General features: G+C 45.6%; 1 protein-coding gene, 1 long non-coding RNA gene and 1 pseudogene across 2 annotated transcripts; all 3 read left to right on the top strand.

The window, feature by feature from the left end:
• Positions 1-25,194: 25,194 nt before the first annotated feature.
• Positions 25,195-41,760, top strand: LOC114201462 (14-3-3 protein sigma-like; annotated as a pseudogene).
• A 15,326-nt stretch (positions 41,761-57,086) lies between these two features.
• On the top strand, positions 57,087-62,580 carry LOC114201463 (uncharacterized). The gene is made up of 3 exons (XR_003607654.2): positions 57,087-57,259; positions 57,920-58,067; positions 61,833-62,580. It is a non-coding gene; the product is annotated as an uncharacterized LOC114201463 (long non-coding RNA).
• A 12,014-nt stretch (positions 62,581-74,594) lies between these two features.
• PRAG1 (PEAK1 related, kinase-activating pseudokinase 1) lies at positions 74,595-124,684 on the top strand. The gene is made up of 6 exons (XM_028094137.2): positions 74,595-74,774; positions 78,937-79,403; positions 81,458-83,289; positions 103,181-103,338; positions 114,994-115,751; positions 123,404-124,684. The coding sequence occupies exons 2-6, from the start codon at positions 79,095-79,097 to the stop codon at positions 124,571-124,573; spliced, it is 4,227 nt and encodes a 1,408-aa protein (XP_027949938.1). The 5' UTR covers positions 74,595-74,774; positions 78,937-79,094; the 3' UTR covers positions 124,574-124,684.
• Positions 124,685-144,179: the final 19,495 nt, after the last annotated feature.

The following is a 144,179-nucleotide window of genomic DNA, read 5'->3' as shown; positions in this document are numbered from 1 at the left end:
ACATGTTGGTGTCACAATCATTCAGTCAGTCATTATTGTTAAGTGCTCAGATTTCTAAAAGCACATTAACAGGCTAATCTAGTGTCTCCATTATTTTCAGGTAAAGCTGTAATATTTTTTTTCTTTTAAAGGCCAGAACAGATTTTGGAAAAGTTGATAAATAGAGAAGGGATAACAACTTGCTTCTTTCCAGGCCAAAGCGTCTTATTTTGAGCTAGATCTGGACCCACTCTTCAGAAAGAAATAGATCTTGGGGTAAACCAAATTTCCTTTAACTTTTGGTATCTTGAAGCAACTCATTTTTAAAAAATACTTTCAAATTTTTAATTGAGTTTCTAATAATCTTTATTGGACCCACTCCCCCCCCACTATCCTATTAAGAAAAAAAAAAGCTGTGGCCTTTTGATAAAAGGTCTGAAGAACTCTGAATGTTACAAATTTCATGAATGTTATTTCTGATGTACAATTTTTATTCAAGAGGGTACTAAATTTTTTATTTTATTTTATTTTATTTTAAGATTTTATTTATTTATTTGACAGAGAGAAAGAGAGCACAAGCAAGGGAAACAGGAGAGGTTAGAAGCAGACTCCCTGCTGAGCAGGGAGCCTGATGTGGGACTCGGTCCCGGGACCCTGAGGATCATGACCTGAGCTGAAGGCAGATGCCTAACCGACTGAGCCACCCAGGTACCCTGGTACTGAATTTTAGATAGTACTTTCAAAATCCTAAAACCTCAGACTAATTTGAGGTACTTGCTAAAAATGTAGTCCCCACCCCACTCCATCTAGTTAAATGAGATCTCAGAGAATCTGCATTACACCAAATGGCTCTGAAGCTGGGAGAGCTGGAAGACTCTTTGACAAACCCAGACTTAAGGGGACTCAGGCAACAGCCCTAATGAATATCCAATAATGCCAACAACCATGCAAAATTATTCATTTTTTTCCCTTTTTAATTCTATCGGCATCCTTCTGATGGACAGGCTCTGAAGTCCACAGAGATAAGCCTGCGAGCTTGCAATCTGGCAGCATAGTTGTGTGCTTAGCTGTGGAGTCAAATGGGCTTAAAGCTGGACTTCGCCACTTACCAGCTATGCTACTTGCCCTCTCTGTGACTTGGTTTTTCATCTGTTAAGATGGGAGTGGCATTTTTGAATTTTGCTGATAAATTTTTCTAAAGGTTATCAGGATTGAGGAGGGGCAATGACAGTGCCTACTTCATACTGTGGGGAGGATTAAACAAGTTAATACAGGCCACGAGTTTATTTGTAACCCCCAAATCAATACCTATGGTACTTTCATGGTCAGTCTCAGACACATGCAATGCTGAAGAATGTGTGTTGTGATGTGCACAGTCTCAGTTGAGATTGAACAAGACTGACACTCTGCCTTCTTGTTTCCGCTTACAGACTGTAAACAGTGTCAGTTTTGAAGTCTATTTAGTGCCACGTTTTTGCATTTTTGTGTCTTTTGTTAGGGATTCTGCTGTTTAAAATGGCCCCCAAGCATAGCCCTAAAGTGCTGTGTAGTGTTTGTAAGCACGGAAGGCTCTGATGGGCCATATAGGGAAAATACATGCATTAGATAAGCTTTGTTCAGGCACAAGTTTTAGTGTTGTTGGCCATGAGTTCAATGTTAATGAGTCAACAATAACTACTAAACAAGGTGTCTTTAAACAGAAACACACATAAAGCAAGTTATGTGTTCATTGGATGAGTACGTTGTGACTGTAGGCTTGTAGGAACCTACCCTTGAATCTCCTCTAGGAGCAATGGTTCAGTATTCGCTGATTCAGTATTCACTGCGACTTTATAGAACATAATTACCACAAATTAAGAGAACTGGTTGCCTACTAAGTAAAGCACTTAAAGTGTTGCCAGGCTACTACTACAGAAGTGTTTGTTACATGAAGAAATCCCTGAGTTTATGGAGTTCAGATGCCATCTTTAAGAGGGCTGTAAAACAGATCCAGTAGGAAGCAGGAGACTAGGTGTCTCTGCAGTCCTTCTAAGGAAAGTCAGGGATCCAGGGAAAGAGAATTATAATGGGCTATGGCAGATTTGGCAGGTGGAATTCCCTCAGGTTTTAAGGCCCTTTATAAGCACTAGGGCAGCTTTAAGCAGCAATCAGAGATGCTGCTGGGAAGGCAGTGTGGTTCAGAGGTCTGGTGTCTGATCATCAGAATCTGATGCTGAGCATCCAAATCACCAAGTGGGCTTTAGAAACATCTGCTAGGCAAATTTTCCCAGCCTCACCTCAGAAGTTCTGATTCAGAGTCTCTAGAGGTGGGTCTACACATAGGTAGCCTTGAGCAGCTCCCCACCACCAGTCCAAAAACAGCACTGGGAGCCACTTGGGTGAGAGAAAGAACTCCTTTGGAGTAGGACAGGCTTGGTTTGAATCCAGCTATATGGTCTTGGGCAGGTGACTGAAATCAGTGAGCCTGGCTTTCAAGTGAAAATGATAACCCCAACCTTGAAGCATCATTGCTAAGAAAAACCAGAGAACGTATGTAAATTTCTAGATCTGATGTCTGGGGTGTTGTAGATATCCAATGTTAACCTTCCTTCCTATTAGTTCATCCCTAACTGCTGTTCCCACGTCTCACTTTATATATGGAAGTGACACTCCCCAGGAAGCACAGGGTTATTTCCCAGCAGGGTGGAGAATTTGCAGCACCCCTTCCCTCTGGCAGGGCTCACACATCTGGCTTGGAACAAATGGATATGAGGGCACCTGGGCAGGAACTGGGGACTCAGCCCAGTCTCATTTTCCTTGCAATTTTGGCAACCCAGGGAAGCCTGCCACAGGCTGCATTGTTGGTTTGAGTATGAACCGGAAAGAAAGCACTCCTTCCTTGGGTCTGATGTCAGCCTTCCTTAGGAACTTGATCTGGAGCCCCAGGGGCTTTGCAGATGTAATTGGTGGATTGAATAAATGCAGACGGGCCAGGTGGGTAGCGTGGGTGCTGGAGCACAGGTGGCCACCGCCCTGAGCTGCATCTGGCACCAGCTGAAGCTTCCCCAGAGTCATCTGCAGGCCCTCTGGGCCCCATCTGTTTGCCACTGTCCAGGATGCAGGCCCCCGAGGCCCTGAACAACAGCTCTGTGCTAGAGGATGAGCTGTCCTTACTGAGAAGACCTATGTAGCCTCCTCTGTTTCCTCCCCTTCCACCGCTAACATCTTGTCCAAGCCTGTCTCCCTCCCTGTTTCCTCCACCTTCCCCCACCCCCTAACTCCTACCCAATCTCTGAAGTTTCACATTTCTTCACGTCACTCCCAGGCTTTGTCATTCATGTTTTTGCTGGATCTTGGCTAAGGGCTCTGCAAGTTTTCTTCCTCCTCTCTAGTGGCAAAGCCATAACTGCCAATAAAAGCAATTTCCTTCTGACTCTTTGGCAGAGTGAGATTAGGCCCCACATGGTTTCCCTTACATTCCCCTTGACTGGGTTTTGTTCCAACCAATGTCCAGGGTTTGGTGAAGTTCAGTTCTGCCCAGTAGAAGGCAGGAATTATATGATCATTCATCAAAGTGCTTTAAGTGGAGTGGAATTTTCCTAAACTTTCCAGTATGTTCTGTTGGCATCTTTCACCCTGACTAAAGAATAAGGACAGCTATATAGGACAGTGGAGGGTTGAAAAATCACAAACGCATACATTATATTACCTGACCTTTCTTCAGGGCTAACTCTGTGTCAGGCCTGGTATGAATAGAATAAACTAACTCATTCAATCATTTCAACACCCAAGGAGTTAGGAACTATTAGGTACTTTCTTGATTTTACTGATGAAGATATTGACACATAGGGAGATTAAGTAACTTGAACAAGAGCCCAAAGCGTGGAAGCAGCAGTGTCAGGATTCGAAACAGAGCAGAATGTCTCCAGAGTCAGGACTTGTGACCCCTTCACTAAGTGGGGCTCTGAAATAGCACTTTTCAACCTAAAAGACCACTGAGCCTCAGGGTTCCTAGATACCCTGGGGACTGTCAGGGGTAGGAAGTACCAAATTTGGGGGGCACCTAGTTACTCAGTCCCCTCTCTTCCCAGCCCATCTCCCCTGGTGTCTGCTGCAACCACAACTCTTCTGCTTTTCCCTCCTATATAGGGTGGACTTCCATGTAAGTCTTAGCTTGAAAGGGGGGTCTGAGGGAAGTGTGTAGCTCACCTGATGGAGTACCATTAGTCCGGGACAGTTTGGTTGGTATTGATAACTCTGGCACCTAGTAGGAGATCTGGTATTTGGTGGCTGCCTAACAACTGTCTGTTGCATGAGCAAATGATTCTGCCCACCCCTGCCTTCCCTTCCTCCATAGCAACAAGGAAATGAGCACAGGAAGGAGAAGAGTGTGACAGAGCAGCAGAATGCAGCAAGTATGGCCCTGGGAGTGCCCTTTCAGGCCTCTGCCCCTCCTCCAGTGAACTCAGCAGGCCTCAAGGGCCTCACCCGTGAACTCTGGGTGTTGGACTAAAAACCTCGAGTTCTAGTAGCATCTTACATTTCTGTGAGTCAACATCAAGGACGCCAGAACTGGGGGCCAGTTGAGCATCAAAGGTGTCAATCACATCTCATCTCTAGCAAGGGAATCCTCCTTCCTCCAGTGAGTACACAGGGCACACCGTTTGATGTTCTCTCTCAGAGCTCCCCTGGGGGAAAATTCATGTTAAACCTCCCAAGGGAGGAAACAGACATGTATATACAGTTATTTTTAAGTATAACTGGCTCAAGGATGCTACATGAGAATGACACCATTAAGAAGGTCCTGTCTAGGGGCGCCTGGGTGGCTCAGTTGGTTAAGTGACTGCCTTCGGCTCAGGTCATGATCCTGGAGTCCCGGGATCAAGCCCCACATCAGGCTCCCTGCTCAGCAGGGAGTCTGCTTCTCCCTCTGACCCTCCCCCCTCTCGTGTTCTCTCTCTTTCTCTCAAATAAATAAATAAAATCTTAAAAAAAAAAGAAGGTTCTGTCTACAGAGACAACACTGAAGAAAGAATGACACAGGCTGAAAAGTGATGCACCTTCAGGAAGGCCCCACTGCCACTTCGTCAGAAGCAGTAACAAATACAGAGACACTGCCAGTCAAATCACATTCCCCAGACTCCTCGATACACACTAAAAGTCAAATAGATCAACACTGACCTGAAGGAGGGAGAAGTAGTCCTTGTCAGAAGCATTAAGACAATTTTTAAAATCATTTCATTTACAACAGATTTAGAATGGGATTCTTTCTGCTTTACTTTGAGGTGAGGCACCCGTATTAGTTTCCCATGGCCACTGGAACAAATGAGCCCAGACCAGGCGGCTTAAAACAACAGAAATGCATTTTCTCACAGCCCTGGATGCCAGAAGTCTCAAGTAAGTACCACGGAGCCGAAGTCAAGGCCTCAGCAGGGCTGTGCTCCCTCAGAAGGCTCTAGGACGGGGCAGGTGCGCCGTTGCCTCCCTTAGCTTCCGGCGTCTGCCGGCACCCCTTGCCTTGTGGCCCAGCTCTCTCAGCTCTACCTTCCTGGTTACATTACCCCCTCATTGTCTCTCTGTCAAGACTCTTTCTGCCTTCCTCTTATAAAGATACTTATGATTGCATGAAGAGCTCACCTGAATAATCCAGGATAATCTCGAGATCCTCAACTGAACCACATCTTTTGGTATATAAGGTAATATTCATCTGATATCTTTGGGGGACATTTTTCAGCTGACTACAGCTCCTGAAGCCACTGCAGGACTCAAAAACCATCCAAAGAGGGAAAAAGAAGAGTCAAACACCAAACAACATCACCCACCTGGAATCACCCACCTATATAAACAGAAGTGGATACTGAAGAGGCCAGAGAGGGTCATCAGGATGCTGCTCATTTCCCACCCCCTCAACCCCCATGGAGGAAGACAGAGAACTGTCCCCTTTTCTAGGCCATGGGAAGTGCTGCCAGGAATAGAGTGGAGCTCGGTGACAGAGTTTTAGCTTGACTGCATCCCCCTTGAGTGTGCAGTTGCACTGGCCCGAGCAGGAGGAGCCAATGGATAGAACAGACCGATTGCGGGAAGTGTGAAGTGCTGCTCATGGCCCCCTCGGGCTCTGGAAGACCCATGTGGCCTCCAAAAGGGGCACTGTGATCCAGCAGAGGGACCTACATACAGAGGCCCCCAAGACAGAGGGAGGAATTATCATAGGGACCTGCCCGGAGGAACAGCACTGCCCCTACCGTTAGGTTTACAACCCAAAAGTGCCCCAAACAGAGAGAAGCAAAACCTGTCATCTGCCATGCCCCATGTGTGATCCACTGTCTGATGACATCTGTGCCCCTCCAGAAAGACTTCTAGCCCCTTCTCACACTTCCTTGCCCCAGCTTCAGCCTCAGAGAAACCAGAAGCAGTTCTGTGCAGCAAGAATAGGAGGGAGAATCCTAATGTCAGACCTTAAACCCAAGGCAGGCACAAAATGGGAGGAGAAAAGTTTTAGCTTTGGATGAAGTTTTCAGTTTTGAGGTCTATGCTGGCCTGGCCATTTTAATTATTGAAATGCTTCATTTTCAAACTGAGACTCATTTTGGAACTTAAAGAACCCAGAGGACCCTTTATTACTAACAGGGACAAAGTCATTGGACCTGCCTGAGTTTCTCCCCAGCAATGTGGAATAAGCCAGCCCACAGAATTACCAAATGGATTTGAACACACCAGGGAGAATATACAGTGGTTTTCTGCATGCACCTCACTAAGTCTAGCCCATTCACTGTGATGTTTGGATTTCTTTTTATCCTTTGGTCTCTTTTTATTATTTAGGGCAAAGAGCTAGATTTTGCCCATATTCCTAAGCCTCAAGGGAAGGCCACAAAGGACACGTGTACCAACCAGAGCTGCCCAGGTCTTTCTATTTTCAAAATGAACCGCACGAATCACCTTCACAATGTACGTCCTTAAGCCATGAATTGCAAGGATTTCTGGGTCAGTGGGGAGTGCCTGTATTTCCACAATTAGATGAACCACTAATCCCACTAACTTAAAGAGCTGCAATTCATCTGGTTTCCAAATGCCATCCTGTGGGCCCATTTTGGTTTCAATATAGCATCTTTCTCCAGCCTGGGGACAAAGTTCCCTGTTTTACTCATTCTTCCAGTGCTTGGGAATCCCCGTGCCTTTCATCATCCTTTGTACCACAAATGTGGTCATCTCTGCATTTATCTGCTCCTAATGTTAAGCAGCCTTAATAGTTGGAGCAGATAAAGAAGGGCCAGGATGCAATTAAAGCGTTTTAAACCAGGCTTCCCTCTTCTATTTCTCTTCTTTGTAGATTCAGGCAGTGAACTTGAAATTTGAATCAAGGTGATAAACAGAATTGTGGTTTCCCATAACCTCTGGAAGACCCGAGAGCATCCTCCTTCCTAGTGGCAGATGGTGTCCTGAGCACAGGCCAAGACACAATATGGAAACATGCAAATGGCACCAGGTTAGAAGTCGGGAGACCTGTGAAGTGCTCCTGGACCAGAAACTCACTGTTTTCATGCCCTTCTTCATCTGTGCTATGGGCATATGACAGCCTCATGATCTGTCTAACCAGGCTGAGAAAAGCCAATGGATCAAGGACTTGGAAAGTGCTGATACCGACATTCAGTAGTGTGAAAGAAGCTGACTGTCCTTCTGATGGAGGTGGTGATGAAGAGCTCCAACTTCTCTGTGAGGATGATGATTGATCACACTTATTTAACTCCAATCATATCTGTATCCTCGGGAGAATGAGGGGAGGGCATTAAGTTACTAGGATAAAGAAACTGGACAGAAGATAATTAACAAATACATGTCCACACATATGGGAATGGATATGTGCACGTATGTGTAATATTTTTAAAAAGCAGAAGCACAAATGATAACCCACTCGGCATATTCTAGCAGGTGCACTCTAAGCCAGCAGCAGGGGAAGCTGGGAGACAACTAAGTTTGCACCCAGAACCTTGAGAAGCCTCAGGAATTGGCAGCACAGTTACCCTTGGGAAGTGAGGGTGAATGCGGGGCCAAAAAGGGAAGAGTTTGTTAAAAGTCTATTTATAAAGCAGTGAGGTGCACAGTCCTCTTTCCAACACAGGATGCCCTGTGCCCACCCCTGCCCCCAGGAGATTAAAGTCTTGTTCTCCAGGGAGGACGAAACAGAATCTATAGACCAGTGACCACCACCAGCTGCGGGCAAGAAAACTTGGTTGAAAACAGGAGGATTAACTGAAATATGCCCAACCTTCCTCCCTACTTCAGAAGTCCTAGAATCCTGGGTAACCCTCTTCAGAGAGAAGACTGGAAGATCCTTCTCTGGGGAATACAATCAGCCTGAGAGAAAAGACCCAAAGACACTGAGCTTGGTTTCCTATGGAGATGCACCCTGAAGCCAGCTAGCCGCCCCCAGGTACACGGTTCCCAGTCTGATGCTTAGGCTTCCTCTAACACCTAGGAGCAGGCATCCAAGGACCACAGGACATCTGAGGCAGGTCTCAGATATGAAAAGCAGATTCCAGGAAAGATAAACAGAAAAGAGCAACTTGGAGTAAACAGAGACTATGCAAGGACGTGAGAATTACTCCCCCACCCTTGTCAAAAACAAACAACAAAGAAATTGATTGTTATCATTCCCAGAGAGATAACAACAGATATTACAACTTCGAAACAAGCATGGAGTTGTTTAAGAAAGGAAAGCATAACCATGTAGTGAGCGTACTACACAGCTCAGCCGAAAACAGTGTTTACATAATCTACATAATGTAATCTGGTATGATATAATCAAAAGCATGGTGCAACTATATAGAAATGAGCAGGGATGGGCGGTAAAATCTCTGCCGTCATCTTCCATGTGGGAAGAGCTGAGCTAATGCTTGAAACTGAAAAAAGCAAAAGTCCCATTATAAACAATCATGGTGAGAGACATACACATACATATGAAAAGAAAAAGTAAAACCACTGAAAGTGATAGCCTTGAGAAGAGGAAATAGGACAGCTGGGGCTGGCACTGGGGGACTGACAGAATGGCATTTTTGGTAATGAGCTCAGAGAACTATTTGATTCTCGAAACCACGTGTATTTTATTTTATTTTTTTTATAAAAAATGAAAGCCAAATTCTAAGAGCTTGGGTTCTGGCATCAGGCTGCCTGGATTAGTCACTGGTCCTCATCCCTGAATCCTGTAGGATGCTGGGCAATCTTCTTAACTTCTGTGGGCCTGAACTGCCCCCCTCACATGTCTGGGAGCCATCACAATGGCACTGCCTTATGGAATTGTTGGGGGATAAAATCGGATCATGTGTGTAAGGCATGTAGCATGAGCACATAGTATGGGCTCAATAAATGCTGCCTAGTGTTTTCCCACCCCCGGGGATCTGATTTCATTGGGCTGTGGTGAGGCATAGATATAGGGGTTTGAAAAGCTACCCAGGGGATTCTGACACATGAAGGAAAACCAGTGGTCTCCAGCCTAGAGAAAGTGACGGGGGAATATAACTACTGCTAAAAAATAAGTGATTACTGGATGTTTCATCGTCTATCCTCCCACTTGGACCCTGCAGCATCCAGATGATAAAGAAATGGAATGCTAGCATCCCAGTGATTCTCATTTTTCGAAACAGTAGAAGTTGACAGAAATGTTGACTATACATAGAAGTTTTCTAAATTAAATCCCACTGGCTCACTGAATGCGGTTTGATTTCAGTCATAAATTTTCAAAGGAAAATGCTGACCCTAGGACATACTAAGACAGGTTTCAGAATACAGCAAAAATTTTAAGGGTACACAATTTAAGCATAAAAAACTATTATGAAAGATATTAATAAGCTCTAAGCTTCTGGGGGCTCAACTACTGGCATCTTTAGAACACTTAGATTGAACCAACATCAAAAGCTTGGGAAAAAAATCAGTTTATCTTTAGAGATGTATGGGCCCGCCTCAAATTTCCAGGTTTAAAAATGGCATCACTCCAACACAACTCAAAGTAGTTTAAGCAAAAGAGGGAATGTGTAGGCTCAGGTAGCTGGGGAGGCTTCTAGGATAGTCAACAGAATGAGGGGAAGAGCAGAGGGGAGCAGCACCCTAGAGGCCAGCACTGGAATTCACTGTGCTCTCCACGTTCCGGGGTCCCCTGGATGTGTGCGATACAGCAGTGAAAACAGCAATACAAAACTGAAAGATAAATACATGCAAAAATAAAAAGATATCCACCTCAGAGGATAAAGATTTGTTCAAGAGCAGCGAGGAGGCCGTGAGCTCCAAAGAGGAGGGGACAGCAGATTGCAGGGTAAACCGCTCTAAGACTTTGGCTGTACTCTGAGTGAGATGAGAATCCTTTGAAGGATTCATAGTGACAGGATGTAATTAATGTTTCAAAACTTTGTGCAAGCAAACAACCAAATGACCTCTTTGCTGTATACAAAACTGAATATGGAGAGGCAAAGCAGCAGCAGGCGGACACGTAAGAGGATACTATTTTCCAGGGGAGACACTGTGCTGGTTGGACTTAGGTTGTCATGGAGGAAATGATGAGATGTTATCATGTCATCCGGGTCTAGTTCTACTTCAAAGGTGGGGATGAAAGGACCCGCTGATGGATTCCACTGGGCTGCAAGGAGAGCGAGACGTGGTTGATGCCCTGCTACCAGGACCCTCTCCCTCCCCATGCATCCTCTGAATGCATCGATCCATCTTTCATCTCTGCCTGTCTTTGGCTTCATTCTAATTCTCCACATGGCAGGAAATAACACAGTGCCCAAGAGCTCCAAATTCATACCCTGCCATTTACAACCATGGGAGTATATCTGTACATCAGACCTTAATAAGGTCCTGTTTTGGTCACGGGCCCAACCCTTGGATCACTCACTGTTGTCAGGAAGATGCATTTCATGACTGTCCAGACCTAGAATACACACTTATCCCCATGAGTGCTTACTCCCCCAGGGCAGTAGGGCATGTTTCTGGGATTGCACAGTTAGGAGAAGCTTTCCAGGTATGCAAACAGTCTAACCCATGCCCCCCACCCCAACAAAAACCAACTTGCTTCCCCTTTGAGTTTTCTCCTCTTCCTCAGACCCTGAAGGCTCTTCCTTTCCCCGAAAGTCAGAATAGCTTCCAACATGGGGCACTCACCTCAAAAGGGATATTGTACTTTCATTATCTAACAGTACAAAATCAAATTAAAAGTCACAGTAATTTTAAATCTGGCCTCAGGATCCAGCTTAGTCTGTCATTCAAAAGCAGGTGGAATAGGAAAGGGGGCAGAGAGAGAATTTTGAATTCCCCCTCCCCAGCTTAATTGTTGAAAGAGTCTCTCTCAACTGCTTTCACAAAAAGCTGCATAGAGAAGCATTTCCAGTCAGTTTTCTGAGAGTCCTGATATATTTTAGAGCAAGATGTGCCTGGTTTTTTGTTTTTGTTTTCTTGTTTTTTTGTTTTTATCTTACCTAGGGCTTTCTGCACTCTTTGTCAGTTAAGAATTCTTGGCCCCAAACCAGCTCTACCAGTAGCATTTGTGAGTTTTGGGAAAACTCTGCTGAAGAATTGAGGACATAGGCCACAGTCTGAAAGTATGTAAATGTGGCAATTTAGGATCTTGGAATGTTTGTTTAAAAAGTGGCAGGGGGCCCTGTGCGGCACTGGCTGTCTGTCCACATGAACGTTCAGTGATTCTGCTGCCATCACTCTGATCACTGGTCCCATCAAGGCTGCCCTCTTTACCCTTCCTTCTGGAACACCTGCTCCCACAGTCACTGAGAGAGAACTGATCTCTGTTGACGATTTTCCCTACCCCAAACAACCCTGGGCTGTTTATGGTAGGTATTACACACGAGTGAGGTTTTATTGATCTCTTTTTCCCAGACATCCCTCCGTCTCCTCCCACCCCAGCCTCATTTTTGTTCGTCTGCCACCTGGAAGCAGCAAACGCTGCTCCTCTTGCTTTTCTGCATACCAGAGGCAGTGATAATATTTACAGTGGCAGCGAAAGGCCCTTCCTGCTGTCTTCACAGCCCTGGCACTCAATGGTGCTGGGACCCAGGGAGAGCCGAATGCAGAGCAAGGGCTCCTTCCCTCTGCATGCCCAGAGAGGTGTTCAGCTGTGACTCAAATGCCAGGTGTGAGCCTGTATAGAAGGCCCTCCTTTGGCCATCTGGGACATGGTAACCAGGGAACTCCCAGAAGTTTCCAAAAATGGAATGGTGTCCCTCTAGGTGTTCAAGGAAAGGTTAGATTTCCTTTTGGAAGAGAGTTATAGAGGAGATGAACACATCTGGTGGAATTTGATGAGTTGCCTTCAAAATAGACTTCATGTACCCCAGAGGGAACAAAGATAATCCATTAGGGTATAGGAAGAAAATATTATAAATTTGTTTATTTTTAAATATAATTTTTGTATATATTTCTAAATAAATATACCAGTATAGAAATATAAATACAGCATTTAAAAATGAATAAGTGTACATGAATTGAGGCTATATGCTGAAATTATTATTATTATTTTGGGTAAATGATCAAAACAGTTTGAAAACCATTAAATTAAGGGATACTCATGTTCTTTTCTTACACTAAAATTCTGTGGTTCTGTGATTTTATGTCCCAGGACAAAGTCAGCCACGACAGACCTGATAAAGGAGAGATGAACACAGACAACTGGTCTCTGGGCGGCACCCAGATTCTAGTAGCATTTCTGCCACCTGGGACTTTTGGCCCCGTCCCCACTCCTCTCCTCTATCCCCAGAGAAGAAGGTGAGGGAGGTTACAGGCACAGGGCAGAGGATGGCCCTCATTACTGCCCATCCAGGGCCCCCTCCCTCATGGGGTTGCAGCTCTACCAGTAATTGGGACCAGGTTGGATGTGACAAAAAGAAAATTATGGCTTCTGGTCTTTTCGAGACTGTACCACCTAGGTAGTACTATCTTATTCTAGTTCTGTTTAGGTTTTTGGCTGGATGCGGGCCACATCATCCCTACCTTGAAACTGGAAAGTCCTGTCTATTGATCTTCTGGCTCAACTCTGACCACTTTGTAGTACTTCATTTGGGGTTTCAGATAGGCTTTTTTCTCAACCTTCCACTTGTCTTTACTCTTTTGCCATTCAACTTTTCTCATTTACTTTTTCTTTTTATCATTTTCCTTCTTTCCATTACTTACTTTCACTTTCCTCCTTCCTTCGGAGAATCTGAGGCCTGCTCATGGCCAGCTCCCTTCCAGCAGTACAAACCCCATTCTGTCCGATAATCCTCTTGTAAAGATCGTGTAGGGAGTCTGAACCTTCACTTCAGTTGCTCTACATTCCCTTTGGTGCTTCTAACCTGTCCTCCCAAACACTTCCAGCCTTGAAAACTATGATTTTTTTTTAAGATTTTATTTATTTATTTGACAGAGATACAGAGAGAGAGGAAACACAAGCAAGGGAGTGGGAGAGGGAGAAGCAGGCTTCCCGTGCAGCAGGGAGCCCGATGCAGGGCTCAATCCCAGGACCCTGGGATCATGACCCGAGCCGAAGGCAGACACCTAACAACTGAGCCACCCAGGTGCCCCCAACTATGATTTATTTAAAAACACACACACACACACACACACACACACAACTTAGATGTTATCTCTTCCAAGAGCCCTCCCTCGTTCCTTGTACACCATGCATGCAAGCTAATCAATCCCATCTGTGTACTTTCTGCACACTCTTTGTTTTTTTATTCATACAACTGACCTATAACATTATATTAGTTTCAGGTGTACAGATGTGATTCAGTATTTGTATGTATTACAGAATGACCACCACAATACGTCTAGTTAACATCTGTTACCATACAAAGTAGAAAATTTTTTTCTTGAAATGAGACCTTTTAAGATCTACTCTCTTAGCAACTTTCAAATGCACAATACATATTATTAACAGTAGTCACCATGCTGTATGTTGTATCTCCAGGACTTAATTGTTTTATAACTGGAAAGTTGTACCTTTTGACCCCTTCTTCACACTCTTCTTTCACAACACCAATGACACTTGGTTTCAACTATATAGTTACATGTCTGTCTCACCCTGCTGGTTTGTAAACTTACCCAAGGCCCAGGCTGAAACCCTATGCACAGCTCCCAGCACAGTGCCTGGTACAAAGCAGATTCCGAATAAATGTAGTGAAGGAAAGAAGAATATCTGAAGACAACTACTCTTGGCCTCCCCATTGATCCACTAGAATGTGGCCAACTGCAAAAGTCACAATAAGAAAGCTAATATTTATTGTGTGCTTTCGGTGAGAAACCAATTCAATATATAAGTGGTTGAGTGGAGACCGCCAGACCAATTAATTATACACTCTGTGAACTCAGAAGCAGACTCCTTCTCCCTATAAACTTTGAAAAAGTATGTTCCAGGCTAAATGACAGTATCCTTCTTGTTTGGCTCTAATTGCCAGGTTGTTTCTTGGGTTCGTTTCTGTCTTTTAATCATGGTTTACACATGATTGTTCCTGGACTGTACAGATTTAAAGTTTGCACCTGGAACAGTGACATTTTTCTTGTTCCTGGAAATTCACTGGAAATTTTCCAGTCACCAAAAGCCTGAATCTAACTGAAATACAACTTTACATGAATACAGTTTTTTTCTTTTTCCTTCTCCAACAGGGACTATCATTTTTTTTTTAATAAAAGGATCAGCAAACTGAAAAAAAAAAAAATGCGAGGTACTAATTTTGATTATTAACTTCTCCATCTGATCCCGCATCCACAGCCAGGACAAATCCCATACTTTCTCTTGTATACTTTTTACATCTGGCGCTTGTTCACGTTTTCTCTTTCTTGCTCACTCACACACACACACACACACACACACACAGGCATGCACACACATGCACACACAACCTGAAGCCATGCAGCTTTAATTCCCAGACCATGGAAACTTTTGCACACGTGAGTGCTCCCCTCTTGGTCTCATAACCAAGTCGGCCCTTACTACCCAAAGCTCACTGTTAGCAGCTGCTCAGAGACCAACAGAACCTGAAAGAGTAATGCACCCCCCAGGGCTTCTGCCAAAGCATGCTTGTCCCCCAGTCCTCACTCCCAGACTGACACACCTATCCCAGCAATGTGCTGTGAAGAAAAATCCTCTCACAAGGGATGGCAACGCCACACTGTCCTGTAACTTCAAAAATATATCCTTCCCTCTCTGGTCAACGCTACAATCACAGTCTCAGGAAACTGAAAATTGAACTGATACTTGATCTGAGTTCTAAGATTGTCAGCTACCTGAAAACTGAGACCCTGGGTGATTCAGAGCCTCTTTGGATCATGGTGAAATGGAGCAAAATTGCATTTCCCCCTCTTTTTCGTTTTCTCTCTGATCTGCCCACTCTCCTATTCCCGCTGCTTCTATATAAGGTCATTGTGAGGACAGACGTGATAATGTTTGTGAAATGCCTTGAATTCCTACAAAGGAGGTTTATAAACTCAAAACACTATTGCTTTTTGAGGCGCTATTTTTAGTGCTCTGCAAACACTGTTAACATATCTTTAGAGATAAAAAGAGTCCTGTGGCTGGATGGTGGTGATGGTTACTAGCAATGTGAATGTACTTAATCCACTGTCCTGTTCACGTCACAGCGGTTTGGGTGGTCAATTTTATGTTATGGGTATTTTACTACAATAAAAAAATATGTAAATAAAGAGTCAACAACAAAAACAGAGAACCTTTATATTACCTGACTGCTTAGAAAGCAGGTTTCCTGGCATCCACCCCCTCAGCACCCCGTGTTTTGTCTATTGGCGTCTGCTTGCCCTCTGATCTGTTCTCAAAACCTCACAGAGGCTGAGAGAGGACTAAAGCTGATGGCCCTCCTCACCCCTTCCTCCCACATTACAGATGAGCAATGAGGCTCATTGGAACTAAATGGTCCACTACCGCTTAAGGTCCCTAATTTCAGGTCCAAGTTCGTTTTCTTGGGGGAACGTAGTACCTCATTCTGCGTATCATTTGTAGCAATAACCCACGCTATTGATAACTATCACAATATAAATCTATAACCTCCTTCACCACACCACTCCTGGCTGGCCCTGGGAGAAGGGTGACAGAGACCGGAGCCCGGCATGCTGGCCTCCTCCAGGGAGCACACCTCCGAGGCTGGTGTTCTAGGGCTGACAGCCAGAGGGGCCACGCACTGGAGGGTGCCTGATTTCTGGCCACCTGTCCCTTGGGTATTTTTGTTTTTGTTTTTTAATTTTTTATTTGACAGAGAGAACACAGCGAGAGAGCGAACGCAAGCAGGGGGAGTGGGAGAGAAGAAGGGCAGGAAGCCTGATGCGGGGCTCAACCCCAGGACCCTGGGATCATGACCTGAGCCGAAGGCAGACGCTTAACGACTGAGCCACCCAGGTGCCCCTGTCCCTTGGGTTTTAGGTGACCAGCTTTCAATCCTGTACCGTCCCAGAAAAATGAATACCAGGTGTCACCAGAAAATGGACGTTTTACACCTGGGGTATAAACTGTCATCAAGGGGCTTTCAGAGAGGTTGACACAACCTCGTGCTACCCTGGCTGAGTGGCGCCACGGTAACTCCACCTGGACCTTTGGGAAGAGCTCTCCCTGGAAACGGGTCTGCTGCACACATGGTGTGATCCCCAGGCAGGGCAGAGTCCCGAGAGAGGGTGTAACACGGCTGCACTAGCGGCAGAGAGACTTTTAGAAGTACGAGTGGGAAGGAACCTTAGCGATCCGGTCCAACCCCCTCATTTCATAGATAAGGAGCCGCGGACCGTGGCAGGCAGGGTGCACCCAGCAAGCTGTCCAAGGCTGCCGGCCAGTCGGCTGCGGCTGGGAATTCCCAGCCAGGCATTCAGTAGTCCGGGGCCAGCGCTCCTCCCGCCACACGCTTCCACCCGGGGTGAGGGAGGCAGAAAGGTATGCTGGGGAGACATGGGCTTTGGAGCCAGGCCAGCCACCCATCCCCACTCCCCTGTCTCCCTCAACCGCTAAGGTTTGGGCAAGTGACCCTGCCTGAGCCCCAGTTACCTCTATAAAATGGGCATGCGTAATAGTTCTCGTCTTTCAAGAAGGACCTAAGTGTTAAAATTAAATGATGTGAGGGAAGTGCCACCTTAGGTTTTGACACAGTAAATGCCCCACAATGTAGGGAGGATTTATTCCGTGACAGTAATCCCCCGATCCACGGGGGGATGGATCCCAAGGAAACCGTGGTGAGGTTTCCCAAGACCCCCAGTGGATGCCTGAAACCAGGCATAATTAAAAAAAAACCCTCTAGATACGATTTTTCCCCATACATACACACCCAGGCAAAAGTTCAATTTATAAACTAGACACAGTAAGAAATTAACAATAACAAATAATAAAATTGTACAACAAATTCTTGTACTGTACTCACCCCTCTTCTTGAGACGCCGTGAGGCGACGATGCCGAGGTGAAGAGAGGAAGTGAGGTGACTGACGTAGGCGTCGTGACGTAACGTTAGCGGCTCCTGTCGTTATGACGCTGCGGCGTCAGAGGAGGCGAATTCGCTTCTAGCCAGCCGTTGACTGCGGGTGACTGAGACCCACCTGGAAAGCAAAGCCGGAAACCGCGGGCTGCAGGACTTGGGCCACCCGGCTTTCTGAGCATCATGGGCCTTATCCAGGGCAGGATTCTAAATGCACTGCGGGCCCAGCTTGTTGGACTGGGGCACCTGACACCCGTGATGGCAATTAGATGATTTCCAAGAAATCGACGAGAGCAGTAAAGAATAAAGCCCTCACACTTCCAGGTTGGAAAAAGAGAGGCTAGGCCCCATCAGTTGGCTTGAGGGACCCGGGCATATTAATGTGGGATGTGCCCTCCAAGCACATGTCGAGGAAGATCCACAGAGCTCTAATTTCTTGGCTCTGGGGGGCACGCAAGGAATGCTGAATGGCTTAGCTATCTCAGGACATAATAACATAGGATCCACCCAGGCCAGTGGTCCTCCAAGTGTGGTCCTCCAACTAGCAGTACCTGGGAGCTTGTTAGATGCAGATTCTTCAGCCCCATCTTGAACCCAGTGAATCAGAAAAGTCTGAGGATGGGCTCCTGCAAACTATTTACCAAACCTTCTAGGTGATTCTTAGACATACACAATTTGAGAACCTCTGACCTCGGCCATTTATCCTGATTTCCTGATTGACAGCACTGTGGCTATCCATCTTAGCTGTACAGAAGTAGTCTGGTGCCAAGTCTACAACTCAGATCAATTAAATCAGAATCTCTGGGATTGGACCCAGGGGCCAGCTATTTAAAGACTCCTCCGGTAATTTCAATGTGCAGCCAAGCTTGAGACCCACTGATTTGGAGCAAGAATTTTGAATGAAGCCGTAAGTCATTCATACCATTTGTGTGAATGCGATAGTGTGTGAGAGAATCAATTCAGAGTGCTAGGAGTCACCACCATTTCCTTTGCTCAGAGTTTTCGTGTTTGTTTTTCCCACCACTACTTCCTCAATTGTCCACTGTGGGTTCCGTATCCCCAAGAGAAGTTCTGAGTACGCTTGATCCTCCTACCCATTCACCCACCTCTACTACCATCGAATTGTTCATGTTCCTGAATTCACTGACTAGTGTTAAGGAAGATCCAGGAGGAGGCTCTATTTATTCTCTTGGAATCCACTGTGATTTTCTAAATTAAAGACAATTATGTTTCCATCATATATGTGTCTCTTCTCTGTCAGATTTCATCTACAGTGCTTGTTATGTTGATGCATTTTATTCAGCTTTTGGTTCAGATAAGCACCAAAGTAGGCTAATAAAACCTATCTGGTTTATGTTTTGTTTGGCCTTATGAAACACCCAAGTGTTTCATCTGGTAGAAGACTTAACATTCGAGACAATAGTTGGTCCTCACCACGATTTCCTTAGCTGGAAGAGGGTGGGCAGGAAAAGAGATTCAGTTATTTCCCCCAGTAGTCTGTAGACTGGACTGCAAGAAAGTTGGTGAATAGACTCAGGGCCAACACCTTCAGGTTCTAATAAAAATACTGTGTTTAAAGATGGGGCAATAGGGGGCGCCTGGGTGGCTCAGTCCATTAAGTGTCTGCCTTCCCCTCAGGTCATGATCCCAGGGCCCTGGGATTGAGCCCTTCATCTGGCTCCCTGCTCAGTGGGAAGCCTGCTTCTCCCTCTCCCACTGCCCCTCCCCACCCCTGCTTATGCTCTCTCTCTCTCAAATAAATAAATAAAATCTTTTTAAAAAAATAAAAGAATAAAGATGGGGCAATAGAATAGTATATCTAAGATGTCATCATAAATGCTAGCTTTACAGTTTTAGCTTCAGATCAATTATTTGCAAGTTTTGGAAATCTTCCAAGAAGCTCAATTTAGAAATGTATATACTTTGTAGAGTTAACAATTTTTAATCTGCCGATAAAAATCAAATATTCCTTCTCAGAGGATTTCCTAGGGTACCACCTTCCACAAAGTCTCCAGGAGTTCTGAAACTCCCTAAATTCTATTTAGGGAGAAATGGATATTAAATGTACTTGTCCATGTTTCTCTGCACAGGTTAGAATAACCAATCACCCTGATCTCTCTGGAACTTTCCCATCTGAGCACTGTAAGTCCCATGTCCACTGTCCATCCTGAGCAAACTGGGACAGTTGGTCGCACTACATAGTAGCCAGAGATGCTTGTTTACCATCTATCTCTTTAAAAATCTTCCCTTCTGTTTGACTCATGCACTGCTTCATCTCAAACCATCAGCACTGTGCCTAGAACACACACATACACACACACACACACACACGTGCGCGCGCGCGTGCCAAACACCCCCAGTTCCTTCCTCATAATGCTACTGCAAATACATTCTTTTCTTTTTCCTGAATTTCTACTTCACATTTTTCCCACTGCCGTCACCACCCTATCTCTCCACAGGGATGATTCCAAAAACATCTTGTTCTTTTTAATCAAACTGCCAGAACAAATGTAGGGAAGAAAAGAAAGTGATTCCTGTGTTTCAGAGCTGAAACTAGATGAAAGAGTACATCATAAAAGTTAGAGTGCCTTTTTATTCAATGAGATAAATCTTTATTGCTTATCCCTAAAGTGCCAGATACTGTGTTACACTGTCTTCGCAGTAAGACAAGTCCCTGATATCAAGCTAATACATGAGACGAATGTGTCCCCTTAGCTCAATAAGACTCACTGGCATCCTTGATGTCCTTGTTCCTTGATTTTCCGCTAGAGTGGGCACACACGGCTTTGGTTTTTGCCATCCTTTATCTCGGGCTGCTCATAGCAATGGACTGAATCCACTGCCAATTTGTTCTTTCTAATCTCAGTGCTGCTCTAGAATTATTATAATAAATCCAATTAATTTCTCAGAATGATTCCAAATTCTGTCCACACTGATGCTCTTTCACGCATCCATCATGCAGTGCAGGCCTTTGTCCTCTGTCTTGCTGAGATCAACAGCATTTGGTGGACTTCCAGCTAGCGTTCACTTTCCTACATTAAATTTTCCCAGTCTCACCAGGGTCATTTTCCCTCACCCTGTGGCCTTATGTAAGGAAACATATTTTCTCCTCTCTGAGGCTCCTCCTTTCTCCTCTATCACTTCTTTAGCTTCCTTCCTCAATCATTACCCATCTGATATATTTTTTTCTGCCCTTTGCCTTCTCTTCAACATGCAAATATGCTTATATCACAATTACTCTTAAGAAGATTTTAAAAAAAAGAGAGGATCTGATTCCACTGAAACTATGGAATTATCACACCTTTCTTGCTTTTCATTAACCCCCACCCTCCTCCCGCCCTCACCTTTCTGTCCTGTCATTGCTCCTGTCCATGTCAACCCCGTGCAGCCTGGGATTGGCTCAAGCTACACTGAAATTTTCTCTCCAGGTGTCCCAACAAACGACTTGGAAAATGCGATGCCTCTTCTAGGCTCTCATCCAGCCCAGCCTCTTGGCCTCATTTGAGAGCATTGTTAATGTTGACCTCTCTCACGTTCTAGATCCTGACTCTCCTTGACCTTCTCTCCCTGGGCACATCACTCCTGTTGCCTGTTTCTCCTCCATGCCTCCGGCCTCCTCCCAGTCTCAGGCTTGACCTCAACTGGGGCCATGGGCTGTAGCTCCAGCTCTGTTCTCTTGACTCTCATCTGCATTCCCCTCTCTAAACTCTCCCCTTCACTGTCTATGCATGTTTCCAAACACCTAAAAGGCAGTTCCACATGGAAAAAATCCCAAGATCCCAAGATCCTCAAACTCAATGTGCCAAAAATTAAGTTTATGACTATTATGTCTAAAACCTGTCTCCCAGGCTTTTCTGTCTTGGTCCTGGCATCCACTCTACTAACTCAGACTCCTGCCTTATTTACTTTTTCTATTCCTAACTTCTAGGTGTTTGGCAAATAACATCATGTTACTTTTATTGTTGGAATTTCTCATTACAAATGGCAGAATGTCAACTCAGATTAACAAAGAACAGGGGAAGTACCCCAGACCATAGAAAGGGGGGTTTCACGTGAATGCTACCAGACTTCTTTCTTCACCTCTCATCTGAGCTTTTGTTTGCATTTGCCCCATTCATTCAGGCACCTTTATGGGAAAGGGGCCATGGTCATCGGCAGCTCTGAAGGCACATCCTGTTAACAAGAATAGGAAGAGACACTTTATATGTGCCAGGCACCATTTCTAGGCACTTCAGAGCCCTCAAGGCAAGAAGAAAGAGAAAAGCTATTCTCCACTTCAAATTTAGAGAATTCATAGACAAAGCCTAAAGTGGGCCAATGTAGGTTATGTCCGCACCGCTGCAGCAATCACCAGGTCAAAGATCATGAAGTAGAGTAACTGGCCAGATGTGGACATCTTCCTCCCTGTCAGCTTGGTGTTTCACATAGGAAGGGTCCAATGAACGACAACAGGTAGAAAACATGCAGGGTTAGATTTGCGGGTAAGAAACTGAAATGCAGAAACTTGACCGTGCTTATGAAGGTCCATAGGGCTTTGCAATATCTTACGAAAATTAAGGGACAACAAGGAACTGTATCTGAATAGGTGCCCCATCCACCAAGAAAAAAAAAAATCCATACAGAAGAGAACCAAGACTTCCCTCAGAACACAGTTTTGGGAATACACTAAAACACAAATAAATGGGTCACCGAAGCTCCAAATTTTATGCCAATAGTTCCTAGCCTCTCAAGTATAGAATACCTTTTTTAAAATTAAAAAAACTTTCAAATGTATAAATAAAAGTGATTATAATGATAAAATGCACAATGATGTGACAAGATGGCACACCTTTGTACAACACTATTGTTCGGCCTGTAGGTGATAGGTCATCTTCTGCACAGAGTCCAAGGGCCTGCGGAGTCTACAGTCATGAGCTCTCCTTTCTTGTAGAATTTTGGAAGGATTTCTGCCTGGAAAACTTTGGGAGAAGGTATTGAAATTGCCCACTGAAGCCATAAAAATCTCAATAATGCACCTATGGGATGTCTGTTTTTAAGCAATTTAAATTCCGGTGTCCCTTTTTAAGGTAAATAGTTGCCAATTTCATCCATAGGTTAACGTGATGCTGGTCATTATCTTAGACTCCATAATGCCGCATACATGGGCTGGTATTTATTGTCATGCATGGTGTCCTCTATCTTTCATCTGTTTCTGCATCTATCGTTCTTCTGATTATTGACTTCTCATTTGTTAGAAGATTTGTAAACATAATGAGGCCTAAATGGGGCGCACATGAATACGAATTCCATGGTATGTAAATTAAGCCTCCGGCTGTATCATTTGGAGGAGGTATTTCTCTCAGGAGTGAACACTGCCACCTGACAGGTGTGTTATGAGAGGCTGTTTTCATCTTCCATGGTCTAAGGTTTAAGATGTACCTGGAAACATTCTGGGGGGTTTACCCCACATCACTGTTGTGAAAAACATTATTCTACACCTTGCTCAGTTGGATTTAAACATGAATGAAACAAATATTCAAGAATGTTGTTTCCATGCTAAGCTATTTCATCTGTTATCTTTTCCTTTTGCCCTCAGAGGTGACCAAAAGAGCTTCCAGAATGGAATGCAGCCTTGTATGAAATCAAATTAATCTCTTATTTATAATTTATCACAGGATAATTGTCCTGAGTCTTATTAGGCTGCAAAGCTATTCTATTTATATTGTAAAAAAATATTTTTAAAGGAAAAGGAAAAGCCATTTGAAGTTTGTCATTAAAAAGAGAATGCTATGGGTGCCTGGGTGGCTCAGATGGTTGGGCGTATGCCTTCGGCTCAGGTCATGATCCCAGAGTCCTGGGATTGAGTCCCACATCGGGCTCCCTGCTCCTTGGGAGCCTGCTTCTCCCTCTGCCTCTCTCTCTCTCTCTCTCTCTCTCTCTGTCTCTCATGAATAAATAAATGAAATCTTTAAAAAAAAAAGAGAGAGAGAATGCTATACAGTGTGGAATTTGAGATTCCACACACTGTCAATAATCTGGGTGTTTCCTATAAAGAAAGATGTGCATCCCTTTGCCTGATTTCTCCACTTTAGAGTTCACTTTTACCATTCCCAGGTCCCCTTGTTCAGTCAAATGTGTATGAAGTCTGAAGCTTTCTAAGAAATGCCCTGCCCCAGCCAGGATCAAAGGGAATGCTTCTGGAATGGGATATCAGCAGTACGGCTCCCTTGATTCACTTTTTTCACTCCGCATTGTTTTATCGTCAGCCACGAATACCTTTCAGAAACAAAGCCACCTGCCCTCAAATACAAGGGAAACAATGCTGACTCTCTGTGTGCCTGGGTGTGTGCTTGTGTGGTGGGCTGGGGGACACTCAGTGTGTGTGGTGCCCTGTAGGAGGGATTTACATGTCTGACCTCTCTTCAGGCTATTGCAAAATGTTCAGCAAGCTGGAGTTAACCTCCCTGGAGGGCGTGAAGCTCCAAATGGCCATGTTAGGGAGTGACCACTCAGTCCCCTCTTCATGGGAAGGGTCAGAAGTCCTGCCTGAAGGCACTCATACTGAGAGGCATCTAGCTTAGCAGAGTGAGCTCTGGCCTGGGGGATCAAGAGACCCTTGCCTTTCTTAGCTGTCAAAATAGGGGCGTGCAACAGTATCTCTGGGAGCCTCAGTTTTCTTCTGGGTAAAATGAAAAGTTTGGGCTAAATCTGGGGTCTCCATATTGGGGGCACAGTAAACTCACTTCATTTTCTTTTCCTAATAGTGATGCAAGGATCTGACCCCAGACCAGTTAAATTAAACCTCGAGGGGTGGAACCCGGATGTGGGCATTCCCCCTCACCCCCAATCTCCCAGGTGAGTCTTGGCTCGGTACAGCCAGGGTGCAGGACTGCTGGGTTTGCTGCTGTCACCTCAGGGCCCCTCCTTGGTCAGCTGAGTCTCCTCAGCGGTGCACCCTGCCCAGCCCCCCCTTCCATGTGCAGAAGTCAGTAGGGCCACAGTTCCAACAGGATCTGCTGAAACTGTCAATGTAATTAACTGGAATCCGCAATCTAAGGAGTGAGGAATTTGATGGAGGGGAGCGGAGGATCTATTGTTTAAAGAGAATCATCATGGCTCCTAAGAAAACTGCAGGCCAGCAGCAAAGCCCCCTCTTGCCTCTCTCAGAAGCCTGCACAGCGAGCTCATTTGCTTGTTCCTGCCCAGCTCCGACTTCTGTTTTGCCGCGCAGCGCTGTGCTGCAGAGATAAACGAATTTAATTGAGAGCAAGCACTGCAGTTTGATCTTGGAATCATGTCACATAATTCCCTTTTCCAGGGCAGGGCCACACTTCTCTTTGCCCTGTTCTCTTGTCTCTCGGAGCCTTTTTTCCTCCTCTTACTCCTTCTTAACCTATCTGTCTCCCTGTCATCGTCTACAGATAGGCCCCACTGCCGTGTGCCCCCAAGCCCCTTGGCCAGGTCTTCCTCCGTAATGTCCCATTTCCCCCACTTTTTCCCACTCCCTTCTTTCCAGCCAATATTGCTGGGCCACCGGTGGCTGTGAGGATGTGAAAATCTGAGACACAGGCATAAATAATGAACTGGGAGAGCCAGACTGAAGTCAGTCAGAACGGAGAACAGTATTTCAGAAATGCAGCCCAATGACTTAGCGAGAGGCGGTATCAAGTTACTGCAACCCCCAGAAACCCCAGACATACTGTTAATTATGAGAACGCAGTTCAGAGTAAGTAAGGATCTGCAATCACCCAAAAGCAGGCTAAAGCTTCATACTCTGCTTTGGGGCTACAGCTGGGAGGTCTAGAAGGTGCCGAGATGCTTGCCCCACCTACTGCACTGGCCGGCCAGTGCGATGACCGGCTAGATGGCCGGCTTGCTCATTCCAAGAATATCACTGCCCCACCGGGCCAGATACAGCTGGACAGGGATGGTTAGAGCGGGGGGAACTCCACATAGCAGCCAGGCCAGGAAGCTGGGGAGTGGGGGGAATCTAGATCTTGTTGCCAGAGGGGAGACAGGTTGGAGAGTGGTCTGCTGCTCTTCTCAGTCATTAGAAGCCAGGCTAAGTCCCTGCCCTCAGCTCAGATGGGCCTGATCCTTTTTAGTTGGAATAGGATTCCCATTCAGTCGGAAACCTCCTCTGGGCCTCCTTTTACAAGCAAGACTTGGTGGACGGGTCTGCAAAGCCCGTGGTCCAACCTGGGGACCTGCTCCGGCTGGCTGGTGAGCAAGAGGCCTGCAGGGCAATCCCAAGTGGCATTCTTGCTGTCCCTCACATCCCCTCCCGTCTGTCCTCCAAATGCAGCCAGACATGTCGCTGTAAAATATAAACCTGGCTATCCCACTCTGTTGCCAGAAACCCGTCAGTAGCCTGTCAGCTCCAGAATAGAGGCTAAATTCCTAACCATGGCGTTCAAGGCGTCTATGACCCGGCCCAAGCTCCCATCTCTAACTCCACCTTTCCAATCAGTGACTTGACCCGGCAGCTCAGAGACTCTGGCTGCTTTGTTTTCTGTGTGCTCTTTGTGGTCCCTCTCCTGCATGCCTTTGCCTAGGCTGTGTCGTCTGCAGAAACTTCTGTCCCACCCACCTCTGCTGCATGAACACCCATTTATCCTCCAAGACCCAGCTTAGGAGCCCTCTTGTTTTTCCAGAGCCCCGAAATTGGATGAACGCTCCTCCTCTTGGACTCCCATTGCACCTACTGCCCCCTTGACATTGAAGGATCTCTTTGTGAGACTAGAGTGGGCCCTCTGAGGCAGGACCTCGTCCTATTCACCCAGGAATGTTCCTAGCATCCAACACAATGCCTGGAAGACAGCAGAAAGTAATACTTGTCTAGAGAATCCTGACTGGAAAAGAGTTGGAACGTAGGTAACCTCCATGTTACCATGTTCCAGTCTGACAGGCATGGATATTCCCTAGGTGCTGCCTTGCCCAGAGGTCCAGAGGTCTGCGCCGCACTCCTTTTCCTCACCCTTCATGATGGCGAGCTCCCCAGCACATGCTTACAATCCCCTCTTCCCCAGCCTCATGAGCCATAACTGTGATCTCATGCTATCAGCTGCTCCCAAGTTCCCAGGCTCTTCTCATCTTTGTGTGGCCTTCACAGGCAGTGGAGACATGCCCTGGTGACTCACACCTTGCCAGTGGTGAGTTAAATCTTCCCAGCCAAAACTTACTTCATTTTCCCAGTGTCTGAGTCATGGAGGAAACAGGTAGAGCAGGTAGGAATCTCTGTCTGCAAATCTGAATGGGCAAAAAAAAAAAAAAAAAAAAAAAGTGTCTTGATTTTTTTCATAATTCAATTTAATTTCTATTTCAAGTCTCATTTTTTTTCCATTAGGGTGGCAGAGTCTGTTTTCTGTCCTCTCCCATTTCCCCAGTGAAGCATCATAAGCACCCGGGGCTTCTGCGGTGTCTGAGTGAGGGCGTACCTGGTCTTTATCCTCAGTGTCATCTGTTCATTCTGGTTCCCACTGGGAAGCCCCATCTCATCTAACATTACCGCCCGCCCATGTGGTTGCTGAAGGGGCCTCATTGACATCCTCTGTGCTGCTCTTGTTGGGGCCCAAAAAACCATGTTGGGGCCAGGATGGGGCCCGGGGACTCTAGGCTGGCTGAGGCCACATCTGCCAAATTACACTCCAGAGTCATTGCCAATTCCCTGGAACCTGAAAGAGATAGGACATGGGTCCGCTCTATTCTCAGATTCTATGAACTTACGTGTGAAGGTTTTTTTGCTGGTTGGTTGGTTTTTGTTTTTGTTTGGTTTTAGGTTCCAGCATCCCTAGCATTTGACATGGGGACCAGGGCTCATGGCCTCCTTCCTCAGAGACCCACCAGCTCTATGCTTTCATGCCTACCCCGGTCCAACTGGTTCTCCTCTCAGTCTCTGACACCCTTTCACAACCAGTGTGTATGTGGGGGTAAAGGGGGGCGCCTTCCTCCTTCTCATCTGATATCTGCCTATTTACCTCTGTCTTGTTTCTGTTTCCTCAGAATTTCCTGAGGAAATCCATAGGCCACAGAGACTTTTTTTCCTCTGATCTTTCCTGTCACATCCCTTCCCTTGGTCAGTGATCACCTGCTCAGTCTAATTACTGAATGAAGAGAAGGGGTAAGCTATAAGAGGGAACTGGTGGGGAAAGTATGTAAGAATGTTAGCAAACACAAAAGTAGGGGTGCCGGGTGGCTCAGTCCGTTAAGGGTCCGACTCTTGATTTTGGCTCAGGTCATGAACTCAGGGTTGTGGGAACAAGCCCCGTGATGGGCTCCTCACTCAGTGCGGAGTCTGCTGGAGATTCTCTCTCTCCCTCTGCCCCTCCCCCGGCCTGTGTTCTCTCTCTCTCTCGCTCAAATAAATAAATACATCTTAAAAAAAAAAAAAAGAATGTTAGCAAACACAAATGTAGCATTTTGCAATGAACCAGGCACTGCTCTCAGGACTTTACATATATTAGCTCATTAAATCACAGCAACCCAATGAGGCCGACACAATTTCGATTCCCATTTTACAGATGAGGAAACTGAGGTGAAGTAGTGTCAGATTGTAGGAGCTGGGGCTTGAACCCGGGCCATCGGGCTCCAGAGTCTGTGCCCTTAACCGCTACAATGACAGGCTCTCACAAATCAGTGCCCTGCCACACATGTTACCCTTAGCGTAGAGTTGTCTTCCTTGAAGATGTGTAGGAGAAGAAAAGTTTTAAAATATTATGATAGAGACTTCTCTCTCTATTCAAAGTGCTTACGCTGGGATTTAACAAATTTAGATTTTCATGAGAAATCTATCAGTCATCCAAGTGAATATCAAAAAGAAAAAGCTTAAAAGTCTTTAAAAATAGAATCTCCCAATACCACTGATGTCGTTGCCTTCATCTGCCTGGGAGCTTTTGAGCAGTGGGGTAAGAGAGGGCTTGACCTCTAAAAAGGTGTGCCAATTCCTTCTATTTCACTCTGCATGTCTTTGACCATTCTATCTAAGAACTAACACTCTTTTTGAATGAAAAGTTACCCAAGAAAAAGCACGTGTGGGCTTCTAATTCCTCTAGGACAAACATTCTTAACATTTTGGGGGATCACAGACCTTTTTGCAAGTAAGCAATACCTCCCCAGGAAAACCAAGTGCATATATCCAAGTGCATATATAATTTAGGGTCCTGGGATCGGATCGAACCCCGCATTGGGTTCCCTGCTCAGCGGGGACTCTGCTTCTTCCTCCCCCTCTGCCACTCCCCCTGCTTGTTCTCTCTCTCTCTCTCAAATAAATAAATTTAAAAAAAAAAAAGAAAGAAAGAAAACTGTAGGGAAATTACTGAGTCTTTTACTGTGTGTGCATTTTTCCTAGAAGTGTTGTTGCTTTACTCGTTTCTGTACCTTCAACACCTACCAGAGAATAAAATAATTGATTTAGGCTCATTCTGCTCCCATCCAGCCCCCGTATCCATGATGCCTCTCTATGGTACCATAAGAGACAGAACATCTTCCCCTCCCTCTAATACACCCCAGATTCTCTGCAAATGTTGGCGCTAACAAGGACTTTGTTCCTTGTGTATTGTGTCTCTGTGCATTTGCCTCTGAGAGACAGGGACCATCTGCAGGGACGGATTAGAAGTGGCCGTTTTGATTTTCGGACAATTTGGAGGCTACACATAAAACTCTACGTGCCTCATGGGGGCCAGTTAGGGAAGGACTGAGGCTCTTGGCCTCTTTATAAGCCCAGAGAGGACTCCCTCCCAGCCCATTACTTCGGGGTAGCCAATCCCCTGACTGGTTTTTCCCTTTTCAGAAGTGAATTCAACACATTAAGTTTTAAAATACCTTCTCAAAAAAAAAAAAGTTAATGGGTTTCCCAGGACCTCAAGAGTATCATGGAGGTGCAGTTAACTCTGCTTCTCAATCCTCTAATCAAGCAACAGAAAGAATGTTTGAGTCAAGGCCAAACATTATTCTTTCATTGAGAGAAACACATAGATGGTTCCGGATAAACTCTGTGAGCAACTCAGAGCCCTCTGCAAAATATTATTGTACCCTACAAGTGCAAACACTTACATGATTATCATTTGAGGTTAGTTGCAGTCATGCCAGCAGGGTGATTATTAAGAATATGTTGGGCACACAAAGCAGACAGCTAGAAGATATTGGGATATAAAAACAGTATTTCCTTCATTCTCATTTCCCATTTCCTTTCCTCTAGTGCTGGGGTGGCATAGTGTACCCTTTTCATTCCTTCCTATCAAACTTCCTTATTTCTTTGATGATTCTTTTTTCTCGTGACCTATTCTCAAGTTTTAATATCTTCACTGTGCCCATGGGTGCTTACACCATGAAAAAGGCTATCTTGTTTCTCTGAGCCTTTGTGATGCATCCCACCCGTAACTCTTCTAGACACGTTCCTTGTCATAAGTATGCTTATGATTTATGTAAATTGCATGCAAGTAAAACTGTACCAATACATTCCATGTATTATGAAACACCACAAAATAAATTATAAAAGGATGAGATGAAATAATTATAAATAGGGCGCTAACATTTTATTCTCTCTCCTGATAGGTTATCCATTTCCATATCCACACACAGATATAGTGTTTCAAAGCAATTACACATAGAGCGAAGCCCTCCAAAAGGTCTTAAATTGTCTGTCACTGCCTCAAATTATAACCTGTAATACTCCCTTAAGCCTCTCCATTCATATAAGTGAATTCAGAAGAAACTCTCTGTTGTAAATTGAATGTTTGTATCCCCCCAAATTCATATGTTATAACTCTAACCCCCAGTGTGGCTATATTTGGAGATGGGGCCTCTAAGGAAGAAATTAAGGTTGAGTTAAGGTGGTGCTCTGATCCAACTGGATTAGATAGGTTTAGTGTCCTTACAAGCCGAAACACAAGAGAGATCATGATCTCTCTTTCTGCGTGTATGTGTGGTGTGTGTGCATGTGTGTGTGTGCTCACACTGAAGAAAGACCATATGAGCACAAGCAGGATGGTAGCCATCTGCAAGCCCAAGAGAGTACTCACCAGATACCAACCCTGTCAGGCCTTGATCTGGGACTTTCTGCCTCCAGAGCTGTGAGAAAATAAATTTGTATTGTTTAAGCCACCCAGTCTGTGGTATTGTGTTATGGCAGCCCCAGCTGACTAAGACACTCTCAGAACACTCACCAGATTATTCCTGTAACCTGAACTCTATAAACACACTCACACACACACACACACACACACACACACACACACACAGTCATTCAACATAAAGTTAATACTTTCTTCAAAGCTGGTCATAAAGTTTGTATTAGGTAACAAATTTTAGTAGTGTCAGATATATTTGGTGGTAGGAGAAACTCACGCAACATCCCTCTAACTTGGGCAAGCGAGAAACTCAGGGCCAGTGTAGCCCGGCTGCTGCAGCAGGAGCAGGAGTATAGACCCTTCCTTTTCCCTCAGATAGGCACCCGCTTCCCCAGCGTACTGTAGTGTAACCGCCGCCATGATCGTGGTTTTAGGATGTGCCGCAGAAAGGCAAGAATTGGAGTGTCTGTGGGAAGTAATTAGAAACTGAAGCTCAGCTCTTGAGAATTTTAGAGCCTGCTGTTTCTTGACATAATTTTGAAGAGACAGCATAATCTTCTTTTCCACTGAACACAACAAAGATAGATGCTATTTTTGTTTATTTTTTAAAGATAAACCTCTTTCTAAATGCATTCAAGAGCAAGTTAGAAAGGAAAAAAAATCATTAGAGGGTAAAAGTTAATTAACAGGAGAAATACATAGAGGTATAATTAAACACTGAATCTGGCTTTTGCTCTGGGGTAATGTATCAAACCCTGATTACTTTGAAATCCTGTTTTTAACAAATATGCAATGTGTAAGACATGAGACAAATCCTTGAGCCCAACTGAAGGCAAGAATCTGAAAGGAAAACTTACAAGCAATCTAGGAACATCAGACAAATCAGACACCACAGAAAGGACTGCTAAAAAGTACTTGTTTCTTTCAGCCTTGAAGCTGGGTTGAAGGAAAAAATATTTCTCCTGAGAATTCATAACTATAATCCAGTTTTCACGAGAATTTTCAGCCCAAAATCACAGTACTTCAAATCTACAATTGATTTTAAAGTAGCCCTTAGTTGGGAATGCCCAGGTAGAAGTAAATGCATATTCTTTTTGAAGGAACTTACCTTCAACCAAGGCCTCAAAAATTACTGCAGGTAAAATTCTAGGGAACATAAGTCCATAGTCAATATAACAAGAAACACATAAATGAAAGGATCATGAATGACAGACTGTAAAATCAATCAAGAAGATTCAAAGACTCCAAAAGAATGTCTTAAAAAAAAAATAGAGAAATTTAAAGTCAAGCCCAATATTCATAGTAGACATAGTTTAAGACTAATTTAGTGAAATGGAAAATAGTTTAGCAGAAATTACCCAGAATGCAGCACAGAAAGAAATGAGGTGGAAAAAATTAAAAAGTCATTAAGAATCTTATAATATAGAGTGAGTTGTAGAATCATAAAATCACAGTTGGAATTTTGGAGGGACATAATAAAGAAAATGGAGATGAGGCAATATTCAAATTGAAAATGGCTCATAATTTTCTGTTACTGTTGAAAGATTCCAATACTCGTACTAAAAAGATGAATACATGTGTATATACAATGGGATATTACTCAGCCCTAAAAAAGAATGAGATCTTGCCATTTGCAACAACATGGATTAACCTAGAGGGTATTATGCTAAGTGAAACAAGTTGGTCAGAGAAAGACAAATACCATATGATATCACTCATATGTGGAATTTAAGAAATAAAACAACAAAACAAAGGGAAAGAAAGAGAAACAAACAAAAAACAGTTCCTTAAATACAGAGAACAAACTGGTCATTGCCAGAGGTGAGGTTGGGGGAGGTGAATAGATAAAGGGGATCGAGAATACACTTACCTTGATGAGTAACGTATAGAATTGTTGAATCATTATATTGTACACCTGAAACTAATATAACACTGGATGTAAATTATACTTCAATAAAAAAAGAAAAGAAAAATTTAAAAAGAAAGACATTTTCAAAGAAAGTTAAGTTTTTAAAAATCTACAACTATACCCATCATAATCAAACTGCAGAAGGGAAGTAATGAGATAATCTTAAACCAGCCAGAAATAAAAGATGAGCAAAGAAGTGTCCCCCAACAGCTACATTGGCAACTGACTTCTTAACAGCAACAATGAAAATCAGAAGATGGTGGAATAATATTTTCACTATTCCCAGAAAAAGTTAACTCAAAAACTAAAATTTTATATCTACATACTATCAGTCAAATATGAGGATGAAATAAAGCTATTTTTAAGACAAATAAAACCAGGGTGCCTGGGTGGCTCAGTCGGTTAAGCGACTGCCTTCAGCTCAGGTCATGATCCTGGAGTCCCTGGATCGAGTCCCTCATCGGGCTCCCTGCTCGGCAGGGAGTCTGCTTCTCCCTCTGACCCTCCCCCCTCTCATGTGCTCTCTCTCCGTCTCTCATTGTCACGCTCTCAAATAAATAAATAAATAAATAAAAATCTTTAAAAAAAAAAAGACAAATAAAACCTAATGGAGTTTCCAAGAGACAGACCTTTGCTACAACTTATAAATAAGCATTTTGTATAGAAAGAAAGTAATCCCAGATAAGCAGTCTAGGATGAAAAAAAAAGTGGTAAAGAAATTAGGAAAAATGTCCATATATGCAAACTTATAATGTGGGAAACAATCATAATAATATATTCTTTCAGAGTTAAAAAAAGACAGAACTAAAATACAACAATGGTATAGAAGAAAGGAGGAGGTGTTTGGAGTTGAAGTGTTTATAGATCGGATAGTTTGTGAGGATGGTAAAGATGCTGACTGATTTTAGACTTTAAGTTTGCATTCATTTAAAAAATTCCCAAGGTAACCATTAAAGGAATACAATGCATATACTCAATTTTACTTCTAGGAATTTACAAGAATAGCAACAAATTGGAAACATTATAAATGGCTATCAATAGAGAGTTGGTTAAAACCATTATGGAGAGTAAAATACTATGAATAGAATTCAGATACTTGAATGCTATGCAGCCATTTAAAAATGCAGTAGCTATGTATGTATTTCTTTGAAATAATCTCCAAGGTAAAAGCAAAAGTGGTGTGGATCACATGTACTATTTACTGTTTTTTTTTTAAAAAGAAGGGACAAAAAATATGTGCATACATTATGCTTGTATTTTTATAGTATATCTCTGAAAGATACACCAGAAATTCACAACAGTCATTGCTTCTGGGTTAGTTTTAAAATTTTCTAGTGCATATACATTCAAAAGCAAGATTTCTTTTAAAGACTATAAAAGCAGGAGAAAAGCTATATACAGAACCAAATACCCAGAGAAAGATGCATGTGCATGTGTGTGCAAAAGCGCGCGCGCACACACACACACACACAAATTCAGAAAGGAACCCATGGCAAAATGTACCATCTTTAACATCTAAAAAAGCACTCACACTTTCCCTTTACTCATATATAATAACAGGGCTCTCTAATTCTTGCATTTGCTACAGAGTGTAGTATGAGCATTCCCTCCTTTACTCTTACATCCTGTTTGATTACACACTTCTTAAAGGCCTGACTGAAGTATATTATTTCCTTTGTAGTCCTTGAAATATTTTTAGTATAAGCTTTGCATATAGTAGGTGCTTAATAAATCAATATGTGATAGACTATGTATCATATTTTATGGGTTTGAAGTTTTTATGCTACCCAATTGACCTGAATCACATTAATGAGTTTTTATAACATCTGAAACTCATTGGAATGTTAGATGAATTTTGGACGGTTTTAAAATTTGAAAGTCCACTAGTTCCTTTCACCATCTAGATTGCTTGCTAAATTTGACACAGTAGGAAAGACTTACTTCAGGCATTTAGGAAACCAAAAACCACAATACAAAATTGTCTTGCAAGCAGCTGTATTAACACGTTCTTAATGTCTTCATTCTGGGTGACCTAAAAACCAGCATGTGGAAGGCATTCCAAAATCACGTTTGTATATGGCACATTCTGAGACTTTGTCTGAATTGAGGAACTCTTGAGCTGGAGGCCAGATTTGAGGACTGGAAGGGGGCGGGTATAGTCCTGGGTGTGCAACTGAGGGTAAAGCATTAATCTCAGCTACCCAAGCTAACATTCACGGGGGTCTTCAGGAACTCCTGAGTTATACAAATCCGTTGCTAGAGGTACAGAGCTGTGTCCTTTAGTAGATGAAAAGTGGCTTTCTCTGTCCTGAAGTTATCTGGACAAAATCACTTTCTTATGCATTCATTTGCATTTTCACCAGAAAGAAATCATCGGTGAAGATAAGCACAAGAAGGTGTCTTTCAGGTATTTATTTATGCCAGAGTAATCATTTCTAAAGATTTTTAGGGTTTTGTTTTGGTTTTGGTTTTAGTCATGGAAGTGCTTCTTCAAATGAAAGCATAGAGGAGATTCCAGGGTGTAAAATAGATGAGTTCAAAATGGGGGTGGGGACAGCCCAGACACAATTTCCACCTCCTAGATCTATGGACCCCAAGTCAGCAGTGTTCCTCAAGCTTTATTTAGTGTGTGTGAGAATCACCTGGGAGTGGATAAAACATGGGCTGATCAGAACATCTGGGAGTCGAAGGCTTAACGAGCACCCTAGGGAATTGTGTAGGCTGTGCCCTCCCCCCCCACCCCGCCCACAGTCAAGCCTCGCAGTGACGCTCAGCCGAGCCCAGCGTGAAAACCACCCTGCAAGAGGATCCAAAGTGAGGCTCACTCTCTGACTCACTCATAAAGCGATAGCCGTACAAGATTCTCCAGCACTTTGGTTGATTTTTCCCATAATTTCCTCAGGCCCCCCAAACCAGAGACAGCAACTACATTTTATCAGGCCGGTAGAAAGAAGTCTAAGAACTTGTTTATTTTAAAGCAGCTATAGTGCTCTAAAAAAAGACTAAAATTCCATCTAATACCCGTTGCCCAAATTATCTCAATAGAAGGAAGGAGAGCGACGTCTAGATCCTATGGAACTGGTTAGGACAGCAGCTGAAACCCTAAAAAGAGCTGAATCAAGTTCCGAGCCCCATCAGGGAATTCCTTTGCAACATTTGACTTCAATGGATCGCCATGAATGCGCAGCTGCCTGGAGACACAAACGTGCCGCACAGGGCTGAAACAAAGGGTCTTAGATTTAGAGACAGTGGTCTGTGGAGACCCTGCACTGGACTGGCTACTTCCTTGTCTAAGAAAATGGACATTGGGAAAACCTGTATGTCCAGAACAGGGGACTTGGGCGGGGCAGGCAATACATTTCTGTCTCCATTTTGGAGGTAGTAAGGTATCACGTCTGATGCCCACCCTGCCTCTCCGATTAGACAGAGCAGAAGCAACTTAACACAGTGTTGTTGTTTTTCTTTTTTTTTAATGGTGCTTGATAATTCCAAGTGATTCTGTCTGGGCAGGAAAAAGCCTGGGGGTGCTAGTTAAGATTTGCAAGAGCCATTTTCCTTCAGAAGAAAGCATGAGGCACGTAGGTATGTCAACCAAAGTTGCAGGAGCTCAGTTTTACAAACATAACACCTAGGGACTAAGTTTGGCCCCAAACACCCCCAACCAAAACAAAACAAAACAAAACAAAACAAAAAAAACACCCAAACTATGGTAAATTACAATTGGTATTTCTCTAGGACCTGAAATTTTCAGAGAACCTGAGAACCCTTATGAAGAGATACTATATGGCTTGCTCTTTTCTCACAAGGATTGTGGAAAATTTATTTTAAAGTCTGCAAAGCCTTAATAAAAAAAAAGAAAAAGAAAAAATAAAGTCTGCAAAGCCCTTCAATTCTTGGAGGAAGCATCTGGATAAGCAATATGATTATCAAGTATTAATGTAATTTTTAAGCGAGAATACTAGAACCTTAATATTAAAATGAAGGGAGCATGGGTGGCTCAGTCGGTTAAGTGTCTGACTTCTACTCGGGTCATGATCTCAGGGTCCTGGGTTGGAGCCCGAGTCCGGAAGCCTGGGTCCACACTCATCAGGGAGTCTCCTCACTCTCCTTTTCCCTCTGCCCCCCACTCCCCACTCCTGCTCTCTTTCTCTCTCTCTCTCTCCAATAAATAAATAAAAAATCTTTAAAAAAGTATCAAAATGAGCATTAACCTTCAAAATAGTTACTCCAGAAGACTCTAGCTGTATTTCAATGAAGTTGCCATTTCTCAAAATATCTCCGGACTCCTATTTTGTGAATTGTCTTTAAAGTCAGCATAGGAGCCACACAAGAAACACAATCTTAGCACAATATTTTTTTTTAACCTTTTAAAACGTATACATCTTTTGAAATGTGAAAAAAAAAAGACCGTCAACTATTCTCTATCTTGAAGCCCATATCATTGATATATCACTCAAGAAAGTTGAAATTTATTTTTTGTTGTTTATTTAATGCAATCAGGATTTTCTTTTCCTATTTTCCATCTGTGGATGCGTTTTCAAAATACATCACCAATACGCCATCCCCAGAATTTTTATTTCCCACTGAGAATCACTGCATTATATTTTAGAGAAAGCTTATTTCTAACCAAAACTCAGCTTGATTATTCCCTTTACTCAACAGCTTGCCTCTGAATGAGGCCTTTTTTGAAAATCAAATCCATTTTGAAAGGCGAGAGTTTGCCACCCTAAGATAAGAGATGTCACAGACTTTGAAGGCAGTGTCAGATGGATTCTTAGAGACTTTTCATATTGATATTCAGAAAAGGACAATATCTGTTTGTGTGCTCAAAATCTAATAGGTTAAGGAATTAATCTTAATAGTTATTATTGATTAGCTATGGTTTTTAAGCATAGGGATAGTTTTATATTACAGGTCATTATAGATGAAAAGCTACTATGTAGAGAGCCAGGCTGATCACTGGTTTATTAGACATACAGCATATTAATCGTGAACCTTGAAAACCAGGCATTGAAAGAGACATTCGTGTGTGTGTAACATAAATCCGTACGCAAGAGCTAAATGTTACTATAGCAACAAGTGTGTGTATATATGTTTTGAGCAGTGGGAAGGGGATGAGTCGGGAAAAAGATAGATTCAAACTTACTTCAAAGACATTTTTGAAGCTGACCACTTCCAAATAAACAATGAGAAGAATGTGATCAAAGAGAGAAATTTGTAAACTACCTCTGCCATTAATGTGGCTTGGATATTTGCTTTTATTTACCAAAAGTCTGTGCCCTGTCTAAGTCATGTTTAAAATATCTGAAGTTTGAAAGGCACCGGTAATTATGGAATACAACTTTTTAGTGAAAGGAAAAACATAGATGTGATACTCACTTATGGAAGAGAAAGCTACCACATCCGCCTTCGTCTAAGAGAACTGGTTGGGGGTGGTGATGTCACCGAAGGTGCTGGGGGTGGTTGTGGTGGTGGAAGTTCTGTTAGTGGGAGTGATCCTTCAACTCTTTCTCATACCTTTCTCCCAACCCGTCCCACTGGAGCAAACAATGTGATCTCCAGAAGCTTCCTGTTATCTCAGAAGCAAACACACAAATAATGAGTTGCTTATGTTTTGACAGGGTAGAAGAAAATGAGACAAAGTGAAAGACCATGTATCTTGTGAGAAGTAATATTGTTAGTCCATAGGGAACTCGGGATCAGGCCTTAAATTCCAGATACAGCACTCCAGTCATATAAACTCAATGTGACATCAAGGGTGTCTTTAGGCTGGCTTTGCTCTGGTAAAGGTTACAAAAATGTTCATTTTGAGGTGCTACTCTGTGGGTTTCTTGTAAAATACGTGTTTTATCAGCGCTAGCATTAATATGAATGCTCCAGTAGTTAAACAGATAAAACAGGGGACATCATGGTATTTGGTTCAAATCCCAGCTCTCTCATTCTCAGGTTGTGTGAAGTTAAATAAGCTCACCACTCTGAGCCTCCATAAGCCATTTTTACTCATAACACATATGACACTAAATGTGGGTTTTCCACACCAAGCAATTCTCCAACTTTCCAGACACCAAGTGAGTGTCCTACAGTTCAATTCATTTCTGACACTAGCTACCCAGAGGCAGTGTCAAACCCCACAGATTATTAAGGGTTCAGTCCCACAAATCTGCCCCCTGCTTTAGATGCAAGTACAGGTCATGGGGGCCTCCCATACTTCTAACTGATTAGCTATAAATTGAGGATTTCCACAACCCCCTCCTTGGGTTCTATAATTTGCTAGAGTGGCTCACAGAACTTGGGAAGGCACATTACTTGCCATTACTGGTTTGCTATAAAGAATACAACTCAGGAATAGCCAAACTGAAGAGATGCAGAGGGCAAGATATATGAGTAAGAGGCCTGGAGCTTCTATGCCCTTGCTGGGTTCACCACCCTCCCAGCACTCTGAGGTGTCTGCCAACCGGGAGGCTCTCTGACCATCCCCCATCCCCCAAAACATAGTTTCAGGATATTTTTTTTTAATTTTATTTATTTATTTAAGACAAAAAGAGAGAGACAACATGAACAGGGGAGAGGGGCAGAAGCCAGCTCCCCCGCTGAGCAAAGAGCCTGATGTAGGACTCGATCCTGTGACCCTGGGATCATGACCCGAACCAAAGGCAGATGCTTAACTGACTGAGCCACCCAGGCACCACCCAGCTTCCATATCTTTATGGAGACTTCTTTACATAGGCATGATTGATTAAAGCATAGCCCCTGGGGATTACCTCCATCTCCAGCTTTTCCCCTCCCCCGGAAGTCAGGGGGTATGGATGAAAGTTCCAACCCTCTGATCCTGTCTTGGTCTTTCTGGTGACCCGCCCCCCTCCTGGAGCTATCTAGGGGTCCCCAACCACCAGGCATCTCATTAGCATACAAAACACATTTCCTATCACTCCAGAGATCCCAACAGCTTAAAACTCTTGTGTCAGGAGTCAGGGACTAAGACCAAATGTTGTAACCTTAACACCTCTCTGGCTCAGGAAATTGCAAGAGTTTTAGAGTTCTGTGCCAGGAACTGAGGACAAAGACCAAATGTGTATTTCTCAGTATATCACAGCCTCAGTTTCTCCAGGTGTGAGTAGGGTGATGATTAGTACCTCGCCTAGTAGTTAAGAGGATTCAATCTGTCACTTGTTAGCAAACACCTGGGACTGACAGGGTTCCCCTTTGGTGACAATTACCTTATTTTTCCCTGTTCAGCAAAGACACAGTAACCACTCCCTTTGTGCCGATCTCTGAGCTGGGAACCCTGAGGGACGCCAAAAAAGGAGGAGACAGGTTGCAGGCCGCCAAACACCTCAACAGAGCTGTGTGGGCCCCTTAAAGGGATGATTCTTCACCACGGGAGAAACTCAAGTTTGTAGAGTGGCTGGACATTTATTGTGAAAGTGTGTCAAGGAGCAGAGTGTCTCGAATGTCAGTGATTAGCTTACTTCCACTCAGAGTTTAGAGACCCACTTCAAGTATTTGTTTAGAGATCAAGGCCTGTGATACCAAAAAAGGAAATAGAACATAGTTCTCCTTGTGTGCTAAATCCAGAATGCTAGTCAGAGCTAACATCTGCCTCGTCTTTTTAAATGAGCTGTTATACATACCTTAGGTTAAAAACAAAATAAAAAAGAAAGAAACCTCTCCCGGTACAGTGGCAGAAAAGTATTATTCAAATGAGATCAAATATTTTTAAAGTGCTTTATGAACGGTACAGTACTCTGTAAATGTTTGGTAAGCTTACACCTACACATTTTATAACCTTTGTTACTGTAGCGTGAGTTATCATTGAACATTTTAAGATTGTAAGAACATAAATCCTCCACCTGCACCGGGGATGTTTGAGAGAGAACAGGGACTGTGTGTGCCCATGAATACAGATACGCGAGGGGCTCTGTGGAGACTGCCATCATCTTAAAATATTTAATATATTGGTCTATTTTTTTAAAGATTTTATTTATTTGACAGAGAGAGAGAGAGAGAGTGAGCACAAGCAGGGGGCATGGGAGAGGGAGAAGCAGACTTCTTGCTGAGCAGGGAGCCCAACGCGGGACTTGATTCCAGGACCCCGGGATCATGACCTGAGCAGAAGGCAGACGCTTTATGGACTGAACCACCCAGGCGCCCCTATATTGTTCTATTTTTAAAGGCTAGTGTTTTCAAATTAAGTATGGAAGTTGTTTCTGATGAGCAATAGCATACCTTCCAGGGTAGAAATTTTATAGAAAAGTGTTAAGGGCGACTGCCTTTGGCTCAGGTCATGATCATGGAGTCCCGGGATCGAGTCCCACGTCGGGCTCCCTGCTCAGCGGGGAGTCTGCTTCTCCCTCTGACCCTCCCCCCTCTCATGCTCTCTCTCTCATTCTCTCTCTCAAATAAATGAAATCTTTAAAAAAAAAAAGAAAAGTGTTAAGAAGCTGATGAAAATGAAGTGTGACCTCTGTGTCCCTGGCATCCCAAACTATGACCTTGAACTGAAAACAGATTACTATCTTTGCACTCCCAAGATGTTTATGCATGAGCCCCTCCAGGTTTAGTTACTTGAACGCGGTCCCCACTCCCCGGCACACACATACATCCTCGTCGCACGCCTCGCAGCTAGTGTGAGGCTTCTCGGGGTGCCAAAATGTAGGTTCTCAGGAGTAAGTTTTTAGTTTTGCTGATTTCTCGTTTCTTGGCCTGCGGTCTTTACTGCTGCTGCCCCTCTTAAGAGCGCGGCTCTGATAGAGCCTTCATGAAGAGCGCCATGGAAAAGGGGAGGAGCTACCCTGTGAAGACTGACACCTTCTCTCAGCGACCCAGGAGGATGTGGTGGGGGCGCGGCGGAGCGCTGCCTGCAGGGGCCTTGCTCAGAGAAGCAAGGAGGAGGGCTACAAAGAGAAGGGCCCGGAGATGGAAGAGTTCTGGGAGAAGGTGGCGACTGGGAGAAGGTGTGCAACACTGCTGGACACCACCTCACTGAGGACACCGGTGATGCTAAAAGCTGGGTCTTCCGCCTGAAATCGAAGGGTGACTACACCACTACCTGGCTGAGGTAGCCCCCAGTGAGGACCAAATCATATCATCAACCCTGCCCAGTCGGCCTACCGGGAAGCCAGAGACATCAGCAAGGAAACGTTTGCCCAGCAACCGCACCTGCCTGGGCCTGGCTCTGAGGAGCTTTTTGGTCTTCTTCTACGAGGTCACCAACAGCCCAGAGCAGGCTGTCTCACTGGCCAACACCACCTTCGACGAGGCCATGGCTGACCTGCACACGCTTGCCAAGGACTCCTACAAAGACTGCACCTTCATCATGCAGCGACTGCAAGACAGCCTGATGCTGGGGATGGCCAACAGCACTGGGGAAGAGGGGGTGCGGCTCCTGAGGAGCCCCAAAACTGAGCGTCTCCTGCCACCTGCCCTGCCCTGCCCCCACCCCCACAGAGAGGACTAGTATGGGGTGGGAGTCCCCACCACTGCTCTCTGCACCCTGTTCCCGAGAGCCCCTCCTGTGAACCAGGTTACTGTGCACCCCCTTGACCCTCTCCTACCCCCACTGCCTCTGGGTCTTAGGAATTGAGGAGAGTCCTACCCTTGTGGCTGAGAACTGGACTATGAGGGTGTGTGTGTGTGTGTGTGTGTGTGTGTGTGTAAGACCAAGAATGAGAGGGAAAACATGCCTGCTGTGTGTGACCATGTTTCCTCCCAATAAAATTCCCCTGTGACCAAAAAAAAAAAACAGTACAGCTCTTCTAGGCCAGTCATCTCTGTCATCCTAAGCATCTCTTTCTGCAGGCTACAGGAAGGCCGTGGTTCTCCCTAATTCCCTATAGTACACCTACACATGGTACATGGTACACTGGAGATCAGAAGACTTGGTCACAAGCTAAGTGAAACTCACAACTGCTTCTAGAACTGTATACTGTTGGCATTTTAGGCTCAGACCCAAAGTCTGCACCCTAGCTTAGGTTCCATGAGCCTTCCCACACCTCAGTGTCCAAGCCCAACTCAGTTCCCAGAAAAAAAAGAACCTTACCTTGCCAGTCCAAAACTCACTCTTCCCCTCTGCCGGGAGGAGTGATCGTTGCTTCTTCTCTTTAGGGGAAATCCCACCCTTCTTCTAAGCAGGCATCTCCCGCCCCTCAGAGTGTGGGCACAGCGATCCCTGGAGCCATGGGACCTATCCCAGTGTCTGGCACAGGTCACCTCAAATCATGGCTCTTACGGGCGATGACACAGACCAGGCTGCAGGATCCCGGCCCAGTCATCCCTTGTCTTACTCCTTCCTTCCAGCCCCAAGTGGACAGAAGTTCAAGTGAGCTCGGTTTTACTGACAAAGCTGGTTCTCACTCCTAATTTTTTAAAAGCAAATGTGTGGACAACAAAGTCAACGACAGTAATATTCTGGAAAGTTTGGGGGGAAGCCATTTTCTATCTCTTCATAACAGAGTTCGGTTGTTACATCTCCTCAGCATTGTTAAGCACCTGGTAGCATCTCACGCTGAGGCATCTACTCCAGGACTCCTTCCTTCTCTGGGTTCCAGTTTCCCTTTGCACAGAGGCAGTCATCTGGTCTGTCATTAATGTGCTGAAAGATCCTGCCAAAGAGTCCTCCTGCTACAGGGGAGGCTCCACCCCCAAAGACTGGCAGAGTTTTGCACATCAAAAGATCTAGCCCAGTGTCTTAGTAGGTAAATGTTAAGCTTGTCATCTTTCCTACTTTTTCACTCAATCATACAATGCCGGGGCGTTGCTCCTACCAAGTCCTCAACCCATTGTGGCAGTGGTAGAAGTAAGCCTCCCCCACTGGGGACAAGCCATGAGGTAGAGGGTCACCCTAGGAGTTAGGCAAGGTGACGCTGGAAAGCTTCACAAAACATTAATGTTCTCAAGAAAGCTAGTCCATTGGTGAGTTTGCTAATGGGAGCAAGTCCTCTTCCCCACCCCCAAAGATAAGAGCCACAAACAATGATTGCCTTTCCTTCCTTTATTGGCATAATTTTACACTCGCGATTTCATTAGCTGTTTGGATAATGTGGTGGGTGCAACCAATAAAGCCCATAAAACAATATAGTAGATCACTTGCAAGTGCAGAGCAACTTAATTGTTGTTTTCAGCACACCCAGAACGACAAAGGGGATTATCACTGAAGTTGTGCGGCTGGTATTTGTGTTAGGCAAAAGCCAGTGGTTGACTTCCGTAGTTATTATTCTCTCCTGGCATTTAAATTACTTTCTTACTAAGAGCAAAGGAGCAGTAAGAAAAACAACAAAAAACAAAACAAAAACAATTCTAACCTTATATAAATGCAATTCTCCAAATAGATTATTTTTTGCAGATTCTGGAACCACTGAGGGAGATAGGGTTCCACGAATCTAAAGAATCCTAGAATTTCAGAGATGTGGCCATAAATAGTACAATCCAGTTTCCTTAGTCCGTGCTTCTGCCTAAGCCCTGGTTACGCAGGGATACACCGGGGGTGCTCCAAGGGAACCACAAGGTAAAGCCCCGCAGAGAGACACTGTTATAAGGCCTAACATAAGGGAGGCACTTGGAAAATATTTGTTGGATTAACACATCTCTGTGGTTTGTCAGTTTCGCTGGTTGTTACATAATTTAAAACATTTTTTTAATTTTATTTTTATTTCTTATTTTATTTTATCTTTTTAAGTAGGCTCCACACTCACTGTGGAGCCCAATGAGGGGCTTGAACTCACAACCCTGAGGTCAAGACCTGAGCTAAGATTAAGAGTCGGCTGTTTAACCGACTGAGCCACCCAGGCGCCCCAAACATTATTTTAATATTAAAATAAATCTGTGCTAAGCATGAACCTGAATGTATGCAAATTTTAAAAAATCATCTGGGAGATCCCATCCCAGGGATGGGATGCAGAATGTAAATGCATGAAACGACTTCATCGAGGGGATGTGTGCTGGGGGGGGGGGGGCGCCGGAGGAAGGGGGAGGTCCTGAGCTTAGTAACTTCCGAAATGAGCGGAGTCTCTAAGACCAAAGGCAAAAGAAACTGTACATAAGCTTTGTGCTTAGTTGTTCAAGTTGTTTTCCATAGGGGTACAGATTAACAATAGTTCCTGCTACACGTGTACACCGGGAATGAGCAAATCAGTAAAAGGATAACTGTGATGGGAATCAGCTTTCTCACTGTCGGAATGAGAGTTGACAGATAAGCAAAGGGAGAAGGCTAGAATGATCCGTGTGTTAATGGATTCACATTGGGAACACCGTATGAGCTTACATTTAGCTGAATATGGGTATAGATGTATCTGTATGTACTTCGGATACAGATAGATGTGCAAATATTTATAGACGTGTATATAGGAGTTAGTACACACACATCTATTTCCTTGCTCTGTCAGCTGAGAGGAAGTTGACACAGAAGCCAGCACACCTAGAATCTTGGTCTCTTAGAGCATTCTCCAGTGAAAGGAACCAGGCAGGACTCCTTAGAGAAATGGCTGATCCTAGGAGCAGGGCAGGAAACACACACACGGTGAGCCTGGAGGATCCTCAAGTGCCAGAAAGGTTAAAAAAAAAAAAAAAGCTGGAGGAAAAAAAAAACCCAAAACAAAACCCCACAACCACAGGGATAGGAACCAACTGAAAGAGGTCCTAATGAGAGCCCAAATGGGAACAACTTGAGCACCAAAATTAAGTAGAATTGGATTATAATCTAAAGGAAAAAATAAATAACCATAAGCCTATTGCTACTATAAATACATGACTAAATAAATAAATTGCAAAAAAGAGACAAATCTCAATAATTCCAAGTAATTTCTGTACTCTGCCTTCCAGGAGGTGGAGCTTGACAGTCCACTTCTTAAATATGGGTTGTGCTTAGTAACTTCCTAACTTCCTTGCAGAGAGGACAGTATGCAAAGGAGGGGAGAAAAATAACTTTGAAGTGGAGAAAACTGATAAACACCACTTCAGCTAGGAGGTCAAGGTCAACAGCAACAGTGATGTCATATTGATTAGTATGTTCTCTCCATATGATGTGATGGGAGGTGCCCTTTATCTGTGGTCTTCCCACAACCCCTGTCTAACCAAGAGGAAAACATCAGACAGACCCCAATTGAGGGAAGATCTGAGTCAAAATCAACCAAAGAAGATCTGAGGAACTGTTATAGCCAATGGGAGTCTGAGAAAATTTGACAACGGAATGTCATGTGATATCCTGGACAGATCCTGAAACAGAAAAGAATATTAGATAAAACTTAAGGAAATCTTAGTAAACTAGGACTTTAGCTAATCATAATGTATCCATATTGGTTCCATAATTATAACAAATGAACTTACTAATATAATGTAAGGGGCTCATAATAGGGGAAACTGGGTACAGGGTGTATGGAAACTCTGTACCATAGCTTTAAGTGTTCTAATCTAAAACTGTTCTGAAATAAAAAATACATATATGTTTTAAAAATCTAGATAGGTCATGGGGTAAAGGGCCAAGATGACGAATCTTTGAAGAAATAGGTTCAAGGCAGGCTGAGTAAAGAATATTCCACAATGTCAAGGTGTCCTTTGACTCCTTGCCGTTAGGGGAACTTCGGTAGCACGGTTTATGGTGTAGAACACTACCTTAAACTTTGGACTTTACCTAAGATAACGCCAAGGAAACTTCAAGGATTTACAATCTCCTTGTTTAAGGAGTGGAACAAAGATGAAGACTGAGCGTCTCTAATGATTAACCGACATATTTACATTATCCGTGTTGAGAAAAAAAAAAGACTTCATTGACAAAGAATTGAATCAACCACTCATCGGTAAGACTTACTAAATATTTTGTTTTCATAATATATAAGGATGATAAATAAAGCAGCTTTATTTTAGAAATATTTCTTTGTTCACTTTTAAAATCCTTTGGAAGTTTGTAGTGACTAATATTTATGCAAATAATCCACCTGGCCTCATTTCAGCAATCTCCCTTTTTTATCTTTCACTCTTTGCAAAGCTCATATCCCGGGTAATTCTTGAGGATGAAAAATCTCATCAGCTTAGTTTCTATTTAGTACTCGAAAGCCTTTCAAAATGTATTGCGTTTATTTCTCATTACATAAGGCCCATAGTACCTGTTAAATTATAACTTGTGTTTTAATTCTGAGCAAATCATAACTGGTTCTTAATAAAATGGCTCCTCAAACTAAACACATGCTCTACTTTGTCCAATACCTTTTTAGACATTATAAGTGAACTTTTTTCTCCTTCTTCCTCCCTCCATTCATTCCCTCCCTCATTTCCCTCCTTTCTTTCCTTCCTTCCTTCCTTCCTTCCTTCCTTCCTTCCTTCCTTCCTTCCCTCTTCCAAAATGTTTACTGAGCATCTACTCCGGCTAGGATTTGGGAAAACATTTTATTTTATTTACTTAATTTTTTAAAGATTTTATTTATTTCTTTGAGAGAGAGAGAGCACGAGCGGTGGGGAGGGGCAGAGGGAAGGGAGAAGCAGACTCCCCACTGAGTAGGGAGCCCAAAGTGGGGCTCGGTCCCAGAACCCTAGGATCATGACTGAGCCAAAGGCAGATGCTTAACCGACTGAGCCACCCAGGCGCCCCTGAGGAAAACATTTTAAGTAACATATGGTAGGTATCAAGGAGCTCACAGTCCAGTAAGAGAAGCAGATGATGGGCAGATAATTAATCCTCATTAAATGAGTATTAGGCTAGAGGTGTGCAAAGGATGCTTATGAGGGTAACGCAGGACAGAAGCCTATTCCTCAGGGTGGGGGAAGTCCTGTTACTGTTAACTCTGTTACTGTTACTCAGGATCGGGGATGGGGGGGAAGCCATCCCCTCCCTCACCTGACACTTGGCTAAATCACTTTCAGGGGATTGCTTCCTTTGCCCTGAGGTACATCTGAAATCCGATCATTTCAATCAATTGACAAATGCATCAAATGTAATGGAATCAGCCAAACCTTCCCTCTTATCCTGTCCCGACTTTTCTTTGTAAAACCTCCTAGAAGTAAAATATGACAACAACAGCAAGATGTTTGTGATAAATCCTGGAAGGAACAGTGACATTCTTTCTGTCCTCTGGTCCTCCCCAAATTAAATATGTAAAACATAAGGCGTTTAGAAAAGTGATCACATTTTAAAGAAGGTGCAGTATATATATACAGTGGAATATATGCAGCCATCAAAAGGAATGAAATCTTGCCATTTGCAACGACATGGATAGAACTGGAGGGTGTTACGCTGAGCAAAATAAGTCAATCAGAGAAAGACGTGTATCATATGACCTCACTGATATGAGGAATTCTTAATCTCAGGAAACAAACTGAGGTTTGCTGGAGTGGGGGTGGGGTGGGAGGGATGGGGTGGCTGGGTGATAGACATTGGGGAGGGTATGTGCTATGGTGAGCGCTGTGAATTGTGTAAGACTATTGAATCACAGACCTGTACCTCTGAAATAAATCATGCATTATATGTTAAAAAAAAAAAGAAGATAGTAGGAAGGGAAAAATGAAGAGGGGGAAATCGGAGGGGGAGACGAACCATGAGAGACTATGGACTCTGAGAAACAAACTGAGGGTTCTAGAGGGGAGGGGGTGGGGGGATGGGTTAGCCTGGTGACGGGTATTAAAGAGGGCACGTACTGCATGGAGCACTGCGTGTTATATGCAAACAATGAATCATAGAACACTACATCAAAAACTACCGATGTACTGTATGATAATTAACATAACACAATAAAATAAAAAGTGGCAATGGAAAAAAAAAAGTGATCACATTTAACTGCTTCGTGTATTAGTTGGCCAAATATTTGAGTGGAAAGCCAGATTTCTTTAAGGGTTTAAAAAGTTTGTGAAATAATTTTTTCAATATTTCTTTTAAAACTAGCATTGTGGCCTTTCTAAGCTGTGAGTGATTAGAGAAATGCCTGGTTTTTTACGTCAACTCAAAGTGATAAATAGTTATCAAGCCATAATCTGATAGTGCTGGTCTCATGACCATCTTGGAAAAACAATGTCCCCATTGTAATGCCACCAGGGGCAAAATGGGAGCCTGTCAGAAGGGTCTTAATGTCATGCTTCTGCTCCAAAATGTGCTGAATATCATGGACCCATGTCACATTGCTGTGTAAGGCAGTGCCCATGTCACTACACAAAACCATATTATGTAGGCTTGACAAGGGCCACCAGCGAATCTGAACACTGACATGTGATCTCTGAGACTCTGAATCAGCCCCCTCTTCCAAAGATCAAAGTTAGCTGTCGACTTTCTAAAAGTTTTTCTTCAGGAGGTGTTTTATTAAAATTCTTGTCTATTATTTAATTCAGCAAAGGGAAGTTTCGAAGTGTGTGAACACGAGAGGGAAAAAGTATTTACACGTGAATCATACATGCCCCACTGGGCGCTGTCTCACGTTTAAATCAGATCCCACAGAAACTCTGCCCACATGAATCTTGATCCAAGATGTTTATGAAACAAGCAGGCCGGCATCTGAACTCTCTTTTCCGGAGCCAACGATTTCAGGAAAGAAAGACGCTGTTACTTACACAACGTGCTTAGTATATTACCCGGCTTGGGTAAACAGTGGGTGTTCAGTCTGCGCGCAGTTTTGGTTTGTCAACAGTAGTTTCACTAAGTAAGGAAAGTCCAGAGGGCAGTTCTTTGATTCAGGGGCGGATCTTGCCCCTCGTCTAGTCCAGATACAGGGAATTCGGCATCACGCAGGGTGAGCGCAGCCCGCATGTGGAGGGAAAGGCTGACACAGGTCTCCCACCATAAGGCACTGTTAGCAGAAGAAGACACAGAAAGCAGGGTGAACTTAACAGAGGCCAGAAGGCCCTGGCTTCCAAAGTCAGAAGGCCCTTTCTCAGTCTCAGGGATGGCTTCCTTGATCTTCCCATGCCAGCGTCCGCACCTGTAGCAGGGGGCAGTAGGGCGAGCCAGGCACTCAGTCGGAGCTAAGGCTCTCCGAAACACGTGACCCCACGCATCCCTCTGTCCGGACTCTAACCTGCCCTTCCATATGGTTCCTCTTCACTTTCTTGGGAACAGCTATTACTCATTCTTGAAGATCCTAATCAGATACCACGTCTGCCAGGAAATATCCCTTGTGCCAGGATAACTAGCTCTTCCCACCCCCACCCCTCCTCCCCAAGTTCCTATCAGGTCTTTACAGCAGGCACCACCCTGGGGGCGGATGGGCACCCCCTGAAGCTTCCTTATGGTGTCATTACTCGAGCGGTGTGTGACTGTCCTTGTCACTGCCTGGACGTTTGTCCAGAAACCAATCTAAAGAGCTGTGAGAATGGGGATGAGGAGGGGTGATGGGAAATTGTTGGGGAGGAGAACGGGCAAGACTGAATGTAATGCGCTCTGAGATCATCAGTGTGGATTCAGCACAAGAGGAAAAGGCCATGGCAGATATAGTCAGTCTCGGAGTGGAACAGAAAAGCCATAGAATGAAGATGGGGCTAACTCTGGTCTCTTGGAAGCAACGGAGAAATGAAAACAACAACAACAACAAAACTCAACTGGTGTGCCTGAAATGTGTGTGTTTGTGTGTGTGTGTGTGTGTACATATGTGTGGAGACACATCTCTGCATGTGGCATAAACACTGTTTCGTAAATGAGGGTAACAGACACCCTAGACACGCTTCCTTTGCTTTTGAGAGTAATTTTCTTGGCACGCCATGACCCGTGCTAATTCAAAAGAGATAATCCCGGTAGAATCACTCACTTTGTCGCTCCCAAACCCAGATAATGTTCCAAGTTTTAAAGTAATTATTTTTGTCCTTCTCTCAAAGGTGGTTGGGCCATATTACTAATTCCCAAACTAATCAAAAATGAGATCCTTGAAGTCGATCCCATTTACAATTGCACCCAAAACCATTAGATACCTAGGAATAAATTTAACCAAAGAGGCAAAGGATCTGTACTCAGAAAACTATAAAATACTCATGAAAGAAATTGAAGAAGACACAAAGAAATGGAAAAACGTTCCATGCTCATGGATTGGAAGAACAAACATTGTCAAGATGTCAATGCTACCTAGAGCAATCTACACATTCAATGCAATCCCCATCAAAATACCATCCACTTTTTTCAAAGAAATGGAACAAATAATCCTAAAATTTGTATGGAACCAGAAGAGACCCCGAATAGCCAGAGGAATATTGAAAAAGAAAAGCAAAGCTGGCGGCATCACAATTCCGGACTTCCAGCTCTATTACAAAGCTGTCATCATCAAGACAGTATGGTACTGGCACAAAAACAGACACATAGATCAATGGAACAGAATCGAGAGCCCAGAAATGGACCCTCAACTCTATGGTCAACTTATCTTTGACAAAGCAGGAAAGAATGTCCAATGGAAAAAAGACAGTCTCTTCAACAAATGGTGTTGGGAAAATTGGACAGCCACATGCAGAAGAATGAAACTGGACCATTTCCTTACACCACACACAAAAATAGACTCCAAATGGTTGAAAGACCTAAACGTGAGACAGGAGTCCATCAAAATCCTAAAGGAGAACACAGGTAGCAACCTCTTCGACCTCACCTGCAGCAACTTCTTCCTAGACACATCGCCAAAGGCACGGGAAGCCAGGGCAAAAATGAACTATTGGGATTTCATCAAGATAAAAAGCTTTTGCACAGCAAAAGAAACAGTCCACAAAACCAAAAGACAACCGACAGAATGGGAGAAGATATTTGCAAATGACCTATCAGATAAAGGGCTAGTATCCAAAATCTATAAAGAACTTATCAAACTCAACACCCAAAGAACCAATAATCCAATCAAGAAATGGGCAGAAGACATGAACAGACATTTTTCCAAAGAAGACATCCAAATGGCCAACAGGCACATGAAAAAGTGCTCAACATCGCTCGGCATCAGGGAAATCCAAATCAAAACCTCAATGAGATACCACCTCACACCCGTCAGAATGGCTAAAATTAACAAGTCAGGGAACGACAGATGTTGGCGGGGATGTGGAGAAAGGGGAACCCTCCTACACTGTTGGTGGGAATGCAAGCTGGTGCAACCACTCTGGAAAACAGTATGGAGGTTCCTCAAACAGTTGAAATTAGAGCTACCATTCGATCCAGCAATTGCACTACTGGGTATTTACCCCAAAGATACAAATGTAGGGACCCGAAGGGGTACGTGCACCCCAATGTTTATAGCAGCAATGTCCACAATAGCCAAACTGTGGAAAGAGCCAAGATGTCCATCAACAGATGAATGGAGAAAGAAGATGTGGTATATATACACAATGGAATATTATGCAGCCATCAAAAGGAATGAGATCTTGCCATTTGCAACGACGTGGATGGAACTGGAGGGTGTTATGCTTAGTGAAATAAGTCAATCAGAGAAAGACATGTATCATATGACCTCACTGATATGAGGAATTCTTAATCTCAGGAAACAAACTGAGTGTTACTGGAGTGGTGGGGGGTGGGAGGGATGGGGTGGCTGGGTGATAGACCTTGGGGAGGGTATGTGCTACGGTGAGCGCTGTGAATTGTGCAAGACTGTTGAATCACAGATCTGTACTTCTGAAACAAATAATGCAACATATTTTAAGAAAAAAGAAAAAGAAGAAGATAACAGGAGAGGAAGAATGAAGGGGAGTAAGTCGGAGGGGGAGACGAACCATGAGAGATGATGGACTCTGAAAAACAAACTGAGGGTTCTAGAGGGGAGGAGGGTAGGGGGATGGGTTAGCCTGGTGATGGGTATTAAAGAGGGCACATTCTGCGTGGAGCACTGGGTGTTATGAACAAACAATGAATCATGGAACACTACATCAAAAACTAATAATGTAATATATGGTGATTAACATAACAATAAAAAATTTAAAAAAAAATGAGATCCTTGAGAAGTCTGTTACTCATGATATTGGCACTCATAATAGATCCAGAAGGATACTACACAGGAAGACTAACTTCTGCTCAAATATGGTACGCTGGGTTACAGAGACCTAGCAAAACTGTCTGATGCCCCTGAAACCCTTTAAATCTAATACAAGGAGGCCAACTTCAAGATGGATGTGGAAGACAGGGCTTCCTGATTAAAGAGAACATGACCTGGTCAAAGTACATGTGATATTACTGTCATATTTCTCTGTATCATAGGTCAGCAAACGGTTTCCAGAATGAGCCAGATGGTAAATATTTTCAGGACCAAAGGCAATCCTGACTCTTGCACAACTATTCAACTCTGCCACTGTAGCATGAAAGTAGCCATAGGACATATGTAAACAAATGGGCATACGTTCATGCTCATGGCTGTGTTTCAATAAAACTTTATTTACAAAAACAGGTACAGGGTTTGCTGATTCCTATTAGAGTTGATGATACGGCTGAAATATAGAAAATATTTTTAACTCTTTGGCTTTTAAAATGCCTCTTATGCATTTTTTTTAAGGTGCAGTAATATATAGTAGGTTAATGATTTTGTTCTGGATCAGAACTGGATTTGAATTTTTGCCCTGCCCCTAATTACCTGTGTGACACTAGGCATGTTACTTTACCTTCTAAGCCTTTATTTCCTTATCAGTAATACCAGTTATGATATTATGATACTTATTTCATTGTTTGCTGTGAGGATTAAATAAAAAAATATGTGTCAAGCCCCGAGTACCACTGCTCGATAATGGTACCTATCTCAAGCATTTACATTGTCCTGGAAAAGGCCACAGTCATCAGCAGGAAAGCCTAGCACTACCTTGCCTGCCTGCCTATGAACTATGAGGAGAGTTACACTCCACAGGGTGATTCTGACCATTATAAAGTTCAGCTCCTTAGAATTTCTACCCCTAACTGACTTTCTCAGGGTCTCACAAGCTTCAAGAGATAGATTCAGTAGCACCTTGGTTACCTAATAGTCACTTTTAAGGATAAAAATTCAGGTAATTGCTTTATGCAGGTCTGCAGAGGAAGGGAAACTGAGACCTTCTTACATGTTTTTAAACCAATGTAATATTGTCATTCAGTTGTGCTTGCTCACAGTTTAGTTTTCCTCCTGGTAACAAGGGCTCCCTTGTCTTTGATTTTCCAATGATTAGCATATTGGGTAGCATGCACCAAGCACTTACTAAATACTTTTTGAAGGAATGTTGGCAACTGGAAAGAATGAGTTGAGTTGAGGAACCAATAGAAGATAAAATATATGCCTGTGACTCTCGGGGTATTTCCTTGGGACCATGATTTCCCACCCTTATATCCAGACCCTTCCAGGGATAGGACTAGTCTCAAAGCAAAGAATCATTTTCTCTAGTTTCTTTTCAGTGCTGGATAAAAGCCAATGTAGATCTCATTCTATACACTCAGTTGAGCAAGGAATGTAACAAGATTTTTCTATAACCCAACTAAAATTTTGTTTCATACCTTTACTCAGTGGTAGGAACTTTAATCCAGTCAACAGCAGTTGCCCTTTTGTGCCCAATCATCGTGTCTAGGGCATGGTGGAGTCTGGGATTCATCTAGTCCTTGGACATTGCCCATCTCGGGAGGCATCCCGGAGAGGCCCGTCATTGTCCTGCCTGGCCCTGGTCATCAGGCACGCCAGTGTCCCATTCCTCCTTGCTACAGGGGCCGTTCTTCCAACACTGTGCTCTTTCGGCCGTGTTCCAGAATTGACTCTGTCCTTGGTGTTCTGTTGTTTTCCTTCCTTAAGGCAGTAGGCAGGAATGTCCTAGGTGATTTATGAAAGAAGGGCAAGGCAGGTATATAGAAATGTGCTGGAAGCAAACACACCAACAAAACTAGTTAATATTGCAAAAGTGCTCTGCCACATAGCTCGTTCAAATTAAGATGAATTGGACAAGGGAAATACATACCTGTGTGCAAATAGTCTGCTTGGCTCCCAGGTGCAGGACTGGACCAAAGGGGAGAAGACATTGGTAAATAGATTGGGCTTGTATAGGAAACAAACAAAGCAACAGAACATGATGCATTTAGAGCTATCCATAAATATAAAGAGCTGCCTTAGTAGCCATTGGGTTCCTGGGCAGAAAATATTCAGCGGAGGCTCAGTGATGGTTTAAGTGATGCTAGATAAGAGATTTACAGCTTGGGGGAGGGTTGGAATAAATTGTCTTTAAAATTTTCCCAGCTGTGCAAGTTTTGTGATTCTTTAGGAGCTTATGTGTATGTGTGTGCATGTGTACGTGTGTGTGTGTGTGTGTGTGTGTGTGTCTGCTTTTGGTTTGATGTTGTGGCTACAAGTCCCCTAAGAGCTGCGCTATTATCTTGTGTGACCTCAGATAAAGTTCTTCACCAACCTGCTTGTTTCCTCACCAATAAAATTGGGATAACAATGCTTATTATGTATTTGGAGGATGACATTAGGCAAAATTCTTTGCAGGGTGACTGAGGCGTTTTGAATACTCGATAACAAGTAGATAAATCTTGATAGCAATGCTTAACTAGATGCAATTGTTCAGTCCTCCCAAAACTTTTGAACACTGCTATTTTCAGGGTTTCTAGAAGCAATACACGTCTTGGATAATGTGGGCCAATTTTGAGAGAAGTGCCACTTGGACTCAGATATTAATTATAATGATAATTGCAGCTAGGTTCCCAGAGCCCTTGCTCCTTCACGTTTCCATAAGGTAGGTAGAATTGTCACCCAGATAAGGAGACTGAGCACACAGCTGATGACTGGCAGAGTTTTCATTTGAAGACAGATAATTGGCTCTGTCATCAGGCACTGCACTCCATCTGCTACGGACTTGCGGTGTATATTAGTCAAGGTTCTCCAGAGAGCCAAGAGGACACGTGTATATATATGTGTGTATGTGTGTGTGACAGGTCGGGAGAGAGAGAGAGATTTTAAGGAATTGGCTCATGTAATTGTGGAGGGGTGATAAATTCAATATCGGCAGGGCCAGCTGGAAACCCAGGGGAAAGTTGCAGTTCAAGTCCAAAGGCAGTCGGCTGACAGAATTTCTTCTTATTCCCGAGGTCAAGGTTTTGCTCCCTTCAGGCCTTCAACTGACTGGACGAGGCCCACCCACGTTATGGAAGTAACCCACTTTATTTGAAGTTCACCGATTTAAATATTAATCTCATCCCAAAAATATTTTCACAGAAACATCCAGAATAATGTTTGACCAAATATCTGGGCAACCCATGGCCCAGCCAAGCTGACACATAAAACTAACCACCATGTTGTGGTTCTCCACAAAAATCCACTCTAGTTCCTCCCTAGCTCTCCATGTCCTGGCAATCAGGTAACACAGCAAGTGAGTTGATTCTAAAAAGAATTTCTGAGATTCTAAGATAAAAAGTGCTATATAATTACTCAAGTTTTCTACTTCCTTCTCCACTCCCTACCCCCTTTTCTTTGCTTCCCTGCCCCCCTTCCTCTGGGTTTTAAAGGAGGTTGGAGAGAGACAGAAGTTTCAACAGGGATAGTTTTGCAACCCGATACCACAGCATGTTGCAACACTATGATGCTTGAGGCAAATGTATCTAAAAGACAAATTCCATTTTAAGTGCATACACTACATAATAATTCAGCACTTAACATATCTTGGTACTTTGATGTCTTTATGGGTGCTTTTCTCCCTGCTTCTCAGGTTTACACTTTCTAATATGTAGCAGAGTTTGAAGAATTAAAGTTGAGTCCCTAGTTTTCTCTGGGTGAAGTTGCAAACCTGTTCACATATGATTATTCACATCATAGCTTCATTGCAAAAGGGACTAGGGGATCTGTGGCAACTGCAGCCACCACCTTCTCAGTCCCTTTGGCCAGCAGTACATTTGCCTATTCAGATATAGAGAAGAAGCCATGTTCTGCTCTCCCCGTGGAGAGTCGTGGGCCTGGAGTGACAAGTACAGAGAGAGGGCTGCCTATTGGAACGTCTGGGGCAGGTTCCCATGGCCAGCCTGCGGTGGTTCTGATCATATTTCAGATCGCATGCTTCTGCTGAAAAGGCAAAAGATGATTTCTCAATATCAAATCAGACTAAAAGGACACTTGCTAATTGCTATATGAGTAAGTTATGGTAAGTTACTAATAAAAAATATTGACTTAACTTGCAAAAAGAAAAACCCTTTTGAAATCAATTTTTATTCAAAACCATGAAAACACGCAAATAAATCAAATATCCATCCACGAGCGAATGGATAAACAAATTGTAGTATATCTATGTAATGGAATACTGCTGAGAAGTGAACAAAGAACAAATCGTTACTACATGGGGCAACATGGATAAATCTCAAAAGCCTTATACTAAGTGAAAGGAGCCAGGTACAAAGTACTACATAAGGTATGATTTTCCCAATATGATATTCTGGAAAAGGCAAAACTCTAGGGACAGAAATCAGATGAGTGACTGCCAGGAGCCAGAAATGGTAGGAATGGGCTGACCCCAAAGGGGCATGAATGACCTTTTTGGGGTGATGAAACCATTCCGTATCTTGATTGTAGCGGTGGTCACAGGACTGTGTATGTTTGTCAACATTTGTGGAACTGCAACACCTCAAAAGCATGAATTTACTATATATAAATTATGCCTCAATAAATGTGATGTCGAAGAAAAAGATGCAGGATGATGCAAACATCTGGAGAGAGCCAAAGACAAGGATTCCCAGCAAATTGTGAAAGAATGGCAATTGCTAACCCCTCGTGCTCTCCCAGACCTGGAGTGGGGGGAGGGGGGAGGAAGAAGGAGGAGGAAGGGAGCAGTGAGGGCCAACCCTATTCTCCACCCAGTTCTAAATGCTTCTGCCAAGATTCGCCAGTGCATTGATTTATTTATCAAACACTCTCACTATCTCTTCGAAGGTGGAAAACATCAAGTCGGTGTTAACATTCTCGGTGCACGAAGAGACTGTAGGCATGATCCCCCCCGGAAGATGAGCCTCCTTCCCACTCCGGCTTCATAAGGGCACTAAAAGGACACCAGCCCAGTGAGTTTGGTTTCCCCCTTTCTGTGTCTGGACTGCAGCTCAGGAAGGTATAGCAGGGAGGCAAAAAAAAAAAAAAAAAAAGACCTGTTTTTCATTTGCCTTGAAGGGCTACAAAAGCGGGGTGGGTGGGGTGCCAGCTAAGTTAGCAAAGGGGCTTCAGGGACAGGGACATGTCACTTTAAGTGCCAGCCAAAGTTGCGATTGGATGAAAAGGCGGGCACTGTTAGCAGAAACAGTATGATTAAATCCCAGTCGCTGTCAGACAGTGAGGGGAAGTAAAATCAGAGGCTTGACAGGGGCGGGAAGGGGGAGTTGGAGGAAAGACAAGAGCGGCTAGGTCTTTAGAGGTGGAATGGAACACCTCCCACTGATTGAGCAGTGGCTCCAGCCACTGAGCAACCTCTGAAATATAATTTAAAGATTTCCTTTCCTGGTGCCAAGCATAGCCCTCATTTGCTGGGGTTTTGTTTCTGTTTCCTTCTCCGCAAAATGGGGTCTTCCCACGGGGGGAATGTGTCTAAGTCCTTTGTTCCTGCTGCCGTGCTTTGGGATTGCAGTCGGCACCTTGCTCTGAGGTCCTCGGAACAATACAAGATCACCACGGCTCTTGGTGCCTAAGATTGCCGCCTTTCTAAGCTGTGTGCTCTTTCCTTCCCCCAGGTGAGACCATTCACCTGGGCAAGTCAGGCGGTGATGCACGGTGGCCGGCACTGAGGGAGAGTTGGGAAGACTCTCTCAGAACCATCGACAGAAGATTACTTTTTACAGAGAGAATCCATTAGAGCCAATAAGAGCGCTACAGTTATCAGTAAGTCTAACTTCTAAGGAACAACCTACCTGTCCTGTCTCTCTCTGCTATGGTGTTTCCCTATAACCTAGTTCTTCACTGATGTCTTTTGACCCCTGCCTGCTCCCTTCCAAGTAGAGAGATAGAAGGTGAAAAGAATATATATTCTTCACAGTGTCTGGAACTTACTTTCTGTGTTCACACTGTGCTCGGTGCTTTCCATGTATTATTTCATTGACTATTAAAAACAGCCCTGTGAGCACTCCCATTTTTCAAACAAGGATACGGAGACCTAGAGAAATTAATGAACTTGTGGAAGGGCCCTCAGCTATTTAGAGGATAGAGCTGATAGTCAAGCCCACACCAGTGCCAAAGCCAGAGATTCCCGCCACCGCCCCCGCCCCCCCCCCCCCCCAGCGAAGACTGCTGTATCCTTGTAAAGCCAAGCCATTCCTTTCAGAAGGAATGGGCATCTCTAAACATTGCCTTCTATATTTCAAAAATATGCAGGATATATGACTGGGGCTGGCTGAGATTCAAATACAAGCTCCACAACTTAATGGTTGTGTGAACTTGTGTCAATTGCTTGCTTTCCCCAACGCTGTCAACTGTAAAATCGGAATGATGATGCTTATCTTATAGAATTATTTTAGAGAATGAATGTGATAGTATGTATGAAAATAACTCAACAAATGATACTTTTTCTCCAAAGAATAATCCCCCCAATGTTTAATTATTTGCTACTCCTACCCATGGCAAATTGACATGGAAAGAAGGCAGGACACATTTAAAGCAAGTGATCTGTGTTTTTCAAACTTTTAGAGGTTTTAGGATGCCTAAAATCTGGTGAATGTATTGAGTGGTATATTGGATGTGAAGGAGGGAACAGAATTAGTATTGCCTTCTGCATAACCACCATGTTCTCAAGAAAGACCTACTCCAGGGAAGATATCATGACTGATACTGGACAAACCTTCCCATACACCCCCCTTTCCAAATCCGGCCCTTGCATGAAATCTTGATTCATCTGTACATCTGAAGTTGCAATCTTGTTTGTTTATAGGTGCTATATCCCATGAAAGACATAAGTGAACTGAAAACCATAATAGACTCAAAGAAGTTTGGAGTTAGAGTAATTTGTATATAGCATTAGGGAACACCTACATTTTAGTTCCATACAATGCAGGAATCTCTTCCATAATATCTTGATTACTTATCTGAACTCAAGTCCTTACATCCTACCCATGTGGGGAGCTTGCTGTCAGTGTCCGTAAACTTACGGAGCCTCCCTATGATTTACCCTCACTAGTCCTAGCTTTCATATAAACAAAGGCCCACTTCCATATTACCTTCTATCATGTATAGATGAAATATAATCCTGCTGCTCCATCTTTGCATCAAATTCTCTTTTCTGGGGGATACAGCTTCCAGACTCCTACTGTTTCTTATCAACAGTGTTCAGACTCTTGGCTCTGCTAGGCCTTAGCTCTGCCCAGTACCCCATCGCCCACCATTGCAATGGGGCTAAGATTGTCTTGACTTTTCGGCAGCCCATCACTTTGTGGCTGGCTTAACACTGAGCCTGTACTGTGAGAGACTGCACAAGGAAAATGTGGGGCCCCTGGCTCAGAAAAGTGGTGATGAGAACCAGGTGTCGTGGACTTGACCAAGGGAGAGAACCCAGGCTCTTCTCAGCACCCTGAATGTCGGCCCTGCTGTATGAGGCAGGACAAGCCTATGAAACTGATACACTATATAAAATCCAGAAGACCAGTGGATTAACTTAGAATGAGTGATAACTGCTTCAGGATCCAGAAATGACTTGGATTCAACACAATTTATTTTTCCCTCTTTCACACAAAGATATCATGGAATTCTTCGTCAAATGCCTCCATGAAGTCTGTAGATGCTCTATAGACTGCATGGTCTTCATCTACCAGCACGATAATCCACTGAATTCCTCTTCGGCTTCTTTATATAGAAATAATGAGCTTCTGCCTTTCTCTCAGGTATTCTGTTTGCATAGATAGCAAGAGAACGATCCTGGTGGAGAACAAACTTGGAAAGAGGACAGACTTGGACTAAATATTTTCTTGACAAAGATTGGCAGGGAAACCATCAAAGACTCTTAGACACACATATGGCTCTTCTTCTATGCCAGGCTCACTCTTACAGGTGAAGAGGGATGTGAAATGAGTGTAAATCAAGGTTTCTGACCTTTAGGCTGTGACGGCCAAGGCAACGGCAAGAAAGAAACTTGTAAAGCGGTTAAGAACAATAGAAGGAGGCATGGAAGTGATGAAAGGGGACCAACGTAAATGGTATTGGAGGTCACAGTAGATTGTGCTGAGAGCCAAAGGACATGGTGGAGGTGTGGAGGGCAATGACCCCAAGATGAACTTTGCAAGATGAATGGAATTTAGATGGGCCGGCAGGGTGAGAAAAGAGCTTTATAGGTAGAACTGATTAAAATAAAAAATACAGAAGGAAAAGCTCATCAGTAGGGTGAATGCATCTATCACTGAGGACAGATTTAAGGAGGCACGTCGATGGTGAACTAGGTACGGAAGCTGAGGGGAAGACCCAGAGAGATTTGAGGGAATCAGTGGGGTGCTTCCCTGGAGCCCAAAGGGGGAGTCGAATTACCCTTTGGAGGTAGAAACTGACAACTTTTGGAGGAAGTACAATAAGTATTACTTTGCAAAGTAGTTGGAAACCTTATAGAACTTGTTAACCTTAAAAGATACAGACTAATATATATATATATATTATATAATACATATATAATATATATATATTTCAAAAGTGTAAACACGACCTCGCAGTTTATACACAGTTGATAGGTTGTTAAGAGAAACTAGGGATGTGTCAGTATCCTGATCTGGTATTAGCATCACAAAGGGCAACGATATTTTTTCTTTTCTGAAGTCCATGAGATTACTCTCTAATGATAAAACCCAATGCAGCCAGTCTTGACTTAGATCTTTGACTGGGGATCTCATGACACACAGATGACATTTTTGAACACAAATGTTTTCTAACGGCCTCATCCCCCAGATAGGGTCATTTGCTGCTTACAAAGGGTCCAGTTTTCTTTGAAATAACAAGAACTGGCCTTATATTCTTTCTTCATGGTCTTGGGAAGCCACTGCACTTTCTGGTCTGTACATTTCTAGATACTCCTTTTGAAAAGTCTTGGATGATGGAATTTGGGATAAATGTTGAGAAGATCTTTCTGCTTTACTGTAACATTGGTTAAAAATAAGTGTACTATTAAACATGCTGTTTTCATAGATGATTTATATTTGTATGGAGCGTCACCTTAGAGTATCTCAATTTTAGTTACTTTCTCCTTCTACACCACAGAGAGCCCAGGAGCTGTTGCTGCATAATACTAATAACAAGTTCCAAAGTCACTCCCGAGTCCCTACTCCACACACACACACACAAAAAGCAAATTCTGCTTTTTAATTTTTTAAAGTTTATTTATTTATTTATTTAATCTCTACACCCAATATGGGGCTCGAACTCATAACTCTGAGATCAAGAGTCCTATCCACTACCGACCAAGCCACCGAGCACCCCAGATTCTACTTTTTTAAACATTCGTTTTATAAAATTAAGGTGTTTTGGTTTTTTTGTGGTTTTGTGTGTGTGTGTGTGTGTGTGTGTGTGTGTGTGTGAGCGGGAGATACACGTCTCTTACTAATATTTTATTTTTGAAATATTTAAATGCCATGAGAACCACAAAGCACAATTTTTATCACGCTTCTTTTCTTCTAATAGAGAAACAAAATAAACACCTTGGAGGCTTTGATATTATGTTTAAAGGACAACACATTTACATTTTTCACAAAAGTGTAAACAGGAAAACAGTGTGCCTGGCAGGGGAGGGCGGCTGAAGCAGACACTGGCACGAAGAACAGCGTCTTCAGTCACTGTGGCTAAGGGAATAGGAAATGCCAAAAAGGCCTTTGGGAGAAGCGTATTTGCTCTACACTTGCAGCAGCCAAAAGAAGCTTTGTTGCAAGCAATGGAAGGATAAGGAATTGCCTAGACTCCAGAAGCTAATGTCAACTTGGTGATTGAACTTGCTGTCTACCCTGAGGGCAAAGGAAACCGTTTCTTTGCCCTGTGTATTGTCTTCAGGTTCTTAACCTCTAGGCTCAGAACAAGAGCAGGGAAGAGGTTAAGGGAATGAGGTTCAGCAGAGACCTCCAGCTTGGCTGCTTTGGGAGCTGCGAGTTTATTGGAGCTAATGACTCAGAACGGTTTTGAACTCTCTGCGGGGTTCATGTCTCCACGGCTTGCCCTGCATTTGGCACAGATACCCAAGCATTGGCTGGAACAACCATTATGATAATACGGTGGAGGAGTCCGTTTCTTTCCTAGTGATTGCCCTTAGGATGAGATGGAGACAAAACCCCCAATTGGTGATCGCTCTGATGTGGATTTTAATGGTTCTATAAATGATTAAGTTGGACATATTCCAAAGTGGAAAAGTCATGAATAAAATTTAAGATTTTTTCCTTTCTTTTCTTTTATCCTTTCTTTCTCTCTGCCTTTCTTTTTTTCCCCCTTGCCTCTCCTTGCTTACCTTACCTTACCCTTCCTCTCCACCTTCTTCTTCTTTTCTGTTACGCTGTTAAGGAAACACCTTGGGGTTCTCTCATAATATTGAGCTTTATCAAGGAAAGACCTGGAATAAAAAGGCCTGAATTGTAGTCTAAGCGTTCCACCACCTGCTAGGTGTATATCCTGGGTGCCCACACAGTCTTTTTGAATCCCAGTTTTCTCATCTGTAAACTAGAACTCCGAGCCAGGAACAGGATTCAGCTCTCCTGACTCTCAGCCCAGTGCTCTGTGAGTTTACCCCAGGATCCTCCTGGTGCTTTGCTCCTTGCCTCCATAACCCTCTTCCAGGTGTCTTTCCTGCAGACCCCTTAACCTCCGTCCTTTGCTTTGTCTGCATTCCCTGTGATGCCGGAGGGAACAGCTCACACGCCAGAAAAAGGGCTGGAACTTAGTTCTTCCAAATCCATACCAATAAATACCCTGATCCTGCAAGAGTATGACATTAAACCACAACAGAACAGATACCCTTACCCACATCCTGCTTCCGTGTCCCGCTTCACCCTTGCAACCTCAGCCACAGTATCAATCATAGGGAAGACCCCGTTAACTCCCTGGGCAGTGGAGTTCCCCTGCTCTGTGACCTTACAGAGTATTGTTCCTTCCAACACCGGTCACAATCTGCCATCAAAAACGCACGATCCTTACACCTGAAACTAATATAATTATTATTTGGTAATTATACTACAATAAGAAAAATTGTAAAGAAGGGAATATAATTAAAAAGAACGCATGGTCCTGTTTGGTCGTGTAATTGCCCATACCCCCATGCCCCCCACTCCCCACTATACTGTCCAATTCAGAAAGTCAGGAAACCTATCTGTTTAGCTCATCACTAAACAGATCATCAGGGCCTTGCTTAGAGCCTGGCACAGGGGGTGTCCTCAATAAGAATGTTCTGAATGAGTGAATGAATGGATTTAACTTTCTGATACATGCTCTAACAACACCCATCATTTATGGAGTGTAGTATATTCCAGGTCCTGTAGATTAATTGTTTGGTTCACTCCAAAATTCATATATTGAAACCTAACCTGCAAGGGGATGGTATTAGGAGGTGGGGTCTTTGGGAGGTGATTAGGTCATGAGAGTGGAACCCTCCTGAATGGGAGTGTTGTCCTTATAAAGTAGACCCCAGAGGATTTCCTCATTCCTTCCACCATATGAGGACACAGCAAAAAGACAGCCTTCTGTGAATCAGGAAGGGGGCTCTCACCAGACATTGAAGCCGTCTTGATCTTAGACTTCCCAGCCTCCAGAACTGTGAGAAATAAAGGTTCGTTGTCTATGGCACTTTGTTATACTAGCCCAAGTATACTAAGACACCGGATTCTGAGCTAAGCATTTGACATAGCTTGCTTAATTCTCCAAACAACCTCTTGAGGAAGGTACCACTTACTGTGTTTTACAGACAAGGAAATTGAGGCTAGGGAAAGCACCAAGAGGGAACATCCAGTCCTGCTTCCAGAGTCAGCAAAGGCTTTCCAAAGGTGGCGATGATCATGCTTATGATAATTTAATTCCTTCCAAGTCTGGCTGAAACCAAATTTAAGTGGCTGACCTTCTCTGGCAAGGTAGCATCTCAATAGGGAGAGATAGATAGACAATAGATAGATAGACAGATAGATAGATAGATAGGTATCTAATGTATATGATCACACAATTGATATTTATCATGGGAGGCTCTATTAACTGTAGGAAATATCAGTTAATATGAGACATAACCACCTGGTATAGATCTGGGCAAAGCTGGTTAACTATGGAAGGTATGGGGGTTTTGTGCTTTTGCTCCCACCCCCACCTGCCACCACACTCAGGATAACCCCTTGGAGATCAGGAACTGTCCCCTTCTGGCTTTCTCAAGATACCGATGCCAATTGGTCAAGCAGAGGTTTGGCTGTATTACAGCCCAAAAGATGTGGATCTCTGTATTATCTCCTCTGTCATACAATAACATTGTAATGCCTGTTCTTTCATTGAATTACAAACAAAGCAACACTATGCCCAGATTTGAAAAGTCACATTTATTTTCTTTCTGGACACTGGCTCTGTGGGATCATGCAAGTGAATGCTGCGGTCAGCCCCACTAGGACTCAGTCAGCTGAGTTGGAAGAGATTGTGTGTTTGTGGTTTTCTTTTTCTTTTCTTTTCTTTCAAGAAAAGAGATTAGTGAATGCATGTCTGTTTGAAAGCAAATTCCTTTTGGAGCAAAACACCAGAAACGTGCCCTGGTGATGAGTCCGCATCTTGTGAGCCTTGACCTACGGATGAGAATATTAGATAATAAAAGGTTTCTTTTGAGAAGAATCAGAGGTAAAAACTCTACAATTCCCTCATCTCACAAATGCACATTTTTCTTTTTCCCTTTTATGCTCTCGTGCTACATCTTTTTGGAAGCTGTTTTCTCATTCAAACAGCAAGTCTGGAAGAGCTGCAGGTGTCCCCTGGCCACTGCTTAAAAAGCCTACTTGTTAATCAGCCCCATCACGTGTCTTTTGACCCCTTTCCTGCCCCTCTCTTTACATGTCTCTCCCTGCCAGCCACCACTGCCACTTCTAAAAGGGGAAAAAATACTGAACAGACAGTCAAAAGAGCTATTATCCTAAAGCCTCCTTAACAAAGCGTGGGGCTTTCCAGTAAATTAGTTGAAGGTTTTGCTCCCCTCCCCCTTTCTAGATATGGTGGTCCCCTCCCCTCATTCACTGGTCACTGACAAAGATTGGTGGCTCTGCTACCTTCTGTGACCACTGCACATTCCACCAAGCATCCCTCCCGGAGCCTCTCAGCCACCCTCTCGATAGGTCAGAACCAGTTAGGGATGTAAATCCACAAGCAGATCGGCCTGACGCCACACAAAGTACAGCAAGGGAATATTGTGGGCAATGCTGTCTGAGAGTTTAAACAAATAAAGAAACCACTTTTTCCCCCCTCCAGTCTTCTATACTTGGTTATTGACTGTCTGGCCATGCAAGTCCTCCCCACATGAGAATGCTAATTCTAGGACATTCTGACTTGGGGAGAAGTAATTTGCTAGTAAGGGCCAGTGTTTGGAGAAGGCTCTGGGGGTGGACAGATAGGTTCTAGACAATCTATGTCAGTTACATAGTGTGGGCCTGAAATGGAAGGAAGGTGGCATGAATCTACAGGTCCTAGAAAGGAAGGTTTATTTGCTTCCCCCATGTCACCCTACCCCACCCAGCACAGAAACCAGGTACCATCTGTCCCTTCACTCAGTTCATGCTCTCAGAAACATGAAAAGGAGGAAGCAGGTAAAAGTATTTTTGGTTTCACCATGTGGTGGACCATGGAGAGAAGTAAGATGTCCCCAGAGTCACTTGTGCTGTACCAAAACGGGATTTTACTCCTAGAAAGGGCCAAAGCTAGTTATTAGTAAAATGCTCTAAGTGTCCAGAAGATTGTCTTTCAATCCTTTTGTGGTATATTTCCTATGGGAACCATAAGGAGAAAAGAAGGGAAAGAGAAAAGATCACCTCACTTTAAGGGTGAATAAGCAAACAGTTTGCATTTCAACAGGCTTATAAAATGAAGGCGGGGAAATCGGAGGGGGAGACGAACCATGAGAGAGAAGACGGACAATGAGAAACAAACTGAGGGTTCTAGAGGGGAGGGGGGTGGGGGGAGGGGTTAGCCCGGTGATGGGTATTAAGGAGGGCACGTTCTGCGTGGAGCACTGGGTGTTATGCGCAAACAATGAATCATGGACCCCTACATCACAAACCGATGATGTAATGTATGGTGATTAACATAACAATAAAAAATTAAAAAAAAAACTTTACAGCAGATGGCAAAAGATGTGTTCTTTTTTAGATAAATAAAACAGGAAGGTGTCTTTTCTTCTACCACTGAACATTCCTTGGGAAAACTTGATTCAGAACATTGGCTTGCCTTTGTAAGTAAAAACCCCTTAGATACAGTCCATATAATGACATTCACATGGCTGGGTTTTGGCAAATGATGGCTAGGTCTCAGAGGTAATGTTACACAGAAGCCTTCCGGTAGAAGTCAACAAAAACAACGCAGAGGTCAAGACATTCAGAAGCCTACAGACCTAACAAAATGCAAAACCGAAGCTGCCTTGGGGGAGACAAGGGGAGACAAGGGGAGACAAACGTTCAGCAGTGGGATGGTTGACGGTGAAGCATGTGATGTTTTCTCATCCATGATTTATCAGGCGGCAAATAGGCCTGGAGTTTCTGTGACCTTATAGAATTATGGATCAAGGTGTTTCCTACAGGAGTTTAAAAACTGATGGTCTTTTGAATGACTAAGGCTCACTGACTTGGAGATAACATGAGATTTGGGGCACCTGGGTGACTCAGTCAGTTGGGCATCTGACTCTTGATCTCAGTTCAGGTCTTGATCTCGGGGTTGTGAGTTTGAGCCCTGTGTTGGGCTCCACGCTGGGTGTGGGAGCCTACTAAAAAAAAAAAAAAAAAGAAAGAAAGAAAAAGAAAACACGAGACTTCTCAGACCTGTTTCATCTTTCAGACATAGGCAGTTCACTTACAGAAATAGAGGTGTTTCTCTCAATCTCTCTCTCAATTATATGAAATATACACAACATAAAATATGCCAGTTTTACTTTTTAAAATGTAGAGTCCTATGGCATTAAGCACATTGAAATTTGCTGTCTATCATCACCATCTGTCTCCAGAACTTTTTCGTCTTCACAAAAGAAACTGCACCCATTAAACAGTAATTCCCCACTCACGCTCCCCCCACGCTCCCCCCATCCCCAGCAACCATCATTCTGTTTGCTTTCTCCACGAGCTTGACTACTCTAGGGACCTCACATAAAATGGAATCATACAGCAATTTTCCTTTTGTGACTGGCTTATCCCACTTGGCGTAACGTCCTCAAGGTTCATCCGTGGTGTAGCAGGGGTCCGTTTCCATCGTTTTTAAGGTCGCATCATATTCTGTTCTTTCTCTTTTCATAAACAACTTCATTGAGGTATAATTTACATCCCATCAAGTTCGACCCTTTTAAGTGTACAATTCAACAATTTTAGTCAGTTTTTCAAGTTGTGCAATCACAATTCACAATCCAGTTGTAGAACACTTTCATCATCAGAGTAAGATCCCCCATGCCTACTGACACTTAGTTTCCGCTCCCAGACCCCATTCCCACTCCCCGCCCCAGGCAGCCGCTCATCAACTTTCTGTCTCTATCAAGTTATTTCTCCTGGATATTTCCTATAAATGGAATCACACGTGGGTGCGTGGGTGGCTCAGTTGGTTAAGCAACTTTCTTCGGCTCAGGTGATGATCCCAGGGTCCTGGGATCGAGCCCCGCCTCGGGCTCCCTGCTCGGCGGGAAGCCTGCTTCTCTCTCTCCTACTCCCCCTGCTTGTGGTCCCTCTCTCGCTGTCTCCCTCTCTCTGTCAATTAAATAAATAAATAAAATCTTTAAAAAATAAAATAAATAAATAAATAAATGGAATCACACATTAAGTAATCTTCTGTGCCTGGCTTCTCTCAGGTAGCTTAACCTTCTTGAGGTTCATCCGTGTTGTCACGGGTATCAGGGTTTTATTGTTTTATAACTGAATAGTATTTCACTGTATGGACAGACCATGTACTTATTCATTCACCAGTGGATGGACATTTGGGCTGTTTGTATTCTTTAGCTCTTACGAATATGCTGTGCGAACATTTGTGTGCCCGTTTTTGGTGTACCTAGTTTCATTTCTCTTAGGTAGATGTCTAGGAGGGGAATTGCTGGGCTATAAGACAAAGTTTTGGTTAATTTTTTAGGAAACCATTTAGGAAAACTGTTTTCCGAACTGGCTGTACCATTAAGAGGTTTTCTTTAGGGTAACGAAGCAGATCTTTCAAATGGGTTTGTTTTTCCTTTGTGACTCTTCCTAAAGTCAAATATTCTGCTTCTTTCCAAGCCTAGCTCCGGCTCAGTCAGAAAGCCAAGCAGTGGGAGTCATGAATTAATTCCTCAAATAGTTCTCATTTTCACACCCTTAACTCACAGTGAGTCCACATTAAAACCAAACAACCTTGAAAGCTCAGAAGGACAAGGTTATGAAATGGCTCAGAAGACCCTGGGCAAGTCATGTCAGTCATTGAGGACCTCAGCATCTCCATTTGTCCCTGAAGGATTAGACCTGGATGATCTCTCCTGTCCATTAACGACAACTCTGGAATGTATGTGAACCCAGAACAATCCTTTGATGGGCTTTGAGGTACATCTTAATTCATACTGTCTGGGTGCGGAGGTAAAGAGTTTCTCGACCATGCAAATGCCAGCACAGGTAAGGAACCAGGAATTCTAACCGTGAGCCCTGAAACCAGAGAAAGAGGGAGCTAACAATGAAAGAATGACCATTGTCTTCCTAGGGCAGGTTGAACAAAGGGACATGCTGACCTTATTATAGAAAACTGGCCTTATATTCTTAGTGGACATTAATTAACATGTCTCCTGTATGTCATGCTCTTTGGAGCTGATTTCTGAAAAATCTTTATCTTCCATCTAGAAGCAATAGTATATATCACTCAGTGGCACATTTTCGTTTTAGTAACCGTATTATTTTCCTAGGGCTGTTGTAACAAAGTACCAAACACTGGGTGGCTTAAAACAACAGAAATGTATTGTTTCAAGGTTCTGGAAGCTAGAAGTCTGAGATCAAGATGGAGGCAAGAGCCAGGCTCTCTCTGACAGCTCTGGGGTAAAACCCTCTCTTGTCTCATCTAGCTTCTGGTGTATGCTGGCAATTGTTGGCCTTCCTGGGCTTCTAGAAGCATCGATTTAGTCCCATGGCCTCTTCTCCCATTGTGTTTTCAAATAGTCTTCTTTTTTTGGGTGTCTGTCTCTTTCCTCCTTTTTATAAGGACACCAGTCACATTGGGTTAGAGACCACCCTAATGACCTTATTTTAACTTGATTACCTCTTTGTAGACCCTACTTCCAAATAAGGTCACATTCTGAGAAGCTGGGGTTAGGACGTCCATCTATTTTTGGGGGGGGGGAGTGCGAGAACACAATTCAACCTATAATAGTAACATTTTTTTTAAAAAATTGGGTTTGCAATAAGGTATCTATCACCAAATGCACATCTAACTGTGTTTATGCTATAAAAGGAAAAGAAGAAAGTGTTTTCCTTCTTCAACGCTTGACATCTGAGCTCTGTGGCACTTGGGCACAAAGGAAGATCATAACAATCTTGAACCCTTGGCTCTCGGTCCCATGTGGTTTGAGATTCTGACATCCAGCAGTTATTTAAATAATAGCTTTCAGTTTGGGGGAAAAATCTATTCAGTGCTTGGAATATGATACTGTAAATTATTTAGAATGTTTTATCCTGTGGAGAACTGCCTAGGACTAAAGTCGGGGGAGAGGATGGGACATTGGGAAAGGTTTTTTAAAAAGTTGGGACACAAGAATGTGGTGCCATAATCACAGGACAGGGTTAACCGATAAGATTACTTGAATTTCCACAGCTCAGAGAAGAAAGAGATAAGTTGGGCTGGCAACCGAAAGAGCCGATTATCACTTAGGGAGAAAGAAGGAGGGGAGTGGGGCTGTGTCTGCTCGCCAGACCAACCTTTGGCTGGCTCGCTGAGAAGACCAGCCTCCAGCAGCACCGAGAGAACTCAGATGAGCTCCTCACGGCAAATTTTCAGAAGACCTTTTTCCTTCCCTTCTTCCCTGTCCAATCCCCTCTGGGGTGGTTTTGGGCACCTGCCCGTGGCTTCCAGAGATTCCATCCTATCTCATCTGTGGCCCGTCCTCCTCGCCCTGTTAAATGCCCTTTTCTGGACTGACAGCCCTATGGAGGAGCCCACCTTTCCCATCCCATTTCCCACCCCCCCCCGATTTCCTTCTTCCATGGGGTCCATTGGAACTTCCTGCCGGTGTACGCAGAGTGACTAAGAGTTTAAGCTGGTCTCGGACACTCCCCGCCTCACACAATGCACTGCAGCCTGAATTCCCTTCATGTCACCTGCTCCCTAGCTCTTCTCCCTCTTCACACAGCTCTGGGTTTCAGAAAGTCTCACAGAGAGGGTCCACGCTCCTTTCCTCCACGGCCTCTTCTAGATTACCGTGTTTGCCAATGCTTCACCTCTTCATATCATCTCTTCTCCAACGTCCTTCATTTCCTCTATGGTTCCACATGCCACGGCTGGCAGGATACCTTCCTTCCCCGGTTGGCTGCCAAACACACCAGACTCAAGAGACCCACAGAGTGAAGTGCCCTGACTTCCCTGGTTGTACCAGCGAAACCATTAGTCTACAAGTCTCTGGAGGCTAAAATTCTGCTGGTTATCTTTGATTCCTTCCTCTCCCCCATGGCAGCACCTACCTGGAAATTTCTGTGAGCCTCATATGAGAAAAGGCATGCAAACCCTTTAGCACACGGGGCCTGACACAGAGCGAAGGCTCCACAATGTAAGCTATTATTTGTAAATATCTTATTGCCCTCAGTGAATTCCTAAGTAGCCAGTCCCCAGAACTCCCTCTTCATGTCTTTCCAAACCATCCATCCCACATCCCTGTTTTCCATTCCCACTGCCACCTCCTTTATCACAGCCCCCTTACCTCCCATCTGGACCAGAGATAGAAACTCCACGCCAGTCTCCTCGTCTCCGACCTCCTCTCCCACTTCCTAATCTATCTGGGATAGAAGATCCAGGTAGGGCTGATGAAAAGCTAACTTCAATGACATCATTCAGTTGCTCAGAAAAGTCAATGCTCCCCCGTGGGCAGGTTCCCTCCTTCCTGCCAGTCCCACACTGCAGTTTCAGCCTTGTCTCCTATAGCCACACTCCAGCCAGACCAGATGGGAAATCTCTGCAAAGTCTCCCGCCTCTCCCATGACCATTCCTCTGTGGATACCATTCTCTCAGTCTGGAAAGTCCCCATTGTCCACAAATCAAAAATCCTTCTTATCCTCCTAAGCCCCCCTGGCTCTGTGAAACCACTTTTTGGGTTTCCGGCTTTTCCTTCTTTGAGCCCCCACTGCCCCTGCATCATCTCCAGCTCACAGACCTATTTTCCCCACAGGACCTCATCCAGCGCTTCGTAAGTAGAAGGCGCTCAATAAATGTTTGTTGACTCAAACTGAACCCCTTTCTCCCTTTAAGGGGAGAGACACCTCTCTGTTGTTTGGGGTCTATTCTCCGACCAGGGAGAGATCAGGCATGGGATTACTTTGGTCCAATCCTCCCACTGTCCAACACCTCCAATACCCCATCTAGCCTCTTCTCAGTATATTTTAATGTGGACACTTCCTCATTCTGCCTTTTTGCCTTTCTAATTTCAAACAACTCTAGCTTACCTACCCCCAAAGCACTACCTGTCCCGGCCTTTGTCCTAATTTCCCCCCAATTTCACTGCTCTCTTAAACAGACTGGTGCTCACGGACTAAAACCCTGAAGTGACTCACTCTTCTTCAAGGTCTGATCTGTATCAGGGAACCCGAGCGCCGCAGTTAAAAGTGTCATGAAATGGACTGGTAAGTAGCTAGAAGCAGAATGCTGTGTACACACAAATGACATTGCATGGCAGGATGCAGTTTGCAAGTTCAAGCAAGAATTGTTTATTTAAAATGCATAAGCTTACCGCAGCTTTACTGAGGAGATAACACACTTAACAGTCACTGGTGGAGAACTGCATAAGAGAATGGGTATTTTACGTGGATCTAAGTGGGTCTTTTGAAGTATTTTTTGATTCTTTTCATTAGGCAAGATGAAGCCATCTTTAAGGCCATGTCGCTGGCATAAAAAGATGCACGTGACATGCCAGCAACTACAGTATAATGCATTTATTTTGTGTGAGCACAGCAAAACACTTGGGAACATGGTTTATTTTGCAGAAAGACTAAATTAACCCTTCAATTGTCGTCCCATGCCACAGAACTGCCAATCCCGTCATACTGTTGCCTTGGCTTCTGATCATTACTTCCTCAGCCTGTCTGTGTCTTCAGGATACAGTAAGTAAAGAGAGGAAGATCAAGTGGGAACAAGAATGCCTTCTGTATGCTCGATCCTGTGAGGTGGGTGTCCCCACTCAGGCCTTACAGAGGAAGAACGGTCGCATCCAGCCTGAATCATGGGAACCAGGAACTTCTCTGATCCCGGGCGTGCGCCATCTCCCACTGTAACTAAACCGCACGCACATCCTTATGCCATTTTTGTATTTGTCCAGGGCAGACCACTTTGTACCTGTCTGCTTATCAACACCCTCCTCCCCACCCGGTCTTAGTAAAGAGAGGCCTGGCCCCTCCCGTTTTGTTGGATGCTGATGGAGGTCAGCCAGAGTTTTCCCTCCACGTTCGTTCACGTGGTTTCCTCTCACTTTAAGAAGAAAGAAAAATTGGGCTGGACTGCCAGAACTTGGGAGAGGGCAGCATGGCAGACTGGGATTGTCCACCAGTGGACCCATGCGGTTGTTGCCTCTGATCCCAGTGTTGCCACTGTTCAGCTGATGGGCCTTGGCAAATTATGTGGTCCTCTGCATGTCGGCTTTCTTCCCTATAAAATGGGGATGATGTCCCTCTCATGGGGTGGCTTGGCACAGGGTAGGTACTTAACCAATGTCAGCCCCCCTCCCCCAAATTCTATTCATAGTAAGGAGAAATCCAGACATTGGAGCATGAGGAAGTATTCCTTATATCCCTCTACCTTTGCCCTTTTCTTACACCCAAGCCAAACCTCAAAAAAAGGTCTTCTCCCTGTCTCCCCTCCACCTACCTCCTCACCCGCTCAGGCCTGTTGTCACTGCCAGAGCTCATGGAAAGCACAGGAATCTCAAGGGAAACCAGTCTTCCTCCTCTCCAGCTGGGTGGAGACTCAGCGGCTCATCCCTGTGGACTGAAAGGCAGAGGACCTAATTGGAGTTACCTCTCTGGGGAGCAGGAGGGGCAGAGAGGAGGTGTTTTTCCAGGGTCTTCTTCCTAGACCCTTTCGCCACATTGCCCCCACCCAGGCAGGCTCAAGGTGGTGACTCTGGCGCTCGCTAACTCTCTGAGGAAACACCCAGGTCAAGGTGCGAGCCTGTCACAAGGCAGCTGGAGGAAGGGAGGGGACTGACTAGGTGGTATGCTGTCATACTCTCCGTGACAAGAGTTTTTAGCCCGGAGACTATCTCGAACTCAGTCTATCTCTGTGAGTGAGTCACTAACGGGAAACTGTAAACACAGGTGTAATATTGGCCCGCGGAGGACCGGGATGTCGGTCCGAGCGAGGTGGAAGACCAGCTCTCTCCAGTCCAACCCTTCATTCTATATCCATAAAACTAAAGTTCCCGGGGGTGAAGCAATTTGCCTGACGCTCAGTCCCAGGATTGAGCGGGACCTGGAATCCGCCGTCGGGATTCCCAGTCCGGCTCCCTCGCGCCCCACGCTCCTCCCCCGCCACCGTAATGGACAATATCGGTGCCCACGCAGCTTTGGCGACCGGCTTGGCTCCCGACCTCACTATTTCACTCCCGACCTCTCGCTTTCTCGCTCCCCCGCCCCAGCTCTCGGGCTTTACACGCCCCGGGGTCTCGCAGAGCCGTCTGGACGAAGGGAGGCAGGACACCTATCATACCTCTATAGACATTGTGGTCAGAGGAAGCCTGCGAGCACCGATCACCGCCCCTGGGGCGGGGGCAGGTGCGGGCTCGGCTCGCGGGTCGGAAGGCGCCCAGTCCCGGGCGAGGGGCGGGGCCTCCCCGCCGCGAGAGGCCGGGCGGGTGGGCGAGGGAGGGGAGGGGCGGGGCGGGGAGAGTTTGGAGCGCTCGGGGCGGGAGAGCCGCAGCCCGCCGGCAGGCAGCCGGAGGCGCGCGGGCCTGGGCGGGGGGACGGGGGGGGCGGGGTCGCGGGGCGGCGGCGGCGGCGGCGGCGGCGGCGGGGACTGCGGAGGTGCGGCGGGGGCCTGGGCGCGCGGCGTAACCGGAGGCGGAGGGGGAGGAGCCGCGCTCGCAGCTGCCACCCGGCCTCCCGGCCCCGGCAGAGGACACCCGCCCGCCGCCGGGCACGCACCGCGCGCACTCACTCTCCAAACAATGCTCCGAGGCGCCCGGCGGGGTGGCTGGCGGCTAGGCGGCCGACGGCGAGGCTGGGGGAGCGCGGCCCCGAGGTGAGCCCGCGCGACGCTTTCTCCAAACCCAGTCCCTTTTTGTCTTGGCGAACGTGGCCGCGGAGGGGAGCTCCGGGGGAGCGCCGCGGTCGCCGAGAGGGCGACCCCCCTGTCGGCGTCCCCCGTGGTGACAGGCGGCCACTGGCGGAGGGTGGAGCGTCCGGACCGCGTGCGCCCGGGGTTGTGCTCCAGGGTGGAGGCGCTGAGCCGGGAGCACACGGGAGCCGGAGGGGTGTTTTCGATTCCTTTGGAGAATCGCGCTTTTTTAAAACGGGGGAAACTTTCCTTCGAGTTCGGGGAGGGGAAACCGATTGTTCAGCTGGGCTTTCTGGGCTTGCTGTTCTGTTTGGGGCAGGAGACTGAAGCGCTTTGCGAGTTGCTAATGGGGAAGACTTCATTCCTGCGGCAGGAGTACTGTCAAAGGAGCAGAGAGGGAGAGGCCCGCCGGGCTACTGGGACCGGGATCCGGGGGGCGAGATGGTTTGGGGCCCCAGGGTGGCCGCCTCCTGTGTTGCCCCGAGTTAGATGGCAGCCTCTGAGCTCCCAGAGGGAACAAGATGATGCCTTTCTCGAGCCCTGGCTGAGCCCTCCGAAAGGCGTACTGTGGACACGTTCTTAACCTTTGCTTGTGCTGCTTGTGTCCCCAGCCGGACAGACGGACACACACACACACACACACACACACACACTGAGAAAATAGAACCTCTCCACCTGTCCACTTTCAGGTCCTGTAAATGGGAATGGAGGCAGGGCCGGCTAAATGTGTTTATTTTTCTCAGGTAAAGCTCAGCCAGCGAGGGCATGGCTTTGCAGAGCTGTAAAGGGAAGCCCAAAGGTCTACGGGCCAGGAGTTTTGCAATGAGATCAGGGCAGAGTCAGGTTCCACGGACCTTATTGATCACTGGCCCAAATTATGGTAGCGGCGTTTTTTCCTTTTTCAGAGGGAAATTTGACAGGAAGCCCTGGGGAATTCTGCAGCTACTTTGTTATCAGGGGATCCTGTGGAATTCGGCTATCCTCCTTACAGGTTTAGGCTGTAGGAGGTCTAACCCATGAAAATCACATTCCTACTGCTGAGATTAGATTACATTGCATTGGAGAAGGAAAAAATAAAATGAAAAGTTGGGCGAATATCATGACACCCTCTGGGTGTGTGTGTGTTGGGCGGGTGTTGGGGAGGTGTGTTGAGGTTGTCACTTTGTTCTTTCTGCCTGGGCAACCCCTACCAGTGGAGTATTGAAATCCAGACATTTTCCATATGTACTTTTCTTTTTCAGTGTTGCATTAATTTAATTTATATATATATATAAAACAATGCATACATATATATTTATTTATTAGATGAGTGTTTTCTGGGATTCCATCCCTTCAGGGTAAGGCATTAACAACCTTTGATGCAAGTGTGAGGGGCATTTTGAGCCAAAAGGTTTAGTTTTTTGTTGTTGTTGTTGTTCAAAAGGTTTAGTTTTATGGATCTGGCCACCATTCTTCAGATTCTTTTTAAATGGGATGGGAGTGTGTCTGACAACTTCAGTCTTGCAAATTGTAGCCACAATTCTAGTGAAGTTTGCAGAGGCAAAGCTATTTTTCATGACTTGAATCAGAAAGAATGCTGGGATCTTTTTCTAATCTTACACTGCTGCCTCCCACTGAAATGGGGGAATTTGCATAATTCTGGGGGCTGCCTCCCCTCTGAGGTAAAGGATGTGGGCAGGAAGGTACCATTCCCAGGCTGTGGAGAGTTGGCACTGGTAGGCGAAGCACTGTTGCTGCTTTGTGTGTGCCACTTGAGTTTTTCACCATCTCTCACTGAAAACAAATAGGAGATAATTCCAGGCATAGAGCTCTCTAGACAGAACTGGAAAAGCATCTTTTCTGGCTTGACGTGGTGGTAAATTCTGTTTGCTGTGACTGAGAAACCAGTTTTAACAGGGTGCAGTGAGTCAATGATGGTGGAAGGATAGCGCTTCATTCTGTTCTCTTATTCAAAGCCTTCCCCTAAAAACTTTTGCCCCTCTGAACCATCGTGTGGAGAGCTGTGCCTGCGTCAGAGAATTTCAGAGCTGGGCATGGGAGCAGAGAGAGTGTGCGTAAGCTGGTGAGGGTTCTGGAGGAGGCTTCCCATACCTCAGTCATCCAGAGCCGACCCAAAGTCCTGGGGCTGTTGTGGGCCATTGGGGACAAAGAATGGGGAGCTCTGGCACCAAGCAGACATGACAAGTTTGTGCTCTCGGTTGCCTGTTGGGGGAGGCAATGAAGGGTGGCCACCCCAGACTGCCTCTTTGTCTGTGGTAGCCGTGAGGAAGTGGTTGGACACCCACCTCCACAGAGAGCTCAGCCTTATAAGGAGCTGCAGGAACGTGAAAGGCCCACACAGAACGGGTTTCTGAGTTTTCTTTCCCCGTCCCATCAAGGGAGCTTGGGAGCCTTTGCCTGCAGTAAAGGGGAGCCTCTCTTTCCAACAGCTCTCTAGGAAAGGACCAACTCCCCACCTTGGGGCAGGGATGTGGACACCTGCTTTCTGAATACCAGTGTGCTTCTTCCACTCCCCCTCCCCCCCAAATTTAGCAGCAGAGCCTAAAGCTCTCTGTGGCTCAGGACTGTGGGAGGAAGAAAAATCCTTGCTATCCTCCTCTGCTTGTTGAAGCTTAGTGACCTCTTCTGGGGAACTTGGTGAGGCATGAACCTGCTACTTGGGTGTATTTAGGGGAGGAGAAGAACCTAACCCACAATCATCTTAAAGAGAGGGATGCATAAAGCCCCTACCGACAGTTGCGGAAAGACAAACACTTGTCTTTTTCTCAAGAGTGTTTATTTAGCTTCAGGATGCAGTGGCTTCACGGTGAACTTTGGAGCGAGAGGAGGTAAATTTAGCTCCGGTGCTTGTTGAATAAGCACCCCTGTCTGTGAGTGTGGGACACCGGAAAGAGAGCACTCGCCACAAAGATGCTGGAATGGGCTCCTGGCTCACTCCACCCGGTTAGCCCTGTTGATAGTTTAGAGGGCATCAGCCGCAAAGCAAGTTCTCACTGGAGGAGAGTGGAGAGCAAACCCCAGGGCAAAGCTCCCTTTTTGATGAGAATCTGATCGCCTGAGGTTTGTAGAGATGATTTTCTCATGAACATTTTCCTTATGAGGAGGTCAGTTCATTTAAATGAGGAAAGAAGAACGAGGAGCAGCAAACAGGTGATGGGCAGCCACTCTGTATAATGAATGACGTGATGAGTTGAGGGGCTGCCAGCACAGTTGGCCTTGCCTTCTACAACCACCAAACTCCCTGTGTCTGTTGGACAGGTCTTAGTTATGTCATTGCCATTGTTTCTCCATCTCTAAAATGGGGATAACAGCTACCTGCCGGGGTGTTATTCAGGCTAATTGGTTCATATCTGCAACCCTTTGAGTTCATCTTCAACAGGTGAATTTAGTAGGTTCTCTGGGCAAACTCTCTGCTCCCTATTGGACTGTCAGAGGCAACTCTTGCAACAAGCAGACTGCCTTACCCCCAGGGCTATCGTAGGGAAAATAATTGCGTGATGATCTCTTCCCTTTGTTGTATTTTACCCAGCCACCCTTAGACCAGAGGGTTGTGGTAACAAGGCATTTCTCTTTCTGTTTCCCTCCTTGGCCTACAGCCTTGGCTCTGGTGACCTGACTGAGCATCCGGTTGAATGGTCTATGAAGGAAGGGGAGGAGGGTGGATTCTCAAGATGCCAGACCTCCTGACACAGTTCCCCTGAGGGGCAGGCTGGCCCCACACCTCTCCCCTTTCTCATCCATCGAGTGTCCCCCTGGCCAGAAGTATGGCTTCTAGCGCTGGGCTCAGGGCCCAGGCCTACCTGCCCGCTCACACAGTCCTTGGTGAAAAGTTGTGGCTTGTCCTCTGGAAACCACCATTTTTTATTTGCTCTACTACTTTGTAGTTCTTGTCCCAAGCTCTAGATCCCTTCAGCCCTGGGGACTGAAATGCCTACTCTGCTTGGTACTCCCGTCACAGAGTTGTGTTTAGTTTTCACAGCTTCTGATAAGGCCGCACCACCGGAGAGTGACTTAAGAGCCTTAAGACAAATAGGTGAGGGCCTCCGAATGTATGGAATGCTAATCTCTACCTTTTTCTTCTTCTTTCCTCCTTCCCCCACCTACTACTCCCCCTTGAAATACTCAGCCTCTCGCTGGTAATGCGGCCATCCTCAGGTCGGGCAGCTCTCTGATGGGCCCAGTGTTCTGCTGTCCCGGGAAGCCGCTCTGCGACCCGCATCTGCCTCCCAGAAGACCACGCCGGAGAGCCGAGCGCAAGATGAACCAGCACGCCGTGGGCTCAAGATGCACCAGACCGTCCGACTGAACCCCGAGAGCCCGAAGATGTCTGCGTGCAGTGACTTTGTGGAGCACATCTGGAAGCCTGGGTCCTGCAAGAACTGCTTCTGCTTGAGGAGTGACCACCAGCTGGCGCCCGGCCACCTGCCCCCTCCGCCTCGCCTGCCCCCCAGGCCTGACAACTGCCGCCTGGAAGATGAAGGTGTGAACGGTTCGCCCTACTCCAAGCCCACCATCGCCGTGAAGCCCACCATGATGAGCCCCGACGCCTCCGATGTGTGGACAGAGGCGAACCTGAGCGCCGACGTCTCGCAGGTGAGGCTGACTAACCCCGGTGGTATTTTTACAGGGGCTGCTCTTTGTTGTAACACTGGGTGGCTGGCCGGCAGCCAGGGAGGGCTGTTAGAGCATGGCTCCCCCGGGACAGCCTCCCATCAGCCTGCCCCACGACTGCTCCTTCCTGACTCCTGCCCTTCTTTCCTATCTGCCCTCCCTTCCATCTGTCCCTTCAGGCTGAGAACCATCAGTCCAGTCCCTCCAGTGGCATCAGAGATTGTCTTAATTATATATCTGGAGGCACGCAAAAATGCAGCTTTTTTTTTTTTAAAAAGGTTTTTAAAGTTTTCTCATCGATCGTTTAAAATGCACACACGAGTAGCAATGATTGCATAACAAATGCCGTGTCCACAGATCAACGCACGACCCCGTCTTGCTTCCTTTTTGCCCCCAGCCCCCCCTCCCCCCCCGTGATTTTAAAGCAAACCCCAGACGCCGTGTTATTTCCGCCCATGTCTTTAAAAAAGTAAAGTCTTCCTAAAAAAGAGAACCACGATGTCATGATCCCACTTAACGTGTTAGCAATAATTTCTTCATATCCAGTTCCCAGCCGGGGTTCATGTTTCCAATGGTGAAGCTTGGATTTTAGCAGCTTTGGCCTGGGATCACCGGAGACAGTTAGATCCCTACAGATGAGACTGTCCCGCTCATTGCACAGGTCCCCCTTACAAAGGTATCGTTATTTGGAGGGCACGTAGAGCCTGCTGCCTCTGGACGGGGGCTAGGAAGCTGGAAGTCTAGGACATCTAAGAACTGCTTAGGACTTGTTTGACCCTTTTGCCTCTTCTAGTTTTCCTAAACCGTCATGTTGAGTGAATCAGGAAGGCTGTTTGAGCCTATGTGAAATCAGAGGTCAGTTTTAAATTAGAGGAGGCTTCACTGAGGAGAGGCATTTCCTGTGGTTCCGCTTAGCTCCATGTTCTTCTGGAACTGCTCCATTGGTCATAAGCTGGTTACACCTATGCAACAGGCTGTGCTCAGTACCTTCGGTCTTTACAGACATGAGCTAGGGACTCCCTCAGCTCGGAATCATCTTGGAAAGGAGGCAAATGCTGGCCCAACTTTGAGGCTGCTTCTAAAAGTTTTGGGGTAGGGGGAGATTCTTGAAGGGAAGGACAAGGGGACCATGACTTCAGTGATGGGAATGACCAGTCCACATCTTTTTTTTTTTTTTGACCAGTCCACATCTTAAGATTTTACTGATTTTAGAGAGAGAGAGAGAGAGAGAGAGAGTGTGTGCACCAGTGGGGGGAAGGGGCAGAGGAAGAAAGAGAAGACTCTGTGCTTAGCATGGAGCCCAATATGGGGCTTGATCTCAAGAAATCAAGAATTGGATGCTTAACCAACTGAGCCACCCAGGCGTCCCATGACCAACCCACATCTTTGTCTCGGGGCTCAACTAGTCCAGCCACTTCTGCAGGCTCGGGCTGAGGTCACTGCCTGTAACTTGGAGAGGGAGTAGCTCTTTGGTACAGTTCAGGGAGCGCCAAGGGAGCTGGGGACCCAGCTCAGAAACCACCCCCCGCTCTCCTGCCCCAGCACCCACCCGAGCTGTTTTAAAAAGCCCCATGAGTTTGGTTTCTTCAGGATTGTACTGTGACATGGTTATCAAGACAACTAACAAACATAAAACAAAAATGCATCCAAACTCAACACTCTGTTTTCAAAGCTCTTAGGAGAATTTATCTCATTGGGCCATTTTGAGGGAGAAGGCAGAATATTCTTTTTTTAGATGTTTGGGTTTTTTTCCTCCCCCCCTCCCCCCGCCCCCACCTCACAGACCTTAAGCCAGCCAGACCCCGGGTGGGAAACGCAGCTCAGTGTCTGGGAAGACCGCTGGCTCTGGGGGGAGGCGGGGTCCCAGCAATGAAGAGAGTCTGTGGGGAGATCAGAAGGTAGGCGTGCTGCAGGGCTCCCTCCCTGCAGCATGGAAGACCGTTGACAATGTCGTGGCACTCTCCTCTCACGGTTTCTCTCTTCCTTTTTTCTCTGACAAGGTCTAATGTAAGTCTTTTAACCTTGGGGCTGTGTAGGTCATCTGGAGACGAGCCCCCGGCAAGCTCCCCCTCCCGAAGCAGGACGACGTGCCGCTAGTTTACCTGGGCAGCTTCCGTGGTGCCCAGAAGCCGGCCGGGCCCTCTGCCTCCACAGATGGCCTCGCTCGCTGCCCCCCGGCCTATGCCGTGGTGGGCCTGCACAGCCTAGAGGCCCGGGGGCAGCGGAACACTGCCTTCCACCCAGTGAGTTTCTCCAGTGAGAAGGTTGGGCGAGAAGATAAACCCATGTTTCCCTACCAAGAGCTGACCTCCGCTCAGGAGAGCTTCCGCCAGAAGGTAGCTGCCTTTGCTGGCATGACGTCCGGTTGTCACAAGGGCCCCGGGCCCTGCCCCTCTCCACAGCCCCTGCGGGAGTCCCTGCCTTCGGAGGACGACAGCGATCAGAGGTGCTCACCTTCGGGGGACAGCGAAGGGGGAGAATATTGCTCCATCCTGGACTGTTGCCCCGGGAGCCCTGTTGCCACGGCCACCTCACAGGCTGAGAGTTCTCGGGGCAGACCTGGCAGAGGGGACCGCTCACCACTGTGCTGGGAGCAGGGGGTGTGTGGGGGCCCCCCTGAGGAGGAGAAGCAGGTTCTGAGCTTCCCGAGGGAGTGCTGTAGCCAGGGCCCGGCCGAGAACCCGCCCCGCCTGGGTCCCAAGAAGCTGTCCCTTACCTCAGAGGCCGCCAGTTCTTCGGATGGCCTCTCCTGTGGGAGTGCCAGCAGTGGGGCCAGCAGCCCCTTCACCCCCCATCTTGAGAGTGATTACTGCTCCCTCGTGAAGGAGCCTGTGCCAGGGAAGCAGCAGGACTCAGGCTGCCACGTGCTGACCTCTAACAAGCGCCTTGGACTGACAGGGGAGCCCCAGCCTCCAGCCCACCCCAGGGAGGCGGTACAGCCTGAACCCATCTATGCTGAGAGCACCAAGAGGAAGAAGGCAGTTCCAGCACCTTCCAAGCCACAGGCCACAGCAGAACAGGCCGCAGCTGCTCGGGGCCAGGGCCAGGTACGGACAGCTAACGCCCGGGCTCAGAAGGCAGCGTCTGGCTGGGGCCGGGACAGGGAAGGCCCAGATATGGCTCCCCAGGTGGCAGCCACCATCACAGTCCTGGCAGCCCATCCAGAAGAGGACCACCGGACAATCTACCTGAGCAGCCCCGACTCCGCCGTGGGGGTCCAGTGGCCACACGGGCCTGTGAGCCAGGACTCTGAGGCAGGTGAAGAGGAGGCTTCAGCTGGGCAGGGGCCGAGCTCCAGAGAAAGCCACCGTCCCGACGCGAGTGAGAACACGCCCAAGGGGAAGCCTGCCATTCCCCCCAAGCTGTCCAAGAGTAGCCCCGGAGGGTCCCCGGTGTCACCCTCTGCCTCCCCACTGTCTGACCTCAGCGAGGGGAGCTCCGCTGGTGGTACGGGGCCCCAGACTTCCTCCAGGGGCCCCAATGACTCTGCTTCTTCCTGCCGGGCGAACAGCGTCGCCGCCAGTGACTCTGTCCGGTGCCACCCCCCAGCTGCCACCGCCTCAGCCTTGGACCAGAGGCGGCCCCGGTACCAGACGGGGGCCTGGAGCCGTCAGTGCCGGATAGAGGAAGAGGAGGAGGTGGAACAGGAGTTGTTGAGTCAAAGCTGGGGAAGAGAGATGGAAAACAGCACCGCAGACCCCTCCAACTCCTCCGCCTGGCACTGTCTCCGCCCCACCGACGGCTGCTCTGGGCAAAGCAGCAAAGTTGGGACCGGGATGAGCAAATCTGCCTCTTTTGCCTTTGAGTTCCCCAAGGACAGAAGTGGGGTTGAGGCATTCTCACCTCCGCCGCCGCCTCCGAAGTCGCGGTGAGTATGATGGTCTGTGTGTAACTCGGGGCCCTTCCAGAAACCTTTGCTGTTGCCCTCTACCGAAAGCCCTCAGGCCCAAGCCCTGAGTCCTGCGCTCTGGGCACCAGCGTCTGCCCAAAGGCCCTTGTGCCTTTATGTAAGTTCTGGGTTGTTCGTGTTCGTGCTCAGCAAATAAGCCCACAAGCGGTGCCCTGCCCGGGATTGGCTTTTTGAAGTGACTCTTTCCAAGAAGCACTGCCAAGCTGTTCCTCTCTCCTGGTGCTCAGAGTTGTTGAAGCTGGTACTCTTTTCCTCCCTGTCTCTCTGAAGTCTACCTAGCAGGCTTTTTTGGGCAAACGCTGAGATTCGCCATTTATTTAGACACGCAAAAGAAGGCCAGGGAAGGCTGTGCTGCGGCATTTGGAGAGGCAAAGAGACGGGGAGGCCCACGGGCACCGCCAAATGTGTGCTCCAGAAACAGTTAGGCCTTGGAGCCAAGAGCAGGGTAGTAGGAGGCTCTGCACGTGGTTAGTAACCTTCAGTTGTGGGTTTTTACCGGGGGGGGGGGGGGTGTAGAAAGGAGTTCATTTTAGCGTATGCTGAAATCAACAGCTTTCTCCATTGCTTCACTGCTGTCTCCTGCCAGTTTAAAGTACCTTTCAAAGGCCCAAGAAAAACAAGTGCCTTTTTAAAGGTATTGCGTTGTGCCTGGAATTTAAATTCTGGGGGGTGGGGGGAGAAATTTCTCTCCCGTTCCAGCAAAGTGGATTCCTATCAGGGAAAGGAGAAACCTGCTGTGTGTTTTGTTTTTGTTTTTGTTTTTTAAGTGACAGCCTTTCCAACAGACTTTTTCTAGTTGTGTCGTTTCCAGGGATTCTGTTTTAGCTCATGTGCCTCCGGGCTGTTGTCAGAAGCAGGAGCTGACCCCAGAGACATGCAGCTGTGACACTTGACTTTGAACATCAAGGCATCTCAGGCTGTGATGCTCTCTAACATGGGCTTTTTCCGTGACCACTGCTTTGTTCTGGTATTGCACTGGCCACCTGCCATGTGGCGTAGACATCCTCCAGATCCTCAGGTGATTTGCAGACTCCTTTTGGCTACAGTTTTTAACTTCCCAAGTGAATGAGGGATCCAGCAGCTAAGAATAGCTCCCATTTATATGGCGCTCACTATGGGCCCGTTGTGGATCTAAGGGAATTCGACCTATTAATTCATTTGATCCTCAGAACAGCCCCAGGAGGTAGGAATTACCATCCCCAATTTACAGAAGACAAAACGGAGATAGGAGGAGCTGAAGTCACCTGCCAAGGTCACATAGTTTTATCTGGCCGACTCTGCTCCTAAACACATAGGGCACTTCAGCAGGTGGTATAGGAAGTGAACAAGGCATGAGAGTAAAACTTGGGCATTGGCTCTATTCTGCTTCAGGCCTGGGTAGATTAGTGGGAAGCATGGGCTTTGAACTTGATCAGAAAATCAAGTTTATACTGCATCTGTTTTAGCTATGGGCTAAGTGATCTTGAGGAAGCCACTTACCATGACTGAGTCTCCCTAAAACTGGGTGGGAATAACAATGCTTTTATAACACCCTGTTGTTGAAAGACTCAAGTGAGAGGAACAGACTGCAGTAGAGGGGTTAATTATTATGCAGGCAAGGGCCCCCTGGAGCTATTGTCTGTACAGGGACACCTGCACCCTATGGGAACCTCCTGGACCACTCCTAGGCCTACCACCTGAACACTGCCTAGTTCCTTGGGGAAGAAACTAAACCTTTCTCATGGAAGAATTAAGGGCTTGGAGGAACCCCAGTCACCACAGCAACCTGACTCAGGTAGGGTTTGCATTAGCGTCTGGGTTGAGATCAGAGTTTTTTGGCCCAGTTTGTTATGATAAAACCATTGGATTATATATATAGCTCAAACCAGGTGGGAACCTCAGAGGTTCTGGGTTCCAACTCTTAAAAACAAACAAACAAAAAACCAAGCAAACCAAAAAAGGTCTTATTTTCAGGACTTTTGGGGAAAAAAATCTGGGAAATAAAATTAGCTTAAGGGAACCCAGAAAAGAGCAAAGAGCACCTAGCACTATTTAAAATAAAACAAACTCATATATATTTTCATTTGGGGAAGATGTTTTAAGCATTACTGACATCTCTTGAATCATCACATCTGCCCCGTGAGGAGATGAGGGTGGGCTTGGGACCATAAGCTGACCTTTAATTTTGGAACTCAGTACTTACTGAATCCCCCTGAGGAAGGTGCCAGAAACCCACAGCCTTCGAATCCAGCAGGCCAGGGTGATGGCAAATTGGACTATTCATGGGAATGCAGCCCACAGTTGATCCAGGACCAGTACCAGTACCACACTGGTAACTATGGCAGGCTGATGTCAATTTTCCAAGATGGAAAATATTAGAAGGTCTTTGAATGACATTGAAGATTAACTCAGTTTCTTTGCACGGCCCATCTGTGTGTCCTATTTCAAAGAATCAGCCTCACCCGCAAACAAAAATAGCGACTCTCATGACGCGTATTAGGTACACTCAACGGTCTGGAGAAAGGGGTTGTGTCATGCAGGACAGTGTTACTTTTCACTTACATGCACTTAAATCCTTCTGCTTTCTTGGGCTCTTAGGGGAGAACAAAGAATCATTTTCTGGTTTGCCTAATGGGCCTGCTTTACAAAACTGACTGTGGCTTGGAGTTAAAAAAAAAAAAATGATGTTGAGAATGACGTGGCTTTCCTATGGTGTTGTTTTGGATATTTGGCAGTAGCTTCTCTGTCTGAGATACTGTCCTCTGTAAGCTCCCATTAGGGTTCTGGAGAAGACTTCTGCTGTAATGCCATGAAGGACAGAGGCTCTCAATGCCCATTTCATACCCTTCAGAGGTGTTTAAGCGCACCCAGTGTACCTCCTGGCAGATGAGGCACGGTCTGGGGCCACCAAGGATCCGCCTACACGTTTGGGCTCACCAGCTTAGACTGACGGACCTCACCGAGTCTCTGGGTCAATTTAGTGCCCCAACTTAGGGCAGAGTTCGGAGGTGAGGGTTGACAAGTCCTGCTGGCTAGGAGGCTAAAACCTACAGGGAAACAAGTGTGGACTTCTTAGTTTCAATGTCACGTTCAAGACTTAAAGGCAGTTTCTTGAGAGCGGCAGTGCCTGGGGAAATAATTAAGATGCAGAAGAATCAAATTTATTTCTGCCTTTTATTTCATTGCAGATGCAAACCCTTTTTTAAAAGACTTCGGCTTTTGAATGACAAGGTCGGTTGAGGGAGACTCCTCTGATTAGTGTGGACAGGAATTTCACAGAAAAACCCCAAATTAGGATGAGAGGCCTGAACTCAGAGGCGGAGTGAGAGCACTCAGGTGATAAGAACTAAGACCGTTTTGTATGGTTTCAGTGGCCAAAGGTCTGGCCCCAGGTGAGGCTAACCAAAAGAGAAGAGTTTCCCCAAGAAAGTGAGAGAGTTTTACTTTTGAAGTCGTCACTCATGCTCATCGTAATTTTAACCCACTACTTAGTTCCATTCTCCCGATCCTCTGCAGGGATTCTGGGGAGCAGAGACTGCGTCTCTCTTTGGGCTCTTGCTCATTCTTGATTCCCCGCTCACCCTCCCCCGTCACTTCTTGGCAGACAGGTGCTGACAGGGTCACAGGTGGAGCTGTTCTGTCCACAGAAGTGGCCACTGGGCCGTTGGAATCAAGATCAAAATGACTTCATTATGTGGTCTCTTGGTAACATGGTCTCTCAGCATGAGCCCCAAGGATGGGAGTAGAATGATCGGGATTGCTATTTATCTCCAGACTCCATATCCGACCTGAGTAAAGCTCCGGACGCTTTATTCTTGAGGCATTTTCTGCTACAGTGGATTCTGGTAGAATGGTAATTTACTAGGAAATCCTATAGTCTTGATGTGTAATGGGGCTTTTCTGTGTGGCATTTTGAAAATCACAGTTTGTATTAGAAAGCACTCTATGTGCTTTGAGAATCTTCTCTATGTTTAGCCTCTTTGACAAAGCTGAAATAAGTTGGCTGTTGGTCAGATCGATCCAGGGAAGAATGAACACTGGGGATACTTCAGGCAGAGAGATTGCTCCCGCATGTACACACAGAGTTTGGCAAACAGAACAAAGCACATCAGCAATGCACGTTTATATTCTGCTCCCTGCCAGGGGCAAATTAACAGTTGGCCTCTTCCCCTGAGTTTGTGGATAGAACCTGAAAACACTGGACAGCGAATGATGCTGTCTGGACCAGGGAGAATTAAAATTGATTTCTATGTTTCTAGTCTGTAATTTAAAAAAAAATCACTGAGTTGAACAGTAGTCTATATCAAATATGTTGGATCTTCTCTCCATTTTGGAGCATACATCCACGGCGAAGGCTAGGGATTAGATTTTCTTTCTGTAATTCATCAAGCAGGCACTTTGCCTGCTTTCCATTATGCTCTGTATAAGGTGCTAAAACGTCAGTGACTGGGTTCTGCCCCTTAAGGCCCCTGAGGGTTGAGTGGGTATAAATTAAATCAGCAGATGTGTCGTATGACCACCGTGGGCTCTCCCCCTGTTTTGATTCCCTTTGATGAGATTGGTGATCATAGCAACTGGATTCTCAGCACATTCTCATTCTGTTGGGTAACACAGAGGTAAGTTCGGCTCGGTGTCCAGGAGGAACGCCAGGAATGGTCCTTCCTTGAAGTGTCTTGTGACCTGATTCAAGACCAAGGTTAGTGTAGGTATATAGATAACCATTTATTTTTAGAAAGGCAGGGTGGGGTGGGGAGGCAGATGCTCCTTGAAGGTCAAGAGCACGCTTAGCCATCTGTAATAACACAGTATCCTGTTTGGTGCCTGGTACGTAATAGATGATCAAGAAATACTTGTTGAATTGTAGGCAGAGACCATGCTCGGCTTATCTCACTTTCTCCAAAAGCACTATGCTTTGCACATCAGGAAATGTTGAGAAAGGAACAAGTAGCTTTAAATTCTTGTATCCAAGTATCTTTCTGAAACCCAGGTTTCTGGATTGCCCCAGTACTCTGTTTTGGCAGTGAACACAGTATGTCTTGCACCCTGTTAAATTGGATCCATATTTGTATCTCCTCAAGAAATTGTAAATTCCTGGGAGAACAGGAACCATGTTTCATGTATTTTTCTTTGACTTTCCCATAGGCTACCTTAGCATAGTACCTGGGACACAGGAGGTATCAGTAAAGGATTATTTTTTTTTTTAAAGATTTTATTTATTTATTTGACAGAGAGAGACACAGCGAGAGAGGGAACACAAGCAGAGGGAGTGTGAGAGGGAGAGGCAGGCTGCCTGCGGAGCAGGGAGCCCGATGCGGGGCTCGATCCCAGGACCCCGGGATCATGACCTGAGCTGAAGGCAGACGCTTAATGGCTGAGCCACCCAGGCGCCCCTCAGTAAAGGATTATTGAACTAGGCGGGGGATAAAAGCCCAGAGAGAACTACAGATCTTGGCCTGATTTTTCACTGGACATCCCATTATAATTCTGAGCCTAGCCTTGCTCAATAGAACATTATATCACCTTGAGTAAAAGAAGCCGAAGTTAATAATTATTAATGTTTCAGGGTGGGCAAACACCCTATAGGCACAATGTATCCTTTCATGGATTAATTTCTTTCCAGTGGTTATACATTTCAGTTTTGCAGCTGGGCTCATACTCTGCTCTCTCTCTCTCTCTTTTTTTTTTTTTCCCCAAGCTGAGCAGCTGTGTGGAGCCAGCCCTCTCTTGCCACAAGAATGTTCCTTTCAGGTAGTCATCACCTAAGGACCTTTCTCCCCACCAGTGAGTCTCAAGGAATTCTAGGTGTGGTTTCACTTCTCTTGGGAAGAGATTTTTCATGCTTTCTGAGGTGGGTTGAAAAACACAAGTGCGGGCCATTTGCTCGAGCCCCCGTTGTCCATTAAGTGATCAAAGGGACTTTTTCCTAAAATGGCCAGCCTACTTTTTGGGTGTAGAACTCACCAGTTGGTGAGAAATTATCTATGTGTGGTGTGAGTCATTTGTTACTGTGTTAGGATGGTCGATGTGCTCACGAAAGGACTTCCTTTTATCAGGGTGGATAGACCAACTGCAGAGAACACTTGGCGGCCCTTTCTGCAGCTGATAACCTTCAGAGTTTAAGATCGGTCTTCATCCCCTGCACTAGAATTGCTCAGTTTCTTTATATCGACTCTTGGGCACATCCCTAAAACTGTCAGTCGTTAAAGGGTGTTTGTGCTTTTTCCGTACAAGTTGGTAAAACTCCCTGCTTCGATGAGCTTTTGTCTAATGCCTTGGATGGCTTATTCTCTGTGCTTCTCTAACGGGCTGACTCACAGAAGCAACTGTCCTTCACTGGGGGTGGAAAGGGGAACTGACAGCTTTAAGAAGTCCTTCCCTTTTTACTCATCTTACTGTCCAGTACCTGTCACTGTCAGATGATCCCCTGACTTCCTGGTAGTTTGGTTTTTGGCCACTTCGTGCTCATTTATGCTTGTGCTATAAAAACTTAATCTGAAGTCTAAAACCTAGGCAAATAATGGGCGGCGTTACCATGTATGTTCCTGGGTTGTAGAACACCCTTCGGAATGGCTCCTGCTCTTCAGGGAGCTCCATATAGCAGTCAAAATGGATGCAAAAATACACCGACACTGGATAAACACAAGAATAGTTGGGCTAACTGGACATATTAGTAAGTAATATGACCTTGAAGATCAGGAAAAAAGGGAGGAAGTTTTGGAATTTTAAAACTAGTCATAGAGGGGATGTCACTTAAAATAATGCTTATTGATATGTATAGCTCAAAAGGAAGATTTTGTGACAACTTTTTCTTGAACCCTGAGGGCAATTCGGTTGCATTCTCCACACCAGTTCCAATCAATGGGAGTAGCAGCCTGAAGCTCCACGTGGAAAACGGGGAGACCATGTGCCCTCCCTGCGGGAAAGTTCACCATGATTTTTTTTTTTTTTAAAGATTTTATTTATTTATTTATTTGAGAGAGAGAGAATGAGAGATAGAGAGCACGAGAGGGGGGAGGGTCAGAGGGAGAAGCAGACTCCCTGCTGAGCAGGGAGCCTGATGTGGGACTCGATCCCGGGACTCCAGGATCATGACCTGAGCCGAAGGCAGTCGCTTAACCAACTGAGCCACCCAGGCGCCCCTCACCATGATTAATTAGTACTGTCTGCAGGTCATGCCAGCAGAGAGTGTGGACTCGTGTGCCAGATATTTATCAATCTAGGTTTCGAATCTAAAATTTACAGTCTATAATGCAAAATCGTTGATCGTCAGTAACTATTCCCTATACTAATCCAAGGGCTTTATTTTTGTTTGTTTGCTTTTTAAGATTTTATTTATTTATTTGAGAGAGAGCATGAGTGGGGAGGAGAGGGAGAAGCAGATTCTTAACCTGAGCAGGGAGCCCGTTGCGGGACTCGATCCTGGGACTCCAGTATCATGACCTGAGCTGAAGGCAAACGCTCAGTCGACTGAGCCATCCAGGCGCCCAATTCAAGGGTTTTATACCTGGGAGAGGATCTGTGTTCTGTCCAGCCCAGGCCATCCTAAGCAAACTTTGGCAGACTGTGGTCCTCTCTTTGATTATAACCTCAAAGTTCAGACTGTAAGGCCAAACGTTTTGTTTTCTCTTAATGAGTGATTATGAATATCCCATGAATTGTAACCTTTTTGGAGCTCTGTATTTGAGTAAGTAAGAGTTAACCGTTAACGTCTGTTACCCAGTAAATAATGTATGTTCACTTAGCCTTACCCTCTCTGGTTTGTAGCACTGGCTTTCAGTGCTTCCCGATGGGAGAGACGGGGAGTAGGGGCAAGAAATATGTCTCATCTTTTAGAGGGATAGTTTGAAAATGAAAATTCCATATTATAACTATATAAAGATTATAATAAAAGTTTATCATATACATTTAATATGAATATAATATAAGTATATGTTTTCATAATACATAGTACCTATAATTCTTCTGCATCTTCTGGACTGGTGCTGAGCCAGGGTGTCTGTTTCAGAGATGTTCAACTTGGGGACAGAGCATGTCGCCCGAGGAGCAAGTACAAGAAAAGCCAGGGCAAGAATACTCACTGATCTGTCACATTTACTTTGTGACCTCCCTTCAAATCTCTCAAAATGCCTTCCATATCTTCATGTCCTCTCCAAAACTTGAAACAGAAATTGTCTCTACCAGTGAATCCTAAATCCAGCCCCTTGATTCCACTTCTTATCCTACCTTCAGTGCTTGTCCATGCCTCTTATAAAAGCAGAGAAACATAATGAAAGAGACTCTTACAGTTCGGAGTCTGAAGTTTTCTTGGTCTTAACAGTCGTTTAATCACTAAATATTGAGGACTCAGTGTAGGTGGAGCTAAGGTGAGTTATTGAGTAAAATTCAGTATAAGAATACATTATGCCCCTGCAGTCTCCATTCCTCGGTGTTTGCCTCGGAGAAACACTTGGGTCAATAAGGGAACGCATACGATGAAGATCATCACAACAGTGTTCACGGTAGAGGGTAGTTGGTGCAACCCCAGGTATTCGTGTCTAGGAAAACAGAAAAGTAAAATGTCATGAGTATGAAATGAAGTACTTAATAGCAGTCAGACATTATGGACTGGATATATATACAGAAACATGGATGACCCTTAAACTAGCTTTGAGTGAAATAACTAAGAAACAGAACACGATCTGTAACACAATGTAATTCTGTAAATGGAAGACACATAAAGTGACAGCATTTTTTAAAAGATAAATCCAAAGATATATATCCAAGGAAATACCCGCAAGTGGGAAATCGGGAAATGGAGAATTAGTGTAGAGATGGGGATGAAGGGAAAAGCTAAAACAATGCAGATCAGCGTGAAGGTGTATCATTAATCGAGGCAGAAGGTGATCTCACCTCTCTGCACTTGAAGTAAATAAGAACATAAAGAAAGACTGAATCATGGAGAAAGAGGACTTACGTGCAAGAAATAAGAATGGCAACTAAGAGTATCAAGAAAAATGGTGAATGTTTGAAATAGCTGCTTTGGAGAGTTGGGAGGTCAAGTGCAAGGATTGCCAGGGAGCCCCAAGGGCTAGCTCAAGGCAGGAAGCACGTATTAATTGTGGCCCCACGCTGCATGGGTTATTCACTTTCCTAGAGAAGGAGTAGGCTGCCTGGTGCAGGAGTGAGGATAGAAAGTGTTTGAACTTACCTAGTACGATATTGTGATTTATAATAAATAAACCTTTGGTCTCCATCCCTGTTTCTGGCACAGAGCTCCTAAAACCCATGGAGTTTGCTAAGTGATGAATTTCCTAGGAGCCATAAAAGCGTGTTTTATTATGTTAATGAGGTGACTTTTGAACCCACCTAAGGATGGGGGCTGGTTGCCAGGAAATCAGCCCTGTGATTAGAGGGTTGGAACTTTCAGCCCCGCCCCCGCAGCCACTGGGGAGGAGTGAGGGGCTGGAGGTTGAATCAGTCTTCTGTGGCCAGTGCTTTAGTCAGTTTTGTGCCTCTGTAATGAAGCGAACATAAAACCCCCAAAGGATGGCGTTTGGAGAGCTAAGAGGTTGGTGAACCTGGGGAGATGTGCGTGGAGTGGTGTGGTGCACCTTCCAAGGTCATGGAGGTTCTGCGCCCTTTCCCCACACCTTGCCCTGTGCGTCTCTTCCATCTGGCTGCTCCTGGGTTATATTCTGTAAGTGAAATGTTTCCGTGAATTCCGTGAGCTGCTCTAGCAAATGAATCGGACCCAAGGAAGAGGTCATTGGAACCTCCGATCTGATGCTGTCTCCGGGTCCTTAGTGTCAGAATTGAGTTGTAGAGTATGACACACCCAGCCGGTGAGAATTAGTGATGTAGGGAGCCTCCCCCGCCCCGCCCCTCTGTTGCCCACTGCCACGTTGGAATTGGGTGACCAGAACCCTTACCCAGGTTGGGGGAGGTTTCAGCCAGGACTAAAGGAGATGGGAGAGAGCAGCTAACAGAGGGCTGAAGAAGTGACCTGGGAGTGGGAAAGAAACCTCATCCTTTTTGGGCAACAGACTGGGCCAGAGAGGGGAGTAGAGAAGATCATCTAGTGGCTGTGTTACAAATAGCCTGACTCTCCCAAGCCAGGAGGGTAGGAACAACATCTCATATAGATGTTAAGCCAATAGTTGGGCTCAGAAACTGGGTCAACAAAGTGGACTTGGAGCATTTGCTGAATCAAGAGAAAGAGGGGAAGATAATTCTGAAAGCGTCGTTGCCAAAACCAGTAGTCTAGAAACAAAATGATTCTGGTCAGGCACAGACTGTATTGGTGGATGGGTTCCAAGAGGGATAGGTCAGGAGTAGAAGAGCAGTGATTCCCAAGTCGGTGAGTAAGAATTTGCTACTGCTTTGGTTTACTTAATCACCAGAGCCCTCCGTTGGGGGTGGAGAGGTGGTGTGAAGGGGGTAGGAATCATGGGAGGTTCTTTTTTGCAGAGGAGAGGCAAGCGAATACCGTAAAAGAGGTTCTTCCGTTTCTTAATTTGTGTGTAATGGAGCTAAGCAATCTGGTCAGCTGTGGAGTACGTCAGCCCTGAGCCTGGGGCTACATTACAAATGAGCAATGTCTTGAATCCTAGATTTCACACTGAGGTGTGGCTGATGGACCCATCAGTGCTTCCTGGTTACTTTAGAATAATGCGTATCTTCAAAGCATCATCCTGATGAACTTTCTTCTTTGATCTCTTTATTTTTTTATTTAAAGATTGTATTTATTTATTAGAGAGAGAGAAAGTGCACATGCGCGTGAGAGAGCACAAATGGGAAGGGGCAAAGGGAGAGGGGGAGGGAGAAGCAGACTCCCCACTGAGCACAGAGCCCAAGTCCGGGCTCCATCCCAGGACCCCAAGATCATGACCTGAGCCGAAGTCAAACACCCAGCCAGCTGAACCACCCAGGCGCCCCCTTTGAGTCCCCTTCAAGTATCATAATAAAAGTAAAATTATCAGAGTGAAATCTGTAACCCATGTGCTCTTTTCTGCTCCTATCCAGGTAGCAGAATTACTCAGTTTACTGGAGGCTGCTGAAGTCTCCCCTCTGTCTCTGTCCGTCTGTCCATCCCTCCATCCCTCCCTCCCTCCATCCATCCATCCATCCATCCATCTTTCTGTATAAGTAACACTTTCTGTGCACCTGGTGCTGTTTCTGGCACGTAGTAAACATTAACTCATTGCATCTTGCCCACAGCCCCATGAGATAAGTGTGATTGTTATCCACATTAGGAGAAATGGGCTGGATGGGCACTGAAGCACAGATCGCTGAAGCGCCTTTTGTCAGGCACCCAGCCAGAGACCAGGGGGGCCAGGACCCAAGCCAGGCAGCAGAGCCCCCGGGTTCATGGTCTTAACCACCCCATCAAGAAGCCCTTCCTAGAGGACTCGGAAATCCATCTGGGAAGTTCTGGAAACGCTTGCATGGCTGCTCTTCCCAGAGGCTCCTGCAGGTCCTCCCACACTGTGCTGGCTTGGAGTTGGGCCGGCAGTCAGGGTACCCCTCTGTGGATTGCAGCTGCTTGGTTGTCCATTTGTTTCTCATCTTGCCATCTTTTCCTTTCCACTGGCGTGTGAACACCTGTAAGAGCTTCCTCCTTGACTTTCCAGGCCAGGACTCAGGGCCTCTTTACCTCTATTGGAGATAAAGTGTAGTAGTACATTGGTGACGGGGTCTCCCTTACCTGCTCCCAGACCCTCCTGGCCTGTCGTCAGCCTCAGCTCAAACCTCCCCAGGCCAGGTAACTCCAAACCTCTGCCTGCCTTCCTCCGGCACCAGGCAGCCCAGAACTTCTCCAGGAACGTACACAAAAGAGTACCATGCTGCCTGGGGCCACAGATTAAGGAACTTTAATTTTCTGAGGCCTGAAAGGTGATCTTTAAAAAACATTCATAATTTCTCAATGCGAAAGTAGATCTGTATATAGTCAGGGCAAATGCCTTCAGATTTCCATTTGCCCAATTCAAGCACTTTTATCCTTCCCTACAACTAACGACCGACCTAAATGTTTGCGTGTACACGTCCCTGTCTTTAAAAATAAGTTTGGCTTTATTCCTATCTTTAAGTGGTTTCCACTGAATGCAAACTGCATTCATCGTCAGGTTGAACCAAAGGGTTTTTCAGCTTGCAGAGCTATGGAAGTTACTAGCGCATTAACTGCAAATGCAAATTAATAGGCCTGCACAGTGGGGAACATTGAGGTCATCTGACTGAAAATGAAACTGATTTCCTATCTTTATACATGCTAATAAATCAGGGGGGAAATATGCCCCCAGAGTAGACTGGACTTATTAACCCTTTCAGGTGACACTAAGATACTTGGAAAATAAGTCCCTTAGCATTTTCATCAAAGAGAATCAAAGATAAAAGCAATAAAAACCTTTCAGCGTAGTTATCTGTCTTTCTCATCCCATCTCTTGAAAAAAAATTTTTTTAACTACAAGATTTGTAGAAATTCAGGATATTTTGGAACAGCTGTGTTTTGTAAATATGAAACAGGTTCAGCTATTGAATCCAGCTTTTTTGAGGGGTGTTTGCTCAGGGTTCCTGCCTTTTGCAAGTTTTGCTGGACAAGTGTAATTCTTTACCGAAAGGAAACATTTGTGCTCCCAGATGCCACCGAGTTATTGAAACAGAGGCAGATAAACTTAGTCAAGAAGTATTTAGTAATTACTGTGTGTTCCAGTATATTCTGAGTGTGACACAGCTCCTCAAACAGTTTATAATTTGGGCATGGTAACAAGCCTGTTTCACATGAAACAATTAGAATAATCTAACCAGGATTATAACCGAGTGCCCAGTGATGTGAATCAGACTCAGTTCGGTGTGCGTTCCAGAGAAGACGGGTCAGTCAGAAAAGACTGCAGTGGTTTGGGAGGGATTTGTAGGTAAGTGATATTGACCCTGGGTTTTGAGGGTGTAAAGGTTTGAAAGGGAGAGACAGTTGTTTCTTCAGAGCTAGGATGGGGAGGGGACAGTAATGCAGAGTGATTTGGGGACAATGAGAGATTAGCCCAATTGGAGCAAAGGATTTATGAGGAAAAGTAGTAATATAAAAACAAAATGGTGATACTTTTTCTTCCCAAATGAGAAGTCTAGCTATATGTTCTAGTATATAAACAGTGGGGGAAGATGTTTGAAATTGAGATTGGCAAAGAATATCTGGGGTATGTATTTCAGTCACCACAGAGAACCCAAGATCCAGTATGGTGGCCGAGGTTAAGAATACTTACAAGAGCTCTGCACGGGGCTCATCAGGGTCAACCATCATTATGAGAGCAATGTTTTAGAAAGATCTGGAGTCAGGATGCTCAACCCCCAAGGCTGCAAATCGATTCTGAAGGTATAGATTGACCCCTCCATATACTTTTTTTAGAGGAGCTTGACAAGTATTTATCTTCTGGGTCGTAGGTCTGTGGAAGCAAGGATGGCATCATCTCTATGCACTCTTGTATCCCCAACACCTAACACGGTGCTCACCACAGAGCAGGCAGTCAAAATTTATTTCTTAAAAAACCTGGGAATGCTCTTCAGGACAGACAGGATGGGGGACACACTGCAGGTAATAGAGGCATAGGATAAGTAAAAAATGAGGTGCTTTTATTCACCCAGCAAGCTCAGTGTTTCAACTTGAATCATTTAATGATTTTGACCTTAGGATGTGGCTACCTAGTAGAGAATGAGTGGGGTGAGGCTGACTGTGTCTCAGAGTGTATCTGAATTGCTGCGAGCATTGGCGCCCAGCAAGACAATCGGAGATTGAAAGCTGCAGGTCAGAGGCAGAGCCGTCCCTATTTTCCTGTGCTTTGGCAGGAAGTGCATTTTATAGAAAAGTCAGAGAGGAACTTAGGGGAAAGGAGAGCTCTGAGCAGTGAATTCACAGCTGGCTGACCAGGCACTGCCGCCACCATCACCGAAGCTGGCCCTCCTCCTCAGGGCTGCTCCATGGGACCCCGCAGTCACTGGTCCAGCCCGTCCCCGGGCTCTGGGGGGCCCTGCCGATGAGGATGGCGTGACAGGCCAGCGTCAAGGATGGTAAGGGGTTCTTATTCTTTGATTTAGGCATGACTTGACTTATTTGCATCTAAAACTAGTCTGTTTTCACTTCTCGGCAATTTAAAAAATGGGTGTAGCATCTTCTAACCTGTGTGTGCTTTCAGAGCTAGCTCAGAGGTCTTCTCCGAGTCATCACCCAACTTAGCAGTGAATTTGATCAATGTGAAGGCTTGGTGTGCAGCTGTACCCGGGTCTAGAGTCCCGAGACTGAAATTGCGCACTAGTGTTCTTTGGGTTTTCATAAGCTTCTGCTCCGGAGGCAAAAGGCTCTCAACCGAATGCGTGTGAACTAAACACAAGTCAGGGCAGTGAGAAAGAACCTTGGTCCCCGTCACACTTTACAAACTGTGCCATCTGATGAGGATCCTGGCAGCCATGCGAAGCTTGAGATGCAGTCCCCGTCACATGCTGGGGCCGGGCATCCATTAAGAATTTCGGACATTCTAAAAGCTTGGGGGTATTTTTAGATGAGGCTTGTTCCTATGAATGAGGAAGTCTGGCAGATGGCTCTTCCGCCTGGATTTTTTTTTTTTTTCCCCCAGCTTTCTACCAATATAGTACGGAGAAAACTGGCAGGGCTTCTTTCTCTAAGGACAATGGGGGGAAAAGCCATTCTGAAAACACTGGGCGGCAGCTGCAGAGCTCAGTCTCTAAGGACACCGGGCCTCTGGCTGCGTATTTCATCGTACTCTCCTGTGACTCTGGCTAATCAACGGGAGGCAGGGAAGGAAGTCTGAGTAAGAACAAGTCGTTTAACACGCTGCGTGAGCAAAGACATCTGTGCAGGTCCTGCTCTCCCTGCAGCTGATAAGAATGTTATTCACCACCCAGAGAGGAAAGACCGGAGTATGTGGTTTCAGCCCGTTGAAGCCACTTCCTTAAATGACATGACATCAGATTGCATCTTCTAGATGGTTGGCACCAGTTTTATGAACAGCAGATCAAACTATCATTAATGAGGGGAAAGCGCCTTTAGAAGCAATCAGTAGAGTCTTGCTGTGCATCGTTGGGTGCCCTTGGATGGTCATCTGGCCTTAGGTTTGACAGAACAATCCAGTAGGGCTCAGAAAAGTCACCTTTGGAATAGTGAGCCTTGCCCGGGGACTCTTAAGAAATCTATTGCATGCATAGATGGAACACACAAAAGCAACTTGTCAGTCTCTGCTCTGATGATAAGCTTTCCCTTTCATTATGAAATCTGAGGTAGTTTCGCTCATTCCCTACTTAAGATGGCAATTCTCTAAGAGTGCAGATAACACGGGCTTCCAAGAAAGACGATTTTTGATGCAATTTATATGAAAGAGTCATCACTCCCAAGATTTTGCTATTATGAGAAAGGGTTACCCCTTTCTTCCCCATTTACACCAGAGAATTCCGAATGTTTACTGGGCTTTTGTTACCTGGTGGGAGCCTGGGCTTCTTGAGCCCTTTTAGTAGAGAAAGAGTAATATTCCCAGAGCCGTGGAAACATGAAAATTCCCCCTGTGCTTAAATACTGAGATTTACCAAGGTCTACTTTTGGAGGCTTCCCACTCCCCTACCCATACACACATGTTCAAGCTGCTGAAGATTTATGCTGCAACCCCAAGAATAAGCTAATTTTGTCTGCATTCACTTGGTGAGTTCAAAACTGTGACTTCTCCCTCATAGTGACTAGATTCGGAAGAACTAATTTCTGAAGTCTCAGAAGAGTGGTTAGGTCTGAGAAATAACTTTTTCCGTCTATAAGGCTCTTTTGTGGTTATTACTAACCTTCACTGAATCTGCCTGTCCCATGGTGTGGCCTGGTGGAAGTCCTGCTGGGTCATCCTTTCTGTCCCTTGCCTTTCAGAGGCTCTGTAGCAGGTCAAGAAGAGTGGCCATCCCTGGGCTCTTGCAGGCCCTAGTGACTTTCTGTCCTTCTAGAAATGTTTGTTTTCGATTTATCAAATATGTCAAGCCTACAGTGAAGTTCAAAGAATAATTTAACTGTCATGTGTCCTCCAAAGATTTTTCAAGTATTATTAACCTTTTGCCATTTTAGATTTTGAAAAATAAAACATTACCGGTCCAGTGGAAGATCACTTCGTATTTAGTTTGTTTCCTTTTCCCATTGTTACCCAGAGTATTCAGTATCTTGAAGGTGATGAGTATTATTTCCATTTTACTACATATATATGATAAACAAAAAAATTATAGCATCGTTGTGTATTTTTAAAAGATATTTAAACGGCATCACAGTGTACTTGAGACCTTTTCCAAGTTACTCTTTTTTTTTTTTAATTGAAGTATAGTTGGCATACAATTTTATATTAGTTTCAGGTGTACCAACATAGTGATTCAACAATTATGTACATTATGAAATGCTCGCCATGCTGTGTAGTTACCATCTGTCACCATACAAAGTTATTATAATACAATTGACTGTATTCCCTATGCTGTACTTTTCATCCCCGTGATTTATTTATTTATTTTATAACTGGAAGTTTGTACCTCTTAATCCCCTTCACATATTTCAACTCTCCCCTCACTTTCTTTCCCTCTGGCAACCACTAGTTTATTCCTTGTTTTTATGTGTCTCTTTTTCTGTTTTTTGTTTGTTTGCTCGTTTTGTTTTTTAGATTCCACATGTAAGTGGGATCATTGGGTATTTTTGTCTTTCTCTGTCTGACGAATTTCACTTAGCCTGATGCCCTCTAGGTGCATCCATGTTTTTACAAATGGCAAGTTCTCATTCTTTTTTATGACAGAGTAATATTCCATTGTATATATGTACCATCTCTTCTTTATCTGTTCATCTATCGGTGGACACTTTGGTTGCTTCCATATCTTGGCCATTGTAAATAATGCTGCAATAAACATAGGGGTGCATATTATCTTTTCAAATTAGTGGGTTTTTTTTTCAGGTAAATACCCAGAAGTAAAATTACTGGATCATATGGTAGTTCTATTTTTAATTTTTTTGAGGACCCTCCATACTGTTTTCCACAATGGCTGCACCAGTTGGCATTCCCATCTACAGTGCATGAGGGTTCCTTTTTCTCCACATCCTCACTAACATTTGTTATTTCATATCTTGATATTAGCTATTCTGACTGGTGTGAGGTGATTATCTCATTGCAGTTTTGATTTGCAGCAACCTACTTTTAACATCAACATTTAAGAGTCATTTCAATATTAGTATATTAAAATCAAGTTCATTTATTTTGAATTCTATATCATATTCCATTATAAGACTATACCACAATGTATCCATTATTTTCTTGATGGACCCTGGACTGTTTATGATTCTGTTTTTGCTATTAGTAACACCATGAAGAGCCTTGTTCATGTATGAGAGTTTCTTTAGATCTCCACTGAATAGTACAATAGCCAGTAGCTTAAAATGTGGCTAGTCTAAATTGCATTGTGCTGTAAGTATAAAATACACACCAGACTTTGAAGACTTAGAATGAAAAAAAAATGTAAAATATCTCATTAATGATTTTGTACTCATTGCCTATTAAGATGACAATATTTGTATATATTTTATTAAATAAAAGATACTATTAAAATAATTTCACCTATAATTTGGCTACTGAAATGTTTAAAATTATATATATGACTTGCACCATAATTTTGTTGGACAAGGCTCGTCTAGATCAGGGATCAGTAATCTACCATCTACAGTGTGGTCATCTGTGTTTGTAAATAAAGTTTTATCGGAAAACATGTCCGTTCATTTACATAGAGTCTATGACTGCTTTCCTGCTCCAACAGCAGAATTGAGTAGTTGTAACAGAGACCATATGATCCATAAGCCTAAAATATCACTCATCTGGCCCTTTAAGGAAATGTTTGTTGAGTACCTATTCTAGAGCAATGATTTTTAGCCTTTTTTAAACAACGACCCACAATAAGAAATATATTTACTATCATGATCTGACAAGCACACACCTGAAACAAAAGTTTCACAAAACAGTGTTTCAAAAATCCTTACTATAATATTTCATGTGTTCTGGTCCCATAGCAGCATATTTTGTTAAAATAAACTGCTGGTAAACTGCCATGACTCACTAAATTGACTTAGCCTTTCATTCACTACTAGTGATTTGAATAACATTGCTCAAGGAATATATCCAAGGGATGTGTGTGTGTGTGTGTGTGTGTGTGTGTGTGTGTGTGTGTGTGTGTATTCACACGTACACTTATTTACGTGTTTTTTAGCCTTATCTGTTTATATACATTTCATTCAGTGTTTCTCTAGGTTTACGGAATGGGGAGCTTTGTCCGCTCAGCAACTCTGGTGCTGGAACTTGTCCCTTGGCAATTTTCTGGACCTGAGGAGCAAGAGATTCCAGGGGCCACTTTGGAGGGGGCTGGGTCATTGCATTGCCACAGAGCTGGCTTCTCTCCTAGACCGAGGAGTTGTCATTGCTCACAACTGCATATCTAGGCTTTATCTGCAAAAGCCGATTGATGGATCTGATGAGAATAAACATATTTTACAAAACTTTCTATGATTTTATTTTGCCAGAGGGTAAAATAAAGATAATCAACTGCCACAGCACTTCCTAAGGATCTGATATTTCCCAGAGCCCTACAATGACATTAAAATGTAAGAAATGGTATTAGTCATAACCTTGTCATCACTGTCACAACTTACATTTGACAGCTGAAAATATTTTCTAATGTGGTTCTAAGAATTGGGGGTGAGAAGGACGTGTTCCTAAAGAGTATTTCATGGTAGCTAACAAACTTTCTCTAAACTTTTCTGGTAATCAGCACAGGATGCCCAGGACTGTAAAGACCAGTGCAGGGCCTGGCAATGTTGAACACAAAGAACAATCGATAAATTCTTGACTATAAGGTCATGTGCATTAAATAAGGCAGTTCTGATGCCAAATCAATACTGCATTGTATATTTCCTACAGCAGATATTGAGATATAGATCTGCTGTAGTGGGAACAGGAATGTCATCAGGAAATATCAGTTCAGACAAATCTGGGTTACCACCAACAGGGAGAGAGAGAGCTAGATTGATTGTGGTCTGCCTCATTTTGTGGTGAAAATGTCAGGTCAGAGTGAATATTCATGTAGTCCTTGGAAAAAGGGAAGGAGAAATCAATAAGCTAACTGCTCTACCTGATAATGGCAGTGTTTTCTCCAAGGCAAGTTATTTTTCTCTTGAACTTGGTATTCTGGTCCTTGATGTATTGGTAATGATGTCTTAGAGATGCAGCGAAAGATTTCATAGAAAGCCTAAGGGCAGATTCTGTACTTCAGGAAGAAGGGTTATGTTAACATCTTTCTGAGCATTGCACTAGAAGTCTGGTTAAATTGATATAAAGTTTTCCTTAATTCCAGGGAACAACCTAGACCCTTTGAAGTTCTGTCAAGAGAATGCCAGGCAAAAAGAAATCCCACCTTTTTAGTCCTAATTTGCAATTCACTTGCCCTGTGATCTTGCAAAAGCTACCCAATCTCTGTATATCTCTATACATTGACTCTTATGATAATGTTCATGTTTTTCTTCATAGAGATGTTATATAGTAGGTGTTGTAAATGTTTTAGCCAACAGGGTCAGCATACGAAGGCGTATTTCCTCCCAAACCATGATTTTGGCATTTGTCTAAATTTTGTAGACTCACTCCTCCTAACCACACTTGAGAAATCTCCTACCATTCATGTGCATAAGGTTTCAAAAGAGGGCCCGTTCTCTCTTCTCGAAAGCGTTTTTTCAAAACTTGCTGGTACTGTTCAGGCTCCGGGAGCATAGTAGGTTCATGACCCATCACCTGGTTTTTTAACAGAAACCAAATTAATTGCTTTTATTGTTTGTTCTTACATTTTCCAGGCACCTTTTAAAGATGAACAAGAGCAGCTCTGATTTGGAGAAAGTGAGCCAGGGCTCTGCAGAGAGCCTCAGCCCTCCCTGCAGGGGTGTCCCCGTCAGCTTCACCACGGGTTCCACAGACAGCCTGGCCTCAGACTCCAGGACCTGCAGCGATGGAGGTAACAGACTTCACCTTGACGGGGAGGCTTAGATTCTCCCGGGTCTGGAAGGCGAGCCCTGGGCTCGCTGTCACGATTGGGAATGGCTGAGCTAGACCTACCGTCTTGGTCCTGCTTTGCCCATGAGGTAGACTCCACCCAGGAAGAGTTGGCATTAATCCCCTGTTGGATACATGATGAGGTGCCTCATTCTGCTCTCTTTCCACTGACACACAGTGCATCCACTGATTCCTGGGGTGATGAGCCATTTATGTATAGGTCTGTTCTCCATTTCTGTCCTCAGGATTGGTTCTCAGGGGATTAGGTACTGCCAACCACAAGTTTCTACCCTCCATGTTACTCTCTCTCTCGCTGTCCGCCATCTTGTTCGCTCCTTCATGTGTACGAGTGCACACCCATGTGCATACATGCACACACACACTTGGACACAGCAGGTGCTTATATAAATGTTTGTTGAATTAAAGCATGGAGGCTTCATGAGGCTACCATCCATCCCACTCCCTGGAGAAAGCTCTAAGGCGTACTATGTGGGTATGTCCTGATTGGGCACATTCCTGAGAAGGAACTCTTGTGTTTCTGTAGTTGTGGTGGGTAGTATTAAAATCTCTCACCGTTTCAACATTCTTTGTGCGCGTGTGTGTCTTCTCCTGCATTTCTCTTAAACTCGCTTTAACATGTTAGTTTTCAACATGTGCTAACATGACGACCTTTCTCACTTCTGTGGAAATATTTCTTCCCAGTAGGCAATTTTGGAGTCAAGGCTTCCATCGTAAAATCACAATCACCAACATATTTCGATTGGAAAGATGAGTACTGCTAAGTCTAGAGCATATGTTGTGTCAGTCTGCGGAGTGTTCTTATGGGAAACTTCTGATAGCTCAGACTTCAAAACAGGAAATCTCTTAGTCTTGTTTGGGGTGGGATGTAGCAAAAGAGGGCTTGCTTTCTCTGCAGATTTTCCTGGGCTTCCATTTTTTTTCCCTTTTCCCATCAAATTGTGCAAAAATTCTGTGAGGTGGATTATTCCACAGAGAGCTGGGCTGGGCTCACAGACCTTTGGACCCTGTGCCCTGATGTGCTCTCTCAGGGATTGTGACCAATTCTGAGGGAGCAATGTACAGTGGAGCCTCACTGGCCACCAGCCAGCTCATGTTGATGAGAACTCTACCTAACTGTCTGGGCACTGGGCTAGTCAGAACCAGCAAATCATGTTTGCTTTCAGGACTCTTCAGGTCTAGCTAGGAAGACAAGCCTAAAACACGTGACACACAGGTGGCTGGTCTAAGCTAGGAGATTGGGCTTCCCAGAACATGAATGTTTATCAAGGCTTCCAGAAGAAAGAGGAATCAATGAGGGCTGAGGAAGGGTTCAGGGAAGGCGTTTGGAAAAGATGGCACTTCAGCTCATGTTTCAAGTGTGGTTACAGTTGAGGAGGTAGAGGGAGGAAAGGGCTGGGCAGGTTACGGAAACAACAAAGGAGGAGCCAAGGCACAGGGTTAGCAGGGCATGCTGGGAAAAGGGTAGGACCACCTGACACACTTCAGTGGAAGCAGGCAAGGGGAAAAGGGGACCAGAGGTTGGTGGGAAGGTAGAGGCTGGATTGTACAAAACTCTCAAAACCAATGTGCAGAAGTGGGAAATAATGGAGCCCCTGGGATTTAGGAGTACGATGGTGACACCTAACTCAGACATTTTCTAATTAAAATGAATGTATTTTCATGGTTCTGCCTTTATCACGAGCCAGTGATTCAATGGGAATGCACTTCAAAATTTGAATTCCTAGATCAACAAAAAGTGTATACCTTGTTACTAGACTTTGGGTCCTTAGAGTGAACCACTTCTACCTGCTGTTCCTGCTTATGGCTCTGTACCCCAGACCATGCTTTCTTTCTCCACCCTCCCTTTGTCACGTCTATTAGACGTTAGTCTGGAGACTATCTAGAACCACACTGGTCATGAAATGTGAGGAACCCTTCAGTCCGCTTCTCATCATTAACCAAGGTGGCTTGCTTTCGATCTATTCCTAAACAGTTATCTTTCAGTCCCATGAATTCTTACTCGCTTTTACCTCATAAAAATATTGTTGAAGTATTTATCCATCACGCCTTTTGTGACTATTTGTATCTAGTACTGAAGCTGAGACAGAGGATCTGAATAAGAGAGGTAGAATTAGTTCAAGCTAAAGCTCCTGGAGACCAGAATGTAGGGTCTACTTCTCTAATATTAAATATAAAGATATCATTAGACTATTTGGTCAGTAAGAATTCACTAATGAAAAGAAACACATTTTGCCGACTTTTTGTATCTGCCGTAGAGGCTGACCTGAGTGAGTTGAGGACAAAGTCATTCCAGAGGGTATCATAATAGTAGTTTGTGTAAATTTCTTGGAAGCTTATCAGGGTTAGTGGTTAAAGTTAGTTTTCTACTATTTGGGTTTTGTGGCAAAAAAAAAAAAAGAGTTTTACATTTTATAAGAAAAGGGGCGCCTGGGTGGCGTAGTCCGTTAAGCGTCCAACTCTTGGTTTCGGCTCAGGTCCTGATCTCAGGGTCCGGAGATGGAGCCCCACATCGGGCTCTGTGCTCAGTGCAGAGTCTGCTAAAGTTTCTCTCTCCCTCTTCCTCTCCCCCTCTCCACCAGGGACGTGTGCACCCTCGTTCTCTTTCTCTCTCTCAAATAATTAAATAAATCTTTAAAAAAAATTTATAAGAAAAACAAACATAATTGAAATGTATAACTTTAAATTTTGTTTACAAAGTATCATTTTTATATCAATATTAACTTCACTTCTTTATGCTTGTATTGCATGTCATACCCCTCAAAGCACATCTGTTATCCCATTTGTCCATGTGGGCAATTCAATTGAACAGTGAGTCAACTCAGTGGAAGGAAAAATCCATGTAAGCAGTTGTTTGGTTTATGCTTGGTTTGGGAGGGACAAACTGCATGTGTCAGGACAGATCCATGAATGCTGCCAAGAGGTGATCTGTAGTGAATAGCTGTGAGGCACAGTGGTCAGCTAAATGACCCCCACAGATCGTCAGCAGAAGACTCTCGTGCTTTAAATGGTTCCTTTTATTTTTTTTTAAGATTTTATTTATTTATTTGGCAGAGAGTCGGCGAGATAGGGAATACAAGCAGGGGGAGTGGGAGAGGGAGAAGCAGGCTTCCCGCCGAGCAGGGAGCCCGATGCGGGGCTTGATCCCAGGGCCCTGGGATCATGACCCGAGCCGAAGGCAGATGCTTAAGGACTGAGCCACCCAGGCACCCCTAAATGGTTCCTTTTAAATAGGTGAACCTGATGTCACATGAAGATCATTTTCCTCTTTGATTTAGGATAACGTTAAAATTTAGTGCCACAGTTTAACATACATCCTGGATGCCAGGTTCCCACAGTACAGGAGATTAGAAAGAGCTCTGTTAAACCGAAGCTGTTGGCACCAGCGATAGATAAGAGGTCTGGCCACACAGTGAATGTAGGTATGAATTCACATGAAGGTATGTACCAGGTCAGTGTTCGTATTTTTATGGCTAGCAGACCAGAGATATGGCCAAGTTAATGAAATATCTTGATAGTAGTCAGCTTCTTTTCCTCAGTAATTATGCCAAGAGGATTTTTTTTTTTAATATTTTATTTATTAGAGAGAGAGAGAACATGCACAGGAGAGAGCACTAGTGGGGAAGGGGCAGAGGGAGAGGGAGAAGCAGACTCTCTGCTGAGCAGAGAGCCCAATGCCATGCGATGCGGGGCTCCATCCCAGGACCCTGAGATCCTGACCTGAGCTGAAGGCAGCCACTTAACCCAGTGAGCCACACAGGTGCCCTCCCTGCAAGAGGATTTTTAAAATATATACATTAGTTCAGTCATTGACTTGATAGGTATTTGTTGAATCCAAACCTTGTGCTGAGTACAATTTTAGATGTTGAACATACAACAGTGACAAGAAAAATGCCCAGTTCCTTCTTCCACATTCCAGTGGGGAGAGATGGACAAGGAGAAGGATAAAGGGCTAAAGCAGCCAGTGCGTCAGATGGCAGTGAGTACTACGGGGAAAAATCAAGCCAGGAAGTGGGCAGGGAGGGGTGGGTGGATCTGTCGAGAGAGACGGTAAGTCCACGAAGATCAGAGGTCGGTCAGGAGTGACAACCTAACCTTCACTGAGCGTTCGTTCCTCTACTCAGGCTGTTACCTGAGACTCTGTAAGAAGAAAAGGTGGCCCTTAAAAAGGCATCTAAAGCTCCCTAGCTGAACATAGTGTGTTCTATCAAACAGGCTGTCCGAGCACTTGATCCTAAATTGGTGGGGTTGGTCTAATATATTCCATTTGGTGTTCTGCTCTAACATGGTTAGGCCCACCTCATCCCCCGCCCCAATGGAGACAGACTGAGTCATGGGTTCTATTCTGGGAGATGGATTAGTGAAGGATGAAGGAGCTATCCTGAAGGAAAAGATACTCATTTTTCAGAATGTCTGTGGTCTGAGCCCTTATGATATCACAAAAGTGAAGCTTTACCTTAGTTTAAACTATTCCCTTTAAGCTGAATTTTAAAATATATATTATTACTTCAATAAAGTCAGTACATGTCTCTGATGACAATTCACATGATGGGGAAAGACATGAAATGAAAAGACACAGTCATCAGATACCCTTTAAACAATCTCCTGCCTTTGACATATTTTGAGCATATCTTTCTATATCTTCTCAGAAATTTTTATCCATATTTATTTTTTTTTTATTTTTTTTAAGATTTTATTTATTTATTTCACAGAGAGAGGGTGAGCACAAGCAGGGGGAGTGGCAGGCAGAGGGAGAGGGAGAAGCAGGCTCCCCGCCGAGTGGAGAGCCCGACGTGGGGCTGGATCCCAGGACCCTGGGGTCATGACCTGAGCCATAGACAGATGCTTAACCAACCGGGCCACCCAGGCGCCCCTTTTATCTGTATTTAAAATGTCATAATCCTCAATTTGACACATTTTTATACTTAATATATCTTGAAGTCTTTCAAATCAGAACCTCTGAATTGATCTCATTTTAATGCTGCGTATTTTGTCATTGTGCGAAGTGGTTAAACCCCTCTCTTAACAATGCATGGTTAGGTGATTTTCATTACCAGTCTCCAGTAAGATCCCGTGACACACTTGAAGATAATTTGGTGAACATATCTGTAAGATAAATTCTTAGGAGTGGAATTGATATGTCAAAACATATGCATTTTAAATAGTTGTTCCGAAATTATCCTGTAAAATGTCAATTTACGCTTCCATCAACAGCATGAGAAAGTGCTTTGAACTAACTGTTAATTTTACTGTTAATTTGGAAGAAAACCCCTACATGATCCCGTGTTCTTACAGGACATGGAGAGTGCACGATTCCAGAGCCACACTGGGGTGGTGGGCATGGAATGTTTGCCATGAGCCAGTTTCCAAACTGAGACAGGGCTTCTTGTCTTTTGCATGTAAATTGCATTCACATCTTGATTATTGTTTCTTGGGATGATTAAGTGTTCCGGGGAGACTCCTCACAAATGCCACATTTTCCTGCCAGTTGTAAAATGTAATAATATGCTTCCATTTTCAGACCACGTTTACCTTCTTGAGAAAGCAAGGGTTCTTTTTGAAGGGATACTTGGCTGCTTTTTTTTTTTTTTAAACACTTCGAGTTGAGCCTTTCTGATTGTGTGACCAAACAAGAGTTTGCACAGTTTTTCCTTGGAGGAAAAAGCTACACGTGAGGCTAGACCATCCCCTCCACCACCCACTTCACTGGGTCTCACGGGGTGGGAAGAGGGGGTTTGGCAGAAACCTGCCAGAGTACCATTTCTGTGTGCCATTGGCAAGGTGCCCGCATAGATGGCTTTCTTTGAATGAGGTCACAGGCCGTAGGAGAGGTTTGATCCATTTGCTTTGTTCCCTATGTCTTGCATTTAATAGGTGCTCAGGAAACATTAACTGAATGAATGGATAAATCTATTAAGCCATTTCCAGCTCTACAGTCTATATCCTCAGTAAAAAAAAAAAGAAAATGATCCATGGAACACTCCCAAGTTTTTCAAACAAAAGAAAATCCAGCTTGCTTTACCTTATCTGCAGTTGGAGAATAGCCAGACCCAAAAGCTGCAAATTTGGAGCTTGGGTACTCCTGGCCCTGACCTCTGCCCTTGGCCTCCACATCTGTTCTGGCCGTCTGCTGTCAGAAGGCAGAGCTGTGTGCTGAGGGAGCCAGACGGGCTCATTCACAGAGCTCAAAACTGGACTGACCACTTCCTCCTTAGGCCTACCTCTCATCTTGGCCAAAGAGAACAATGAAGGTACCTATTAAAACCCCGCAAGAAGAGAGGACTCTGTAATAAAGAAAACATCACAGTACTACGTCTGAACTTCAGGCCTGCATTTTTGTCTTGGCTTTAAGCTGTTTATCCCAACCACTGAAATCCTGATTTCTTCTCTGCTTTCTAAATATAATGGCACCAGGGTGCCTGGGTGGCTTAGTTGGTTAAGCGACTGCCTTCGGCTCAGGTCATGATCCTGGAGTCCCAGGATCGAGTCCCGCATCGGGCTCCCTGCTCGGCAGGGAGTCTGCTTCTCCCTCTGGCCCTCCCCCATCTCACGCTCTCTCTCTCGTTCTCACTCTCTCAAATAAACAAAATCGTAAAATAAAGAAAATTAAAAAAAATAAATAAATAAATATCATGGCACCAAGCTAGTATACCTTCCCCTTGGTCTTTTTAAGATCCCACCTGGTGCCCCATATGTGATATGTAGCTTTTCCACCAGAAACACTTTCTCTTCCCTGAAACGGACACACTGTAGAGTTGCAGAGCTGTTCTAACTCTGTAGTTGGCTACTGGCTTTATATGCCGGATTAGAAGTTGGAAGAAAAACTTAGGAACAGGGGTTTGGAGCTCTCTGGACCAATTAGTATGAAAAGTCATTTAAAAACCTACCGATGATATAACTTTGATGGAGGCAAACTTCCCAGAAAACTATTTTCCATTCTCACCTTTTTTTTACACTCTTAGCTGTAAGCCAGAATTTGGAAACGGGGTGATGTAACACCAACATAAAACCAGGATATATTTGAATTCTTCTCATTGCTGTTGAATCTGAGTCCTGAGAAGACAGGCTGTTGGCCAGAGTTTTTTCAGGACTTTTTTTTTTAGGCATATTTTCCTGAACCAGTGGTTTGCCTGTGATTTCTGCAACTATTTTAGGTGTCAAGGCATATTTGTCCCCTCTCCTTTCTGGCTCTTCTAAATGCAGAGTGTGGTAGTTCTTGCAAATACAGTTGACCCTGGAAAAACATAGGGGTTGTGGCACCAACCCCCCTGCACAGTCAAAAATCCACATATAATTTTTGACTTCCCAGAAACGTTAACTACTAATAGCGTACTGTTGACCAGAAGCCTGATAACATTAAGAGTCAGCTAACACATACTTTGTATGTTGTAGGTATTATATACTGCATTCTTATAATAAAATAAGCTAGAGAAGGGAAAATCATAAGAGAAAATACATTTATAGTACTGTACTGTATTTATTTAAAAAAAATACATATAAGTGGACCCATTCATTCTGACCCCATGTTGTTCAAGGGTCAACTGTGGTAAGAATCTAGCTGCTATGTTGCCTACAGCCACATTCATGAGGAGGTTCCCCTGTGAAAGAGTGAAGAAACTGGTGGAATCAGAGTGGGTTTTTAGGGGTGCACTCTGGTCCCATAGCAAATAGGTACTGCTTGTTTCATGGTGGAGGAAGCACAGTTTCATCGAGAAGGGCCACACGTTGACATGTCTTTCGGAGTAGCCCCGGGAATGCTACCAGCTGAGCTGTTATGTGGTCCTGAGGTGCCTGGGGGCTCTCAGGGTGAAGTATGGTCTTCTCACTAGCTGTGGTTCCAAATCTGGAGAAAAACTTTAAGAAACTGTAAGGAAAGAAATTAATGAAGAAGTTAAGGAATTGAAAGAAATGGAAAGAAAGGAAGAAAGAAAGAAAAAAAAAGGAAGGAAGGAAGGAAGAAAGAACGAGAAAGAAAGAAAAAAAGGAAGGAAGGAAGAAAGAAAAAGAAAGGAAGAAACCTTAAGAAGGATGCCTCATGTTGGAAGGTGGTTGTGCCTGTTACAGAATTAGGCTTTTTTTTTTTTTACCTCAAAATCACCATCTGTGTACATAATACCCAATTATATGGGTAAGGTGCACATTTTGGGGGAGCCTCCTTCCCTGGATGAGGTTTGGGTAGCTATAGCCCTGCCCTGCTGGGGATGAGTGTGGTCGGGGAGCATTTGGAGCCAGTGCCGTCCTCTGATTAGGACACACTTTGTTGGGTGACAGATCCATAGCATCTCAGAAACAAAGAAAAATGAACCATTTTCCACTGAATACCCGGTACTCCTTGCCAGATTTACCTATAGATCTGATCAAAGCCGCTAACACAGTTCCCACAGGAGAGTAAGGGAACACCCAGAGGGTAAGGGAGAAAATCACTTCCTTCCAACTGCCTGAACACACAAGCTATTTTTGGTGTGAAAGCAGAACCTTTTGATTCTCCGGGGTAATCTAGGGAATAAGAAGTGTTACAGGATTTTTTTTTTTTTTTTTTTTTTTTTTAAGATTCCTGCTATCCTTACAGATTGAAAAGTTAAGGGAACTAGAGGTAGAGGAACCGTGGAAGGAAGAGAGCCCTCTGTCTAGAGGTATTTTATTTCAGGGGCAGCTTTGAGACAAAATGCATGTTGGGAGGGGTTGAAAATGGAGCGAGTGGTCAAAATTATAGACTATTCCTGCCGGAAGGGACCTTCACCGTGATGCCATCTGGTCAGTTTTTAAAGGAGGGAACTCAGCCGGGTGAGGGCAACAGCGAGCTCGGGGCTGGTCCTGCTCTCTGCCCTCAGACCACCGTCGAGGCAGAAAAGGCCATCACAGGGTGTCACTGTGACGGAGAGCAAGGAAGGCAAACCCCTAAGGATGGGGAACTAGCACAAGGCTTAGCGCAGCGGCTAGCCCAGAAACTGACTTGTCAGACACACCCCGGCCAGCGGAACTGGGGACCAGAAGGATCCTCACCATAGGCTGGCTGTCCCTGTCACTGGAGACACTGATTAAAGCATTGGCCAGAGACTCTGATCACACTCCCCTGCCCCCCCCCTTCGTCCCCCCTCCTGTCTGTTGATAACAAGTGGAGAATCAGACCCTTCGACACATTCCGCCGTGCCGAATGCAGAAAGGCCAGGAGATGGACCTGTTTCCCCCTGGCTGCCCTCTTGCTCATCCCCTGGGTACTTGGTGGCTGAGATTTAGTGTCCTTTGAGAGCCCCAGGTATAAGGGGTCTTGCTTTTCCGTTTTTCAGCCCAGGAGCTGGTGAGGGATGCTCCCCCTGCTCTCTCAGCCTCTGCTAGAGGGAGGCACAGAGAGGAAGTGAATGTACAGCCCTAGCCTTCAGCTGCCCCCATTGCTGACTATACACCTGAAAGGAGAAAAGGTTCCTCCCGGAGAGTGTGATCCCTGGGGGACCCATGGACCCCAGGGTTCCAGAACCTGCTGAGATCAGCTGCGATCAGCATCTCCCATCTTCTGGCTGCCTGGCTCTTGCTCGCCCCCCTTCTGACTGGGAGGGGAGAATACACGGGTGTGTAGAGTTGGCTGGCCTGACCGTGCTACTGCTGCTTGGTTTATAATCAGCCTGGCCTCCCGGAAGGGTATAAATCACTCATTCAGCCTTGCTGGCAGGCGCCCCACCTGTCATTAGCAACGCAGGGTGAGGTGGGAAGGATAACTGTGATCTTGAGAAGCCACTGGGCAGCAAGAGTGCTTGCCTAGTGCAGACGTGGGAATGTGAGAGGCACTGTGCTTTCTCCGGGGTCTGGGAAGAGAGATAGTAGAACCAGGGAAGGCGTTGGTGTGGGGCCCGACCTCCTCGCTGTGCCACACAGGCTTCTCCCTGCACGATCATGTTGGTTCCCGGCTCCTGTGTTCATCAAGCTGCATGCATCTACCTTACCGTGCTGTGAGCTTTGCGTTTGGGGTTGTCCTGGACAGGAGGCCTCTGCTGTCAGCTCCCTGACTCTGCTCCCATCAGTGAAGCTGAGGCACAGACGTCCGTGCCCGCTCTGCCCCAGACAAGGGGAGCCCTGATGATGTGCACATGCCCCTTGCTCCCCGAGAGGGACCCTCCTCCCTATGGGGTATCCCAAGTAAGGAGACCCAGTGTTGATCCGAGGGGCCTGGTACCCATGCTTGTCCCTCGGGGGGCCCCTTCTGTCCCCACTTTGGTTAAAGAAAGCAGAGGGGGCCTCAGTGTGGGCAGAGAAAGTTGTTAACTCTGCGGGAGCAGCCCTAGAAAGATGTGCATTGACACAGAACTCACAGTTTGCTTCCTTGGGGGTCTTTTGCTGCGTGCCTGGGGCCCATGTTGGCTGTAGCTCTTGCCTTCCGGTCATTCTGCTGAGGTGGGGAGAGGTGTAGAGACACTGCATGCCCCGCCCTTAGGATGACACAGCTTGGGGAACTCCATGAGGGGCGCATGTCCCCATGCCTCTGTCCTTGAATGTAAGACCCATATTTCTCTCACTTTTTAACCTTCGGGATACTGGGAGGCATTTTACGACCTATGAATACTTCAGTTATTGCCCTCAAAGCTGCTAGCAAAAGAGTGGGGACATCCCCCAGTCAGTTCTGAGAGTGAAGGAAATTAGAGGACTATTTCAGTTTGCCCTTTCCCGTGCCCAGTGGCTCTGCCTTTTTTCCTGCCTATTTTTACCTGAACTCCTGTTTCATTGTGAAACCTCCATTTTCTATGCTGATATAAAGCGTGAAGTCCAGTCTTCATCCTGTCTAGACTGGCCCTCCAGCTCACCGTCTGTGATGCTTCTGAACATCCCCATGCTCTGGGGGTGGGGAAGGGGGCTGAGGCCGTGATGGAGTCTCCCCCACCCTGCCCCGCATCAGGGTCAGCATCCATGTGCCCCATTCTGGGAACTGGGGTCTAGGAAAGACTCGCTTTCCCTTGAGATCTGTTTCTTCATTTACAAAGTCACGTACCTCCGCCTTCTAAGTAATTTCTGGGTCTGCCCTGCCCCCCAAGGCACCAGGGTGTTTGTCAAAACTCATAGCAGTACACACTGAAAAGGGGGAGTTTTGCTCTAGGTAAATTGTATCCTCTATTAACCTGACTTTTAAAAAATCCATTCAAAGCACACATTCAGGTTTGCCGTTGCCGTTGCAGGCATTGCTTGCAAAATGTTGGAAACAACCTAAGTGCCCATCACGAGAGGATTGGTTAAATAAATTATACTTGCATGGATAGTATATTATGGGATCGCTGTTAAAAAGAATTGGATAGATCTGTACGTCTGATGTGAAATATCATCTTTGTGTAAATGTATGCTATGCATTTGTTTGGGTTGTTTGGCAAATCTCCAGAAGGATCCCTGGAAATTGCCAGCCGCAGTTTCCTCCGATGAAGGGGAGTTTGCTAAGGGACAGGGGAAGAGGAAGACTTCATTGGCACCGTATACCTTTCTTGCATTGTGAATTTTGTTCGTTGTGCATCTGTTGTCTCTAGAAAATGGATACAAATAAAATGAATTGCTTTGACCGCGGGCCCCCCGGAACTGATTGGCATTGGCCTCTAGTCTGATTGTTGCTATTTCTCAATTTCAGGCCCTCCATCTGAGCCAGCGCACTCACCCACAAGCAGTGGGAAGAAGCTCTTTGCTCCTGTTCCGTTCCCTTCGGGCTCCACTGAGGATGTGTCCCCCAGCGGCTCCCCACAGCCCCCGCCTCTCCCCCAGAAGAAGTTAGTTAGCCGGGCAGCCTCTTCACCCGACGGCTTCTTCTGGACCCAGGGCTCCCCCAAGCCGAGAACAGCAAGTCCCAAGCTGAACCTCAGCCACTCGGAAACCAATGTCTGTGCCCACGAAGAGCCCCACTTCAGCTACTCCTCGAGCCCCAGGAGCCGCCATCATCATATCTTCTCCTCTTCTGAACCCCTGGAGAAAGCTTTCAAAGGCAACAGCCACTGGGTGCCAGTGCCAGGGCTGGCGGGCAGCAAGAGTGGGTGCGGGAGCCCCAGCCTCCAGTGCAAAGGGGTCCCCTCGGCCTCGTCCTCCCAGCTGAGCGTGTCCAGCCAGGCATCCACCAGCAGCACCCAGCTTCAGCTCCACAGCCTGCTGAGCAGCATCAGCAGCAAGGAGGGCACCTATGCCAAGCTCGGGGGGCTCTATGCCCAGTCCCTGGTCCGCCTCGTGGCCAAGTGCGAGGACCTCTTCATGGGCGGCCAAAAAAAGGAGCTGCACTTCAATGAGAATAACTGGTCGCTCTTCAAACTGACCTGTAACAAGCCCTGTTGTGACTCGGGGGATGCCATCTATTACTGTGCCACCTGCTCCGAGGACCCCGGCAGCACCTACGCTGTGAAAGTAGGTACCTCCCCGCCCTTCCCCCACCCCCTCCCCCGCCCCCCGCTTCCATTCTGCACTGCAGCCAGCTGGCCCCAGCTGTGACCGGGCTGTAGGCACAGGCTTGAAGCCTGAGCTTCCTGCTAACACTTAGTGCTCACCAATTTCTCCCTCAGCCCGGCCCGGGACACATTGCGGTTAGATCTGTAGTGTGAATGTGACATTCATCCTCTGCGTTCAGGAGTGAACCTATGTCATCGAGTTGGAAAACAAGTTGACTTAAATTTAAGGCAGCAGAGAGTTCATTCATTTATTCATCACATTTTTACAGAGGGCCTACTGCATGCCAGGTATTTTGTAAAGATCTGAGTTGATAAGAGGTGAACATAAGGTTCCTATGGAGCTTATAATCTAGGAAGGGAGATAGCCAATGAAGATACTGTTCTGCACATGTTAGAGCTGGAGAGAGCTAGGCCTAAGCATCATCTTGAGCAATGAGAGTAATTGCATCGATTAAGCATTTGCTATGCAATAGGCCTCTCGGGTGTATTTACTCCATGACCTCACAGTGTCACAGTGCAGATAGGTTTTACAGATGGGGAATCAGAAGCGCAAAATGATTAAGTAATCTGCCTACAGCCAGCTGGTGGCTGAGATGGCTGCGAATGCTGCTTTGTTTTGCCTGCAACACCTCTGCTACCATCCTGTCAGTTAAGAAAAAGGAAGTTCTGAGAAGTTAAGTGACTAGCCCAAGGTAACACAGCTCCTGAATCTTTGCCACCAGATCAGGGCTGTTGCTACCACCCCCCACTCCCCATTGCTCTCTCAAGATGTGGCTCTCAGCAAGCTGGCCAAGCCGTCTGCACCCATCTGGCCACTCTGGTCTCTGACACACACTGTGGTCCTTCCAGGCGGCCCCTTCTCTCATCTTCTTTGGCATCCCTTGAATACCTGGTGGTTCAGTAGCTCTTCTATAAATGCAAGCTTTTGTGGGGAGCGAGGAAGCAAATGCTGAACTCTCCAGATATTCTTTTATTTCCAGTTAGAAAGAAATGCAAATAGTGAACTAACATGAAATGGTTTGGGGAGGAAGGTAGCTTCCTGCCTGCCAGTGGAGGTGTTTTTTTTTTTAAATATTACGATTATTGGCCAAGGGAAATGGCAGTAACTTTTACTTTGAGCTTTTTCTCTAAAGAACTTGGTGACACCACCATAAAAGATGGGTAACCGCTGATTTATACATTCAGGGGCTATGTATAATTATTTGCTGCCTTCCTAGGAAAAGACAGGATGGTGGGGGCTGTGCAGCTACAAGGAGGATCCAGCCGGTGGTCCAGAAATCAAGGCCCCCAAAGGCAAGGCGGGTATGGCTGAGATGGCAGGCGCTAGACGGAGGCAAATGCCAAGGTCCTTTGGGAGAGTCTGTGCCTTTCTTGAGTGTCATCATCTCTCTATCTAAACCCAGGAGCTACATTCTTGATGAGCGATCCTGCCCTGCAACACTCCCCAACCCCAGTTAAAAGCAAAAGAGAAACAATCCCAGTGTTTCTCTTCCTGTTAGGATGGTGCCGTATCCAGTCGAGGGGAAGTGAGTGCACACTCCAGTGAGCCGAACAGGAGAAGCCTGGGTATCACGGTCAGCCCAGATCCCAGCCAGTGAAAGGGCCATACATGTGAGCTCCTGGAAGGCTGAGGCCAGGAGGTGCCTGGAGGGGGTGCTTCACTCCTGCTAGCCCCAGGGAACCTGAGGAGGTGATCTGTGAGCCACCTCTCCATCCCCTCCCTGGGGTCAAAGGGCATCACCCCCTGTCACCCGGCTCCTGAGGCTGAGCACTTGGGCTCAGTCACTGCCTCTCCATTTTGAGGAGGGAAGAACCTGGCGGAAGAGGCTTACTCCCTCTTGCCACGGGCTGGAACGTGACGTGACCCTGCTGCCAGAACCCAGGGGCTGCCTGGCACAACTTCTGTCACTGGATCAGAACCTCGGGGCAAAGGGGTCTGGCTTTTATATATTTTTTTTAATAAGTTCATTTTCATTTTATTTTTTTTAAGACTTTATTTATTTGACAGAGAGTGAGAGAGAGCACAAGCAGGGGCAGTGGCAGGCAGAGGGAGAGGGAGAAGCAGGCTTCCCGCTGAGCAGAGAGCCTGATGCGGGGCTCGATCCCAGGACCCTGGGATCATGACCAGAGCTGAAGGCAGATGCTTAACCAACTGAGCCACCCAGGCTCCCCACGGTTTTTATATTTCTAAGTGCTTGTCATGTGCAGCTCAGATCTGGGACCTCCTAAAATAATGCGGAGTTAGCCACGTTCTCTGCAGAACATCCACCTTTCCCAGAGGAGGTAAAAAACAAGCGTCCCTCCTCATTTCATTAGGAATGTGAACCAGAAGGAGATGGGAAGATAGGCCCTGGCCCTCTAAGGAAGACAGTCCCTGGGTGTCCTTATTTGACTTTGCCAGAGACTTGGCAGCTCAAGGACTATCTCTGTCATGTACAGAAAGGAAATTCGGAGAAGAGCTTCAAATATTCAGAGTCTAGGGAACAAGGGTATCAATCTGCAAGTGCGCCTGGCCTGGTAATTGTGGGGTGGGGGCTTTTGGAACATCCTTTCCCACGTGCAGCTGGTCCACTTCATTAGCGCTGCAGTCTAGACGGAATACAGTCATCTGGAAGCCGAGGGATGGAGCGGTCCCCCCCCTCCCGTGCTGCCGCCCTGTCGCGGGCCTCGCTTCATCTGTGCCTGGGAAGAGGGAGCCTTGCTGGCGAGTCCCCATTAGCCAAAGCAGGCTCGCACCTGCTCCCACTAAACACTGGGCCCTCCTGTTTATGGGCTCAGTGCCCTGCAGCCGCCAGGAGATTAGAGCCAGCTCTTGAAGCCCTGCTCCGGGCATACGTGGAAGGGGGAAAAAGAAAAAAATCATCAGCTATGTGCGCGTTTTCAGAGCTGCTTTATTCCTCAGTCAGCTCCAACCCTAGTTGGGTAATTAGGGACCTGTGTTAAGCCAGCTGGGCCTTCTTTATTTAACAAACGTGAACTCGCCCAGATTTTTAACCACGAATGAGGCTGTGGCTCCGAAGTTTAAAGAGAGACTTGGCTCAGCCAAACGTTTGAAATTTGAGCTGAACCAAAGGTTTGTGTGGTCTTGCACCAAAACCCGAGCACAAACTCCCTGATAATGAGGTAGAGGGGGTGAGGGTGGAGAAGAAGCCTCCCCGCCCCTGTGCCCCTTCCTCTACCCACCCCCACCATGCAGCACCCTAAAAACGATCTCAGCGGGAGCCAGCCCAGGCCCCGCCCACCTTTGCTGACTCTCAGATGCAGGGCACGAGGAAGCTGTGACTGCTAGCAGAGGACCAGCTCACTGATTTTGAAATGCATCCAGCCCAGTTGCCATTTACTCTGCTCCTTCATTTACATGTCTGTGCAAACTGTCAGTGGCGTTTGCTGGGCCCAGGTTTTTTTTTTTTTTTTTCTTTTTTTTTAAAGATTTTTTATTTATTTATTTGAGAGACAGAGAGAATGAGAGAGAAAGCACATGAGATGGGGGGAGGGTCAGAGGGAGAAGCAGACTCCCCGCCGAGCAGGGAGCCCGATGCGGGACTCGATCCAGGGACTCCAGGATCATGACCTGAGCCGAAGGCAGTTGCTTAACCAACTGAGCCACCCAGGCGCCCTGGGCCCAGGTTTTTGATAGCCTTGAGAAAAAGGATCCTCGGAAGCACTTCCCAGGCCCTGGCCAGCTGTACCATCCAGGTCGGTACAGTAACCGCCAGCCGGCTCTGGATGGCCTCACCACAGGGCTCCAGCCAGACCTGCAGAACAATCACCATAGCAGCCTTGTCCAGTGAGTGCTCACCGTGGGCTGGTCACAGGGCTGAGAGCCACACCTGCCTTGTGTCATGGACTGCTCACGGTGACCCCAGGGGGAGAGGGCACCTATCACTGCCCCGATTGCAGAGGAGAAACCAGACTGAGACACGTCAGGTCGATCCTCATTCTTTGTGGACTCTGTATTTTGGAATTCACTCACTAAAATTTATTTGTAACCCCAAATCATTTTCTGTGGTCACTGCCCGCACAGAGTAGGGGGAGATTTGAGTCACCTGAGGTACGACTTCCCAGCCCAGGTGCGACGAGATGAGTCTCTGGCTTCCTGTCTCAGCACTCATCTGTGAACATGTGTCCTTGTTGTGGTCTCTTGATTGCTTCATTCTTCCCACGTTTGTGTTTGTGTGGGTGATTTCACCGTTGAAAATGACCAGGCTGAGCGCTCTCTGGTATTCCTGGGTGCCAGAAGGTTGCGATGTCCCTCTGGGTGGGTGTTAGGAAAGCTTCATTCGGGCCTGAGTTACAGTGCTGTCGGCCGTGAGTTCTGGGTTAGCGAATCAACAGTATCTGCTGCGAAGGTGTCTTCACAAAACGAGGTTCTGTACTGGCCCCGTTGGTAAAAATGTCATGACCAGATGCTGGTAAGAACTCTGCCTTCTATTTCCCTTCGAAGCAGTGGGTCAGTATTCACTCGTAATGGGTTCGTGGCTACTTAATAGAACATAACTACTGCAAATCACAATCGATTGTAACTTGCCAGTGTTTGCAGAGTTCGGAGTTAAGCCAAGGTCTTTTTCACTCCCAAGCCCATACTTTTGACCCCCGGAACACATCTCACTGGTACAATCTTGGACAAATAATTTAACCCCTCGGAGCCTCTGTTTCCTCTTCTGTAGCAGCCTCTACCTCCCCCTTCCTCATCGGGTTGTCTGAGATGTACTGAGACACTGTGTGAAAAATGCTTGGTAGGCACAGTGCCTCACGCATGCAAGTTAGGCAGGTGTCTGTGGTGGCCAAGCAGCTCTCACGGGAGGAGAGTGACCTTGACCTCAGCAGCACTTTGCCCTCATAGCCCCAGATGGCACGGCAGACAGGTCTGTACACAGTGGCTGGGATCGAGATGCAAGACCACTTTTCGAGGACTGCAGATTCCTTTTTTTTTTAAGATTTTTAAAATTTATTTGAGAGAGAGAGAGAGAAAGGGTGCAGGTGCCCCTCCCTTCCTTTAATACTGTTTCAGAAGACTGCCATTTAAAAACCAAATACAGGGCGCCTGGATGGCTCAGTTGGTTAAGCAACTGCCTTCGGCTCAGGTCATGATCCTGGAGTCCCGGGATGGAGTCCCGCATCGGGCTCCCTGCTCGGCGGGGAGTCTGCTTCTCTCTCTGACCCTCCCCCCTCTCATGTGCTTTCTCTCTCTCTCACTCTTTCTCTCAAATAAATAAATAAAATCTTTAAAAAAAGATAAAATAAAATAAAAACCAAATACAGGGGTGCCTGGGTGGCTCAAATGGTTAAGCATCTGTGCCTTCAGCTCAGGTTATGATCCCGGGGTCCTGGGATCGAGCCCCACATCAAGCTCCTGGCTCAGCGGGGAGCCTGCTTCTCCCTCTCCCTCTGCCTCTCCCCCTGCTCATGTTCTCTCTCTCTGTATCTCTGTGTCTCAAATGAATAAATAAAATCTTTAAAAAAAATTAAAAAACCAAATACAGTTGGATGGGCTAGAAAGAGGAGTCTGCAACAATGCCCCTCAGATATGTGTTCCATAATCATTTCTGTTAGTGTAATAGGGAGCAGTGTCTGGGAGAAAATGTGCTGCCATTTTATTTCTGTTTTACTTCTGTAATAGAGAGATGACTAAATTAATGTGTAACCTCCCTCCTTACCCCCCTCCCCATGATCGTTTTTAAAAGTTTCCTCAGAGGCTGGACTCTCCTGCTGAGAAGGCTTGTATTGCAGCAATCTAAATAAATCTCCGTGAAAAGATGCTTGCAATAGAACTCCTGAAAATGTCTCCTGTTAGCAGGTGGCGCCTCACAAACACTGCTGTAATCCCTCACGGGTAGCAATGCAGCAGTCCAAAGGCTTATTCTGGGTTGTTTGCAGGATGATATGTTATAGGTAGAGGCGAGGGGCCCTTCTCTGCAGGATTGCACACCGACCCTTACCTTTCTGTAAAGCGTGGCCAAGGCTGCACTGTATCCTTTGGAGAGAGGAGACCACAGACCATCTTCTGTCCCTTTCATGTAATTACTGGGAAATCGAGGCCTGACCGAGGGCCATTATGTCTGGCTCAAGACTCTCCAGTTGTGGCAGCCAGAAGAGGGTTAGCGTTGCTCGAGATGCTTGGAGCGGGGAGGGGGCTGCTGGTGCTGTCATTAGTACAAGGGGATGTTCGAGAGGCAGGAAGGAGGTGGTCATTGGGGATTCCCCAGAGGAGTTTGAGATCACCTGCTTGTTTATTCCTACCTTCAGTTTCGAGGGTGCCTTGGGCTCTTTGGCATCCCTAACACTGGAGACCTTTCTGTTTTCTTTCGGCTCTGTGACTCACCCTCGGAGGATATCGCGTGTGGCTTCCCTCTAGCAGTGCCAATTAATTGGCTGGCCCTGCAGGCCATGGCATCTAGAAACTGGGGCAGCCTGAGGGAACTTGGCCATATCCTCAAGGGGCCTGCCTCTGTCTCTCAGATTCCCTAAGAAGGGAGCACCCCCATGGTCAGAAGGGATGGGGAGTCAGGCTGACAGCCTGTGTAAACTCCTGTCTGGCTTCCTGAGAATTTGTCCAGCCCACACTGTGGGCAGACGGATGTCTTCCTACTGATCTCCAGGTGCCACCCTGCATGTCGTTCTGCAGGAACCCCACTCCTGCTGGGTTATGTAGTAATTTTATGTCTAACTTTTTAAAAAAAGATTCATTTAATAATTTTAGAGAGTGAGCAAGTGGGGGTGAGAGGTAGGGAGAGGGTGGGCAGAGGGAGAGAAAGAATTGCAAGCAGACTCCCTGCTGAGCATGGAGCCCAACTTGAGGCTCCATCCCAGGACTCTGAGATCACATCCTGAGCTGAAATCAAGAGTCAGCCGCTTTAACCAATTGAGCCACTCAGGCACTCCCTATGTTTAACTTTTAAAGAAATTGCCAAACTGTGTTCCAAAGTGATGGCACCATTTTCCACTCCATCAGCAATGTGTGAGGGTTCCCATATCTCTACATTCTTCCAGACACTTGTTATTGTCTGTCATTCTTATTATAGATGTTCTAGTGGGCGTCAACTAGAACCTCACTGTGGTTTTGATTTGCATCTCCCTAATGGCTACTGATACGGAGCATCTCTTCAGGTGCCTATGGCCATTTATATATGTCTTTGGTAAAATGCCTATTAATATCTTTTGCTCACTTTTGATTGGGTAGCTTATCACCTAATTATTGAGTTATAAGAGTTTTCTGTTCAATTTTATTAAAAAAAACATTTATCAGCTATGTACTTTGAGTTTTCTCCAGCCTATGACTTGTCTTTTCCTTTTCTTAATGGTATCTTTAGAAGCATAAAAGCAGAATTTTGACCATTATCTACTTTTTTCTTCTGCGGACTATGCTTCTGGTATGGTATCTGGCAGCTCTTTGCCCAACCCAGAGTCTCAAAGATTCCTGTGTTTTCTTTGAAAGTGTGCATTTTTGGCTTATACACCTAAGTCAGTGTGATCCATTTTGAGGTAATTTGTGTGTATGGTGTAAGGGTTTCAGTTCACCTTTTTGCAAATGGATACCCAAATGTCCCAACACCATTGGTTGAACAGGATGATGGAGTCCACTCTTGACCTGACTTTGCCTTTTCCCCACAGATCTGCAAAACCCCTGAGCCCAAGACAGCCTCCTACTGCAGCCCTTCTGTGCCCGTGCATTTCAACATCCAGCAGGACTGTGGCCACTTTGTTGCCTCGGTGCCCTCCAGCATGCTCACCTCTCCGGACGCACCCAAGGACCCTCTGCCTGCACTGCCCTCACACCCCCCTGCCCAGGAGCAGGACTGCGTGGTGGTCATCACCCCGGAGGTGCCCCACCAGACCGCCTCTGACTTTGTGCGGGACTCAGCCACCAGCCATCAGTCCGAACCGGAGGCTTACGAGCGGCGCGTGTGCTTCCTGCTTCTGCAGCTCTGCAACGGGCTAGAGCATCTGAAGGAGCACGGGATCATCCACCGGGACCTGTGCCTGGAGAACCTGCTGCTGGTGCATTGCTCCCCGCAGGCCTCCCCCGGCCCCGCCTCTGCCACCCCCACGCCCCCTGTCTCCTCTGCCACCTCCAGTGCCCCCGCCCCTGCTGCATCCCCTTCCCCTGCTGCCGCTCCCCCCGCCAGTGTCACTCCCAGTCCCTCAGCTGCCCCCGCCTGCCAGGAAGGGCCCAGGGAGAAGTACCTGCCCCGGCTCATCATCAGCAACTTCCTGAAGGCCAAGCAGAAGCCAGGCGGCACCGCCAACCTGCAGCAGAAAAAGAGCCAGGCCCGGCTGGCCCCCGAGATCGTGTCTGCCTCCCAGTACCGCAAGTTCGATGAGTTCCAAACGGGCATCCTCATTTACGAGCTGCTCCACCAGCCCAACCCCTTCGAGGTGCGTGCGCAGCTGCGGGAACGGGACTACAGGCAGGAAGACCTGCCCCCGCTGCCCGCCCTGTCCCTCTATTCGCCAGGCCTGCAGCAGCTCGCCCACCTGCTGCTGGAGGCCGACCCCATCAAGCGCATCCGCATCGGCGAGGCCAAGCGGGTGCTGCAGTGCCTGCTGTGGGGGCCGCGGCGGGAGCTGGTGGAGCCGCCGGGAACGTCGGAGGAGGTGCTGTGCGGTACACTGCACAACTGGATCGACATGAAGCGCGCCCTGATGATGATGAAGTTTGCCGAGAGGGCGGTGGACCGCAGGCGCGGCGTGGAGCTGGAGGACTGGCTGTGCTGCCAGTATCTGGCGTCCGCGGAGCCGGGGGCCCTCTTACAATCGCTGAAGCTCCTGCAGCTTCTGTGAACCCAGCCCCCGGCCCCGCCCTGGAGCGGCCTGCTTCCCTGCCTGACCCCAGATTCCCCTCCCCCGCCCCCCCCCCCCGCGCGCCCAACCTTGCCTAGGACACGCCCGCCTCCCCCTGGGAAATGGTACAAACGACTGTCATATTTGGATGTAATATATATAAAAAATATCTAAATATGAAAGACTGCGGCTGTCATTGCCCACTCCGACCTCCCCTCGTCTCCAGGTCCCCCCAGTTTCCTCCTGCAATCATGTCGACTTCTGGCTCGTCGCCAGGGCCTGGGGACAGTTCTGCCAACAGAGCGAAGCCTGCATTCTGGCTTCGCTGCCTCCTCATGGGATCACTTCACCATCTGGTCAAATGGCTATTTAAAAAAAAAAACAAAACCTAAATTTAAAAAAAAAATTGGGGGTTGAGTCATTAGCAAAACTCTTTTATCGCCAAGTGCCCGGGTGTGTTAATATCTTGGTGGGTTAAATTGCACCTAAGCTTCTGAGCCATGGCTTCAAGACCACTTGAGGGGTCCGTATCTCACATTTGTGAGACAGAGCAGCAAGCGACTCAGCCCTGGGCGTGTGGCCACCAGTTAACCTTCCCTGCTCCCTTCCCCACCCAGCAGCCTCTTAGAACCGGACCCAACTGTGAGCCCAGCAGAGGTTCCGAATTCAACCCCACTGCTCCAGATCCGTTTCCAGTGTGCTAAAGCTGGTTGCCGTTTGTATGGGTCAGAGTCCTGGCGGAAGCGGAATCCACCCCAGATGGTTCAGATGAAGAAAATTTAACGGGGTCACTTAGAAAGGCGTGGGCAGGGTTAAGAGCAAAAAGGTTAGATGATGAGGCAAAAGTGTGGAGCTGAGGTGGGAGAACTAGTTATTCACCCTCCATTTCCCACTTGTCATCCCCAGGCCAAGCCCAAGGGGGGCTGCGGGGATGGAGTCCGCAGGAATGGCCTCCTTGGGGCAGGGAATGGGGAAGGATGGGCGGGGCAGGCAGCATGCTGCCTCTTGCCTGGACTGTGCTAGAGAACAGCAATACCAGAATAAAACAGAGGTGTTCCCGCTCCCAGACCAGTAGTTTCCCTGCTGTCCTAAGCTTCCGGTTTCCATTTGTAAAACATGTATTCAACACGCTTACTGGCACCTACTACCCACTGCAGTCAGTATTTGTCACTATGCCTTTAAAGCACATGGAGAGACTTAGGAAGCACCGGATCTTTTCTCTACAAACTAGACACAAAAAATGTTACTAATTACTCATTTGAAGGAGGACAGCCCCCGAGACCCTCGGATTTCTACCTAAATGGTAATCTTCCACCTTGCGAGCTAATTAATTTCTAAAACCTTGTTAATAACTATGGACAATTGTAAAACAAATGCAAAGATCTTAACGGATGTCCTAGAAATCTGGGAATGTGGTGAGCAACCAGGACAGGGAAATCTCGCGGGTCCCCTTCTGCATATTAATTTCACTCCTTTCGGACTACAGGTAAATATGCCCCCATTTCCCTGCGACAGCTGTGAAGAGAGAGCCCGCGCAGCACACTTGCCTTGTCAATTGCTGTTTGAGCATTGAGGAAAGAACTGAATAAGCCCGCTTCCAACTCTATTTGGACAAGAGAAAAGAGCCTTCGAACATGGAAATCATAGTTCTTCATAGGACCTGTCTGTTTCGGGGGCGATATTTTGTCAGTGGTTTATTCCTGGGAATTTTCCGGCCACACCCTCCGCCCTCGATTTGCTGTCCTTTGCTTTCTGGTCTTTTCTCACTTCAAGTAAACAAGCAAACAATGGGGAGGGAGGAAACATTCTGCCAAGGGAATGCAGCGCCAGTTGGAAACGCATGTCTCAAGGCACATTTTAAATCTCTGAATGAATGACACCTTTTATATATGCCACCCACTTCAGGGGAAAAAAAATAATTGAGATTGTAGAAAAGGTTTTAAAACCAAATTATTCCAAAAGTAAAGGTGAGAAGAAATGATCGCAAAATAGTCCAATTGAGAAGAATGATAACAAACATCAAACTTACTTCTGAGTTGTCCACCAACGTAGAAAAAGCAGAAAACAGGGGCTTGCAGAATTCTTTGTGGAATTTCAGGGGACAGTTCAGTTCGTCATGAGGACCAGGCCTTTTCCCAGTGTGCGCTTCTGAAGGGAATTTGTCAAGGATTTCCTTGTTTAAAGACACTGGATAATGTCCCCAGGAGCAGTGTTTGTTTTTTGGTGGTGGTTTTTTTTTTTTAAAGACATTTTCCTAGATAGGGCAATTTCTCATATTCACTACTGGTGAAATCCAAGTGGGTAACATTCAAGCCTATTTCCACCGAGGTGATTATACAGGGTGCTTGCCACCCATTCATCTCCGTGGGTTGTTGGCCTTTTCCATAAATGGTAAATCATGTGACTACATATTTTCGGTTGGGCAAATAGCTTTAGCCACTCTAAACTCAGGGGCTCAATATAATTGGGTGGTTTTTTTGGTTTTGTTTTGTTTTTTGTTTTTTGCCTCAAAATACACCTGCAATGCACAGCTTTATCTCCCAGAAAGCTCAAGCACTAAGTAGATAACATCCAGAAACATTATTTTGTTCCACAGGGCTGAGGTTCAGAACAAGCAGGGACTTTGGTATAATGCCGGGCTCCTAACCCTTGGCTATTCAATACTCCTGGCATCTGTGGACTTACCGTCTCCTATTTACTTGGCTTGAGACCCAACTACTGGCATTTAAATCTCCAAATTTGTTTTTCTCTCCAGCTCTGAGTCAGGTCGCCCCCAAATCCTTTTCACATTTGTAATCTTTGTTGTTAATGGGGCCTTTCCCGTTTTCATGCCAAGATGTGGAATCTTTTTTCTTCTCAGTTCTTTCCTGTAGGCGTTATGAAGCCGTACTTCTAAATTGTTATATCCTTGCCAGAAGCAAGATATGCACTTCAGGGGATTATTTATTTATCATAACACATGGCTCAGATCTAAAAAGACAGGGCTCTGGGGAGCTGTAGTTACCAGTCTGTGTAACACTTTCTGGTTTTCAAGAGCTCGGGGCTGGAGAAAATTCTTTTGTGATACGCACTTGCACACAAACAATTATAATAATTTTGAAGAGGGAAGACACATGTTACTTTAATGACTGCTCTGAAATCCATTCTTTAAATATACAGCTAATAAATGAGGCAGGCCTTTCCCACTCCACTGACTATCTATAAATCTTTGAAGATCTCAGGATAAGCTTATTAATCTCATTAAAAGTAGTAGATTTGTCACGTAAAATCTGCTTGGCATATTTAATAGAGGGCAATGTGAATGGAATTGATTCATCAGAAACCAAAACTTAACCTGACTGATGTAATCGCTAAAAATAGAAAACAAGAATAAAATCATTGGGGCAAGTTCCATGGGGTGAATATCTTAACAAATTACTCTTCTCTTTTCCAGTACTAATTAATTCGGGTTAAGGGACAGCCAAGGAGACCTACTCCAGACTAAAGATGTTTTGGAAGGACTTGCACTCTAGAAGATTATTCAGGAGGTAGCCAGATGGGTTCCAGAGCCTCAAGAAAGGAGTCCAAATTAACCCCAAAATGATGTCATTTATTTAGAGAGAACTGGGGTCCAGCCAGAACTTCCATGATCGATTTGGAACCTTCCTGAGTCCTGGATGCTCAGTCTTCTCTGATCCATATCTTTCCTCCCAGAGCTTGACGACACCTGTTCCAGCTTTCTGGAGTGGGGAAGGCAAAGTCAAGCTTACTCAGGAGCTTTCTGCAGGCCAACAAACCAGCTTGGTACTGAATTATACCAGTGGGAATTTGAACATACAGTTTTATCATACGTTATAAAATGCTGGGTTCTAATCTTTATAGATCCTTTACCAGAAATAAGTATAGCTATTTCAAAAACAAACAAAAAACAACAACAAAAACCACTGTCCTGAACACTGGATGTGCTTAGACCATGAAAACATTTATGTTTCATATTGGGACTTCTTAAAGGTTATTCTTCAGACTTCTGACTTACTGCCTTATCAGGGATAATCAGGTATGAAAATAGATTGACAGAACGAAGCATGGAGATGTAAGGAGGGAAGGGAAGACAGGAAATGAGAAAGCAAGATTCAGAGACAAACCACCTGCTTTACTACTTTCCTGGCACGATCCCCAATAATTTCCCACAACCCCAGAAGGGGATTCATGAGTCTTAGCCTGCTCAAGCTGCCACAAAAAAGTACCAAAAACGGGGTGGCTTATAAACAACAGAAATTTATTTGTCATAGTTCTGGAAACTAAGAAGATCAAGATCAAGGTGCCAATAGATCTGGATCTGGTGAGGATCCACTTCCCAGTCAGTGAGGGGGACACAGAAGGTCCCTGCTGTGTCCTCACTTGGTGGAAAGGGCAAAGGAGCTCACAGGGCACTAATCCCACTGATGGGGAGGTTTTCACCCTCATGACCTAAGCACCTCCCAAAGGCCCCACCACCTAATCCATCACCTTGAGAATTAGATTTCAATGTATGAATTTTGGGGGAACGAACATTCAGTCTAGGGTATCACTCTTTTTTTTTTAAGATTTTATTTATTTATTTGAGAGAGAGAATGAGAGAGAGAGAGAGCACATGAGAGGGGAGAGGGCCAGAGGGAGAAGCAGACTCCCCGCTGAGCAGGGAGCCCGATGCGGGACTTGATCCCGGGACTCCAGGATCATGACCTGAGCCGAAGGCAGTCGCCTAACCAACTGAGCCACCCAGGCGCCCTGGGGTATCACTCTTATCAGCCCTTTCCTGGAATCATCCAGACATGATCTATTCTATTCTAGTCCTAAAGATCTCCAGGGATGTGGAGGCTCTATAGAACTCTAGGTGGTATAGAGTTCAGTTTCAGTTTGTAACAGATTCCTTAAAAAGTCAGAAAGACTTTAAGAACTGTACCTTTTATTCATGTCCTTTCTTTACTGACCAATCCCATCACCATTATGATGGAGACAATTTTCTATTTTCCTAAAGAAGTAACAGAGATTTCCTCTCCCCTACCCCTCCCTCTTACTGGTTTCATTTCTTTTGAGTACCTAAAACATCACAGGCACTAAAACCCAAACTACTCAAAAAAATATACTCAGAGAAATATCCCTCCCCCAAACCCAGTCCCCTTCTCCCAACCTTTCCCCTGGCTTCTGCCTATCAGCTATAGTAACCAAAGTCACTAATTTCTTCTCTATCTTTCTTGTGTTTCTTTTGCACAAATGAGTAGATATAAGACTATTTCTTCTTTCTTACACAAATGTTAGTATACCAGAGAGAAGAACACTTTGCTTTTCTCTCCTAGCAGTGTGTCAACAAAAACTTTCATCTTTTTTTTAAAGATTTATTAATTTATTTTAGAGGGTGGGGGCAGGGGCAGAGGGAGTTGGAGAGAGATACGGAGAATCCTCAAGCAGACTCCGTGCTGAGTGTGGAGCCCAACATAGGGCTCCATCCCAGGACTCTGAGATCACGACCTGAGCCGAAATCAAGAGCCGGCCGCTTCACCAACTGAGCCACCCAGGCACCCCTCAACAAAAACTTTCTTAAAGCAAGGAAGTGACTTGATCGATCTCTTGATTGACTCAGAGAATTAACACAGTTTTATCACACCCCAAGGTGGTAAAAGCATCATTTGCACTGCTTGGAGAGCATTAATTCGCCAACCTTTTAATGATCCCTTACTGGTATTGCCCCGTGTCTTAGGACAACTCATTTTATTTTCCTTGGTAGATTATGGACTACTTTTCCTCCCAGATGGAAACCCTGAGACTTGGCCCAAACTGCAGTCAGCTTACGCCTCTGTGGAGTGACTCTGCTAGTCCTTGCCCTTGGAACCTAACGCTTCTTTGATAAACTCTGCGTTGATCCCTTAGGCCAAACCCAACCTAGAGACGATGGCCAGGTCTTCGAGGAAAATACTTCCGGGATAATCTCCCAGAAAGTGTTTAAAAAAGGAAGAGATTATGTGACTCTCCGAGGCTTGGCTTTTCGGGGACTCCAGTGTGGTCCTCCCTTTCCCTGACTGCAGAGCACTGCAATGTAAGCAACATGGACTCCACTCATAGAAATCGGTTCTGGAACTTGGAGTTAACTCTTGCACAAAAGAAGCCTGATGCTGTTGGTCTTGGCAGAGTCCAATATGAGTCATGCGCTGTTTCAAGTACCTGATTAAATATGGGTAGAATGAAGGAACTTGCTGGGCGTTTTGTCCCGTGGAAAGGTTTCTTGGGATGGCGAGGGTTGGGGGAGGGGCGTGGGGGTGTGGAAGGCACACAAGGGTGCAGAGCAGAGAGGGCCTTCCTCGGCCAGTGCCGACTGCACCCCTGCAGCTGGGTTTGGCAGCCTCCTCCAGCCATGAATCACACGTTTGATAGCAGCCCCCATGCTGCAGACAGGCTGGGCGTGTGCCCGCTGCTGCGCCCTGGCTCATCACCAAACAGGCCCCTTTGTTTCAACTCTGAAAAGGCAGTGGCCCACTGAAGAAAGCACTGGAATGAAGAAAACCAAGGGCGTTGTTACATGGGGACTGCAGCTCTTGTAGGATAACCATTTCTAAACAACACCCAACCCATGAGTGTTCCTGAAAAGGACTTTCACAGGGGTGCATGCAAGCATCCAGGATCAGGTTGCCAGGAGGCTGGGATTATCACCTTCCAGGGGACAAGCTTTGTAAGGTCTGGAATGTCTCCTTGGTGGTACCTCTAAAGTTACCTTGAAGGGAAAGAAAGGATGTAGGAGAGAGACACTTGATATTCCTGGAGTGATGTTATTAAGAGCATGCCACAAGCCCTGAGAACCCTATGGCTTGGCTCTGCTGTGTGTCTGTAAATGGACACCACGTTGTGTAGCGAACAAAAATTGGCCACGTAATCCAGGTGCTTTGTCTAGTTTTGACTCTCTGCCCCTGAAGTCTGAGCACCAAGAAAGGAAAGCCTTAATGGGCAAACTTTTTTTTTTTTTTGTAGTTTCAGGTATAGAATTTAGTGATTAATCACTCAAATATAACACCCAATGCTCATCACAACAGGTACCCTCCTTAATACCCATCCCCCATCCAGTCCCTCTCCCCCCTCTCAGCCCACCTCCCCTCCAGCAATCCTCAATTTGTTCTCTATCGTTAAGAGTCCGTTTTCTGGTTTGCCTCTCTTCTTTCCCCCATGTTCATCTGTTTTGTTTCTTAAATTCCGCATATGCGTGAAATCATATGGTATTTGTGTTTTGCTACCTGACTTATTTTGCTTAGCATAATACTCTCTAACTCCATCCACATCATTGCAAATGGCAAGATTTCCTTCTTTTTTATGGCTGAGTAATATTCCATTACACACACACACACACACACACACACACACACGCACACACACGTATATACCACATCTTCTTTATCCATTCATCAGTCAATGGACATTTGGGCTCTTTCCATAATTTGACTATTGTTGATAATGCTGCTGTAAACATCTGGGTGCATGTATCCCTTCAAATCAGTGTTTTTGTATCCTTGGGGTAAATACATAGTGGTGCAATTGCTGGATCATAGGGTAGTTCTACTTTTAACTTTTTGAGGACCCTCCATACTGTTTTCCAGAGTGGCTGCACCAGCTTGCATTCCCACCGACAGTTCTCGCCAACACCTGTTGTTTCCTGTGTTGTTGATTTTAGCCATTCTGACAGGTGTGAGGTGATGTCTCATTGTAGTTTTGATTTGCATTTCTGGGATGATGAATGATATTGAGCATCTTTTCATGTGTCTGTTAGCCATCTGTATGTGTTCTTTGGAAAAATGTCTATTTGTGTCTTCTGCCCATTTCTTAACTGGATTATTCGATTTTTGGGTATGAGTTTTATAAGTTCTCTATATGTTTTGGATACTAACCCTTTATCAGATATGTCATTTGAAAAATATCTTTTCCCATTCCATTGGTTGCCTTTTAGTTTTGTTGATTGTTTCCTTCACTGTGTAGAAGCTTTTTATCTTGATGAAGTCCCAATAGTTTATTTTTGTTTATTTCCCTTGCCTCAGGAGACCTAGCCAGTAAGAAGTTGCTATGGGCTGATGTCAGAGGTTTCTGCCTGTGTTCTCCTTTAGGATTTTGATGGTTTTCTGTCTCACCTTTAGGTCTTTCATCCATTTTGAATTTATTTTTGTGTATGGTGTAAGAAAGTGGTCCAGTTTGATTCTTTTGCATGTTGCTGTCCAGTTTTCCCAACAACATTTGTTGAAGAGACTGTCTTTTCTCCATTGGATATTATTTCCTGCCTTCTTGAAGATTAGTTGACCATAGGATTGTGGGTTCATTTCTAGGTTTTCCGTTCTGTTACATTGATCTATGTATATATTTTTGTGCCAGTACCATACTGTTTTGATCATTACAGCTTTGCAATATAACTTGAAGTCTGGAATTGTGATGCCTTCAGCTTTGCTTTTCTTTTTCAAGATTGCTTTGGCTACTTGGTGTCTTTTGTGGTTCTAAACAAATTTTAAGATTGTTTGTTCTAGCTCTGTGAAAATTGCTGGTGGCATTTTGATAGGGACTGCATTAAATTTGTAGATTGCTTTGGGTAGTATAGACAATTTAACAATATTTGTTCTTCTAATCCATGAACATGGAATGTTTTTCCATTTCTTTGTGTCATCTTCAATTTCTTTCATCAGTGTTTTATAGTTTTCAGAGTACAGATCCTTTACCTCTTTGGTTAGGTATATTCCTAGGTATCTTATGGTTTTTGGTGCAATTGTAAATGGGATTGATTCCTTGATTTCTCTTTCTGCTGCTTCAATATGGATATATAGAAATGCAACAGATTTCTGTATGTTGATTTTGTATTCTGTGAATTTACTGAATTCATGTATTAGTTCCAGCAATTTCGTGGTGGACTCTGTTGGAGTAAATAGAGTATACTAGAGTATACTAGAGTACAGAGTATCATGTCATCTGCAAAGAGTGAAAGTTTGACTTCTTTCTTGCCAATTTGGATGTCTTTTATTTCTTTCCGTTGTCTGATTGCTGTGGCTAGGACATCCAGTACTGTGTTAAATAATAGTGCTGAGAGTGACATTCCTGTCTTGTTCCTGACTGTAGAGGAAAAGTTCTCAGTTTTTCCCTATTGGGGATGATATTAGCTGTGGATCTTTCATATATGGCCTTTATGATGTTGAGGTAGTTTCCCTCGATCCCTACTTTGTTGAAGGCTTTCATCAAGAATGGAGGTTGTACTTTGTTAAATACTTTCTTTTTTCATCAATTGAGAGGATCATATGGTTCTTATTCTTTCTTTTATTAATGTGATGTATCACGTTGATTGATTTGTGAATATTGAAGCGCCCTTGCAGCTCAGGAATCAATCCCACTTGATCATGGTGAATGATTCTTTTAATGTGCTTTTGGATTTGGTTTGTTAGTATTTTGTTGAGAATTTTTGCATCCATGTTCATCAGGGTTTTGGCCTGTAGTTCTCTTTTTTAAGTGGAGTCTTTGTCTGGTTTTGGAATCAGGGTAATGCTGGGCTCATAGAATGAGTTTGGAAGTTTTCTTTCCATTTATATTTTTGAATAGTTTAAGAAGAATAGATATTAACATTTCTTTAAATGTTTGGTAGAATTCTCCTGGGAAGCCATCTGGCCCTGGACTTTTGTTTGTTGGGAGATTTTTGATTACTGATTCAATTTCTTTGCTGGTTATTGGTCTGTTCAAGTTTTCTATTTCTTCCTGTTTTAGTTTTGGTAGGTCATATGTTTCTAGGAATTTATCCATTTCTTCCAGATTGTCCAGTTTGTTGGCATATGGTTTTTCACAATATTCTCTTATAATTGTTTGTATTTCTGTAGTGTTGGTTGTTATTTCTCCTCTCTCATTTGTGATTTTATTTATTTGGGTCCTTTCTTTCTTTTTGATAAGTCTAGTGATGGGGTTTATCAATTTCATTAATTTTTTTCAAAGAACCAGCTTCTGTTTTCATTGATCTGTTCTACTGTTTTTTTTTTAATTTCTATATCATTTATTTCTGCTCTAATCTTTATTATTTCCCATTTTCAGCTGTCTTGAGGCTTCAGTTGTTGTTCTTTTTCTAACTCCTTTAGGTGTAAGGTTGGGTTGTGTATTTGAGATTTTTCTTGCTTCCTGAGCTAGGCCTGTGTTGCTATATACTCCCCTCTTAGGACTGCTTTTGCTGCATCCCAAAGGTTTTAGACCACTGTGTTTCATTTTCATTTATTTACTTGTATTTTTTAATTTCTTCTTTAATTTCCTGGTTGACCCATTCATTTTTTGTAGTATGTTCCTTAACCTCCATGTATTTGTGGTCTTTCCAAATTTTTTCTTGTGGTCAACTTTGAAGTTTCACAGCATTGTGGTCATAAAAGATGCGTGGTGTGATCTCAATTTTTTGTACTTGTTGAGGTCTGATTTGTGACCTAGCGTGTGATCTCTTCTGGAGAACGTTTCATGTGCACTTGAAAAGAATGTGTATTCTGCTCCTTTAGGGTGGAATGTTCTGAAAAATTCTGTTAAGTCCTGGTCTCGTGTGTCATTCAAAGCCATTGGTTCCTTGTATATTTTCTGCTTAGAAGATCTCTCCATTGATGTGAGTGGGGTATGTTAAAGTACCCTACTATTATTGCATTACTATTGATTAGTTCCTTTAAGTTTGTTATTAATTGTTTTATATATTTGGGTGCTCCCAAGTAGAGGGCATAAATATTTACAATTGTTAGATCTTCTTGTTGGACAGTCCCCTTTATAACAATATAGTACCCTTCATTTCTTGTTACGGTCTTTGGGGTTTAAAATCTAGTTTGTCTGATACAAGAATTGCTACTCTGGCTTTCTTTTGACATAATGGGCAACCTTTCTTTTATATACTCCCTGGTTTGGCAGCTAATGAAAATATCAGAAAACAACAAATGACATAATAATAGTCTTTTTGTTTGCCTGACTTCTCTGTTCCAAAGGACTTAAAGTCCTGGTATTTGAAATAGTACTTTACCTTCCTTCACAACATTTCTCTGATATACGTAGGAATCCAGAGAGGTGACCAATATTTTAAGAGAATATTGAGGTCTGGAAAGATGAATTAATAGATGAAGTGTAAACCCAGGACTAGTGTCTAGGCTGCATGCCTTCCATTCTCCACCAAGTGTCACTCTACCATGTGTGTGGTCAGGTGTCCCCTGATAATCAATATCCTGGCTGTCCTTCAGTGTTCAACTCAAGTCTTAGCCTGCCCATGAAAGTTAGTGTCCCTTTCTCCTCTGTGCTCACTCACTTCTAGGTCATTCTCGATCCAGTACTCTTGACCCACTACTGATCAGTTTTGGGGAGATGAGTACTGTATATTTATCTTGTTATAATAAGAGTGGCAGTGTAGTGTATTCTTCCTCACTAAGTAGACTGTGAGCCCCATGAGGGCAGTGACCATGTCTGAAACCACTTTGTTTCCCCATTCCTTATCTCCTTATGTTGTATACATTAGGTCCTTAATAACTGTGTCAATAACATTTATGATGATGCATGGTTTACAGTTGATGACTATGACCACCACTTTGGAAAGATGGCGCCTCACAAATCACACAGGGCTCTACAGTTGATAAAGCACTTTAACACAGCTTACACCTTACACCACCCCTCCAGGGTCATAAATATCCCCAAGCACAGAGCATGACAATGAGCTTCAGAGAGACTAAGTGATTTGCTAGAGAGTCCTTATAACTGGTGAGTGGTGGGACTCAGACTGGAACCAGGTCATCTGTCTTCAAGCCCAGAGGTCTCCCCCTCCACAACACAGCCACCCCATGGTTTCTGAAGGACCGTGCTCTTGCCTTTGCACGGGGACCCCCACAGTCTCTGTCTTCCACATCAAAGCTTCTCTGTTTGTCCTATGTTGGGCAGCTTCCACTGCAATAGTGACTGCGTAGTGCTCCATTATTAATTTAAAAAGTTAAATTCAAAGGAACATTTTATATATTTTAGGCATGTCATGCAAACACCATCCATCTCTCTGAAATGTGTGGTGATGAGGTGGGTAGTAACAGATGCACACACGTTTTATTAGAACCATTTTCCACTTAATTACCCTAGATGCACTCCCAAAGTAATGATGCCTCCTGCAGAACCCCCCACCCCCACCCCAAGGGAGCACATTCTCTCTTGGACCATCTGCTCTTCCCCAAGCCACTGGCTCTGCAAAACCACCAGCTCCCAGTTCGCGGAAGCTTCATGGGGCCTGTCAGTTGGGCACATGGGGGTTGTCCTAGGTGACTGCCCAGTTGAGCCCCTCCCAGGCCCTGCACCAGGCCCTGCTTCTGGGCCCCGAGGCAGCATGCCTGCGTTGAAATAGCTGTGACTCCATGGTCACCTTCCTGAGCTCTCTCCCTCCCTCAGGCTTGTCAGCCTGGTGCCAACCTCAAGCAGGACAGCTGGACAAAGGAAGTAGTACAAATTTTTTGTTTGGTTGGTTGGTTTGGTTTTTTGTTTATTTTTGGTTTTGTTTTGTTTTGTTTTGTTTTTTTGCCAGACCATTATAAGACACCAAATTCCATTTTCTGCACCAAACTGAGGCTACACAGGCAGAAAAGGAGCAAGAATCTTCAAATTTCCCAAGCTGCTGATTTTTCACTCTGTACTGTTTGTTTGTTTGTTTTTTGTCTTAAGGCTAAGTCTGAATATTAGTATGATGCCAGCTGGGTGGGACATCTCTGGTTTGTAATGAGGCTGTCCCAACATTTCCAGCAATTCAACCTCTTCAGTGGGGCTCTGGATAGTGGGGCTCAGTGCTGAAAGGCATGGTGAACACACTGTGATCTTAGGTCTCTGTGCAGCACATTTACTAAGTGACTTGCAGTAGAGAACTCCCTACACCAGAAGTCCCTGTACATGGGACTCCCTCTATGAGAAGCACATTTTCCTTTAATGGTTAGGCAAAAATTTGGATGAAATTTTATGAGAACCACCTAAATCCATAAGTGGACATAAGTTTACGAATCACTGCAATGTTTGTCAGTGATTTTACAGGAACGTTGTTGAGAGAAAAATTTCGTTATACGGGGCCCTGCACTCTAAGTTTCCCCAGATTTGGATGAGCTTTAAGACACACTCTTATTTCTCGGCAATGGCCCGAGGGTGCCTTTGTTTTTGAGCTGCTTCTCAGTGTTCTGTTTTTATGACAGGAATTCAGTTTTCCAAAATAATGTACCTTTATCCTAGGATAAAGGGATCCACAAACCTCATGAACCTATCCCAGGGTCCCTGACAGCTACCCCAGGTGGAGTTCAGACCTCTGTCTGATTTCTCTCCATTCCGGGTCAGAAGGGTCTGTGAAAGTGAACTAAATCCTCAGCAGATTATTTCATCAGCCCTAATAAAGGCATGTCAGGACGCTGCCAAGAAGAATCTGGTTTCAGAAGCAACTTTCCTTTTAAAGTGCCAGGGTAATCGCTTCCGCCCAAACTCATGAGGATCGCATTGCAGGAAGCAAAAATATGCTAGCAGGACGTCTTAGCAGACAAACATCTTCCCTCCCCCACCCCTGCCTCCAAACAAATAGTTCTGGGTGGGGGGGTGGGGGGGGTGATGTCTATGTCAAAGCTGCCTGTCACTCAGTGGGCCTCCCAGATGGGGAAGTGTTTACTTTGGCTGCGAACAACTATATTCTCTGCATCCCGAGCCAGGGGCTGACTGCAATGGACTCTTTCTGGCGGCAGCAGCATGGATTTGCATGGGCCGTGCCTTTCTCCCGGATCCCATCATCCAGAAAGGTCAGAGGAAGTTAAGACACTACGGGGGTCTTGACAGGGACTGAAGATCTTCAAAGTGTGCAGAGGCTGCTGGGTGTGCCATGGAGTTCATAAAACTCTTTTAAAGCTTCTGAGTTGGTGCTATTCAGTTCTTGGTAAAACCTGGGATCTTGAGAGATGCTAAAATTAGATTTTTTTTAACAATACATAAGATGTAGAAATATATAAATCTTCCTATTTAACTCATTCTTGCATCCATGGACATCCTCAGGAAATTTGTTTGCACTCAGAAGTCAATGAAACTTGTGACGTGCCACAATCCTGGGGTGAGAAGTTTCTCTCTGTCAATCACTGAGCTGTAATGTGATCACTGTTTGATGTCCGGAGCCCTAAGCAATTTCCTTAATCACTGATTGATTGATAGACATTTGTAGCAATGTTCACTTACTAAGAGCTATGAAAATCTTAGGTTTCCCTAAGTCACTTTTACACCCAGGTAAGACTTACTAACTCTCCTTTGTGAACCGCCTGTCCAGCAACCTTATATAAGGAACAGGGTGGCCCTATGGGAAAAAACTGGAGATCAAAGGAATGCCCACATCCTGTGACTTTTATACATGAGATTGATCGAAGCAAGGAAAAGATTATTGGCTTAAGACAGGGATAGTCAGGAAACAATGGCCAAAATAAGTCAGTACTGAGTCAGGGCTTGAAAGAAGTGATGGTCATTTTCTCAGCGTCCTAACCAGTGGAACTTGGACAAGCCTCACAAAATTGTATAGCACTTGTGTTACAGAACCTGGGCTAGATCGCCCGACAGAAGAACCAAGCGGCACCCGGAGATCTTGGAGGACAGGAGGTTTATTTAATGCCGGCGGGCTCAGAGGAGAGTGATCTCCAAAGGTCTGAGCCCCAAGCACAAACCAAGAGGGCAAGTTATACACGTCTACTTCTGCATACCTGGCACTTTGGGCGCGTGCGCGAAGTGGGGCAGGGAGAAGGATCCGGATTGCTGCGTGCAGGAAACAGGGCAGGGAGAAGAACCCAGAAGAGCCCCGGGGCAAGGACTGGGACTCTCTCGCTGGCTCCGTAGGTCATCTTAGGACACAGATTTTCCTTATCATTCTCCCCTTTGATGCCCCTTTAAACACCTAGTTTAGAGGGCATCATTTTTATCTTTTAAGGGGCAATAGTAAGTAAGGAATAACTGGAGTCTGATTTTAGCAATTTGAGTAGTGATAAACCTAGTAAGGGCAGTAAGAATATAAGGACCAAATGCTACTATGAGGAGGAGCATTAGGAGGGGGCTGACGAGGGGGTGGAACCAAGGGAACCATTGTGAGAGGGTATCCCACCAAAGTTGTCTGCTGGAGGGATTCCCATGAGCCATGTACTCATTCCTGTAATTGGGTCAGAGTTTCTTGGACCACCCCCGACTCATTAGCATAGAAACAACATTTCTCCTATAAGAAGAGGCAGAGCCCCCCTTGCACGGCCATGAGTAAGTCGAGCCAGCGCCTGCTTTGGAGGACCACTGAGGCCGGTGAATCAAGTTGGCGCTGTAGGGCCAGGGCCGACTGAGTGAGGGTGGAAAAATCCACCGTGAGTTGTTGAGTTAGCTCCTGGTACTGACCCTGAGACATCCTGACGCCAGTGGCGCTGAGGGCAACACCTGACCTGGCCAGCAGGCTCACGATAAGAGGGATGGCCACGGGAGAGTGTTGAGGGCAGCTAGGAGGTCTCCATATGAGTGCGGCATCGCTCCCGGGGAGGACTGATAGATCAGGTAAGAGACTGACAAGCGTGCATGATTGATCGCGCGGGGTGATGCAGATGTATACACCTTGATCACAAGCCAGAAAAGTGTTGTTAGGCTCACAGACTTGACTGTGGCCTGTGATGGCAGAGGAAGAGTTGCCATACAGTGGTACCAGAGCCAGAAAGGGATAATCTGAGGTCCCCGGTGCCAAGGTGGGAGGTGACACGGTAGATTGGTTGACAATGACACCTAGGTATTGGATGGCACTGAGCTTCATACAGATCCAGCAGTCAGATGCTAGGGGTGGATTCGAGTGGTTAAGCGCTTGGTGGGATGCATTAGTCATACCTAACAGTTGCGCTATAGATGCTTGCTGCGTGTGGATGGGGGACCCAGGGATGCGCCAGGGTGAGTTATTTTCTGTCTGACTCTGGGGGCTGACTGTAAGGCTTGGAGTGAACATGGACTTAATCATAAATTTGGCCATGGGGTCGGTTCTCAGAATGATTCCTGTAGCACATGATGAGGCATTGGGTTCTAAGCCTGAGAGGGGGAGCGGTATACAGTGATTGTTAGAGCAAGAGGATGGGGTGGCATTGCGTGACAAGGAAATCCATATGTCACTGCGCTGTTTGAGGTGCCACCACCTGGTGGACCATCGTTCCATTCCTGGCCAAGTCGCCACCCATGACTCACATCCCCAGCCTTGCAAGCAGAACTGAGGGCAGGTGTTTGGCTGTTGAGGTATAGGGCCCCCACAGATGTAGATATCTACCAGCCAGTAACCTGAGTGAGGGCCATGGTAGCAACACCATCTAGGCATCAAGAATGGAAGTTAACCTTTGGTGTGTGCCCATCCCAGGTGGAAGAAGTCAGTGGGGGCTGGTGCAGGATTGAGGGGGATAAGCTGGAAAGTCCATTTGCTGGTAACGGTGATACGAGAGTTTGCTCCCCTTGCCGGGCCGGGCACGCCAGAGGCAGTGAGGAGAACGGCACACCAGGCAGCAGAAGACCGGGACTGACTGGGGCCAGGAAAACCATGGTGAAATGTGCTCAGGAGTAGACAGGAGAGGGCCAATAAAAGTGGGGTCTACGACCTTAGGTAGAGGGAGCCATCGTGGCTAATCCGTCAGCAGATGAAACCCGTGGACAAGTAAGTGCAGTAATACACCCTAGGGACACCCAATAAGCAATGACAATAGTAAGCCTCTGGGGGAAAGTCCAGTCAGGAGGGGCAACAGTGTAGAATCCGACTCCCAAGATGAGGGAAATCACATCAATGAGAGCCAGGGACCAGGGTGAGCAGGTGTCCATCAGTCGGTAGGGTCTCATCGGAGGTGAAGCCGGAGTGGGTTTGTGAAGTCTGGCTGGACTCTCCACTGGCGCGGCTCCTCGTCTGAATGATGAGCTTTCTTCACTCTGGAGTGGTGGTCCCACGGGGTGACACCTGAGACCTCGAGGGCAGTAGGGGCGGTTAGAACAACTGTGAGGCCCTGTCCACTGTGGTTTGAGGGGGTCTTTTTTTCAATCTTTGACTCAAACTGCGTCCCCTGTCTGGAAGGAGTGTACCTGAGACCCTAAGGAGACTGGGGCCCTCTCAATGGTGTACTTTTGTAATTTATTTAAGGTGGCCCCAGGGCCGGAAGCTGCTCCTTTATCCCTTTATCTCTAACCCGATGCAAGTTTCCTGAAAGGCTTCCCACGCACGGGGGAGGTGGTCCATATATTAATTCAAATGGGGAGAACCCTGATGTCCTGGGTGCGCAGCGAGCACGCAGGAGACCTAGGGGTAGCAGATCCGGCCATGGGAGGTTAGTCTCCTGACAAAACTTTGCTAAGGTTCCCTTGAGGGTGCGATTCATTCGCTCTACTTTCCCTGAACTTTTGGGCCGGTAAGTGGTGTGGAGTCTCCAGGTGATGTTGAGAGATTTGGTCAAGACCCGCACAATGTCTGCCACAAATGCAGGTCCATTGTCACTATGGATTGTTAATGACAGGCCAAACCGGGGAACGATCCCCAGCAAGAGAAGACTTTAGCTACTTCCCGGCTTTGCTCCGTCCTGGTTGGGAAGGTTTCGACCCACCCAGAGTATGTGCATACTATTACTTGGAGATATCTGAACCCCCTGCTCGGCTGCACATCTGTGAAGTCTACCTCTAGATCTTCCAAGGGGTTTGCTCCCATCCTCTGGACACCTGGCAGGGGCCGGGGTGCAGACCGAGCATTATTGTTAGCACATGTTATGCTTCGTTCACTCGTTGCTTGGCACAGTGCTGGCAGCTGACTGATGTAGTAGTGCTTCTTGAGAAGGGCCTCTAATGCAGTTTTCCCCAGATGAGTGAGTCGGTGGTGTTCCTTGACTAGACACCCTCCAGTTGCTGTTGGAACAAAGATGCACCCATCTGGCATCATCCACCATCCCTTTTCAGTCAGGGTGGCTCCCTCAGCCATGGCCCATTCCTTTTCCTTTTTAGTGTAACTGAGCAGAGGGACGACTTCTGGAGGTGTCAGGGCCATGGTGAGGGAAGGGACTCTGTCCATGTCCTCACTGGCTGTGGTCTTGGCTGCCTCATCTGCCAGACGATTTCCCCGTACTATGGGGTCGTCTCCTTTCTGGTGTCCCTTACAGTGCAGAATTGCTACTTCCTTTGGAAGCCAGATGGCTTCGAGGAGTCTCAGTATCTCCTCTTTGTTCTTGATAGCTTTTCCTGCAGTGGTTAGGAGGCCCCTTTCCTTGTAGATGGCTCCATGTATATGTACAGTAGCAAAGACGTACTGAGAGTTAGTATAGATGTTGACTTGCTTGCCTTCACCGAGGGTGAGGGCTCAGACTAAGGCATATAATTCAGCCCGTTGAGCTTACCATCCAGCTGGTAATGCCTCAGCTTCTAGGACTTCAGTGGTTGTGGTTACTGCATAACCCGCTTTCTGGGCTCCCTCTTGTAGGTAACTGCTGCCATCGCTGAACAGCATGAGCTCTTTATGGCTTTATCCCGCAGATCTGGACGGCTCGTGTAGACTTCATCAGTCACCTCGGAGCGGTCATGGTCTGGTTCCCCCTTTCCGTGGGGAGAAAGGTTGCTGGATTTAATGTCCTTACTGTTTCGAGGGTGACCCATGGGTTTTTGCAGAGGACCCCTTGGTATTGTGCTAGCCAAGAGTTGGAAAGGAAGCAATGCCCCTGTGTGTTCATGAGGGACACAACTGCATGAGGGACATTGACGTTAAGTTTTTGCCCCAGGGTAAGTTTGTCCGATTCCTTGATGAGTAGGACTGTGGCTGCCAGTGCCCTGAGGCATGGTGGCCATCCCGCTGCCACGGGGTCCAGCTTCTTTGACAGGTAAGCAACTGGCCATTGCCAGGGTCCAACAGTCTGGGTGAGTACCCCAAGCGCTATTTTTTCCTTTTCATGCACAAAGAGATTGAAGGGTTTTTCTACATCTGGTAGGCCCAGGGCTGGAGCCTGCCCCAGGGCGGTCTTTATCTCTGTGAAAGCGGCTTCTGCTTCATCAGTCCAGGCAGGGAGTTCTCGATCGGTCCCCCTAAGAGATCATAGAGGGGTCTTGCTATTGCTGAGAACCCGGGGATCCAGATGCGGCAGAATCCTGCAGCCCCCAGGAATTCTCGTAGGCCCCTTTGTGTCTGGGGCTGTGGCAGGGAGACAATGACTTTCTTTCTCTCTGGCCCTAGTTCTCTCTTCCCTTGGGTGAGGAGGAAACCAAGGTTTCAGACCTGTTGTTGGCAGAGTGTGCCTTCTTCCATGAGGCTCGGTATCCCGAGTCTGACAGGAGCTGTAGGAGGGCTTTGGTGTCTTTTGTGCGGTCTTCTTGTGTGTCACTGGTGAGGAGGAGGTCATCCACATCCTGGAGGAGGGTGCATCGTGTGGCCTCTCTTGGGAAGCTGGCAAAGTCCTCGGCCAGCGCTTCCCCAAAGAGGGTTGGTGAGTTTTTAAATCCCTGCAGGAGGTGTGTCCAAGTCAGTTGCATCTGGCGCCCTGTATCAGGTTCAGACCATTCAAAGGCAAAGAGTGGCTGGCTCTGGGGAGCTAAGCGGAGGCAGAAGAAGGCATCCTTCAAATCCAGGCAAGTGAACCATCTGGCT

This window comes from Eumetopias jubatus, unplaced genomic scaffold (assembly GCF_037043125.1).
Source record: "Eumetopias jubatus isolate StellerSeaLion01/CBP00866 unplaced genomic scaffold, mEumJub1_p1.0 scaffold_2, whole genome shotgun sequence".
Lineage (NCBI taxonomy): Eukaryota > Metazoa > Chordata > Mammalia > Carnivora > Otariidae > Eumetopias > Eumetopias jubatus.
This window is presented reverse-complemented; position numbering and strand designations above follow the sequence as displayed.

Coding starts and splice junctions, on each gene's coding strand:
- PRAG1 (XM_028094137.2), top strand. CDS start 79,095: ATGCACCAGACCGTCCGACTGAACCCCGAGAGCCCGAAGATGTCTGCG. Junction 79,404..81,457: donor TGAGCGCCGACGTCTCGCAG/GTGAGGCTGACT, acceptor GGGGCTGTGTAG/GTCATCTGGAGACGAGCCCC. Junction 103,339..114,993: donor CAGGACCTGCAGCGATGGAG/GTAACAGACTTC, acceptor TCTCAATTTCAG/GCCCTCCATCTGAGCCAGCG.